At 42.6% G+C, this 121,896-nt stretch overlaps 10 protein-coding genes and 1 pseudogene across 15 annotated transcripts; 5 read left to right on the top strand and 6 right to left on the bottom strand.

Moving 5' to 3' along the window:
* The first annotated feature begins 236 nt into the window (after positions 1-236).
* LOC118789736 (histone acetyltransferase KAT6B-like) lies at positions 237-43,615 on the top strand. 3 transcript variants are annotated; one of them, XM_036546321.1, is made up of 18 exons: positions 237-392; positions 1,748-1,803; positions 3,948-4,830; positions 23,173-23,281; positions 24,779-24,894; positions 25,548-25,629; positions 26,082-26,214; positions 27,411-28,342; positions 30,330-30,454; positions 30,819-30,931; positions 31,391-31,532; positions 32,363-32,524; positions 33,734-33,827; positions 36,096-36,327; positions 36,782-36,941; positions 38,228-38,458; positions 40,299-40,572; positions 41,047-43,615. In XM_036546321.1, the coding sequence occupies exons 3-18, from the start codon at positions 4,138-4,140 to the stop codon at positions 43,509-43,511; spliced, it is 6,063 nt and encodes a 2,020-aa protein (XP_036402214.1). In that variant the 5' UTR covers positions 237-392; positions 1,748-1,803; positions 3,948-4,137; the 3' UTR covers positions 43,512-43,615. The 3 variants fall into 3 exon arrangements, with proteins under 3 accessions (XP_036402214.1, XP_036402215.1, XP_036402213.1); XM_036546322.1 differs by lacking the exon at positions 1,748-1,803 and having other exon boundaries at positions 27,411-27,466; XM_036546320.1 differs by lacking the exon at positions 1,748-1,803.
* A 1,864-nt stretch (positions 43,616-45,479) lies between these two features.
* LOC118789737 (dual specificity phosphatase DUPD1-like) lies at positions 45,480-47,637 on the bottom strand. Its single transcript, XM_036546323.1, has 3 exons — positions 47,283-47,637; positions 46,611-46,834; positions 45,480-46,127 (listed from the first exon to the last, which is right to left on the bottom strand). Exons 1-3 carry the CDS (start codon positions 47,471-47,473, stop codon positions 45,880-45,882), a joined length of 663 nt encoding a protein of 220 aa, XP_036402216.1. The 5' UTR covers positions 47,474-47,637; the 3' UTR covers positions 45,480-45,879.
* Positions 47,638-50,646: 3,009 nt separating this feature from the next.
* On the bottom strand, positions 50,647-52,344 carry LOC118790389 (dual specificity protein phosphatase 13-like). Its single transcript, XM_036547294.1, has 3 exons — positions 52,215-52,344; positions 51,478-51,779; positions 50,647-50,867 (listed from the first exon to the last, which is right to left on the bottom strand). The coding sequence occupies exons 1-3, from the start codon at positions 52,328-52,330 to the stop codon at positions 50,647-50,649; spliced, it is 639 nt and encodes a 212-aa protein (XP_036403187.1). The 5' UTR covers positions 52,331-52,344.
* Positions 52,345-54,709: 2,365 nt separating this feature from the next.
* On the bottom strand, positions 54,710-58,639 carry LOC118790010 (dual specificity protein phosphatase 13-like). Of its 2 annotated transcripts, XM_036546794.1 has the most exons (5): positions 58,380-58,639; positions 57,508-57,590; positions 56,904-57,044; positions 56,233-56,450; positions 54,710-55,789 (listed from the first exon to the last, which is right to left on the bottom strand). In XM_036546794.1, the coding sequence occupies exons 3-5, from the start codon at positions 57,041-57,043 to the stop codon at positions 55,569-55,571; spliced, it is 579 nt and encodes a 192-aa protein (XP_036402687.1). In that variant the 5' UTR covers position 57,044; positions 57,508-57,590; positions 58,380-58,639; the 3' UTR covers positions 54,710-55,568. The 2 variants fall into 2 exon arrangements, with proteins under 2 accessions (XP_036402687.1, XP_036402689.1); XM_036546796.1 differs by lacking the exon at positions 57,508-57,590.
* Positions 58,640-58,666: 27 nt separating this feature from the next.
* LOC118790388 lies at positions 58,667-63,043 on the bottom strand (annotated as a pseudogene).
* A 2,991-nt stretch (positions 63,044-66,034) lies between these two features.
* On the bottom strand, positions 66,035-68,614 carry zgc:153981 (dual specificity protein phosphatase family protein). The gene is made up of 3 exons (XM_036546668.1): positions 68,336-68,614; positions 67,723-67,940; positions 66,035-66,538 (listed from the first exon to the last, which is right to left on the bottom strand). Exons 1-3 carry the CDS (start codon positions 68,461-68,463, stop codon positions 66,327-66,329), a joined length of 558 nt encoding a protein of 185 aa, XP_036402561.1. The 5' UTR covers positions 68,464-68,614; the 3' UTR covers positions 66,035-66,326.
* Positions 68,615-70,349: 1,735 nt separating this feature from the next.
* LOC118790387 (dual specificity protein phosphatase 13-like) lies at positions 70,350-72,771 on the bottom strand. The gene is made up of 3 exons (XM_036547292.1): positions 72,611-72,771; positions 72,145-72,362; positions 70,350-70,685 (listed from the first exon to the last, which is right to left on the bottom strand). Exons 1-3 carry the CDS (start codon positions 72,769-72,771, stop codon positions 70,465-70,467), a joined length of 600 nt encoding a protein of 199 aa, XP_036403185.1. The 3' UTR covers positions 70,350-70,464.
* A 525-nt stretch (positions 72,772-73,296) lies between these two features.
* LOC118789932 (sphingomyelin synthase-related protein 1-like) lies at positions 73,297-85,736 on the top strand. 3 transcript variants are annotated; one of them, XM_036546673.1, is made up of 6 exons: positions 73,297-73,436; positions 78,379-78,940; positions 81,646-81,741; positions 82,442-82,559; positions 83,539-83,689; positions 84,308-85,736. In XM_036546673.1, exons 1-6 carry the CDS (start codon positions 73,424-73,426, stop codon positions 84,610-84,612), a joined length of 1,245 nt encoding a protein of 414 aa, XP_036402566.1. In that variant the 5' UTR covers positions 73,297-73,423; the 3' UTR covers positions 84,613-85,736. The 3 variants fall into 3 exon arrangements, with proteins under 3 accessions (XP_036402566.1, XP_036402568.1, XP_036402567.1); XM_036546675.1 differs by having other exon boundaries at positions 83,539-83,727; positions 84,308-84,432; XM_036546674.1 differs by lacking the exon at positions 73,297-73,436 and adding an exon at positions 78,096-78,122.
* A 2,914-nt stretch (positions 85,737-88,650) lies between these two features.
* LOC118789628 (beta-microseminoprotein-like) lies at positions 88,651-93,664 on the top strand. The gene is made up of 4 exons (XM_036546109.1): positions 88,651-89,077; positions 90,476-90,584; positions 92,415-92,517; positions 93,450-93,664. Exons 1-4 carry the CDS (start codon positions 89,075-89,077, stop codon positions 93,562-93,564), a joined length of 330 nt encoding a protein of 109 aa, XP_036402002.1. The 5' UTR covers positions 88,651-89,074; the 3' UTR covers positions 93,565-93,664.
* A 1,492-nt stretch (positions 93,665-95,156) lies between these two features.
* LOC118789635 (beta-microseminoprotein-like) lies at positions 95,157-100,501 on the top strand. Its single transcript, XM_036546118.1, has 4 exons — positions 95,157-95,238; positions 98,331-98,439; positions 99,264-99,366; positions 100,269-100,501. Exons 1-4 carry the CDS (start codon positions 95,236-95,238, stop codon positions 100,384-100,386), a joined length of 333 nt encoding a protein of 110 aa, XP_036402011.1. The 5' UTR covers positions 95,157-95,235; the 3' UTR covers positions 100,387-100,501.
* Positions 100,502-120,506: 20,005 nt separating this feature from the next.
* Positions 120,507-121,592, top strand: npy4r (neuropeptide Y receptor Y4). The gene has a single exon (XM_036547291.1). The coding sequence runs from the start codon at positions 120,507-120,509 to the stop codon at positions 121,590-121,592; it is 1,086 nt and encodes a 361-aa protein (XP_036403184.1).
* The last annotated feature ends 304 nt before the right edge of the window (positions 121,593-121,896 follow it).

Below are 121,896 nucleotides of genomic sequence, written 5' to 3'. Positions count from 1 at the left end.
AATGAAAAGTCCGTTATCTTTTGTCCATGAACGTTAAAAGGTGGTCTTGCTCCCTTGTGGGAAACACAGAAATTGCCATTATTTCCCCACGGTCGGTGTATGAGCACACATAGCGGCAATATTAATAACGTTACTCCTCCTTTCAAACTGTATTCGATAGAGTGAAGAAGGGGGAGGGTTCTACTTTGTCACAGGCTGCTATGTAGATTAACCTTTCAATTAGTTGTTATCAGGTCCTTACTGCCACAGCGCGAGCTGTCGCGTGCGTTCATGTATTAAATGAAGGAGAGCCTTTGGAATTCAATTTTTCTTTTTTTATGATTTATGACTCGTCGCATCAATTGATGCACTTATGAGGAGGAGAGGAGAGACCCTCGAGAAAACTTGAGAAGGTAACTACCAGTAAACGTTTTCCAGCCAGATAGCATCAGTAGGCATTTTCCTCTCCCTGGCTTGGCGTATATAGTCTTGTTGCCTTTAATTCGCATGATAGATAATGTTAGCTAGTTAGCAGCATCTGTTTTGCAAGATGCGCTTAGAGCTACTTGAAATAATTTCTGGTTTAAAAATAGCTCAGCAGCGCAGCAATGCATCATGTCAATTGTAAAACATGCACGAGCTGGTTAGCGTGGAGGTATCAGGCTATCTAGTTAGATTACGGAATAGAAGACATTATAAGATCGCTCACTAGCTAGCTGTGGAATTTTCCAGATACATTTCTGAAACACAGTTTGCACGGTAGCTGGCAAACGAGCTTTTCTCTTCACGCTGCTGTGCGTTCGAAAATGAAAAGTTAGCTAGCTAGCTAATTGAATAGCGAATATTTATCGATACAGCGAAGATACGCTTGCTGCTGTCTCAGGGAGATCGCGAGCAACATTAGTTAACAAAATGCAAAATGTGCATGCATTTTGTCTGGCGGGGCTGGTTTAGCAAAAGTAACTGCAATGATGTAACGTTTGCATGTAACAGTTACACTTTTTGTTTACCACATGCTTAGTTGTTTTGTTATTAAATGGGGAAAAACATGTATTTATTACTTGTTAACTAGCTAGACTAGCTTTATTAGAAGGTGACAGCTACCTGGCTCGAATAACTTTCGAGCAATTAATACACAATTTATAGCCTACAGTAGTGTGTGGCAAACAACAGAATGGATAAATGATAGCTACAGCCCAGCAGACATAAGTTAGTTTAGTATATAAAATATGTCTTACTAGCTACAGTTACAGCCAACAAATTACAACCATGCAAACGTTAAATGTTCCAAATCTATCACGTAAAATATATATTTTGATGAGGACCATCAGTAAAGGTGGGCTGCTACAGCGGGTGTGAGCTGTGTAACCCTTTACGGTCGATGTAATCTTATTCAATGACGCGGTTAATCATTGCATCGGATGCAATTCTCCTTTATTCTTTTTCTGTTTGCGGGCGAAGGTGTCGCCTTAAGGGACGTGAGTCACTTATCTTGGTCTAATCGTTACCTTAAAAGGCGGGGCAATTGAATATTATTGGCAGATCCTAGAGCCAACAAATCCTCCGAGGGGCAGTGCTTGTTGTTGATGATTGACGTCTCTTTTATCAAACCAGAAATCGCATTTTGTCTTTTGCAACCAATATTAAAGTTTCTAGGGAGGGCACATTGGTGTGAAGGTAAGGTTTAATGAGACTCCATTGGGCTGTAATCAGTGTCATGTCGGATTCATGTAAACTACAACATTGTAACAAAATGGCGTCTGTTTAGGTAACACCAGGCAGCAGTGCCGTCAACCCACAGTCACTCAGCTGGTAGGAGTCAAGGTTTGTGATTTGTCTTTCACTCAATGTAGTCACAGGTTAATTGGTACATCGACTTGACTGCCATAAATTATCGATGATCATCTGTCGGAAGTGGTCATAAAACATATTTATCCAATATGCGATTATTCAGTGAATTTGACTAAACGAGCTCGAAAACGTTAGCTGGAGACCAGCATTAGCCTGGCAGCTACCAAGCCTCTATGGACAGCTGACGCTAGCTGGCTAACTGGCTAGAGGGTTATAAACTTGGAAGTAGCATAGCGAGATTTAGCTATATTTTATTGTGTAATGTAGCCCGCAAGCGAATGCATTTCTCCGATGATTTCTTTGCACGCTGACTGCTTGCAAGCCTGTCTGTCCTAACTTTATATAAATGTCTGCCTAAACTGTCAGATCCCATATTGAAATGTTACCATTTTATTTTGTAGATTTGCTACACTCTAACATTTGTGAACTTTAGAAGTTGCGATGCATTAGTCTAAATGGCTCGATGTCAAAATGCATTACTGGTCCCTCAAGTGGTTTAGATCATAGCTGGTAAATAATAGAATTGACCATAAAAAGGAGTCGCTGAGAAGGAGTCTCTTCAGTGCAAAGGCTGTGGTTTCTGTTTTTGCAGTCCTGACCCATCTGCTGCAGTACAGAGTGAGGTGTGATCATTAGGATTTTGCACTACAGCTAGCTAGCAAGCTTGTTGTAGGCTGAAGAATGCAAGAGAAATCGCACAATGCAGGTCACCTGCTGGTTGTTCGATGCACTCATAGTTTTCATCATTTATGTGTTTATCCATTGCTTTACCGAACAGAATATATTGTAAATATCACGATGGCTATCTTAAGTTATTAAATGTGATTTCCTATAGCATTTTAATCAAGCTGCTGTCGTATGACTTGACACGGGCTGAGTGTTGTAAATGAACTGGCGACGAATAAACAGTAAATATTTTTAGGACCTGTCATTATAAATACTGAGTGACTATTTCATGAATGAGTAAGCACTAACTACATTTTAATCGCAAGACCACTCAAGCTTTTAAGATGACCTCGCTAAATTTTATTGCAGCATTCATACTTAGCTAGTTGGCAAGTACATGAGACAATGGGGGAAACGTTATAGCTGTGTAGTTAGCACCTGAATCCTCTTGCAGCTAAAAAGCAAGCGGACATAAAAATTAAAAGCTCAAACCAATGGATTAAATTAAGTTTCCAGGTGTCCATATTCCTAGTAAATACAGGTTTATAATCTGTCTCCTGCATGTAGCCTACATCTTTTCTGTGTTGGCCTGGTCTGTAAATATGTTGAGGAAGGGATCACTGTAGCTACCCACTTTTTAAAATGTGCAGAATCTGGAGAATCCCCTTGTCTTCTGAAGTGACACTACAAAATGTAACACCAGTGTCACTTGTCAGAATGATGCTTGCAAGGGTTTAACTGCCTCAGAAGACTTTTATCTGTTTGAGACTGTGTCACCCTAAACTCACTTGGTTTCCTTCTGCATTGGATGCAGTCACTGCAGTACAGATAATTTAATCAGTTAATTAACCCACATCCAGAAATAAAACAATCATTGCTAAAACCCTGCTATGCAGGCTAGAGTGTTTTCAGTTTTTTTAGAGGTAACAGAGGGGCCATATATGTGTTCATAACTGTTTCAGACTCTGGAGGCTAACCAAAGCAGGTCAGACACTGACAATACTGTCTTCCCTATGGATGGGAACACCCTACTGAAGGAGGGCAATGAACATTGACTGTAGTTGCATGTGAAGGCATAGCTCAGCCTGTTTGATGTTTCAAGATGGTTTGAGTTGCAAAAAATGAAAGTAAGTTCACCACAAAACTAAGATGGTTTCTAATAATACAGAACAGAGTGAGGGATTGTAGTGGATTTCTACACAGTCATTCATCTGCAAAATATTGCCTGAGGTCTGATTTTTAGATTGCTGGATTCCTCAGACAGCCCCTGATACTGTGAATTATAAGTAATAATTTGGAATTTTGTAGAATATTCTTACATTTTCCATATTCAGAAATAATACTTGTGTGAGGGGAACTAAAGTTCAAGCAGTAAGGTCAAGTTAAGGCAAGTTAAGGTCAACTTGACTTTTGTAATCTGCTTTTTTCCATCTCTTTTCCTTCTCTTTTAGGTTTTGGTTGCATTCGCAGGGAATTGTGTTGTGCAAGTTACAAACTGTTTGAGACTAAAGTCAATTGAGGAATATCCTTCACAGATACCCAATCCTGCTATTAGGTTGATTACCGTTCCCTAGGATTTACAAACATGTTGTCATATGCCTTGCCACACAACATATTTTTAAAGCGCCTTTCAAGATATGGATGCATTTGATTTGTGACAGGAAAAAGGAGTATCTCTATGGATCATGCGTTCATGAAACAAGATATTCAATCATGGTAAAACTGGCCAACCCACTGTACACGGAGTGGATTCTTGAAGCAATACAGAAGATCAAAAGGCAGAAACAGCGGCCTTCAGAGGAGAGAATTTGCCACGCAGTTTCGGCGTCGCACGGGCTCGACAAGGCCACCGTCCTGAAACAGCTGGAGTTAAGTGTCCGCGATGGCTCCGTCCTCAAGGTCACAAATAAGGGGTGCGCATCGTACAAAGACCCAGAGAACCCCGGGCGGGCGGTGCCCCCCAAGCCTGGGGCCGCCCCCGCCTCCCTGGCTGGGACAGCGTGGGCGCTGGGAGACCTCCGCCACGTTGACTGGAATAAGGCGCTGAGGCGGGCCATCGAGGAGCTGGGCGACCCTGGCGGGTCCTCGCTGAGGAACATCGAGCGGTACCTGCGGGGCCAGGAGCACCTGGCGAGCGCGGTGGCCAACCCGGCGTTCCAGCAGCGGCTGCGCCTGGCGGCCAAGCGCGCCGTCAACAGCGGGCGGCTGCTGAAGAACGGGCCGCTCTACAGCGTCAACTATGGGAGCGCCGGGGGAGGGGCGTCCCCCAGGTGTCCGGGCACCCCCCCGCCCTGCCTCCCCCCGGTCACCCTCCTCCCGCACGAAAAGGACCAGGTACGTCTCGGCTTGTGCCGTCTTTTAAAAGCTTCCGTGGCCTGTGCTTGGTGTTTGAGTGCCCCCTGAGCTCCCACTCGTTTATTTTGCTCCAGGAGTTAGGTGTTTGTTGGCTGAGGCTTAAAATTTTGGGCTGATTGATGCCACACATTGATGCAACCTGTAGATTGTCAGTTGCTCTTATTGGGCACCTTGAGCATAAGATGCATGGGATGCTGACACGCTGAAACTGTGTTTCCTTGCTGACTGTATGAGATGGAACACCGTCATGTCCGTGCTGCATTTGTGTGTCGTGACTCTGTTTATGGACTTGGTTCTGACTTGGTAACTAAATATGCTTTATGCTGACACTCGAGCTCATATGTCTTTGCACTGACTCAGCAGGTATTTTCAGACTGTTTGATGGTGTGGGTGGTGTTCTCAGATGCCTCTCGAGAGACTTGTGTATTGTGTCTGCTCTGTAAATCGTTGATATGTTCTGTACATTAAAACTTGTCACTTCATTGTGTTTCATGTTGCTTGTCATAAGAGAATAAAGAATATGGTGGACATTGCAAAACTCATAAAGGGTAATGCATTTTGGCATACATGGTGCAACAGGGAATGTGTCCTTGTCATAGACCTTTGCCTTCATGATGTGATGTTTGGGGAATTTCTTTGTGGGTGAAGCCTAATCAACCAGCTTAGGATGGACACTTTTGGTTTTATGTGGATATTTGAATCTGTTTGTGTCCTTGTTAGCTATATACAGTGTTTAATCATGGAGTGCTGATGTTCAACATTTTCATCTGTAGTGTTGTGTCACAGTAGTAGTTGGAAGTTCAGAATTATCCTCAACTCTGTGGGGGTCATCTTTGCGAAATGACCCCAATGAGATACTGTGCAGCTTCACGCAGGCTCATGATGTGTAGCAATGAGTGAATGACTTTCATGTTGACAGCTCTGTTGTAATTGCCTCTAATTATTCATTTAACCTTTGCTAATAGGACGTGGGCATCGTTTTATTGCAAGTTCAGCTTAATTCCCAGATGCTGTGTGAAAAATGTTACTTCCTTTTCTGGCTATTTAAGGCAAGAAATAATTTTTGACAAGACGTAATTGATATACTAGGATACCTCAGGGATAGCCAATATTGAGTAGCATTACTTTTTACAAAAGAGGCTTTTAGACCCAAGTGAAATTGAATGAGTTCAAGTAGTTTAATTACAAAATATCCGTTCTCCAAAGCTGGTCTTATTTTCCACTAATACAGCTTGTACATTCTAATAGTACGGGTGTCTCTGCTCAGCTGGAGAGGTTTATCTAGCTCAACACCTTGTTAAAAGGCAGTTTACTGGAGTCTGCTGGTGAGTGTGAGGGGGTCACTGGAGTCTGCTGGACAGTGTGAGGGGGTCTGCTGGAGTCCACTGGACATTGTGAGGGGGTCTGGTGGAGTCTGCTGGTCAGTGTGAGGGGGTCTGCTGGAGTCTGCTGGTCAGTGTGAGGGGGTCTGCTGGAGTCTGCTGGTCAGTGTGAGGGGGGTCTGCTGGAGTCTGCTGGTCATTGTATGGCAGTAAAGTGTTTTCCTTTACTGTTAAGTAACTTGCTCTCTCTTATTGGACATGTTCACCAATTAAATCCAAACATAATTCCTATTGACACAAATGGAGTTTTAGACCACAGTTTGCTTATTTGGAGGTTTTCTTTGAATTGCTGTTGAATGTTTTTGATTTAATCGTACACTCCTCAAAACAATTATTAAATACTATGCACAGGCTGTACTTATCAGTTGGTATTATTATCATGAGCCCAAGTTTTCCCTTAATGCATGCAGATGAACAAAATCAGGTCAGCACAGAAATGGCAGATGTTACCAGCACTCCGGTGAGCCGAACAGCAGTGATAGAAAGCTAAACAGCATCCAGGGATTGCAGCAGTTCCTACCTGTACATTTTTGTCTTGTTGCTCTGGAGGCTGTGTGGATGACCTCTGAACTGAGGCCGCTGTCCCACCTGTTGCCCACGGCTTCTGCAGGCCACCCGTCACCGTTTCCACTAATAGCATCCAATTGTTTCGATTACACCGAAGCAGTTCCCTTGCAGAAAGGTCACACATCTCCCCTGTGGGTGCGGCATAGCTTGGGCTTGCACACTGAATAACTTGGCAGTTGTTTGGAACCTTAGTCATGTGGCATCCCCTCTTCTGCTGTGTTTTAGCCTTAGTCATCCTTAACCTGTCTTTACCTGTATTAAACCTTTACTTACAGATATAGAGTTGAATATTAGGATGCAAAATTTGTGAGGATTTTTGGATGGGGGGGAGGGGTTGGAGGTGGAAATCAAGCAGATGGTCATTAAACTGGGACACAGATTATGCAGGAGTTTTCAGTCATATTTTCTGCTTCACCTGTTTTGAACACAGCGGTGAAGATTCCACCAGGTAGAATGTGAGCACTGTAATGTAAGATCAATGAAATGGACGCCTCTAAATCTGTGGTTTCCTCTTTCAGTCAGGCTGCAGATGTCAGTATGGTCAGAGACTTGATTGTGAGGGTGTTAAGTCCGCACAGCTTTAGTTTGCATGGATTTGAAGCAGCAATCCTTAAGTCTGTTTACTGCTGAAGCCTTCATCTTTTTTCCCTTCAGTTTTTCAGCTTATGAATGTCAACAGTTTCTTATTCAGCCGTGCTCTAAAACTATTTTTTATTTATTTTTTGAATATTTCAACAATTCGAACAATTTTTGAATTCATTTTTAAATGACAAAAAAGCAGAAGTAGTCGTTTGAACGACATCTCTTTTTTTAAGTCACAAATTGTTCTCCCATCACAAATGTGACAAAAGAAAGCAGGGTTTAGCCCCTTCCTTTCTGTGAATTAACCCTCAAAAACCTACAACAGAAAGCCCAGGAGCAGCTGCTGACGGACCAGTCCGCACCGCCCGGTTTATAACAAAAGGTCCTTTTTAACGCCTCGAGCCGACCGGCTCCCACCCAGCCACCTCCACCAGACACGTGAGCCATCTGCAAGACAGCGGGCCTCTCCAATTGTGAGGCGACTGGCACCATGCTATCATGTCCTCCTGTCAATGACGGGGATCTCCTAGCAACAGTCAAGGTCCATGCCTGGAAACCAAAGGCTTGCATTCAACGGCCGATTCAAAGACAAGGGAATGCGCCCCAGACTTGATTGCCAAATAGCCTCCATTGTTAGCAGCCCATTGCAAAGTGAGCATTAGCGAGGGCCCTGCCCTGTGCCGGAACAGAAGTGACCGGTGCAAACTGAGCATGTGCAGGCCAGGCCAAAAAGGCTACAGATTCTGCTAGTCTCATATTAATGCGGTTAAATCTTGTTAAATGTGGAGGTCGGTCCAAGAAATGTCAAAGCGGTGACAGTGGGGTTTTTTTTTTTTCTGGTTTCTGGAAGGAACTGGTCTGAATGTAGTTTTACTGCTGTGTGCTTTATTTACTTCGAGCTGTTGATCCGAGCAGGCGACATGTGCTTTTGCTAATAATTTCACAACATTTTTTATCGATTTCAGCAGCCGCAGAACTCATGATGATGTGTGATTATTGAACGGCAGTAGCGTCTGCCTAGTCATATCCAGATGAGGGCAAAACACATTGCGGTCACATCAAATTGGGCCCTGATCTGAGCTTCAAGTCAGCAGAAAATCATATTCTTGCATATCATTGTAAAACAAAAGCAAACAATTCTGTTCTTCTCCACAATCCTTGCATTAAAAAAACAATTTGTCTTCCCCACCTGCCATGATAGAGTGCATTATGCGCAGCGTTACCCTGGCACTTTTAAGCAAGCCTATGTCATGCTAAGACACGCTGCTGTGACTCCTGGATCAATAACAAAGAGTTCAGTAATGGGAAACACCACTCATATTTTGGCAGGAGGAATACCTCCTGCGGAGCAAGTGGTCTAAAAATTGAGTGACAACCTGTCATCCACCTATACAACAAACCACTTGCCCAACTCAGCCCAGAGAAGAGTTTCATCATCCATTTATCTGCCTGCAGCATGAATGCCTGTGACTTGCATTCACTGTGCTGCACCTTCACATTGTCACGTGTTTTTGTTCATTGTGTATCCTTGCCTGAAAATAACTGCCATACATTACGGGGCTGTAAACCTGTGTTTCAAACAAATGACTTTGGTTAGATTAATGCTTTCAGAATTTCCAAAATCAAAGTGCATGGTGAGGATTTGAATTGGACTTGTGGGTAGACAGTCTTATTCCACCGGCCTATATCCATGTCAATGGCAAACGATGCTGAAAGCGTCACTCGAGTACGTAGACATTTCATTCTTGTCTTGATTGGCAATCTTTTTATCAGAATTAATGTGGTAATTGGTTCTTTGCTTCATATTAGAAAAGAGCTCCCTTACAATTGAAGAATTTTCATTTTTTGCTTTGAATTCATCTGCATCTGATTACTCTTTTGTGTTTATCGAAAACATGGAGAAGCAACTAATATAAGCAGTGACCTCACTCTTTGCTGGTTTGGGCACAGTTCACTGTAAGCACTCAGCAAATGTTCATTTTTTTTCCTGCTGGAACGCGGTACTAATTGAGTAGCTGCTTGAAGTGATGCTCAGTAATTGTATCATTGGGTTAAAAGAAAGGAAAAAAGAGGCAAAGGGTTTAATATTTAATTAGGCACCAAGGTGCTGTTGGTAAAAGTGGAAGGTGACCTGAGCGCATGCTACCTGAAGGTGCACTTGATCTGACACCCCTACCTGCTCGACCTCACCGAAGTAGTCGCGGCGCAGTCACACGGCTGTCCTCGTTAAGTCCTTTGAAGTCTCGGGGAGCGATGAGCTAATGAATAACGGGGATTTTAACAGAACGAGACTCTAGTTGGTGAGAGAGTGCGGCCTGCTGTACATTCCTGTCTTAGTTTCAACCGTGAAACTTTGCCCTGCATGGTAAATAACACACACACACACACACACACACACACACACACACACACACACACACAGTTCTTTCAGATTACCATCTGAACTGGATTTAAGTGGTTGCCCACTTCACTGAAGTGGAACTGAATTGCCGAGCGTTCGGGATAAGATGATCTAAATTTCTCATCGCCTGCCAGTACTATGAAGACTTTTTTTCCTAGCGTAATTCCATTTACTCGTGCAGTTGGTAAGGGCCCCTCTTTTTTTGTGATCATGGACTCAAGGGAGGAATTTCTGTTTTCGAACAGAATCGGGCATTTCAGATTTTCGAAACTCAATAGAGTGCTCTGCATGACTGCATAGTTGAATGCATGACAACATGGCATAATAGCAGTCAATCAGGAAGCTTTTTACCAGTCATTTTATGAGAGATGTACATATTGATTGACATTTACCTGTAGAACAAATGAAGCACAAAATTTGCTGTAGCTTCTGCAGTCTGTCTATGAATCCTTAGTCTGTTACACGGGGGACTGAGCTCTATGTCTCCAAAATAGTCTAGACAGATAATTTCATCTGAGTTCTGAGAAACATGATGTCCAGATCATTCTGTTATTAAACTAGTCTTGTGTAAATGCTACTGTACTGTGGCTAACAAATCATAAAATCCACAAGCCCTACAAGACATCATTACGAAATTATCTGTATAATGCCAACTGATTCCTTTGGATTTTATTTTTGAGTGGCTGCATTGTACGTTGATGCATTGTTACATACATATACATGTACATATATACATGACGTAGATGAACAACTGGCCAAATTCCATCATTCAGGTTTATTTTAGGATTGATGAATGAGAAAGGAGGATTTGATGCTTAACTTCTGATTCCTTACCCGGTTAGTAAGTGTTCAGGTTTTTCAGTGCAGGTAGCTAAATTGAACAAAGTGAGCCTAATGAAGTCATTCATTGTGAGAACAACATTATGAAACCCCGTACAATTTCTCTAACCTGCCAGCTAATCATCCAGGTTCACCCAGCTATTAGTCATTTGGCTTGTGTAATGTATTTTATTTGTTGTCATATTTGTGCTTTGCTGTCATTTCTGACATATTTACTATTACTATAAAACCATTGCTGTGTTGTTGTTTGCACTGTAAGGTTGAGGTGGACACAGGTTTCCATGCCTCTGCTGAGAAGCATATCCAGAAAAGGGCTGTTGCATGACATGTTTTAGAATGTAGCCTAAAGATAACCGGTAGCTGAGCTCACCTAGACACAGTTTGATGGCCATTTGAGTGACCATTTTATCATCTTTGTCCACCACATCAAAGTACCACAAAGTTTACTAATGGGTGCTGTATTGCAGACCACACCCTCTTCTTGACACCAGTTAATGGACACTGTGTAAGTTTAACAATATAGTCTATACATGTATCCCTTGGATACAGAAATATCTTAAATGCATGAAGTTCATGGAGAGAATTTGGCAAAATTTAGTCAGATAACTTAGACACAGGTTTAAGCTAGGGTATGGCTTTTTTATGTAATACAGCACAGCTGCAAGACAGAACACGATTCAGTCTAAACTTACCTAGATCTAATGCAAGACAAGTGTTGTAAAAATGGAAGCTTATAGGATGCCCCTGTTTTTGTTAACATTGGCCGTAGTGCATTGCTGTTCCAGATTCATCAGCCCCTCCCTGTAATGTCTGTCCAGTTGGCTCTAGAATTCCAGGTAAACGCTCAGATCATGATGCGACATCAGTTTATTATATTGAGTGAGTGTGAATTGTGATTTAAGTCTCTTACATAAAATGACACCGTATGTTCCTGTTACGAGGACAAAGTAATCCCATCCGAAAGCTGGCAGTGGCTCTCTGAAGCATCCGCTGAAAAGCATAAGCACGCCTGACTAAATGTCATTTTGAACAAATAGTCTCTGAATCGCTCATGAGCAGCTTGTTTATTGTATCAATATCCGAGTGTGTGTTTTTTGCTGGCAACGTGTACCCCCCAGCAATATAACAACCTTATTTTGAAAATTGTGATGTAGTCGCTGAGAGAGAGAGGTTCTGTGGCCTCCTGAGGCTGAGGCGAAGTCCCAACAACTCTCTGGCATGTCAGAATATTTCCAAAAGCAGTTACCTTCAAGTGTCCTGCTACACTCATGACATTAGCCACTAAACTGTGAGGTTAGCTGTCAGTATCGAATGGTTTGGCTGTGCAGCGGTGAGACAGACAAATGGGTGGTCAGAGTTCACGAAAAGCTCCATGCTTCATATTCCTGATAAAACATGAATGGCTACCTAGAATTAGCTGCTATACATCTGCATTGTGTTTTGAAATATATTAAGCCCACTGTAGCTTTTCATTTTAGTTGCGTTTTGAAGTTGTTAGCTGGAGAGAAGCCTTTAAAGAAATGAAACGTGCAGTTTTCCAAAGTAAAAGACAAACACATTGTGTTGGAGGAAAGACTCTAGTATACATATTGTTTTGAGACCCATGTTAATTGCAAGAGATTGCAAGGGATTTGTGTGATAATGAGCTGGGAAAGACTTTTTTAGGTCTTCTGGGTAAAAAAAATTTGAATTTTGGAAACTTGTAATTATCCAGGTGGCAGCAAAAAAAAGGGTGGTGCAGTGATACTTCACTGCTGCATATGAAATTTGAATTTCTCGTTCTTGTCCGCAATAAATCATGTTAACGCAACCAGCTGGAAAAAAAATGGGGCCAAAGTGATGCAGCCTATAGACTAAACTGTGAAGTGCAGTGACCTTTTTGGCAAGAGATGGAAACGTCTCGTACTGTTCCAGAACAGTCTTCAATAAACAAGAGGATAAGAGAGAGCCCTTCTGCATGTCTGTGCTGTGATTTATTGTAAATGATGGCTATGTGGCCTGTTGTGTGAAGTGCGTCAAAATTACCTAAGCCATAGCGGTGATCCTTTAATTCACACAATGAAGGCCTTGGTGGTAGCATTGCCGAGAGTCTGCTGGTCTGAACATGCAGACTTTAAGCTTGTTGCATAAGCCACTTTTTTACCCCCATAGCCAGGATGTACTCTAGCACCTATCCTGTCTGCTGACACCTCACCACCGCTAAGCTTGGGTAATATCTGGTGCAGTGGTAGGTCAACCCCAGGCCCCGCATGTGTTCTTGTGATTTAAGGTTATGCAGCTCTTGTAGACACCGCTGTGGTTGCTGTGAGAGAGTACAGGCTAATGTTGAATTGTAAGTGAGATCAGGAAATGTTTCCCTCATGACCTGATCATTTTAGCAAATACGGTACTGTAGTTGTATGCCAGTATCTGATTTGCTGTTTGCTTGTCTTGGCCCTTATTTTTAGCCTGATGCATCGTCACTGAGGGGTTTGATGACCTTGTTCTTGAAGCTCTTAGGATGCACATGTATCCTGCCTTGCCATGCTTGTGAATTTCCCTGGATGAGAGGATCTGCCAAATGGATGAATGAACATAATTATTATTATCAAGATGATCTTCTGTGCATATCTATTCCTGTATGAACTTTCTGGGCAGTAATAAGAGGTATTTTATGTGGGTGTTGTTAAAGTTCATCATTAATACCCCTGCTTTATTAACTCCCATGATTCATGGAGCAGATTACTCTAGATGTGTAATCCACAAGGTTATTCAGACTAGAAGAAATCTTAATTTTTATATGGTTATAAATGGATAAGCCTCACAAATGTCTTTCTTTCCTGTCCTTACCTATGCCTCAGATGAGCTGAGTGTTTTGTATAAAATGTTATAACATTGTTATATGTTGTTATAACAGATTATCTTAAAACTGTTCTTATTACAGACAAGCTCAGAAGTGCTTTTCCTTTTGAAGTAAGAAATGAAATTCAGCATGTGTCACAACCTAGGTAAACAAGCACTGACTTGCTAAACTGGGCATCATTCATTACGAGCCGTTAGTGAGCAAGTCGGCTAGAAACCGAAGGCGGATTGAGATAGAACGTACATGATTACAATTCTCTCTATGGGTTTGTTGTTGTTGCTGTTGTTGGGTGTGGTGGTTGTCACTATAAGAAGACATTTGCTCATTGTCTGTGTCGTTGTCGCTCTGTGAACTAGCCTGCCTTGCTGGTCAGGACTTGTTGGTGCACCAGACAAGTTGACATATGCTTCTAATGCAGCCCATTAGAAGAGGGTAACATTTCAATAAAGGTGAATTTAGTCCAGTCCCTCTGAGCCCTTAGCTGGATAGTGAATGGAGATTTTGGGTTGGAAGGTAGAACGGTGCCTGTGATTTGTGGCTTAGATTAAATAAATCTGGAAAATATTGTGAAGGCAGGCATGATAGAGAAGGAAATTTGTGGAGAACAAATACAACTCTGGCATGCAAATTCATTTGGAGTGCTGCAAATGTTTCTTACTGAAAGCCCCAGAGTGTAGAAGCAACAGGACCTGGGACTGTTTTAGTTTGTTATGTATTTGTTGTGGTCTGCAGTGTGATGTATTCATTTGTTTTGTTTTATATATATGTATTTTTGTAGTGCGAGTACAGATAAATATCCAGGGCACTCTCAAAGCAGTTGAGGTCAAGTGTGCCGTGTGTCGTGGGGCTCACAATAACCGGGCTGTAATTTCGTAACTTTAACCCTGGGAAAGCTCTTGCAGTGCCAGAGAACGGCAGTTTGTACTTGACAGCAGCGCATCCGTTCTCATGGTGGTGGGGTGGACGAAAATGCGGAGAGGCATCCATTGAGCCTCAGCCTGCCACCACGGCGCTAATCGCGAATATGAACAGCAGTCAACAGATTGACAGAGCCAGAAAGAATAATAGAATTCAGACTGTTTTGCAGGGCTAAAGAATTAGCGGAGCTCCCAGAGGGTTGCGTTGCCAAAGCATAGTGCAAACATTCCTTGGAGGGGGGAGGGTGCTTTACCGGGCGGGATTCCCCAGAGACCGAATTATGCACACCCCTTAATTGTGCTGTTGTGAACACTGATCAGCGTCCGGTTTGAACGCCTCTGATACAATGGGCCCCTTCACACAGATGAGCTGCTTGCGAGCGATGATTCAGCTCTCATTCTGAGTGCCTGCACAAACAGCTCACTATCGCTCTGAGGTAGCACCCCTCCAGAAACTGCAGGGGAACCAGGTCCTTTACAAATCCTCGGCTGTCCCCTGAAGTAGAGGCAGGTTTTCTTGGCGGTTTTGGTCACAATTATCATTCAAACACAGAGCAGGTATAAGTAGAGCTAGGAAATTGTTTCAAAAATGAGCCTGGGAGAAGATGGTTAATTGGATGTGCCAGACACATGCCAGGTCCTTACCAAGATGATTTGAAAACGCTTTGCACAGCCGACCGTATGTGTTCCCGGGGTTTCGTTCTTTCACAGAAATTCCCAATGTGCCATTCAAAGCCTGCTTTTGAGCCAAGCTGGCAGCTCTGAGGACCTCTGAAACGCAGAAAGGCCTGTTCGAGGTTATGTCTATTGCCGTGCCAAATGCCGTTTAAGAGCGTGGTTGTGATGCTATCATCCGTAGGAATCCATCTGATATTTGGCAGTTGTCACCGTGCCAAACTGTCCTGACTGTTCATCAGGCTCTGACCCCTCTGTCCTGTCTGTCCCTGTGTGAGAGAGTTGTAGCTCTTCCTGCTGTTATTCAGCACTTGGGCTCAGTCACGGTGCTCCAGCTGAGGGACTGGAGATTTCCCAGGGATGTGTACTTCTTGGCTGAGGTCTCCCAGCATATTCTACACAGTTATTGGTAAGTGTTGGTGTTGGCCAAATGAAAATGCGTGCTGCATTGTGATGTCACAATCTTAACATCACTGCAGAGTACTGCAGAGTGCAGCAGTGCCTCAGGAAGTGTAATGTCCTTGCTCTCATTCATTCCTTTGGTGTGGAATGTTCTCTAGACTTGGAATGACTAGTGTCAGTCTGACAGTAGAATGCTTTGTCCTTAAATACGTTATGGCTACTGAATTCAAACTGTTGTTGCTTTTTTCCTTAACTGCAGAATATTTTTATTCGGCAGTTACAGGAATTTGTGAAAAAGCAATTGAAGAAGACTCCACTTGATAAAATTCCATACTCAGAATTTATGAGAGCACATTGCAGTCACGTTGAATTCAGCCCACTGGGGTTAGTAAGACATCCTCCACACAGTGGTCTAATGTAGTGATCTATTGCAGAGCATGTGATATTACCCTGGGGTCTTTTGTCTCTGTGGCAATCTGTGGTATCCGTTTACAATTCTAGTGATTGGCTTGGGAATGTGTGGTATCAGTTGACAGCTCTACTGATTGGCGTGGGAATCTATGGTATCAGTTGACAATTCTGCTGATTGGTGTGGGAATCCATGGTATCGGTTTACAATTCTATTGATTGGTGTGGGAACCTGTGGTATCAGTTTACAGTTCTGTTGATTGGCATAGGAATCAGTGGTGTCAGTTTAGTACTCCATAGCTTCCCCTTTTGCAAGCTCATTGCTGACTTAGCAACAGACCTTATGCAATGTGACTGGCACAGGTTAACTTGACCACATGTTTTCCATTTGTACAACTGGGTATTTACAGAGGCAGTGCAGGTTAAATGCCTTGCTGAAGGTTCAAAGAAAGCGCCCCAACAGGAAACACAACCTTTAACCCTAAGCTAACAAGTCCAGCTCCGTAACCATCATTGTACAATCTCTGTTGGGAGAAACTTACCATAACAAACATCTTGTGTTACCTCAAGGATGACTGTGTCTAAGAGCTTATGTAGGTTATGTTTTCAGTCTGCTCAGAATAAGTTTCAGAGTGTTTTTTTACTGTGACATCCCCTGTGTTTGCAGAGATGTATATCTATAAATGCAAGAAATATTACTCTCCCAATAATCCTCCGAAAACCGCGTCTACTTTTTCCTCTGTTTCCACACATGAGGTTTGTGGGCTGCAGCGGCTCGCTAAACGTAGCAACCCATACTTCATCGCAGCTGTCTGGCAGGTGGAGTCAGTGTGAAAACGGCTTTGTAGTAATTGCTACTCTTATTACATGCTAACTCTGTTTCGCGCTGTTTTACAGGGTAAGCCTTCGGTGTCTGGTGCACCTTCTGTTCCAACTTTTCACAGGAGCTGAATGGGGGAGAGTCTGTGGTGTTTGAACAGTGTTTAACTGGGTACCTTTCACCCCTTAACTGCATGATGCCACAGCATTACAAGACTTTGCTTTCGGCACCAGTAACGCACAGCATCCCGATCCAGTGAAGGAGTCGGCCAGCTTGTTTGCAGCACAGTGTAACAGACTACAGTTCAAGCACGTAGACGCACTCTGTTAACCGCAGAAACGCTCTGCGTTAACCTGCTCGCAGCTTTCTGGACCCCCCCCCCCCCCCCTCGCTCTCTGACTGGCGTCCGCATCACGTCAAACTCTCCCCAGGGCCGTAATGCGCATGTTTTGACGAAGATCGATGATCATTGCATCTGTTTTCCGCAGAGCTAACAGACGAGGCCCTGCACTGCTTCCTATCCATCACCGTGTGTGTTGTAATGATGATAATGAAATGTTTCTGATTGCACTGTTATGAGATCAAATTTGATTTTCCACACGCCCCACATCAAACGGTGCCGTTAATCTGCGGCACAGCTGTGACATTCCTTGTGGCACTGACATCTAGGGTTGAACAGCTATCAATCACTGTTTAATAGGCTTACCACTAGCACATTTAATTCTATCAAACAATTGATAAGTCAGTGAAAAATACAAAAAATTATAGCAGTCAAAGAAAAAAATAGTGGATTGAATTCTGGAATTTGCTTATGCTGATGGTTTGGCTGGTTGGCATTAGCTTGCAGTTCCTTTCCCATTATCACAGCAAAATAGCTTTGTCCTAATGTTGGACTGCCTGGCTAGCCAGAGCGGTTTATAGTGTTATAGTAGAGAGCAAAGGGGCAAGATGCGCACAGCTAGATTTCATTATGACACAAACATTTTGCTCTGAGGAAATGCATGGTATTGCAGAATTTAGAAATGGGAGTTGGCTGAGAAAGCAGAAAATTCACAATTCAAAGAAGTTTAAATATAAAAGCATTTGGGGGGGGGGGGGGGGGGGGGGGGCATCACCAAACCCTAGTATGGATAACCGCATTGCCCTCACTAACTGGGAACGTGGCAGCGCTATTCATATCATTTTGTTTGCTGGCGTCATCTCTGGAGTACAGTTGTACATGTGTACAGCGATTATTACATTATTATTTTAGCAGTTTGTAATGCGGCGTTTTTGTATTGATTGAAGGCAGTAATGAAAGTGAGAAAAATGCACAGACCTACAGTCTGCATGCACCTGCAGATGTTTTCCGAGAAGGGGGGTGGGGGGGGGGGGGTGGTGGAAATGAATTGGCACAGCAGGGGTGCTGGAGCATACTAATACACAGCATCATTAATCCAGCTACGCTTCCACGTGCCAACGGATCCAAACCCTAAGTAAATATTCACAAATGGTCTTTTGTGACTGCTGCGCTCTCCGAGTCTGTTACTTAAGATCAATGATTCTGCATGTCGGTGGCAGCCGGGATCAGCCTGGGTTGATTCTGCTAAGCATCAGTATTGCTGCACGTAGCGAATCGGGTTTATTTGCGTCACACCTTGGGCACAGCGTCTGCCCGGGTCCATTAACAGCCATCCTCCGAGAGGCTCACGGCAAGACCGCTAAATACGATACAAATCGCACTTCCACATAATCATGTTCTAATCTGGTTTATTGCACTCAAGTCATGGCCGTGTTATTCTGTTATTCTATTATTCTCTCATTTCCGCTCACGTCCCGAGGAGTATTAACATTGGCGCGTGCTGTAATCCTGTTGCCTTTCAGCTGTGATCTGTTTTATGGAAATGGTGTGGCCTGACTTGTAGAGAAATATTTGCCTAAATGTCAAATAACACAGCAGAAAATGGAGGGGGGGCATTTGTGTGTTAGGGGTCTAGCAATGGTTGTGTAAGTATTTTTCCATATGTACATTAAATGTATTGTAATATATTGAGAAATACATTGTGCAGCCCAAGAATATATTGCAGAATATAAATGCTACATACTACTACTACTACACTATATGGTCAAAAGTATGTGGACACCTGACCATCACACCTATATGAGCTTATTGGACATCCCATTCCAAAACCATGGGCATTAATATGGAGTGCCCCCCCCCCCCCCCCCCCCTTTGCAGCTATAACAGCCTCCACTCTTCTGGGAAGGCTTTCCACAAGATCCTGGAGTGTGTCTGTGGGAATTTGTGCCCATTCAGCCAAAAGAGCATTTGTGAGGTCAGGCACTGATGTTGGACGAGAAGGCCTGGCTCACAATCATCGTTCTAATTCATCCCGAAGGTGATGAATGGGGTTGAGATCAGGGCTCTGTGCGGGCCACTGGAGTTCCTCCACACCATACTCATCAAACCACGTCTTTATGGACGTTGCTTTGTGCACAGGGGCACAGTCATGCTGGAACAGGAAAGGGCCTTCCCCAAACTTTTGCCACAAAGTTGGAAGCATACAATTTTCTAAAATGTCTTTGTATGCTGTAGCATTAATGTTACCCTTCACTGGAACTAAAGGGCCTAGCCAAACCCTGAAAAACAGCCCCAGACCATTATCCGTGTTCCACCAAACTTTACAGTAGGCACTGTGTATTCCGGTAGGTAGCGCTCTCCTGGCATCTGCCAAACCCAGATTCATCCATCAGACTGCCAGATAGTGAAGTGTGATTCATCACTCCAGAGAATGCGTTTCTACTGCTCCAGAGTCCAGTGGCAGCGTGCTTTGCACCGCTCCAGCCATTGCTTGTCATTGCACATAGTGATGTTGGGCTTGTGTGCAGCTGCTCGGCCATGGCAACCCATTTCATGAAGCTCCCGACACACAGTTCTTGTGCTGATGTTGCAGCCAGAGACAGATAGACACAGCTCTGTAGTGAGAACAGAGGATAAGCGGTTTTTACATGCTACGTGCTTCAGCACTCGGCGGCCCCGCTCTGTAAGTTTGCGTGGTCTACCACTTCGTGGCTGAGCTGTTGTTGCTCCTAGACGCTTCCATTTGACCATAATAGCACTTACAGTTGACCGGGGCAGATCTAGCAGGGCAGAAATTTCGCGAACTGACTTGTGGCAAAGATGGCATCCTATGACAGTGCCACGTTTAAAGTCACTGAACTCTCCAGTACGACCCATTCTACTTCCAAGGTTTGTCTGTGGAGATTGCATGGCTATGTGCTTGATTTTATGCACCTGTTAACAATTGGTGTGACTGAAACACCTGAACTTAATAATTAGGAGGGATGGCCACATACTTTTGGCCATATAGTGTTTTTAAAATATTAACAGAAGTCAGAATATACCACAACAGCAAGGATTTACATATTTAAATGTATTTATTGAGCTAAAAAAATGTGTTCTCTAAAATATATTTTCTTTATATTTTTTCATATGAGTAAGTCTGCACCTGGCAATGATACAGCTGTGGTATTAGTGTTTTTGGGATTGAATACAAATCCAGTCACCTTGGACCCCCAAGTGGCTCAGAATAAAAGTGCTTGTTCCGGGTGCAGGCTGAGCTCTACAACCCTGGCTCAGAAACTGGCCGTGTCATGTGCCAACAGTGACCCACAATGGGCAGAACAAATGGGCTTTGTTCCTCAAGGGATAAGGGTGGGTAGGTTGCCCAGGCTCCTCTTGTTACTCCACTCTTGGCACCTTGGGACTCCTGTGGGTCCTGAGAGTTATCCAGCTAGCATTAAGAGGATGGAGCTCTCCTCTGAAGATCATTGCCTCCTGGTGCACTGTGGGATTTGTATTGTATTGTAAGTATTGAACAATGGTTGCAGTAGGCAACATATATATCATCCTAATCTCCTGAATGGGTTTGCCAGTTACGACGTGACCTACAATTTCAGTTTTCTTTGGTCCTTTTTATTTTACACACGTATACAAATATTATTAAATGATTACCTCCATTGTTTTAATCGATCTCTCTCTTGAGTGCTCTTAATTTTGAATATGCCTTCCAAACTTTTATAAGTATTACCTTCTACCTGTGTAGTGTGTAACCCTGATGAAGGCTTTGATGCCAAAATGCATTGATTTTTAACTTTAAATATAGATTTCATTTTAGCAAAGTGACACAAGAGTTTGCATTACACTGGGTTCAGCAGTCACCGAGGTGGGTGAGGAGTCTGAGGACCTTCAGTGTATTATTAGCAACTACTAACATTTGGGTGAAAAAGGGGGATGAATGCAAGTAGACAAATTACAGAAAAGGAAGAAATCTAGTCATCTGTCTATTACCAGAAAGGCATCTATTCTCAGAAAGGCCGTGAGGAGTTGACTCGGCCGATCCCACGTGCGAAAGTTGTAGTAAAAAGAAAACTAGCACCTCTTTGCAGGGGTTTCACTTTAAGATGTGACATTCGGAGAGCACTTCACCAGCGGGGAGGTGCCAGCGTGCCCGGCCTGCAGACTCATGTCGGAGCGTGGGCTCTGAGCATGTGGCGGCACCAGCATCCGGCGCATTCGCACAGGCCCGTCCTCAGCGCAGGCTTCGTTGCACAACAAACCACAAATGCGGAGCGACCCTTTGGCGTTGACCAATCAGCTGCGCTGGCTGTCGGGTTTTCTTGTCAGGCAGCGCCCACTGTTCCCGGCTTCTGTCTCTGGCCACAGAACACCACCCCACACCACACCAGCGCCTACACCCAAACATTTTGCTCAGATATTAGGAGTGTGTAAAGCATTATTAGGTAAACACCACTGGCGGCGGGTGAGCTGGAAACAGGGGAAGCCCGAACACTACCTTTTAAATCTATCATTACTTTCAACCTGTTCCCCTTTATCCTCCTTGATTAACAATAAAACAAATAATTCACAGAATAATCAACACTAATCGCATAATTAGAATAAATGATAATGCTCATGAAACAGCGCAGATTGTCTGTAGTTTGTGTGCTTGTGAAAGCTACAACATGAGATTGTTTATTTAACAAGGATGGCATTTATCAATTTAAATTATGTTAAATGCTCATGACACAACACAGCTTTTGTGAGGTCTGTGTTCTAAACGTTATTGTTCATTGCGCTCAACCTAACCTATAAGTTTATTCTCAGTAATTTAAAAAGATTTAACTAAATTTAGCTCCGTTTTGTAATTTGAATTTTGTAACACAAGAAAGCTATAATGTGAAACATAAAAGAGAAAGCTTTGGGATTACTTGCCACTTAATTATTCAAATTGCCATCCTTGTTAATTAAGCAATCTCATGCTGTAGCTTTCGCAATAGCACACAAATTTCAGACAATCTGCGGTGTTTCACGAGCGTAATCATTTATTTTAATTATGCGATTGGTGTCGATTATTTTGTGAATTATTTGTTTTATTGTTAATCAAGGAGACTAAAGGGGAACAAGTTGAAAGTAATGATAGATTTAAAGGTAGCGTTCGGGCTTCCCCTGTTTCCAGCTCAACCTCCGCCACTGGTAAACACACATAGCAATCAGGCATCCTTGCATTATTACATCACAACGAATGTTTTTTTGCGTGTCAGGAACAAATCCCTCCTGAAGTCTGTAATCGGTACAGTAGAGTAAATGCAGATTTCCCTATTTGCAGACATCTGAAGAATACATTCCCCGTGAATGCTCTCCTGGGTCTCCAGGGTCTCCTGCACACCGTGTTGCATTCAGAAATGGAATTTTAAGCAATTTCACACAAAGACTGAGTTCTAAGGTATTTTAATGTTGCCCAGCAGAAGAGTTACCAGTCCTTGGTAGAGTGCCCGTCAGAATGGTAATACTACCTTCATGGCTATGGTGCCCTTTCCAGAAGTCGGGCCAGAAATTCGCCACCAGCTGAGGAGACTCCAGCTAGTTACTTTGAAATGAACTTGGGGGTCGAAAATGAACCCCACTCGCTCCATTCTGCAGTCAATGTTGGAGGCCTTTTTCGATTCGCTCGTGATTCTCCACACAGTCCATCTGGCTGGGTGTCAGGTATTCATTTGTGTTCAGCGTCCAAGACTCTGGTGCAGGGTTTGTAGTGCAATTCACTCATCCTTGTCTCCAGTCACTGTCCTGGTTCTGTCTCACCTGAGTTTGAGCCTTCTCTTCAGACCGCATCTTCGCTCCCCTACTTAATCATAACACTGAAATCTTTCCTTTCCTGGTGTATTACCAGAGGCCATCGAACTTGTTGTTGAAATGTTTTTTTTTATGATCATTATTATTATTATAACAGGTCTGTATTTATGTTAACACTGGTTTTACAGCGCTGTGTGATGGACTGACGTGTGTTCCTAATGCGGTCTGTGGTTTTCGTATTGTGCTGTTGATTGTGTGGCTGTGAGAAGCATTGTAGTGTCCTTGTGCTCTGCCACTCGCTCTGGATAAGAGTGTCCTTTCAGGCGACAGGACGCAAGTGTGAGCTAACAGCGCTGTCCTCTCCCGCCAGCCTCGCGCCGACCCCATCCCCATCTGCAGCTTCTGCCTGGGCACCAAGGAGTCCAACCGGGACAAGAGGCCAGAGGAGCTGCTGTCATGCGCCGACTGCGGGAGCAGCGGTAAGTCTGCCACCGCCCCCCGCTCCCCGCCCCGCCTGCCCCCGCGGCATGGCAGCAGGGCTTGGCTCACCGAGGCGGCGAGTTTTGGCACGGGCGCCTGAGGTCTGCCACCCAAGGCAGCCGGAGACCCTGTGAATGCGAATGTGATGGCGGTAATGAGAGGCAGCTGCTAAATGTTAGCTTGTTGGTTCTTTCTCACCGAGTTTTTTTCCTTCCCTGCGGTTACCCTTTCTATAAATGGGGATTAATTGTGTTCACAGAGGCTGAACACCTTGACTGTCGCTGTGCTGAAGTGCTGGAGAAATTTGTATTTGTATTTTTTAGCTTAGCTAATGGATTTGTGCCAAAGCTGTACTGTAGTGTGCATGTCCACAGGTTATTTGGAAAAGATTTTCATAGTGCTAATGTATTTACATTAATGTATTAATAAATTTGAGCTTATTTGGTAATTGCAATTTAAAAATAATTGCATGAAGTTTGAAGAGGGCCTCCTTCACAAATATACCGTGGGCGGCGTAGGACTCATCCATGTCATTTGCCATAGAATAAATTTGCTTTCTACTCTTTAATAGATTCAATGATTCATTCATTAATTTCCCCCCAGTGTCACGTATGAGGTTATTAGAGGCTGTGAATGAAGTGAAATGGCTTAGGGTGGGATTTTATTCAGTGCAATCTTCATTCAAACAGATGGTAAAACACGCCTGTCTTTGAGTCATATTTGGTGACGGAACTGAGGCGCAAAGATATGTCATATGCTGCCACAGATTCTTGACATTTTCCTTTACTGTTTTTTTTCTTGTTCCCTCTTCAAACAATATTGCCAGCCTTCCATTAAATTACCTCTCTAATGCAGTAATTTGTTTTGGACGATTATTCTAAATGCCACGTGGAATTGTTCTCCCGGTGACATTTTTATTGCCTGAATTTGACTAAATAGCATTAAGGTGGTTTTCATTAACCATGCGCTGTATAGAAAAATGCGCTTTCTGCTGTCGAACAGCTGTGTTTAAAACCGGGGAAGTGAGTGCGAGGAGGTGAACGCAAGCTTTTACGTGACTTTAATGAATCGACCTCCATTACGGCAAACGTTTCTGCCTCGTTAAGATCGAATTATCTTTAATTAGCTGCTTGAATGTGTTTGGTAATACAATGCTTTTAAACACGGAGCTTGGAGCGAGATCACGCGCACTCTCGGCAACATCGACGCGGCGCGTAAATATTTAACTTTAGCGCTTCGCGGTTAGGTCGCGTTCTGTTAACGAAACCCATTTTAATGGGTAATGAAAACCACACATGCACTTTTTAACCTTATGAGTAATATTTGTTTGCATTGCAATCCATTCAGCGTTTCCTTAAATAGTTATGCGGGTTTCAGCCTAAAAGGTTCGTTTGTCTTGTGTTATAATGATGCATTGGCTCCCTGCAGTAGAATACACCCCAGCCATTGAATATAGGAGTGCACAGGGCTAATTTTTGCCATTACATTTCCTAAAGGTCACCCGTCGTGTCTGAAGTTCTCCCCCGAGTTGACCGCAAACGTTAAGGCGCTGCGGTGGCAATGCATCGAGTGCAAAACCTGCAGCTCCTGTCAGATTCAGGGGAAAAACGCTGTAAGTCAGGTTCCCTTCTACCGCACACCAGCAAACACAACTGTTTAGCTTCATATAATTGGCAGTGATTGTACATCTCCGCTGTGAGTGAAACCATTTAGCTTTAATGGATTTTGTATTCACATGTTAAGAGCAGTTTGAAGATCCCATTAACTTGTAAATATTAAGCTGAAGGATCTGAAAATAGCTTTGCACAGTACAGATAAATTGAGTGTAAACAATAGCGAGGGAAAAACGCACTGTAATTTGTATTATGTTCACTGGCTTGTGTAAAAATGAGTTTACTGACTAAATGTTGTTGTTTTTTAGTGACAGTGTTAAGAGTGTAGCATTACTTTTCTAATTAATTTTTAGCATAATTTTAAGGACGGTTAGGAATTTGTTAAGGATGGTTAAAAATACATACATATTTACATTTTTTATGAATTACCATTAAAATGATACAACGTAATATAAAATGTGTTTTTATTTGAAATAATTGTCAAAATTATGATTTTTTTTTTGGGGTTGGCCTATCTTAGCCTTATCCCAGTTCATCTCTTACAATGAACGTTCTTTGAGTTGGTGTCTGCTCAGGGCTGTCTTCTCATCCACCCATCCATTCATTTGTCCATCCACCCATTATTTTCTTTGCACTTTCCCTTCTCTTTCAGGATGAAATGCTGTTCTGCGACTCCTGTGATCGGGGATTCCACATGGAGTGCTGCGATCCACCGCTTGCCAGAATGCCAAAAGGTAAAGAGGCTTGTTTCTGCCTCTTTGGTCTCGGTGAGAAATGTACCCCTCAAAGAGAAGGACCCGCAGTGACTGAAAAGCCTCCTTTTAAATCTCCTCTTGTACTTCACACACTGTATATGCACTTGGAATACTCAAGTGTCCTACAAGAGATTTGCGACCGGCGGTATTGCAGCACAGGTTTGCTAATTCTTGAATTGTGCTTTTGGAAGAGATGCTAATGCAACATGATCTCGCCTTCAAAAGGGGCTATTAAGTCCATCTCGGTGGACGGCAAATTGGTCCGACGTTTCTCTCAGCAGATTTTCCTTTTGTGCAGGAGAGGGTAGTCCCGTTCAAGTGAGAGCGTTTCTCTGAGGTGCTCAGCATTAAAAAGCCATATCTCAAATGAATTTGTGTCGTTTTGAATTGATGAGCCCGCCTAATACACTGTACGCTTGGACCTCTTCCAGGGATGTGGATCTGCCAAGTCTGTCGGCCGAAGGAGAAGGAGAACGGGCTGCTGCACAAGAGGGCCGCACAGATCAAACGACGATATGCAAAGCCAATAGGAAGGCCTAAAAAAATGCTCAAGCAACGGACAATGTATGTTGACCGCAACCATTCAACATCAAATCAGCAAGCGTTTTATAAACCCAATAAAATGGTAAAGGGTACTCTTTGGTATGAATTCTTGAGAGCATATTGGATTTGACCGTCTTGTCAACTACTAATCAATAGAGGAGTGATTTATATCCAACAGTCTGATAACTCATGTACGTTTTAAAGTTTATGTCATACCGAGTTTCAGAAAAGCTCTGGTTGTGCAGATTGTGGCCGTAGTCAAACGGTTCTTCCAATATTTAAGTGCAGATTTGATTTACCCGTCAATGGATTCGGCCATTTCTCACACTTAGCCTCAGGCGTCCTCCTCACAGAGTCTGGAGAGGTCCTGCTGTGGTGGATTTCCAAAATCGTGACCGCTCGCTTTTTCTCTCCTCTTTGATCCTCTAAGCGCCTGTGATGCCAGTGAACCCTGTCCATTTTATCTCTCTGCCCCGAAGCGTCAGAATTTTTAAGGTTTCTGTTCAGCCCCTTTGCGGCTGTACCACCCCCTCCGTGTTATGTGCTTTCTCTCCGTTCCTCTTTTTAAAGGTTTCTATTCTGCACCTGTACCCCATGTCTTACACACTTTTTCTTTACTCGTCTCTGCGGGCAGCGGCCTGTTTGCAGTAGCCTCTCCCTTCAGTTGACCGTTGCAGTGCCATGTCCACTGCTGTTTAACATTACCGAGGCGGCTGGGATGCAGGACTGCATTCTTTGCCTCAAACCATCATTTGTTTCTACCATTCCTAACCTGCATCTTTGTTGGAATTGGTTTTTTGCTGAATGCAGCTTTTCCTCGAGTTCTGTCGGGTACGAGTTCTGTCGGGAATGTTTGCCGAAAGGGAGCTAAGGGTCAGGGAAATATACCCGTGGAAGGCATGTGGTTTGTAAAAATAACTGGACCATGATGCACTTTATACAATGTGTGTGTTTTTGTATTTGTATGTCAGTGTCTGTGTGTGCGGGGCACCCTTCTACAGACCATTTATATCATATCCAACATTCCTGTGGTTTATTTTTCACATAATTGACTTGTTGCACTTTATTAATATGTCACTTCAGTCTCCCATGAGTAAATTATTGATCATTTTTCAGAGAACAGTTGTAGGTGCATTTTAAATGGTAGGTATCAAATTTTAGTTAGAGCAGTGTTTTCTTTTTGTGACGGTTTTTTTTAATGTTTGTTTTCTCCTCAGGTCTGTAACCAGTGGAGAAGGATCCATGATAGCACTGGCTGGAAGGGGGTCACCTGGTAGGGGTCAAAAGATTATAGTCTGTACTACACCCTCACCCAGTCATTCTGTATCTGTGAAGGACTCAAGAAGCAGATTGGCCATCGCAGACCCCTGTTGGGTGGGCGACGACCCCAAATACCCCCCGGTCACATCCCCGTCCGCTCCCACCATTAACAAGAAAACCAAAGGTCTCATTGACGGGCTCTCCAAATTTTTCACGCCCTCGCCTGTTGGCCGCAGGTCCCGCACCGAAACGGTAGATCCCTCAAAGCACTATCGGCCGAGGAAGCGGGGCCTTCAGAAACGACCATGCACTTCCCATTCCGGCAAGACAGCCCCAGGTACCGCTCAGACGCTAACCCCCCCTCTCTGTGCCCTCCCAAACCCCACCCCTTTGCCTGGACAGAGCCCCACTTCCCAGAAATCCAATGGCTCCGCCTCTGCCCACTCCCCCCTCAGCTCTTCCAGCCAATCAAGCGTGCCCTCCCTTAGCGGCTTCTCCAGCAACAACCAGCTAAAGGGACTTTTTGACGGACTCTCTCATATCTTCACCACTCAGGGACAGTCCCGGAAAAAGGGGCTCCCTAGTTATGCACCGCCCAAGCGCATGCGCCGAAAGGCGGACCTGTCTTCCACGTCCAAAACTTACCCCCAGCTCCACGGGAAGAAGGAAGTTAAGAGTAGGCTGGCGCCCCACTCGTCTTCCTGTGGGTGGGGCTTGCCGAGGGGACGGCCCTTTAAGGCAGCCGCCCATTTCAAACGAACGGCCTTCCTGAAAAGGCGCAGGGTGCTAGGCAGGTTAAAATATAAAGTGACCCCTCAGAAGGGGACCCCCACACCAGGGAAGGGCAGCCGTGCTGCAGACAGAAGAGTTAAGCCCGAACATGACGACGGTAAGCAACGGACCCGTGGCTCTGACAAAAACCCGCATCCTGTCCAATACAGTAAACCTCACTGTAGCTCTTGCCATTTTTTTCCTTTTCTTTTTTTCTTAACTTTGCTGAGAGGCGTGGAGAAAAAAAAAAAAAAAAAAAAGAAACGTCCACAGAGAAAAGTCACCTGCGCCTTTTTTGTTTGTTTCCTCTTAATGCTGATTCGCTAACATCAAGAATGTTTTTTCAGCTGACTATACCATCAGTCTTTTGCTATTATTTTAATGTTTATTTTGTTTTGCCTTTTAGTCTTTTAGCGCCATAAGAGCTGCTTCCCTGTACGTAGCTGCTAGCGGCTTCGTCATAGTGCATGGCCAGCAGAGTATGTTCATTCTCGCCCTCTCTTTCCTCCTCTGCAGTAGTGCTGACAGTGGGATTGCCCTCTAGCAATGACTGTCGCTGAATCTAGAGGTCTCCCCGCTCCACTCTTCTCCTCTGCTTAGCTTTCCACAAGAGTTCTGCCCCCTCTCATTTTCACCCCGAGTTCCTGTCCGCCGCCACATGAGTTGATTGATTTTTGTGACAAATTGCAGTGAATCGTTCTTGAGTGTGCTGTTTGATTGCAACAAAGAGGAGTTTTTGATGCGCTGAGTGTGGATCTATGGGGTTTGGGGAAAGCCAGTTAATTAACGGCTAACCTAGTTTGAACTGCCTTGCGATGTTGAAGTCTAGGAGACAAGTGCATGTGGATGCCCACATTTGTCTGTCCAGTGGGTATTAAAAGAGATCATGTGGGTTCAACTGCCATGTGTGATAGCCTTCATATTCAGAAACGTGTAGATGGAAAATATTAGAAAAATATTACGTGGATCCCACTGGCAGCCTGTGGTTTTGCAGTGTGACCACAGCAGGAGGTCAGGAGGACCACGATAAGAGCCAGAAATGATGATGAGACAAAGAAAGTACAGCCCTGGTCTAGTTTTCTCAAATAGGCTCTCTTCCAGGAAGATGGTCGTTGAAGCAGCCTGGTAACATGTGCAGTGTGTCTTTTAGCTGGATGATGAGAATCCTCATTTACCATCTAACAAAAGGATCGTTAAGACTTGCACTGTGGCAGACTTGTTTATTTCGTTGTTTCATCTTTGATTTTGCTGTTTTCACAATTTTAGGCTATTTGAATTTCAGAACTGTGTTTCAAGGACATGAGAAAAATAAGACACTCACTCAATTCTGAGCAGATGGATGAAATTTTAAAAGCATTCCTGAATTTTGCTCTAATTAAATTGCTTGAATTAGGCAAGCCAGAGGCATTGTTGTCTCAGACTGAAGAGAACTAACCTTAAATCCCCAACAATGAATCTTTACTGCAGAAGAATAAACAATTAAGCGGAATTCTCAACGTATAGGATTATGATTCTGTATCACTTATTTTCATCGAGGGTGATGGTGAAAATTTACAACTTTCGATTAAATTAATTATGTTTGGACTCAATAATTATCAACAAATGATGGAAATCTCTCATCCTGAGAACAGGGGAGCCCTCCTGGATTACTGAGTGGTTAAGTGGTGCGCCGTGTAGCCGATATAGCATTCTACCATTTATGTAAGGCTGTGTGTCTGATGAGGGCTAATACCTTATTTTCCTCATAGAAGCACTTGATTCGTTCCCCCACAAGAGCGTCCCCTTTGGCTTGATTTGGCGCACAGCGGTAGCTACGTGGAATCATTCGAGGATACGCTAAAGCGTATCTTTTCACTTTATCCTCAGCTACGCTCCTCGTGGGGAATCGACTGGGGCTGTTTACATTTTTTCGCAGTTTTGCGTCTCACTCGACACCCAAAGCCCTGCTGGAATTTACACCTCTGCCTGAAAATGCAGAGAATCCTCCGAACATGAACGACAAAGAGCAGGCGGGGAACGTTAAGTCTTTGAGTGCTGTGTGGTACAGCTGAGCTCACGGCGTTCCGCGCCCCGCCTCTGACACAGATGTGGTTTTTGTCGGACAGGAGGCGGCGACCCGAAGCCCCCGCAGCAGCAAGAGGCCGGAGCGGCGAGGGCGGCCATGGCGGACGGGAGCGTGACGGAAGAGGACCTGGACGTGTTTAAGCGAGTGCAGGATCTCGCGGCACAGGTACGGACTTTCAGACTCGCATGCCACCAGTGTTACTCCCAGGTACATCTGCAGCCGGCAGAAACTGCCAGGGAAGCTGTCTGCCGTTAAAGGAAAGGCTCGATCCTCACTTATCTCGTCTGGCTGGTCTCAAGGACACACAAAGAAAGCAATACCTGAGACTGCTTCTGCCTGGCTGAATGCTGTAGAAATAGCAGACCTGCCAACTGTGGGTGGTTTGTGCAGGGGTAAAAGTGCAGTGCTACATTGCTACGGGTCATATGGCTAAAATGGTCATTTTTCAGCACCACTAGCTCTGTGAACTTCTTGAAGTGTCCTGTTCCTGTTGAGGACCTATTTCCCATTGCCTTGTCTGATTCCTCAGAAATCCGGGTGTGCGAACAGTGCAGATTGTGGACGGCATCCTGCTGTCATTGAGTTTGGGAAGTACGAAATACAGACTTGGTACTCATCACCTTATCCACCCGAATATTCAAGGTAACGTTCTCATAACATCTTCCGACATTTTCTGCATGAGGGTTGCATCACAAAGATTGTTTTACATAGCGAAGGACTTGGTGGTGCTGTGAAATTGCTTAGGTGGCTCTTTCTCTAGCAAGAGTGAAGCTAGATTATAGCTCTAAGGCTCTTGAATAATTGTATATTTGAAAGCCCCTGCTACTGTAGGTGAATAGTGGAACAAACCGGGAATAAAAACATGTCACAAATATTTTGCTTTCCTCCCTTCCTTTTCTTGGATTGTCAGATTAGCTATTGTGCATATGTTTTGTGTTTACGACAGAAAAGTGCTTCATATGTGTTAATGGAAGAAAAGTGTAGTAAAAAAAAAAACATACTACAAGTTTTGTGCTCCATTAAGTCAGTCTGGCTTGGTGCACGTGGTCTGTTGAGCAGGCCTGCTGTACAGATGCTAATGCCTCAGCCGTCCTCCCACAGGTTGCAGAGGCTCTACCTGTGCGAGTTCTGTCTGAAGTACATGAGAGGCCGTAACATTCTGCAGAGGCATTCCAAGAAGTGCGGCTGGTTCCACCCGCCCGCCAACGAGATCTACCGAAAGGGTGACCTTTCTGTGTTCGAGGTCAGTCTTGCTTTTTGAGATTGAATAAGTGCTCTAATCCGGTGCAAACCCGCATTAAGAGGTCCCACGCAGAAATACTGATGTTTAGGAAAAATAGTTCAAGGTTGTTTTTTTTTGTTGTGTTTACTGAAATGGTTATGACCTGGGTTGGAATTGATGTTATGGAAGGGACTGATGCACATTTTTATAGATATATTACTACATCTCTGTTGACATGACACACAGACAAGAAGAGACCTTTCTAACCCTCTAACAGCAGGGAATATGTCAAATATTAGAAGGCTATGAGGAGGCTTCCTCTGGGATACAAAGCTGTCTCCTTTAGACCTATATGTTTGATGTGTGACAAAATAAAATGTCCAAAATGTGGAATGTAATTCCTTTATTTAAAATTAAAACGGCATTTATTCAAAGTGCATATTAAAATGATTTGAAGTATATTTAAAGTTTATTTTTTGTCTACCAATATATACATAATTCTTTTGGTTTGTTTGACGAGTCTGCTAACTACAGATTTTTACTGTAATCTGTAGTTAGCAGACTCTGTGCTAGTTTATCCTCTGCCACTGTAGTCATCATGTCTTCTTGTGGTACAGTATCCATTCATTACTGCTCACAGACATACGATGAATTCTTCTATTCCTAGTTGCTAATGAAGTGACTTTTAATTAAGGGGTTAGGTCATAATAGTGGTGCTTTGATACAGTTGCTCTTGGTGTGTTTAGTACTCTAAATTTTGTGATCTCTTGTTTGCTGTATGTATTGCCGCGAATGACATTTGTCAAAAGAACAGACTGAAAATCAAACCCTTCCTGTCCTCTGCTGTTTAGGTTGACGGCAACGTCAGCAAAATTTTCTGCCAAAACCTCTGCTTGCTGGCCAAGCTGTTTCTGGACCACAAAACTCTGTACTACGATGTGGAACCTTTCCTCTTTTACGTCCTCACCAAAAACGACGCGAAGGGCTGCCATCTTGTCGGGTACTTTTCGAAGGTAAAGACCTCCAGTGTCTGCAATGTGGTGGTGAAGAGTACAGTTCATATCCCAACGGGTGCTGGTACAGTTCCGGGGGAGCTCTGCTGCTACATCTTTGCTGTATGAATGGATACCTTGTGAAAATTGTGAGCCATGTAAGTGGCCCTTCATAAGCGCATGTGCTAAGCTAACGTAATGTAGTGTTACATGGTTGACTGTAGTGTTGGGAACACTAAAGGAAACAGTGAGACACAGGGGTCAGGGACTGAACCTGAAGTCATCGGGGCTGCAGGTTCAGTCCCTGACAAACACTGCTGCTTTTACCAGAGGGACAGTACTTCATCCGAGTTTCGCCCGTGCCAATAAAAAGGAGGGGGAGGTGTTTGGGATTTCCACGACAATTCACACTGAGGGGTCTTTATGAGGGGTTTGTTGCTGAATGTAAAATGACTGTTCGGTGGTTATGTGTATTCCATTCACCATTATTAGACCATTGTGTTTTAGTAAATGATAAATTACCGGATTGTTTTTGTAAGATTGAAATGAAGTTGATATTTTTCATGATGCAACAGCGTAGTGATAGTTGAGTGTACATATTGAATACTGTCTGTTTATTAAGGTACTGTGTGTACTTGAGCATTGGATTGGTTTTTAAGGTTGGTCACAGTGGAGATGGTTGTGGTTTAGTGTGTCTGAAAAGTCTGTGGAAAGGAGAGAGGCATAACACCTGTCTTTGCTCTGAGAAAGGTCTTTTAGCCAAAAATACTGGTGGATGTGATGACAAGAAGTGAAGTTCTGTAAGACACTGGGTGGGAAGTTCTTCCCTTGACCTGCTTCATTAAAAAATGTCCACACATCTATTTTATGAAAAGCACTTAAGTGATTTAAGCTACCCAGGATAAAGATGTTACACTAATCAAGTGAATAATGGAACATAATGTAAAAACTGTGTAGCTTAGCAAGCAGATTGTGGCAGTGGAGCAGCAGTTGTAAAGCAGAAAGCGCCTGTGTTAATTGGTTTTTTAGGGGTTTGGTATTTTTGCAGTAACTGTCAAGAGAATACTAGGTACTCGAGGGGATCACTTCTGAAATACGTAGTTCTCCTGAAAATGTGTGCTGCACCAGCCGGTATGCATATGGATCTGTGTGTGTTCCAGATAGGAGGTGCAGCAGTTTGCCAGCTTCAGCAGAGCTTTGACATACTCGGTGTGTTTCTCCTTCCCCCAGGAAAAGCTCTGCCAGCAGAAGTACAACGTCTCCTGTATAATGATCATGCCCCAGTACCAAAGGCAAGGATTTGGGAGGTTTCTTATTGATTTCAGTAAGTTGCTTAATGTATTTCTAAGTACATGATATGCTTGCTTGGTTTTGTACAGCCGTGAGTCGGGGGCGGGGGAGTCTATCTTGCTGTCTGTGAATTCATTTATGAGCTGGTATTAATAAAACAAACGGCCGCAGGTTGTATCGAGAACTTTCTGCACAGCAAAAGCACCTGAAGCCATTTCTGTGTTTTTTTCCCAGTAACAAGCCCGCTTTGATCGCTACCTGAAAATTAGGCTGGAGCTGACGGCTCCTCTCCACTTCGGTTCGGCGCCCATTCTGCATCAGTTGTTATTTTAGCCATACCTGAGTAAATCAAGGCAAGAGGGTCAGTTCCGGTGAAGCCTTTGAACGCAGACCTGTGGTGAATCCAGATTCCGGAACTCGCCGTCTGCATAATAATCAGTCGGCGCCCAAGGCGTTCTGTATGTTTGGATTTGTTGCGGCCCATCGTTGTCTCAGAAGGCTTTATGTGGAAGACACGGTGGGGGTATACATATGGCGACAGTCTTTATGAGGCATGCTATTTCTAATGAAAATCAAATATGCTGAGAAGGTGCAAATGACAGAGATGAGGATTGTGGGAGAGCAGAGGGTTGTGGCCAGTGTTCAAAATGGTAGCCGGTCACTGACAGTCACGGTTAATTTTATGCTTCTGTTAAGAATACTTTCTCTGCTGTGGAAACATTACACTTTTATTGTAACTCAAACTCAACAAAATTTTTGTGTTATAAACAACATCTTGTGGGAAAATGATTCTTCTGATGCTGAAATTTACAGGATCAATAATTTTCAATATAGATGCAATTTACTTGTGTATATTAAATATATTTAAATAATTATTATATGGACAAAAGTATTTGGCCACACCTGTTTTCCGGGGTTTGGGCTGGGCCCCTTATCTCCAGTGAAGGGCAATCTTAATGCTTCAGCATACCAAGACATTTTGGACAGTGCTATGCTTCCAACTTTGTGGCAACAGTTTGGGGAAGACCCTTTTCTAACATGACTGTGCCCCAGTGCACAAAGCAAGGACTATTAAGACATGGTTTGATGAGTTCGGTGTGGAAGAACTTGACTGGCCCGCACAGAGCCCTGATCTCAGCCCCATCGAGCACCTTTGGGATGAACTGGAACGGAGATTGCGAGCCAGGCCTTCTCGTCCAACATCAGTGCCTGACCTCATAAATGCTCTACAGAATGAATGGGCAGAAATTCCCACAGAAACACTCCAAAATCTTGTGGAAAGCCTTCCAAGAAGAGTGGAAGCTGTTATAGCTGCAAAAGGGGGACCAACTCCATATTAAAGTATATGTATTTGAATAAGATGTAATGGTCAGGCGTCAGAATACTTTTGTCCATATAGTGTATATTTGAAATGAATAGCCTGTATGGTATTTGATTTGTAGTTTGTTAGATTAGATGAAATGAAAACAAGCTACCCAGCAGGCCGTTATGTTGCGTTTGCCTGTAGGAAAGTGCAGTACAGTGGGAGAGCCTGTGGTAGTGATGATGCAGATTGACTTGATGGATTAGCATCTTCTGCCCGCCACTGGGTAGGCTGGGAAATGCCCTTGAGCGGTAAAGATGTTATCCGCACAGGCTCTGTGTGGAAATTCTATGACAAAGCCAGTTGAAAATGCTTACAGAATGCAGTGGTTTGATGGTTGTTGTTGTTGTTGTTGCTGTTCTCCCAATCCCACCACCCCACCCCACCCCCCAAAAAAAAAAAACAGCTACGGACTTGTCTGAAATGTTGTTGTCTATATACCTAACTGCCATGTGGCTCGTTTCATAAGGGCAGTGCTTTTGTGAGCAGTGACACCCAGCTGCTCTTTTCAGAAAGCTCTGTGCGTCTGCGTTTCTTTTCCCTTGCCCATACTCCCCCACCCCCCACAACAGCCTCCTCTGATGCCCTTCCCAGCATGCATCATAAGGTCTGACAGAGGTTGAAGGAGTGAAAAATAGATTGCTCTACCTCTTTTATGCTCTTTCAAGGTGGAACAAAGCTTTGCTCCTTCTGTATGTAATGCGGCCTACATTTGTATCAGAAAATCTGTGAATATGCATTGTGGTTTAATGTAAGATTTATACAAAATCATCCATGCTCAAAATGTGTATATATATATATATATATGTATTTATATATATTAAAAACCCAATACAAAAAAGTTTGTTCTTTTTTTGTTTTAATTTTCAAGTGAGATCTGCGTTAAACTTCTACTTCTCTTCATCTGGGGTTTATTTATTTATTATATATTTTTTCTAGGTTATTTGCTCTCGAGGCAGGAAGGACAAGCTGGCTCCCCCGAGAAGCCGCTCTCCGATCTGGGTCGCCTGTCCTACTTGGCGTACTGGAAGAGCGTCATCCTGGAGTACCTGCACGGCCACCCGCAGAAGCACGTCAGCATCAAGGGGATGAGCCGGGCCACCGGGATGTGCCCGCACGACATCGCCACCACCCTCCAGCAGCTCAACATGATCGACGTGCAGGGCGGCAGGTGTGCCACCCCCCCCGCCTCACGAGTTTTGCCGCCTCATGATTTTGTTTGAGAGGAGAGTGTTTGCCCCGCTCTCGGCTGAAGAGCCATTACAGTTCCCAGAATTCAAATTATGCCCCCACTCCCAATCAGATATTGCCTCTCAGGACTACCTCATTACTGTGCAGCGGCATTGCAGGATCCATGGTTCTTGAGGGGCCGGGTTTCAATAATTTGACTCGTTCAGACTGAAGGACTCAACACCAGCAGGCACATACTCCATTTTGTGTAAACTGGGTAACAAAGTGTTTGTGGATACTCCAGAATCGCTGTCCTCTTAAGTGACCGAGTGTCAACTGCCAACGACTTGTCCTTTGCTAACTGTTTCTTTTCACAAAGGAGCGACTTTCAAACCTGCTAGCTGAATTCTCGCGCGCTGCCGAGATGTAAAGCACCCTCTTGTTTTTGTCCCCAGGTTCGTCATCGTCCGCAGAGACCGGCTGATTCAGAAGCACGTGGAGAGGCTGAAGGAGAACCCTCGAGTGAACGAGGTGGACCCGACCTGCCTTCGGTGGTCTCCGCCCAACGGCCCCGGCAACGTGCATGCGGACGAGGACAGCGAAGGAGAGACGGAGGTGCGTTCGTTATCCTCTCTCTTGTGCCCCATTCCGTTCCTGTAAAACCCATTTGCATGTCTGCAGACAAGCGCCCTTGCTAGCATCAGGCCAGCAATCGAATGGGTATCGGCGTGCATTACTTTCTCTGTACTGTATGTGTCAAGTGCTGTTTATAGCTAATGCATGTGGAAAGGCTGCCCCACCTATGAGTTCTACTGTCTACTTCCTATTCTGTTCTCTGTTGTTATAGAAATTGTCAAAATTCTAAACATTGGAATATCGTGAAAACAATATAAATACAAAAAATACAAAAATACAAATACAATACGTGAATACAAAATGCTCAGCTGAAGGTGTCCAAATGTTGTTGACGGCATGTTTGGTTTTAATAGCCAGACTCTGTGCAGGCTAGTAAGACACAAATTACATATTTTACATAGAATGAATTATGTCAGAATATGCATCCACAGCTCTTTTAGTCTTAAAAAATCCACTTGATTTTGCTATTGTCGTCTTTTTCCCTGTATATAAAATTGCATGGCCATTAGCTCTTCAAGCTACATTTCAAGCCAGTTCTACTGAGAGGCCTGTGTTAACTCTCAGGAGAAGGCTGTCAGTGATGCATTATGTTGCTGAGCCAACACTGAAGGTAACCGCAGATGAAGATACAGGACATTTATACAACAGAATGTCCAAGATGAGGGGTCATACTCATATGCTGATTATCTTGATGTTTTGTATATATTTTGCATGCAGAATGGAATGGAGGTGTCCGGTTGCTGTTGCAGGGATGTAATTTTAAAGCTGACCCCTACTTACATTTATATAATCCACAAGGTATATATGGATATGATGTGCAGATGATCAGTTCAGGTGGGTCGTTTTATAAACAGACGCTGAACATGGACCTATTTCCAGCTGGTTACTTTTCCAGATTCTGTAAAATATCACTGTTTTGCTTTCCAAGTCCAGACCGAGTTCATTTATGGGCCAGGGTATTTTTAGCATCGCTCAGCATCTAATGCAGTGCTGTACGACCTAAATCAATTCACTACATTATTGATGGCCATAAACATCCCATGTAATGCAGTCATCCATGGCTGCTCGCAGTAAATGTCTGCGCGAGACCAGCGGCTAATCAAGACATGATCTGCCAGTTAAAAGCCTCGCGGGGATTAAAATAGGCATTTAGGTAAGCGAATCAAATTTTCATGGGGCCGGTCGTGTCAGTGCTGCGGCTCGCTGCTCCTAACCTCCCCCCCCCCCCCCCCCCCCCCCCGGCCCTCGTTCCCCCTTTACTGCAGGGTGACCACCTGGCGGAGCAGGACTGGAGCCGGGAGAGAGGAGAGCCGGAGGCGCGGGCGGCCACTCGCGGCGCCAGGCCGCCTCTCGCCAAGGTGCGGTGCAAGAACTCGTACCGGAGGTCGCCGGACTGCTATCCCACGGTGGCCGAGAGGGACGTTCAGAACAGTGAGGACAGCAGCGAGGATGAGGACGAGGCCAAGGGCCAGGTCGTCTCGGGCTTCAAAAGAAAGGTAACACACACACACACACACACACACACGGCTGCTGGTATTTCACATGGATCTGTTGGTTTGCCTTCTTCCCCACAGGTGACATAGATCATTTACCTCAATGAGGACTTCCCAGGTCATGGTAGATTGCTCACCAGTTTAAGGTGCTTTTTGTGCACAGGTTGCATCACATAGACCTGAGCGTAAGCTCTGTCATTCACTGCAGCCACCAGGGTTCTGTAGAAGGGGAACACAGTTGGCTCTGTTAGCCATAGCTGCATTCATCTTGCCCTCCCTGTGGCACCCTGTAGTGGCTCGCCAGGCACCTGCAAGCTGCTCCAATGACACCAGTGCCTATCCTCCACTCTGTTAGCTCTGTTGTGGAGCAGTGTGGGACTTGGGTGTGAAGTGTGTGAAGACAGGACATGGGTGTGTGTGAGCGTATTGGCAGATGGTAGTCATCTTGCTACAGTGGTCATGCTCAAACAGAGGGGTGTAGTAAAAAGAAGAGCAGTCTTTCAAACTGGGTGAAAAGGAAAGGCACAAAAAGAGAAGATACTCAATGACTGACACTCTCAGAAACAGGGAGAGAAGTTAAATTTATTCATCAAGGGGCTGGTTGGTAAGAATTCCTGCAGACATTAAGGCCTTGCAGGGCTAGGGTTGAGCATTCCTGGTAAAAGTCCAGGAAAAACACTGATCCATAGTGTATAATTAAGAGGATTCAAGTGCAATAATGATATTTTCATACTTTTTTAAATTGTGCAGTATTTGTATCCATTTGTTGAAATCGTATCACAAGGACACAGTGAGGTTTAACTGCTGTGTAGAGTCCTGCAGTCTGTCGCCTACCCTGCAGTTTTTTCCCCTGTTCAGCATTTTTATAGCCCTGTGTCCTGCTCTGCCCCTCTCTAAACACATTTCTCTTTATGACAAGTGACAGTTGTCAGTTGAGCCCGTTTCGGAAAATTGTAATGTTGTGGTTATGTGTATTTATAAGTGAGCAAACAAAAAAAAATAGAAAAAAACAAATAAAACTTTGGACTGGTGGCTTGCAGTAAACCAAAAGTCAGAGTCTTGGGATGCTGTACGAGTCCTTCTCTGTTCTTCTCTGAAAGGGACCTTTTCTGTTTCATCCGGAGAGTCGGTCAGTTTATTTGCCGTGCCATAGATGATAGATGAAGACTGTGTGAAAACAAGAAGGCTTTACTGGTGTGCTCATCTTTAACTGACAGCTTTGTTTATAGTTCACTGCCCCCTTGTGCATGAAAAGAATATTGCAGCAGATATTCTGTCCAATGAGGTCGTGTCAAGCCTTGTTCTTCTCGCAGTCTTTGTGGTGATACTTGGTGCGCTTTAATCCAAGACTTTTATTTAGCAATCTTGCAGATGGATTTGAAAATCCAGGTCTTTTACTCCAATGAAAAAAAGTGAATCGTTTCCATTGTGCATTGTGACAGAGCACGTGGAATACAGGAAAGAGCATGTATGAACGGCTTGTGGTTTGAAGGATCTCGCATACCTCATTTGGGGTTGCAGACGGATCCCCAAAAGGGCTGCCATTCAGCCGTTGTGGTCAACGCGACGGGGTGTTTTGCATTTTTTCATGAAGTAGCCCGGCCAAAATGCGGTCACATTACCCTATATTTACATCCACTCAGGCTTGTAGGTATGCGCCCTGTCCAGAATCTAGCTTCCCATCTCCAGACTGCTCAATTTCAGTGTTAAGGATCGAAAAGAATTTTTATGGCCTGCCGAAGACCATTAAACTGCTGAGTCCTGCGTTCCTGTGTGAGACCCAACACCGAGCGAGGCTGGATGTTTTAATTCTCAATCTTTATTTATTTATTTTTCCTGTCAGAGGCCGCTGATAGTCCGCCGGAAGAGAGGCCGGAAACGAAAGCGGATCAACAGCAGCGTCACCACGGAGACCATTTCTGAGACGACAGAGGTGCTGAACGAGCCGTTCGAGAACTCGGAGGATGAGAGGCCGGCGTCACCCGCGAACCTGGCCTGTGAGACGGGCGAGGTGGCAGGGAACAGACTCCGGAGGGTGTGGAAGAGGATGCCGGGCAGAGCAGACGATGACAATCACAGATACCGAAGCGAAGGCGGAGACAAGGACAAAACGGAAGGTAACCTGATTTATTATTTTCAATAAGATAATGAGTCGGAGGGCCACGTCTTTTCCAGCTTGCAACCCTGCATAGCCTTGCAATGATTATATTCATGATACATTGTTTCTCCGAACTGCTGGGGTAAAAGGGCCAATTGGGCACTGAGACACATCTTACATTAAATTACATTATTGTCATCTTCACTTCTTACACCTGAGTTTGGCTCATGTTCCTAACACTAGTTTTGTGCTTTTTTTTCATTTAGTCTGTTTCAGTAATAATTTTGTGTCTAACAGTGTGCTTGCGCTCTGTGGCATTAAGAAGAACATGTGCTAAAGAATGGGTGTGTTTTGAGCAGATGTTCTTTGCATACTTTACACTTGTCAAACAAATGTCATTGAGATGTCAAACATAAGCTAATCGGCAAACAGGCAAACTCTCCTGACCCTCATCTCTCTGCTCTATGTGTTTTCCTGTGGTGTTGTCTGGCAGACCCCGGTGGCCTGGCGAAGGAGGGTAACCCCCAGCCCGTCAAGCGCAAGAAGGGCTGGCCCAAGGGCGTCAAACGTGGCCCTCCCAAGTGGAGGCTGAAGAAGGAGAGGAAGATGGGCTTCAAGCTCAACCTCTACACCCCGCCTGAAACGCCCATGGAAGCCGACCACCAGATTGTGCCAGAGGAGCCCAGGGAGCGGCAGGGGACGGCCCCTGCCATCACGGAGGAGGACGGCGAGGCCTGCAGGGACGCGCCCCCCCTGGACGCCGAGCTGGAGAAGCTACTGTCCGACTCGCAGTGCCCCGAGGAGCTGCCGCCCAGGAAGGCGGACGACTTCTTCGACAAGCCGGGCTCCCCCGTCCTCGACACGATCAGCCACGACGGCAGCCCGGGCAACCCGGAGAACGCCGCCGCCGACAACAGCCGGGAGGACGGCGAGGACGAGGCTGGAGAGCGGGGGTGCAGCACGCGGGCGGAGGAGCACGAGCACGAGGATGAGGAGGAGGATGAAGAGGAGCCCGTGCACAACGAGGATCACGACGCGGACGACGAGGACGACAGCCACGTCGACTCCACGGAGCTGGAGAAGGAGAACGCGGCGGAGCCCTCCAAGGAGGAGCCGGAGTACCCCGCCCCTTTTTTAGAAGACGACGATGATACGAACAGTGAGGAGCGATGCCAGGACGACCCGGCCGTGACCTGCGGCGGCCAGACCACCCCCAACATGGAAGAAGACGTCCGGGACAACATGGTGGACTCGGACCACGCCCTGGACTCCGAGTCCGAGGAGGACAGCAGCCCTGACCTCCCCCTGAAAGAGAGGGAGCCCTTGGGCCCCTTGATGAAAGAGGACCACGCCGCCTGCGCCGAGATCGACTCGGAGACGGTGCGGGCGGTGCAGTCACTCACCCGGGAGGCGGAGCGGGACGGCGGCTTCCAGGACTGCGCGGAGACGCAGGAGGCGTGCCGGAGCCTGCAGCGGTATGCGCACGTGGACCGCAGCCCCCCCATGGCCCACGCGGACGAGGGCCAGCAGTCGGACCACAGCAGCCCGGTGTCGTCGGTGCACTCGCACCCGGGCCAGTCGGTGCGCTCGGTCAGCAGCCCCGCCGTGCCGCTCCTGGACAGCGGCTACGCGCAGATCAGCCCCGACCACAGCGCCATCTCCGTGCCCTCCCTGCAGAACATGGACACCAGCCCCATGATGGACGTCCCGTCCGTCTCAGACCACTCGCAGCAGGTGGTGGACAGCGGCTTCAGCGACCTGGGCAGCATTGAGAGCACTACGGAGAACTACGAGAACCCCAGCAGCTACGACTCGACGCTGGGGGGCAGCATCTGCGGGGCCGGCTCCTCCCAGAGCAGCTGCTCCTACGGCAGCCTGCCCTCCGGCGGCCTGCCCCAGAGCAGCTGCGCCGTCACCCAGCAGATGGCCGCCGCGGGCGGGGGCTGCGGCATGATCCAGCAGAACAGCATGAACTCCCCGCAGAGCTGCGGGGTCAAGTCCCCGCAGGGGTGCGTGGTGGAGCGCCCTCCCAGCAACAGCCACCAGCAGTTGTCCCACTGCGGCATGCCCACCAACTTCGGCCCCCCCATGCAGCTGCCAGACATCCCCGAGTCCGGCAACCCCAACCTGGGCCTCTACGACCGGATGGGCCAGGCGGACTATGGCGGGGGCCACTACCCGCAGCCCTCGGCCACCTTCAGCCTGGCCAAGCTGCAGCAGCTGACCAACGGCCTGATGGACCACCCGCTGCCCTTCAACCACCCGGCGCCGCACCCCATCACCTCCTACGCCAGCAGCGTCCCCCTGTCCTCGCCGCTGGCCAACTCGGGCCTGGTGCCGCTGGCCCAGTCCCCGCATGGTGTCCCCGGCGGCCCCCAGACACAGGCCACCATGACCCCGCCCCCCAACCTGAGCGCCCCGCCCATGATGCTGCAGCGCAACATGGGCTCGGCCAACATCGGCATCCCGCCCTCGCAGCGGCTCCAGACGCAGATGGCGGCCAAGAGCCACGCGGCGTCCATGCGCTCCAAGTCGGCGCCGCTGCCCCACCACCAGCAGCAGATGTACGGGCGCGGGCCGCAGGCCGTGGCCATGCAGGCCCCCGGCAGGACCCTGGCCATGCAGCGCATGAACGTGGGCGTCAACCTCATGCCGGCACCGGCCTACAACGTCAACGTCAACTCCATGAACGTGAACATGGCGCCCCTCAACGCCATGAACGGGTACCGCATGACCCAGCCCATGATGAACAGCGGCTACCATGGGAATCACGCCTACATGAACCAGTCGCCACAGTACTCTATGCAGATGGGCATGATGGGAACGCAGGCATACTCCCAGCAGCCTATGCAGGCCCCACCTCACGGCAACATGATGTACACTCCAGCAAGCCACCACGGCTATATGAACACGGGCATGTCGAAGCAGCCCTTAAACGGGACCTTCATGAGACGCTAGTTTCGTTTTGCTTTGTTTCGTTGGTTTTCTAACCGTGTTTATTCTTCTTAAGCGCATATTGTTTTCGATATGCACAATCTTGCCTGGAGTTGTTTTTGTTTTTTTTCTGAAGAAACCAGCACTTGGTAAGGATGCAAAAAAAGAAAGGAAAATCTTTCTTGATGGCAAAAATCCTGAGCTTGTTTTATTTGTTATTTCCTATTTCCTGTTTTTAAGGAAGCCTTACGTCATTAAAATGAAAATGTATTGGGTTAGCATTAATCTCCTTCCATGAGTGCAGCCCTTAATAGCACGCTGCAGTGGGGGAAGGCTTCAGAGGTGAGCCGTAGAATGTGCCTGCTACAAATACATTATTGGACATTAGAGCCTTTTAAGTGTACCTGTCCAAACAGTTCTGAAATTTAGTTTTGTTCTATACTCATGCCTTTATATATTTAAATTATTGTACTTTTATTTTCCTCTTCTTCTTTTTGGTCAAGTGACACTTAGCATGCTACGACGTCTTTGTTGGTGACAGTGCATCGAAGTAGTACTGTATGAGTGTTGTGGTTAACAGCAAGCCATCTTTTTAAATGTATGGCCTTGATTTGGTTTTCCCTGTACAGGGAGGAAAAATGAAATTATATTTTTGTTAATTCTAATGCTGTAAAAAAAAAAACACACAAAAACACACAAAAAACAATTGTAAACTTTGTCCCATTTCAGTTGTTAAGCTTGAAAGGTTTTATTGCTAAATGTGTATAATTCATGACTTTTTGTAACAAATTTCCTTAAAAGAGGCAGCTTTCTGTTTTATAATGCAAACTGATTCCTGTCGGATTAATAAAGCATATCTCAGTGTTTGTACGCGTACAATTCTAAACCATTTCAAAGAATGCGTGGCGGAAAGCATAAAAATAAGATTATAACGACCGTAAATTTTAGTCCAAAGTTGCCATTTTATGAAAATGCCTTTAAACTTACACTTTCATTCCATCTGTAGATTTTTTTTCTATCTTTATAAATCATTGGATTTATATTTTACAAAAAAGTGTAGAATGGTAGCCTCTGTATAGACCAAACGAAGCAAACAGCATGTAAAGAGCTAATTGTATTTGTGTCTGTTTATATGGCTTTTTTGTAGCCTTTGTACCTGTAAAGAGTGCCTGATGGGACAAGTGGGGAATTCTGGCTATGTGTACAATAGGACAGAATGGCAGTCTTGTATTTATGAGTTAACTTTTTAGTCAGTCACTTCAAATATGCTGTACATTTTAGCATAAAAAAATAAATTATGATGAGCCATTGGACTTGAGAGTGATTTGTAACCTCACTGTAAGTCTTCCTCTCCCGATGAGGGTCATGCCTGTGTTCAGAGGTTAAGGCGGTTAACTTGTGTTGCATAAGGAATTAATCACGCAAAATAAATGGCTGCTCAGCTTAAACCTCAGAATTTGGATCTGTGCCGCCAGCCAGGTTGTGGTCGCTGTGGTTTCCTATGCCCATTTTTCCACAGTGCAAGTTATTGTGAGCTTTGCAGTCCGTGGTTTGTTTCATTGGTTCGCTTTCCCTCACTACTCTTACAGACACCAAGCTTCCCCCCAGGCTGCCCCCCCCCCAACATGCTTTTGACTAAACAATAAGTCAATATTGATTATCCACTCTAGTTTGAAATACTGCATCACAGAATTGACCCGGTTCAATTCTGTTAGATGTTGAGGCTAGTTATGTGGGAAATTATGCTACATTAAACATTGGTTTGTTTGGTTGAAATGCTACTCCGCTACATTTCCCAGTCCAGTGTTATGAAACCACAAAGATAATTCTGACCTCAGCGTGGTGTCATTTGAACCCTGGAGTTTATGTAGTTTGTGCTGAATGAGACTGGAGAGGAAAACCAAAGGTCATCCCACGGAGAACCGATTTCAAAGCATTAGCATGCATAAGATGGAAGGATTGCTGAGTCTGCTCCAAATAGCCCAGTGTGGTTAGAAAGAAATAATTCTGCCTGAGATGAGGAAGAAACGAACCCTGTCAACTTCTGAACCTCCTCCACATTTATGTACAAGTGTGCTTGTCGTGCTTGTGTGCAGATGTGTAAATATGTGTGAGTTTGCATTTTTTGTGTGAGAGAATGCGTGTTCTGTGTGTGTGAGTACATATGTGTCTGTTTGCCAAACTGCAAAAATTAAGTCTGTACTTCAAAATTCTGATGAAGATGAAGTTGCTAAATCAGCTGAAGATAGTAGTGTTAACAGAATATTTTATTTTTTTAAAAAATCAGTATTTAAGCGTCCTTATTAATAAACAGCATATCTTGCCCTGGAAAATTTTTAATAATGTTACATTCCCTAGAAATCATTTGGTCTCATTGTTATTATTATTGTTGTTATATTTCACTGCTTTCTTTCTCTGCGTTACCGCTGTCTCCGTTTCTTAAGCGGTGTTTCTGCACTTGGAGTTCAATGTCCAGTTGTCGCAGCTGTTTTAAGAAGCCCCGGTTTGGTAGGATGCACCTCCGCTCCTTCACATGCTCTATGGCCTCCACCACTGTCATCTTCTTGTAAATCATGAGGTAGGCCAGAAAGAGCGTGGCTGAACGACTCCGCCCCATGACACAGTGCACCAGCAGCTTATCTGAAAGCAAAAGGAAGAACCGTTCAAATCCAGAACCTGTTAGCAAGTATATGGGGTGAAAATAATGGTGTCTTATAGGTTTGCAATGAAGTCATACTGTAAGTTTGGTGTTTTGATGTCATGTTGTACAGGAGATAGAAGGTAGTTATAAAAAGCGCTTGCTTCATCACATTCAAAAATAAATGGTGACGCGAGTTTTAACAGGCAGAACTCGGCACAACAATTTAAAGCTATTCTTAAGGGAGATGAAGCCTAGCACTAGTTTAAAAGAACCCCCTGAAATTAAGCTCTGTACTATATTTTCCTTTACTGTGAAGTGTTGTACCAAATTTGGCTCATTGGAACTTATTCTTGAGTCTGTCCATAACAGCATGAATGAAGAACTCCATCGACAGCTTAATTGAAACATCTAAATCTAAACGCCTGTCACATGCCACTAATGAAAAGTAACGTGACATTTATGTTTGACCCCCCCTAACTTACTGTTTGGGTTACTGAGGGCGTGGTCAATGAATTTAGCTGCAGGATAGAAGAACTCGCTGAGGTTGAAAGTGGGGACGTCCTCTGCTTCGACTCCATAGTAATCTATGTTCATGCCACTGTAGTAATCAGGGCCTGTGGCCACGTTGTTCCACTTCCCTTCAGCAGCGTTCAGGATGTGCGTCATACCCATTTTCTCCAGATTGTGGCGCTCCAGAGCGGTCTTCCTGTGCAAGGGACAATATATGAGTGGTTAACAACGGGTCTGGTCTCTTAACTACTGTGTTCAAAGGCCTCCTAGAGCTGCTCGCTGAATAATAACAGTGGTTTACCTCATAACTGCAAATCAACATGGACATCCAGTCAGAGCTTGAGAAGAATTTCAGTTTTTTCTTATAAGATAGAGCAATTTGAAAATGATTCCAGGGAAATTGTTTAGTTTGATCCACTGAATCATGTACATGTTAAATTAAGATCATGTTGCTACAACTACAAAAAAGGCTATGCTAGACTCCAGTCATTAAAATGACCTTGATGCAATGTTATTTTGCCCCCACAGTGATCCTTTTTTGAAGTTGTCCTCAGCATATTATCAATGTTCAAAGCATACAACACATACAATAGAAAGAAGGTTTGTCCCCTTTGTGCCATTTCTAGCATCCTTCCCCAACTCACTCATCTCCGATGAAGACGTTGGGCCACACCTCATTGACATGCGTGTAGGCGGCGCCAGAACCGCGCCAGAAGATCTTCTCGAGCTCAAAGACTCCTGGCGTCACATAGTCGCTGTCTGGGTCCACCTTCACTGCCGCATAAGCGTTGGTCTTCTTCTGAGTCTTCATGGTCTTCGCAGCAGACGAAGTCATTCTGTCCCTGAGGGATGATGCTCTTCATACACGCTCCCTAGGGTTTTGCTGAGATATTCCCTGCGCTCAAGAAAGTAGTGGTCTTATTTCAGGATTTTCTCAAAAGGAGACCATATGTGATTAATTTCTGTGTTTTGTTTTTATGTCCATGTTTTTTTCTTTAAACAAATGATCTGGAAACAAAATACAGAGTTTGAGAAGAAGAAACAGTTCAGATTTTTTTTCTGTGTGAAAACATATATAATCAGAGATAATCTTATAATAAGCTATATTTTATTGTTAGACATCTTTGTGAATGGCGTGTGATTTTTTAGGATTCGTTAAAAGATGGCATTGTCAAGAAAGAACACCACCCTTATGAATATATGACAATGAAATGCTTCCCTAAACTATATTATTTGTACTATATTATAACAAGTTTATACCTGTTAACCTATTTGTTTAGTATTAAACTATTTAGATCAGTGTTTAGTACAGAGTAATACATTGTAACTGGCCCTGCTGCTCATTTAATTACCACAATGTTACTGTACCTAAACATTATCTTGAATAGAAATCAAACATGCTTCCTTTTTGTATGGATATGAGAACAAAGCCAGGTTTTTCACATCAGTGTCAAAAACTGGCAACAAGCAAACACTGCCAACTTTGAAAGAAGGACAGCTGGAGCTTGTTTTTTAATATGCTACGAATCCCCCTCGGTTTTCTGAGATCTTCCAGCTGGGCATATTCTAAGAATCAACAGTTCGGGGCATTCAGCTGCCAGTGCCTCGCCTAGCGTTTCCCCTGATTTCTGTGTGCCCCTGCGTTTAAATTTAAAACATGGAATCGACAGTCTCTATTTCTGCGTCATAAATCTAACGTAAAAAGACACGGAAAGCGGAGAGTTGCTTACCTCCTATAGCGGGCCGTCCGGAGTGGACAGAGGGCTGGGCAGCGCGACCGGTCAGCCCGTGACAGGCACAGAATGCAAATGGTATTTATAGGGCATCGAACTGCGAGTCCTGACCCCGGCGGTGTGTGGCCGAGCCCGAGGGGAGAGACTTCCGCTGCCGGCCCTGATGACTATTCATAAACACACTGCTCGAAACCCTAAACTACCGCTGGCATTCGGCCCGCGTCTGCCGCACAGAGCATGCGTTTGGTGCATCACTCCCCAGGAGACGGGATCGCCCTGCTCCAAGACACGGGGCCTAATTAAAAGCCTGATGTAGTTTCCTCTCAGTGTGCTCACCAAGCAGTCAAACAGCAGCTCTGAAAAACACTTGTTCAACTTCGTCTTCATCACCTGTCTGATCTCTTTTGATCAGTGTGAGATTAGAAGATTCAATCTTAGCTCATTTATTACATGATATGGAGACCACTATTCAATCTAATTGTAGTGTTCTTTGTCCTTACCATTGAGCAATGGCTTCAGGAAAGTTTTCATTTAAACCCTAGTTACTTAGATATGTAGCTGCATGAATTAATGAAAAATGTATGTATTTAAAAGGTAACACTAGTAGAATTTTTCCCGCAGAATTAAGGGAAAGCATTTTATGGTTAGATTGATTCTCAGCCTTTTCATCTGAAGGTTTTGGTTGATCACTGCAAAGCAACAGCAGTCTTGTAGCCCTAAGAGCTCTAAACTGGGCAGTCCCACTCCCTCAGTGACAGGTGGCTTTGGTGGTCTGGAATTAACTGCTGGTGACCCCAAGGTCAGCAAATGGCAAAAGGGGGTAACAAACCGTGTTACATACCACTGACCCCTTGCTGTGAGCTGCAGAGTGTATGTAACCCTCAGACATGGCTCCGGCCCATCTCAGGGTTAGCTTAAGTATTTTCAATATCAACAGGAAAGATGTTGTACTCCTATTTTGACCTCATGTGCTAAATTTCTCTGATACACCTGGCAATACAGATAGGACTGGCCTCCTCCTCTGAGCTATACCACGTTGCAGACTGGAGTGGGGGACCTTAAAAGGTCACTGTCAGTGTGTGTGCCCCCCGCCCAAGGGGAGATGGTTTCTCCTGAGCAAATTTGCAACCAGTCAGCTATCCCTGCCTCAGAGTGCCTGGATGTGAGTTCTTCTTCAGGAACTAATGCACAGTTGCAAAGGGCATCCTATTTGAATCGGGAATGTCTGCTGTGCGTGCCTCGAAATCCAATTCAGACCCTGTTTTCTCCCTCCGGGCCTGAAGAGGATCCAGCAGTGTACTTACAGGGAGCCCCAGAACTGTGAATGCATAATAGCAGTGGTTTGGTGTCGGATGTGTGAAAGGAGTGTGTGTATGGTATTATCATGTGTCGGAGATTCGGCCGTCATCATCTTCCCCTTTCCGTCAGATCAGCAGGCTCCTCCGCTGCTCACCACAATGGGAAAATCAATCCACCTGTGATATTTAATTCCCTCTGTTGTAATGTCAGCGCTTTTATCAGCATGCCCTTGATTTTGCACTACTTATGAGATGGCTTTATCAGTGTCTTCAGCTCTCTTCAAAGAACGACCAAATTAATGTGATCCGAAATTAAAGTTTTTATTCGCAGGCTCCGAACAGCAGTGGTTTGAACTGACGAAAACTGCTGTAAAAATCTCAATTTTAGAAGAGGCCCTACAAGGTCTTTCTTGTTCTTATTAGTTTAAAAGAAATAAAATACTAACCTGCCATAGCTCCTTGATACATTATTTTCGCATTTTGAACAATGTCTGCTAGGTTGGCTTTTATGAAGACCTCAGATGTCTTCTTTTCTGTTATCTATGAAACAAATGTTAGTAATAAAGTTTAAACTGGGTAGTGAAGTGCAACGGATCTGAGGCATATTAGCTGTGCTGCTGTAGCCACTTTAGATTGATTGTCAGCAATTCAATAGCACTGTGACATTGAGGTTTTAATCAGAAGGTTACCGTTTTAAATGCTGGGTAGCGGTACTTTTATTGTACAAGGAACCTGAAGTACTTTGGTGCATATCCAGCTGTATAAATGGGTGATGCTTATCTTGTTCGTCATGTGGCAAGTTGCCCTGGATAGGATGTGTGCAAAGTAAATAAAGAAATCAACTGAAAATAAAATACTGCAATGCAGGATATTATTTCCTGGATATGAGTAATTTGTTACCTAAGAAGTAGTCTGTGGCAGGAATGCAAAGGAAGTCAATCTAAACTGTTTTGGAAGGTTTTGGAAGGTTCAGTCTTTTATGAATCGTATGAGACCTGTTTTATGCTCCTCTCCTGAGCTAAGGTTGAGTCCAGGTGTCGGAGCTGGTTGAGGAACCCTTCGTTGGGGCAGACGTGCCTGTGTTTTCGGACGGCGTTGATGGCTTCCACCAGAGTGAGGTCCTCACAGATCATCAGGAAGGCCAACACCAGGGTCGCTGAGCGACTGACTCCCATCGCACAGTGGACAAGCACCTTCCCTGCAAGAAAAGCAGGGATTTGCTAGGGCAATGCTAGGGCCTTAGACTGAGCCGTGGGGTACACCACAAGGTGTGTATAATACGTACTGTACAGCACATCTCAAATCAGACCCAGCCAAGCTGAGATACATGGTATCATCTCGGACGACATTTGTTCAAACACCCTTTCTTTATGTGGTATTACCTACAGTATGTAGAAGGAGAAAATAATGAGAGTGAAAGAAGGAAAACTCCAGATGGCATCATAAAAAAAAAAAATTCTGAAAGGAATTGCTTCACACAAGCTATAGCTAGGTATGCACACCTGCACCTCTGTTATTAAGCTCTCACTGCAGTTGAGAATGGAGAATTGCCAGGTATGTGCCTCTGTTCCCATTACATAACATTCTCCATCAGTGATATAAAGGTCTTAATGTAATGTTTGTTAAAGTGTACTTATGGCTGTTCTTGGAAGAAGAAAAAAACCTAACACATATCAAGTACATGGGCCTTGCAGTGCTGCTTTTGACATGTTCAGTGTGTCATTTTTTCATAAACAACTCTAGATTTATTATTAATGTTGACAATTTTTTCATTACTGTTTATTTCTGCATGTCATATTGAATGTCACATTTCATGAGCTCTGTAAATAAAAAAGTGTTGCTCTTGAACACTTCAGGTGCCCTCCTGCCCCTCGATGCCCGCTCACACTTGCCTTTTTGGGACAGTGCCTCTCGAATGAACTCCGCAGTTGGGTGGAAGAAAGGGCTGAGGTCGAAAGCTGGATGGTCAGCGGCCTCCACCCCGTGGTACTCTACGGTCATACCGTCGTAGAACCGTGCCCCGGTGTTGATTCTCCGAGGCCCGTCAGCAGCGTTCACAATGTGGGTGATCCCCAAGCCAGACAGCATGGCCTTGTCACGTGCGGTCGCCCTGAAACATTGAATAAACATAATTGTGCTTTTTTATTTTTATGGTATACTGCAGGGATGAGTAACCTGTAGCCCCTAAGGCTCAAACATGTATGATACCACAGCACAGACATACTTGAGGGCGCTCTTGAGCAAGGAGTGTTCAAATGATCCCCGAGGGCCAAGTGTATATTAAAACATCTGGCACAGGCAAATGAATGTGAGTACTAAAAAACTAAACATACTGAAATATTTTACAACTGCTAGTATAATAAATATTTTTATAATTGTCCTTTGGTGATGACACTGGCTAAATCTCACTTCTACTCCTGGTCAGGTTGCCCATGCCTGAGCTCGTGCATGGGTGCACACTGCTAACATTAATTTTCTTAAAGATTATGCAAAAGAGGACATTTGCTGCAAGCTGTGAATGTTAATTAAAAGCACTTCCATTTACCTCTCACAGTCATTACAGCTGAAGTGGTGCTTGGTAATGCTTCTCGCTCCACCGTCATTAACAGTCATATCAGACCTAAAATTGAACGATTTCTTCGTTCTCCTATGGTCAGTCATTTCACTAAGTATCTCCCAGTCCCATTCAAAAGGTTTTGGTTATCCTGTACTCACTCTCCCTCTCACCCACAGACAAGCACGTTTCCTCCACTCCACAAAGCTGACACAGCACAGCTCTTTATTGTGGAGTGAGGAAGCCAAAATGCTGGGTGAGTCTGTATGTTTCTACTCTTCAGAACAGAGGTGTTTTGATGTGCAGTTTTCTCATTTTCTTTTGACTTTCCTGGGACTTGTACCCACTCTGCTCAGTATTGCTGTTAGACTCAGCATCCAGAAGATGCAAACTTCAGCATTCCTGTCAGCCATTTTCTTTCTATGTGGCTTTCCTTGAAGGCAGCGGGACTTCAGATGGACTTCAGGTGATCTGGGGACACAGGCGTCCCACCAGACATCTGTGCACCTTGCTGTCTCTAGGACAGTAATAGTCCTCTGAGACAGGATTATTTTCACTGAGGTGTTGTTGCTCAACCCTTGCTCAGAGCGAGGCTTCATGGACCCCAAAAATGGGTGGGGCATGTTTTATCAACGAGTTACTGATTTGAATGAATCCTGCGGCTTTGCTACGGATATCAAAGTCTTTTGATTGGTTCATACAAGTCGGTGATTGACAGCATGTGATATGGTAGCTCCAGCTGCTGTGAGGTTCATGAAGCCTTGGTTTTCCTGTGACTGTTTGCTACAAGGTGGCGTACACACTCGTCACCGATGTATATGTCAGGCCAGACTTGGTTGACGGGTCCAGCAGGTTGTCTGTTGGTCCACAGGAGGTGCCGTAGGGCAGAAATCGATGGAGTCTCATAAACTCTCTTGCTTGCAGAGTCTTCTTGTGTCTCTTCCTGAGCCCCTCTGTAAAAGATGGTTTACTTTCAGGCTGTTATACTCCCAGCAATAACCTTGAATATATTTCCTGGCATGTCACAGGCCTTCAGTCCGGCAAAGCCCTCTCAGTACAGACCTAAGGACTCTTCAGATTCCACTCTCTCTCTGCCTGGATGTGTGCGTGTGTGTGTGTGTGTGTGTGTGTGTGTGTGTGTGTGTGTGTGTGTGTGTGTGTGTGTGTGTCTGTCAGTCTGTGTGTGACTTTATTGATATGATAACTACAACACAAATGAAAGATTCAGTGCATTGCAGCTTAACACTAATGCTAGAACTATGGCAACAATATACTGACCAATGGGAGACACTGGTTTTTTAGTAAGATTTTGAAGGTTAGAGCATAGATCTGAGCTAATGCTGGAAAATGATTCATTTGTACCATCAGGTCAGACCTCCATGCGAAAACAGTCCAGGAAATTCTTTCAGTATCTTCTTTTTATTTACTCGTATTATTTTATTTATACCTATTTATTCAGTACAAGGATTGTATTATTCAATGGACAGATCAAATTTGTTACTTATCAAAGACATGCAGTGGATCACAGGCTGAAGAAAAGTATTGAACGCATGCTCAGTGTCTACCTATTGAGAACAACTGAATTGTTAACAATCATAGTCTTTCCTGTCCAGATACATGCCCCTGTAGACACAGCAAGCATCCAAGGCCAACCTGCTACAGCCTTTTCAGTGACTAAGAGACACTCCAAGATGCAATGCAATGTTATTACACAGACTCCATTACATTCTCTATCATTCACAAGAAATGTGTAACAATATATTATAAATGTTCACATTGTATTAATAGGATCTCTGAGGCACTGTTTCAGGACTATGTTCAGTAGCTGTTAAAAAAATCAAATTATCTTGTCAGTAATGCATGTTGTATAAAGGATGGCTATAGATTATTATAGATCATGATTATTAACACACCTATTGACAGTATTTATTTAACTGGATCATATTCTTTCCCTTATGAATTGTGCCAAGCTAAACACTGAACAAACTCCCCAGATAACATGCTAATGGTGTTCACAATTCAATAAAATGACAGTTATGATATATATTTACACCCAAGGGCCACTACATTAACAAGAACACTTTCCTGCACCTGCAGAATGCTTTCATAAAGGTTGGACAGGCCCTTTTTAAACAAGGGATAGTCAACTAATTTTCCTTATATTTTTTCCATGTAGAATGCTACTGTATTTAACATAATGAATGATAGTTTTGCTGTTTAGATTTAGGCTGAAAGTAACTTCAGTGAACAATAATCTGTTTTTAATTCATTCTGAATTAAAAATCTGAACTGATGCATGTTATTCAGTGTTTTGGTTAAAAAAGCTCACTTGTCAAAAAGTGTATTTAGTTAAGTAGTTCACATTTAGAAAATGGTAGTTATAGTAACTGTAGTTTTACATTGTAGTTATCCATAATAGTTTAGGTGTTCTGTATAACTGACTATTTTGCTTGTATTCACAGATTCAAAAATTCTAGCAATGCCAAAAGGATGTAAAACCAGTTTAATGTTATTGCTGCAGAGATGGTAGAAAGTTAATGGATACAAGATAATACCTGAGTACACTGCAACACATTAGATACTTTATGGATGCATTACGAAGAATGTAGTTGCCGTGAGACCTACAACCATACATTTTTCCTTCGGTGAACCTTCATAGTATAAAGAACAAGCCACAACACACAGATTTCAACAGTCTAAGAACTTCACTGGCACAATAACTACGACTGGCTCATGTTCAATGCATCTATCCTGCAGAAAAACTTTAAAACTGGGGTTTCTCGCCTTTGTAGCTGATATCTTCTGAAAATAGGCTTTGAATTCCATCTCTGGTATCATATGTGCTAGTTTTGGGGGAGAGAGTTGACAGGATGTCATCTGCTAATGAAGGGGTAAAAAAGATGAACAAGTACAGTCTATGGGTGGTGTCAATTGCTGGAGGGCTGTGCTATGCATGTGCTAGGGTTTGGTTTCTTACCATGACTCTTAATTATTTAGTTAGATATCCTTTATTTAGGGATTTCCATTGCAAACATTTTACCAAATGATACAGTAGTCGTAACTTTTGCGTAACTTTTGTAAATGTATAGGAGCTTGTGGCCAAATAACTAAGACCAATTAAAAACTAAAAACTATTTGATGTAAAGGCATGCATACACAAAGACATAAGTCAGATAATTAACAGAACCATTTAAGACAAGCGAATTTATTATCCTAACAAACTAATGCAAATGCCATCTTCCAAGAGACGAGTTTGAGACACCCCTGGCCTATGTGTCTTTACTGGTATATTATTTGTATTTGTATGTGTGTATGTACGTTGCTTTATGTGGTTACCAATCCCATTTACACTTTGTATGTGTCTCCCTTTTTCTTCCTCTCCCAGGCTAAGTTCTTGTCGAGGCGCCGGAGCTGGCTCAGGAAGCCCGCGTTCGGGCAGATGTCCCTGTGCTGCCGGACAGCGTTGATGGCATCCACCAGTGTCATGTTCTCATGGATCATGAGGAAGGCCAACACCAGGGTTGGAGCGCGACTGACCCCCATCGCACAGTGGACGAACACCCTACCTGCGAGAGAGAGCACCATGCAGTGAGTCAAATAGCAGAACATCGTCATTAATCCACCAAACAACGGAAAGTGGGGTTTGATGCAAGCATCTAATTGCTCAGTAAATACTTATTAAACTTGAAGATCTTTTCTACCCCACTCTATCTTAATAAAATTCCTCTAAAATATAGTGACATAACCATCCACCCCTTCAAAACATGAGACATTGTATATAATCAAAAAGACAAAGTCTGATTCTTCACAATATACTTTGTGACTGCTGAAATATTGGTGATTTTTTAAAATATTTTGGAATGCAAAAATACTACCATCAACATACACCTCTAAATACTAGTTGATTGATTGTAAAGCTTGCTTCAGTGTTATGTTGAACCACTACAAAATAGCACTGCACTCCAGGTGAACCCGTTAACCCTTCGATCACCCTTGCGGTGTCACTCGCCTTGCCTTGAAAGCGCGGCTCGTATGAACTTTGCGGTCGGGTAGAAGAAGGGGCTGAGGTCGAAATCCTCGGCGTCATCCGCCTCCACCCCGTAGTAGTCTATAGTCATGTTGCTGTAGAAGCGCGCGCCGGTGTTGATGTGATGAGGACCATGGGCTGCGTTCACTATGTGGGTGATCCTCATGTTAGACAGAGTTGACTTGTCCCGTGCCGTGGCCCTGGAACATTGCACGGAAAAATGTGGTTTTGGTACTTTCTGAAGCACCTCCCGTCTTAAACCGTAGTCCATGCACACTCGGGAAACACAGCAAATGAACTCATTTTACTGTGAAGTTATAACTTACTCATTTGCTGTTGATATATACCTACTGTATACTCTTACTTCAAGCTATGAATTTTTTTGTACCGCTACTCAGGAACAATAGTGAAAGAAGCGAGTTTTGGCATAATGATTTTTGCTTCTGCTTAGAGTCCTGCCATTTTCTTGATGTGTCCTTTTTGTCTTGGCAATGGGACTTCATAGGAAACCCAGGCCATCTGGCTATTTTTGCACGTGTTCCACCAGACACCTGTGTAGCCAGCTGTGTTCGTGAGGGTAATGGTCCTTAGTGGCTATGTAGTTTGCATACAAATTTGGTATTGTTGTTCAGCCCTAGTTGCAAGGTACCTACGCGTTGCCTATGTAGATGCCGGGCCAGACTTGATTAACGGGTCCAGTTGGGTAAATGTTTTTCAGTAAGAGGTGCTGTAGGTCAGAAACTGAAGGCGTCTCATACTCCTCCTTGCGCGTGAATGAGTTATCAAGAGCCATTCTGTAAAAGAGATGAAACCCACTGACTAGACTGATAACACCAGCAGCCGTATGGAAACATATGCAAATATGTAAACCTGCCGTCACTCAAAACGTGGCGCATTGTAGAACCAAAAACAAAGATATGCTATTTAATGACGAGATGTTCAGCCCTGATTTACTGAAGCATGATCTTGACAGGACATGGCTAAATATAGAACATTCATAACCACCTCATCAACATACACAGTGCAGAAGCCTCCTTGACGCAGATGTACAGATGATGAAGGAATCCAGAGCTGAATATCTAGTCATGAACTGAATATCTGTGCCAAGTACTTCCTCATCTATTACCACAATCCCACTCCCTTTGTATGGATGTGTAAGATAAAAAGTAACTAGCGCTACATTCAATAGGCTAAGCATCACCAAACATTTTGCTTAAGGGCTAATGGACAATGAAGTCCAGAGCTCGTTAAACATACCCCACAACCCAAGACCCCGGACTTCATATCCCAGCAGCTCCTCTGTGAATGGCAGGATGCCTCAGCATGTGTGCTTCTGTAAACTGGATATGTAAGCAAGCCAATATTAACTGTCTGTTCTTGGTTGTTTTGAAATATGAAACCATTTTGCCCCCACAGAAATTCTACGAGACAAGGACACAACCATCTGAACCCATCAGTAAGAAAGCTGGGTTCCTGTCTCTCTTGGCTTGTGTTAAAAGGGTTTGACCTCTGGAAAGAATTTCACAAAGGGATATTATCTCATAGTTTTCCCACCTCCTCTTGTTGACAGATATTAAACTTCTTCCCAAGTATCTGCAGTACTGTGCTACTGGTAAGAACAGAGCAGATAGGTCACATTCAACCTGATTTTAAAGAGGTGAGGCCAAAAGTGGGTAACTTCACTGATGGCGTTCATCCGGTCAGTAAACAACACGGAACTTTAATTTCAGATTACTCATTTTATGCATGTCTATTTTCAAACGACTCTGACAAGCAAAATCTAGAGGTTTTCCCTGTCCAACTATTTTTCAATTTTAGAATTGTTCAGATAATAAAGAAATAGCTCAAAGTATCTCTAATATTGATTCAAACTCACAGTTAAATAACTGTTTAATAAGTTAATAAAACTGTTTCTAAAAACATTCATAACTATAATTGTGTTTCTTAATTGCATTAATAACTACGACTGAGTTTCATTACAGTTATGAACTCCGTGTTGCCTAATGCTTTTAGAAAAAATATTTTGTGGACTGTGACAGAACTTAGAAAAGTTGGCGTCTCAGTGCATTGTGGGAAAGCGTAGTGATAAAATCGACACGCCTGTTTCCCTAACAGCTCTGCGAACTTACTTTTTGCTGCCAGAGACCCGTTTTTCTTCTCCCAGTCTTCTTCTGCGTCCTCCGATGGGGGGATAGACGTCAACAGCTCTCCCCCAGCCAGCCTCGGGAGGCTGTTTCCCTTTTTAATTCGGAGGTAATTATAAACCTTCCAGCGACACACATCTCCGGAACTGCACTGGCAGCAGAAACAGCCGGCCTGACTTGGGAGTGCGTTTCAACTGCTGACAATGTGAGGAGCAGTTGTTCGGGGGAGCAGGTGTTGGGACGCACTCCGCAGTCTCCAGATGTGCCTCTCGCTAGGATCTGCGGAGGATAATTGAAAGTAGTTCCTTCCAGACCGTTTTAATGGATGCCAGAGCAGGGGTGTGAGTCGCCTGACAGAAATTAATTAGGGCTTTATGAAGGCAATAAAAGGAAATAAACCGCCAGCGCGTAAATAGGCCGTGCACCTGTTCCACCATCAAAATACCTTTGAAAACAGCATAGTTTCAAGAAGAGTTGCCCTGAAGACCATTTAGACTGTATTTGGGTTGCCATATATTGCCTTTTTGAGCTAAAGGAGAACCCTTTAGATCATGATGATTATGATTGTGATGACGATCATTGTTATTGTTGTAATAATAATAATAATAATAATAATAATAATAATAATAACCGTATATATTTGCCATACGTTTGGTGTACATGTTGGTAATGACATTGAAGAGTTATGATCATCTGATATCAGTGAATTATAGAAATAGTACACATTGAAATGTCCAGGCAGGGCCCCCAGCCATGGGACAAGGCTAAATCATATGCTCAGCTAATATCCATCATATTCAATTCTGACGGGCTTAGAGGCAATGCACAGATTACACAATATGAGTCAATCAGTGGGGAATCCAGTGAGTTTTTTTTTAACACTCTAAAAAACAATTGCACATTCTTTATTCAACTCAGCTATTAGAAGATTGCTCCTACCAGATGAAATCACTTTAAAAGCAGACCAATGTGAATCTTTGGCAAGTTTAGTGCTCAAGGGGCGATCGATTTATTCAGAGGGAAGAGAATTCACGAGGAGCTGATGCCTCCAATACCTGAAATATGAGAGTTGCCAGGTTGTAAAAACTCTAATTCCTCCAGCATTCAGGCACCATATTGATTTATCAGCATCCCATGTCTGCCAGGGGGATAATGAGAAAGCAAAGCAGCCTCTAATTGAAAGTACTCCTACAAGAGATTTATATCCCCAGGGCTGCCTGCTGGGGCTTTTCTTCAGCTGATACGATAAGGGAGTCCCAGCAAATCCTAGCCAAACAATCAAGCTCTCAAAACATATATATAAGGGTGCAAGTCTGGTCTCCAGTGTCACGATTTAAGAAAATCGAACACAGAGTGCGTCCTTTCTGTTTTTTTTTTTTTTTCTTAAACCTTTTCCTTTCTCCGCCATGCCTCTGCAGGTCGAGCCAGCGGAGCTGCACCAGGCAGATGCTCCGGCGCTTTCCGACGGCCCCGACAGCCTCCGCCAGCGTCACGTCCTCGCAGGTCATGAGGTAGGCCAGCACCAGCGTGACCAACCGGCTGCGGCCCAATGGCGCAGCGGATGAGTACTTTGCCTGCCGGCAGAACGGGGTAGATTCGCTTTATCATCTTTGCTCTCTTGTTCAGCGTTAATGGCAGGGACTGATCAACTGATTCAGGGAATCAGATATAATTGGTTAAATGTAATGCTAATGATGAAAGTACTGGGCAACAGCATGAGGAAGGGGTTAGGGAATTCTGTTTCTACCCTTGGGTGAGGTGCCAAACTGCAACAGTAAATATCCACTTGGGTAAATTAATTCTTTATATAGGAAATGTAAGTTATGCTGCTATCTGGCTATTTCTCCCTGGAAAAGAAATCCAAACGAGCAATGTAACTTTTGGCACACATCTCTTCACTTGCCAAAGTCTTAAAGCGGGTGCAACGTCAAAATGAACCCTCCTCTGCAACCAGTACAATTCACTTGCATACTCTACCCATATCTTTAAAGGGTACTGCACCTTTAAAGACCTCTTAATTTCCAACACAGACAAAAAATATCTTTGATATTCAGAAGAAAAACCATTGTATAGCATTGGAATGAGTTGAAAATTTAGCTTGTACCAGTGCATTTAACACACTAAATGCACTGGTACTAAAGATAGTGACGAGCACTGGTCTGACTCTCCTGATAAATGTGAATGAAGTCTGGATTAGGGAATTCACATTCTTGTAAAGCAGTGACCATAATAGCTGTGGAGTTGATTGTTGGACACAAGAGGAAAGTGGTTCTGCTCCAAGGCAGTTGTTTTATGATAGTAGTGGTGCCCTCTACTGTGGAAACGGAGGACAAGCAGCCAACATGTGAATTGCATTCTTGCGTTGCCTTTCCAGTGCAATTAATTCAGTTTCAAACCAAAACCGTTTGTATAAACTAACTTGTCAGCTCTGACATTTTGGGACCCGGAAACATCTTTCCCAGCGCTCAGCAGTGATGGATGTTCTGTCTTTGGTTGCTGAGTTCTTAATTCTGTGCTCAGCCTCAGAAGTTCAAAGACAGAATTCTGAAAGTGAGAGCCATATATAGCCAGCCCTTCAAACACTTCCTGCCCACTTGTGTGACACCTCGCTCACTGCATTGAAAAGCACTCTTCAGTCTAGTCTTGTGTTTAATTCATGGCTGTAAATGTACAAAAGGGAAGTGATTTCAGCAATCCCAGTCTGCTATCATACTGAGGGATTAGTGGGCTCAGGGAAGACAATAATAAAATGCATTAGGATGCATATTTCTGCCAGAGATTATGTACTTGAAGCTCAGTAACTTGCACCCTACTGGAATGACTATCTGAATGAGACTAATTTTATTATTAACGTGCTTTATACCAGCTCAGCTGTATATGATAGAATTTTTTTTTGAAAAATTTTCATGAAACAAGTCCAGTGTAGGACACGTGGATTAGAGTATTTATAAAAATTCCCCTGCAAATGTCACAAGTCATATCTCTGTTTGAGGGCTATTTTTTTCTTGTGAGGTTTATGGGCGGAGAGAGGAACAGAATTGGCCTACTCTCAGTCTTCTGCCTTAACCTGAAATCTGCACCATTCTAATCAGTCTACCTTCCTACATAAATGTAAGGTAGGTTTTTCTTGCTGCTGAAGTGATATGAAAGCTGGCACTGTGATTCTCAATGAGCAAAAAATAATTTGTGAACATACCTGAAATGTTTTGGGAAGCTGGACAGTTAATGCATTACAGCAAAATGAAGAACCTGCCAGAACACTGTAGTTTAACTGCTCTTGACCCCAGGGTCATTATTATATGATCTTCTGAGGCTGCCCAGTGGTGATATGCCCCAGTTCCTTCTTCTTCACCCCTCCTCTGAAGCTGTGCTTTCAGGGAGTCAAAGGAGTCAATAGTACACACCACTATGTGGTTCTGTTGCTGTGTAGCCATACGTATATTTCTAAATTATTTTGTTACCAGATAATTACATGACAGTGGAAGAATAACTCTTGTCTTTCCCGAGCTTCTTAATTAAGTGGTATTGATTGTAAATTTATGGAGTTGCCCATAAAAAATAGATTCAATGTATTAAATTTAATTACATCTTTAAACAGGATAATGCTGAAACTGCACCAGTGGGATATCAGTGTATGCCAGGTTGATTGATCTGACAATGAAATCAATAGAGCTACTTCAATATATGTAGGTGTGTAGGACCTCATAAAGACTGATGTATGAAAGTAGGACAAAAACTGCACAGCCTATAAAAAGCAAAATTAGGGAGATACTTGAAGACAGCAGGCCACTTACAAAACAGAAATATATGGAAGCTAATTATCTTTCTGAACTGAAGAAAAACTCATTTACTGGAATTAATTAACCATTATATCTATACATATGTATTCTCAACAGTTCTACTCTTCCACAGAAGTGAAAATGATTCTTAAGGATGTATGAAAATATCATGGAAGATTGCTTTCATTACAGCATGAAAGACAATGCTTGACAACATAGCAGCAGCCAAAGCAGTGAACTACTAAGGTTGAAAGAATTGGTTTAATAAGGGTTAATAAATGTGGGCAGGACTGATTCACATACATTAAGAAAGGCAGCTATTCTTACCTCGGGGTGTGCTCAAGGCGTTCTGGATGAATTTGGCTGAGTCGTCGAAAAAGGGGCTCATGTCAAAATCAGGCATATCAAAAGCCTCCACTCCAAAGTAAGAGATATTGGTGTGTTGGTAAAAACTGGCTCCTGTACATACATATTCAACATCGGCAGCATTCAACACGTGGGTGATATTGAGTGACTGAAGTTTCTTCTTGGCCTGAGTTGCCCACCTGCATTATTATCATTCTTTGCTGTGGACGGTCACTACTTTGTTCAAGCTGTTGCAAAAAAGCAAAATCCAGTGCATTGCACATCCTGCACTTGTAAGACCTCAAGGCTCTTTGAACACAGCTTTGGTCTGTATTTTGGTCGCATCTTTGTGCAGTTCATCTACAGCTGACTACCATTTGGCGCCTGAATGAAACACAGAGTGTGCACTGGATTACATGTCTCCAATGTAGATCCTGGGCCAGACGTCATCAAGATGGTTGGTATTTCCACTTTGCGCCAATATCAGATTCTGCAGATCAGACACTGAGGGAGGCGCACATCCATTCTGTAAGCCATCTGGACTGTTTAAACTGCTACTACCCCTGAGCAACTCTGGATGGCTGAAGACCCAGTTTTCATCTGTTAAAGAAGGAGTATCGATTATTAACCGTGTTCTCCAGAATGTACCTTATGAGTGTCCCAGGAATTCTTGCTAATCCTCTCAGCTGACTTGAGTTTTAAAAAATATATGAAAATGTTTTTTTTTTTTTGCGATATCTAGCATGATAACTTGTGGGATGAAAACTGTAGTTGTCTTTTGAAATGATCCCTACTCATGACAGTGCCAGTATTGTATAATATGTACTGTATACTGTATACATGTAGTACATATTACACAATATGTACACAGTAATTGATATTGACAAAATTATCTTCTTAACATAACTGATAGCATGTTTCATTGTCTTTGTAAGGTAACTATAAAGGGTATGTATGGTAACATACATACATGTGAACAGTGAAACTTGCTGGTTTTTTGCAGGCTGGTTGCCTGTCGTTAGGCTCATGAACCATATACATGCACACAGGTTAATATAAAAAATAAGGCTGTATATGACATGGTGGCAATTTTTAATTTGGTGTGGCTTACAGAAGCATGCTGTAGCATCTGTTTGATATCTTTATTCATCCCTGTATCTGTCACAGTCCCTCTGGGGACAGAGGCGAGTTCCACATCGATGCACCCACACCCCTAGGGCGACATTTATCTCTGCCCACCGGTGCTCCCAACAGGAGTAGCTCCTTATCACATAACCATATCTCCCTCCCTATACCCTCTCAGGCAAGAGGGAATGTGTGAGTGTGTGTGTGTGTGTGTGTGTGTGTGTGTGTGTGTGTGTGTGTGTGTGTGTGTGTGTGTGTGTGTGTGGTAGTGTGTGGCTGTGTGTGCATCCGTGTGTGTGTGTGTGTGTGTGTGTGTGTGTGTATATGCTTTCCAGGTCAACGGGTGTGTGTGTATGTGTGTGTGTGTGTGTGTGTGTGTGTGGTAGTGTGTGGCTGTGTGTGCATCCGTGTGTGTGTTTGTGTGTGTGTGTGTGTGTGTGTGTGTGTGTATATGCTTTCCAGGTCAACGGGTGTGTGTGCGTGTGTGTGTGTGTGTATGTGTGTGTGTGTGTGTGTGTGTGTGTGTGCGTGTGTGCGTGTGCATGTGTGTGTGTGCCTGTGTCAGCATATGTTTGGCCTAGCTTGAAGGCCTCCCCTCATCACTGCTGGTATGTAGGCCACCAAGGTCCTGAAGGATGGGGATGAGGCCGGTCTCCTCGAAGCGTTTGCTGAGCTGTCACTCAGCTCCCGGCTCCCGCGGGCAGGCGTGGCTTCCCCACTGTGGCTGTGTGTGATTAACGCTGCCTTGTGAGGGTGTGCTGCCGGTGAAAGTCGAAGGTGAGTGAAAATGGCTTTGAGCTGACATCCCTCCCACCTCTCCTTGCTGCATGCAGTTTCCCTTGTGTGTGCCTTCTTCTACTGTAGGTACGAGTGTGTTCCCAATGATCAAGGAAGCAATGGCAGTAAAGGAGCAATGCCACTCACTCAAACTGAAGCCTTAGTCTGAAACTTTTGATTGTGTGTTACAGCTGCTAAACTGGTAAATTTCAAATGTGCATGCATGTCAGTGCTCACAGGTACCTTACTTTGCAAAGGTTATTGTCAAAATATGCAACTACTTTAAACACTCAGAACTCAAATACCAGTTAGAGGATGATGAGTTCATGACAAAGCTACGTTCTTAAATGATCTTGGTTTTTGTGATTTGTCTCAGGAGCAACAAAATACAGTAAGTCAAATAAGACAAATAAGATAAATAAGTCAGTCTTAATGTTTTGAATTAGATCTTTACCAGAAAGAAAAACTTTGAAGTAGCAGAAGATATGCATTTCCACAGATGTGTGAACATTGAATGACCATATTCAACAAATAACTCTCATTTGAGGTATTCTAACAACATTATCATGAAATGCACTCACTGACAAAACATTTTAAATGATTTGTTGCGCTTAATTTGTATCCGCAGCTATTTCTCAAATCAAGAAAATAAACTTTTGATGTTGTAGTAACCCTACCACAACCCCCTACCCAACCACACACACGCACATGCACACGCACACACACACACACACACACACACACATACACACACACAAACACACACACCTTGATTTGTTGCCGTTGAGGCCTCTCATTCAATACAGCACACACCCAGCTCGTCCGGAGAGCCTTGCGGTCCCCGTCAAGAGACCGTGGTGTAATCTGCCTGGCAGCCCTTCTATTTTAATATCTGAATCTCATTTCCAGCGTTGCTGGCATTCCATCAAGGTTACACTGAGCCATGAGCACTCAGAGAGGAAGGGCATGCCTCACTTTCAGACAGTGCGAGATTTATCTCACTGAATAAAATGATTCTTCCATGAAGCCTTTGATATTACTGATCCGTTTCCATAACTGCACCTGTCATCTGTACTCCAGGTTACCCAAACATCACTGTGTTTGTGTGTATCACTTTGTTAATTCATAGCTGATCTTAGCTATATAATCCCCATGTAAACAAAGATATTTCATTTGATCTTTATAAGTATGCCATCATAACATAACATTTACACATCTTTATTACCATTAATGCAGACACTTTAGAGTAAATGTATCTTTGAGTGGGAGTAGACTACAAGTTATTATCCGGTGAAAGTGTGATTAATAAATTTACATTGTATTAAGTTTTTTTTTATTTTGTAAACAGACACAGACAATCATGTACACATTTAAAATATGAAAATGCATTACAAATAGACAAACAATTCAGTAGGTGCAACTTAAGTCAATTATATGTGTGTAAATAACTATATCAATGCCTTTCAATTCCAAATACAAAAGTAATAATGTGTAATAAACAGAACGCATTAAAAATGTTTCCTAAAAACATCAACTGCTTTGCCAAGAAATTAGCAATGATAGTGAACAATTACAGTAATAATCATCAACAGATTTTTATACACCATGGCTGAGTACTCCACATGGTTAGAAGTCCAATTAGGCATTCTTGGCTTTCATGATAATACAAACACAGACAGAAAAACTTTCTTCTTTAAATTACTCACTTTGTGCAAAAAACAGGACCAGTGAGCACACCATTACCCCTTGGTGAATTTACCCCCTTGTAACTCAACTTGAAAAAATTCTACCCTATATTTTAGGATATATAAGCAATGTTTACAGGTCTTTGTGAGTTTGCGCATATGAATATGCATGTAACTTGGCTGCCTTTTGTGCTCAACAGTATTGGGTGCAAACTTTGGTGCTACAGAAGAGGACACAGCCTTCGCTTCCTTCTCAAACGGCCATCCAAGTCCAAGAGCAATGCAAGAAAATTCCTGTTGGGGTAAATGGCTCTTCTCTGGGTGACCTTCTGAATGGCACTGCGGAGGGTGAGGCGATGATGCAGCATGAGGTATGCCAGCGCCAGGGTGGAGGACCGACTCATTCCCATGATGCAGTGCACTAACACCTTACCTTTGGAGAAAAATAAAGTAAAACTGAGAAAATCGAAGGGAATATTAACATTAATAACTCAAGTGCCCTCCAACTCTTTCACAAAGAAGTGCACATAAAGGGTTCAATCTAACAACGTCTTTGACTTGGTTAAATGAATGCTAGTCTAATTACTGCTGTAGAAGAATAATCACAAACTCCCATCTAAAAAGCTGTGGAAACACAATTATTAGGTGAAACATTACAAATACTTTTACAGAATCTACAACAAATGTTGCTTGAGGCTTGAAAATAACAGTGAATAAGACTTTTAAAGTCTGTAAGGATAAAAGAAAATGAAAAAAAAAAAAAGTTGGGCACCATTAAATCACATTCCAAAGGTTTGAAAGCACTTTTTATGTGTGAGTGTCAGAACCTGATTAATGTCATGTCAATGTTTACATCTTGCACTTGCTCCATAAGGTTACTGACACTATCTTCCGATTACCTATAAGGCTGAGGCCAGGGGCGGAGCCAAAGGCTCATTGCAGAGGGGGCGATCGGACCTGTAGTGGGCCCTTATACAGCCTATTGTAGGCTGTATGGAGATGCCATACAGATCCAACGGGAAACTTACGGAGACAGAAGGGTGGAACGGAGAGAAATGCGGATTACAATGACAATACAACACCGCGGCTGTGTCAGCATTGACGGCGATGGGAAATAAAACAAGACAGCCGGCGATCGCCTAGTTCCTACTTTGGGACTCGGACAGGGCGTTTTTTTTGTTTGTACACTTACACAAGGATACTGGACAGCGAATAAAGTTTTCTGTAACTATTTTGTCTCTGCTCATTCAAAATAAATATCGCGGCGAGAAACTTAGCTAGGGGTCGGTCGAAATCATTACGCCCTCAGTCTGTTTATTTTTTCCGCAATCAAGACACACAAACAAACTTTATTCAAAATATTAATGCATGCAATTTTATTTGCATGCATTTTATGTTCAGTCAAGCAGATTGGGCCCAAAGTGGGCCCTTTTGTAACTGGAAGAACCGTGGGCCCGGGACAGCCGCAGTCTGCCCACCACCCCGCTCGCTCCGCTACAGGTTGAGGCCGTACTTTTAAGGTCAGTCCAGCATTTATTCTCTTTTTCTGTGTCTTTTAACGACATGGACGTACGTTCCTACCATGATGCGGTCAATGTGGAAATGCCAGGCACTTACTGTCTTTCTTCTTCAGTGCTTTATGGATGAAATCGGCCGCAGGCCTGAAGTAAACGCTCAGGTCAAACTGCGATGAGTCCTCTGCTGGAATACCGTAGTAAACAATAGTATTGCCATAGAAATTTTGGTCCCCAATGCTGCCTTGCTTGGAATGTGCAGCATTTAATATGTGAGTGATTCCTATTTTCTGCAATGCAGTCCTGTTCTGGGCTATTGCTCTAAGACAAAACAAAGAGATAAATAAAATAATGAATATTTGTTCGACTCAGAACTTAAATTACAAGAAAGTGTAACAGTATGTTAATGAATATCAGCAGTATGTGGCATTATTATCAGGAAAGTAACGCTATTTAGACAAATACACAACGAATGTAGATCCTCAGCAGTGTACAGCAAAACAAACTTTAGCGCATTATTTTCTGTATTTTACGCAGTTTTTAACTTAAATATTGACATGTTGGCATGTACGTTCCTCTTTGACTTGCCTAAATGATTAATAAATGCAGAAGGTTTTCATATGCTGATACAGGTGCTCCAGTCCCATAGTTTTATGATCTACTTATTGAAACCACACACACACACACACACACACACCTCACGATTTAGTACTTACACATTTCCAATATAAAGGTTGGGCCACACCTCGTCGATTGGAGTCAGGTCTAATTTGCAAGTATCCAAAATATTTTCCAGCTCTTTGATAGCGAGGCAGCCCTGTCGGTCGTCTTGCGCGGTTGTCATTTCGATTTTGGATCACGGCAGAATCAATGAGCAAGCGACGTCTCTCTCTTTTCTTCTCCGTCGCCTGCAATGATTCATCCGAACAGGTGTTTATTTAATGTCACTTGCCGGCTTCCCAATTTAGCACACAGGCCGGCGTGTACTCGGTCTCGCTGAGCAGGCTAATGGAAAAAAAAAAACTCTTCGGCTCGTTCCTGGTATTTCAGAAGCCGTGAATTCCACTGATGCCAGCTCAGGCGAAGACGTAGGAGGGAGTAAAAACACAACGTCCAATTGTGTTACAAACGAACACATTTTAAGCAGATGATAGTCTGCATATTTCCCCCTCTTGGAAATCTTCTTTAAGCAGTCACTGAGTTGTTGTGAACTGGGGCTCTGAAAGTAGACTAACTATACAAAAAAAGTAACCTAGCGCATTTGCAATACGTGACTAATTTGATGAAAATCAAATTAAAGATAAAGCATACTGCGATTTGCACTACTCCTCGGTGCAACGGGAAAAAGTACAGTAATCACAGATGAGATCATTTTACTGGACACAAAGGGAATTACAATAAGTTACATTATTCTGTCAATATTACACTACACATGTGGTCACGGATGAATTCATTGCTGTAAGAAGCGACATGTTAAGTACTATTTGCTGTGAGTGATTCTACACAAGCACAGACGCGGGCAAACACTAACAACAGCAGATCGCTATACATCGCTGAAACTACGATGTGCGTCATTACGCAAAAACGGAACCCATGGCCAGTTTATTAGTTTAATAAACGACACCTCCGAGTGCTGTCAAAATATTAATAGCTTTTAACTGGCAAACTTTGATCTTCTTCGGAGCATCACGTAACTCTCGATCGGACTGAAAACTGAAAATTGTCTAAACTGACAATTTTAAAACTGAAATTGTCTCAGTGCCAGTAATATATGCTAGGCCTACTAACAAACGACTATACAAACCATAACAATGCCACATGGCAAAAACTGTTAACATATGTTGAGTGTCCACGGTTCTAACCCAATTGGCATCATTAAACACAATTTACCAGTATATTTGCATATATTGTGTAAGCTACATTTTATTTGACTTTAAAGCCTACCCATAAAGGCGGATCTAGCGGCTACGTTTATTCACGTTATTGAGGTTAACTTCATAGCAGCCAATCTGTAAGTCATAGTATATTGTCTATATATATATGGATTCAGCAGCACAAAAAGGAGTGGGTATAATTGATATTTAATGTACAATATGGATTTTAGGTAAACATGTTTTAAAATAAACCCCATATGGTTAAAGAATTGCATAAACATGATTATGATAATCTGGATTTCATATTTTAGCAAATATTGACAGCTATTACTTTCCCCTCTGGCACAAATGCATTCCTCAGAAGCAAGATCCTTATTCTGAGAACATTATAGGAAGGTCTTCATTATGTTCATACTTCCCACAGTTCAATTGTTTTGTCATGCCCAAGTGTTATGTACTGTATCACATTCCTTGTGGAGATGTGCTTGCTCTTTTGTGCAAATTACAGTCTTAGTCTTAAAAATATGTTTGACTGTCTTCTTTTGTAGTTGTGCTCATTCTATGTTCATCACAAGAGCACAGAGGCTAAAATGATGGCAATATCCCTGAACTAATACACAAGTAGTGGTAACAATATCCTGCCATTAGTAACAGATAAACAAACATCTAGAGTACATGTTAGACTTTCCGCTGCCTCCGTTCTCCGCTGTTTCCTGTGACCTTCATTTCCTTTTCTTTTGCAGTAGTGTCCATATTTGTTTTAAGATCAGGGCCTTGTCCTAGCAAAGTTGATGAAATGATTTTATATAAGCTCCTCTGGGATCATCCACAGAAAAAAATCATACCCTTGAGATATCTGGGTAGATACGAACAAAGACACTAGGCAATAACTGGGCACAAGGGTACAGCTGCAGCTTATCAGTAACGCTACTGAAACGTGGTATGCATCCCAGGTGAATGATGCTGCTTTGTCAGGTTGTTTGCTCATTGCTTTCAGGCTGTCTTTCTCTCTGTAAATTTATGTCCAGTGCCCTCAGCTGTTTCAGGAATCCTCTGTTCGGGAAGATCCACCGGTTCTCCTTAACTTTTCGGATGGCGTCCACCAGGGACAAATGGTGATAGATCATGAGGTAGGCCAGCACGAGGGCGGCCGATCTGCTAACCCCAACGGCACAGTGCACAAATATTCTGGCTGGGGACAAAAGAGTTATACAACAGGTAAGGCAAGAACATACCAGGACTATCAATGAAAAGCATGCACAGACATGCAAAGGCATACATTTTATATCTGTGATTCTGTTGTGCAATGACTTTCCTGAAGATGTCAATTTTTCTTGTCACCTCATCAGTACAGCTATTCTATTTCATTTTAATTAATGTGATGTAAAACATTCATGTGAAAACATTCTCTCCTCTCTGTGTGCATGTGCAGTTTGTCTGGTTGCTTGAAATGACCGCAGCAGATGGCCGCCCTATACACATAATATAAATTACTGTGGGTTTCAGATGGGCGTGTCGAGGAAACAGTCCCACAGCAGATGTCTGCCCTTACACATGATGCAAATTACAGTTTTATTCAACTGGATGCGTGGCAGGATATGACTCTACACTAGACATTTACCCTCATACAAATTACTTAAGATGCAGTTCAGTTATTACTGTTATTATATAAGTAAATGCAGTAATATCAGCCAAATGTCAGTGCACTCAATGAGTGTATTTCCCTCAGGCCATAGGGGTGACCATTTTGTAAAATTATCACGGTCCTGGGTCATATGGTTGGGACAGTAGCCATACCACCCTGCTGCTTCTACCTACCTCATGGTTGAAGCTAAGCCTGGCTAGGCTTGGTTAGTAAGCGGATGGAATACCTACAGAAAAAAACGTTTTGCTGCTGAAAGTGGTTTTGATCTGTCAGGAGGGGGCAGTCTTTCCTTTGACCCAAACAGCAGCCCAATACTGCAGTGAAGTGACAGGGCCACTGTGTTGAAGGAGACACCTCCTCTCGGATGAGATGTTAAACCTAGGTCCTGACTCAAAGAGTAAGGGTGGTCCTTGCTGCCCTGGCTACGTCCTAGTCAGGCACTGTCAGTTTGGCCATTTAATCATCCCCAAGTGTAATTGGCTAAATAAAGACTTCCCTCTCCATCCAGCCTATCTGTGATGAACATCCTGTTGGAAAAATTTCTGCTGTGAATCACTTAGGTGGCTGCTACGCATTGGTGGTGTTTGAGGTGAGTCACTCTCCCCCACTCCCTCACTGTAAATCACTTAGAGAACCTTGAAAGGCACTGTATAAATGCATAAATGCCGTCCATTTATTATTATAATTACATTATAGCAGAAAGAGACTAAGTGATTGCAGGCAGATTTTCTTCTTAAGTGAAAGTTTGCCGGTCACATCAACCCCTTAATTCAACGGACTTACTAACAGCTTAACAAGAAAGTGGTCAAAGAAATACTTGAATGGCACTTTGTATGAGAGTAGGAGGCATGGAGGGACTGTCTGAGTTGAGGCCACCACACAAAGAGAAAAGATTTGGTTTTTACTTTTAAATGTAATTTTCAGATGAGATTTTCATTTGAATTTGATTCAGTCAAATTTGGGTAGGGCTTTTCGTTTGTTTTTAATCTATGCGGGGAAAACATACCTCCAGGAGAGCTGAGAACTTTGTGAATATACTCTGCGGCAGGAAAGAAATAGGGTGACAGGTCAAATGTTGGCAAATCATTAGCTGGAACCCCATAGTAGTCCACCGTTGTCCCATAAAAATCATCGCTCCCCTTACAGCAGGTTTTCCCGTGAGCTGCGTTCAAAACATGGGTGATCCCCAATTTCCATAAACCGTATCTGTCATGGGACATAAACCTGTGGAAACAGGTACATGCAGATGGTATACAAAGACATGTAATTGATCGTGATAACACGCTCTGGGCTAGCAATACACTAATACACATCGTATGAAGCAGACAGTATGTTTTATTTTAATGGTTATACGTTTCTTTCGGTCTCCAGCTCCTTGCCCTCCGAATGTTTTTATTCTTCGAAAAGAGGTCGAGTAATGCACAACGACCCTGCAAGACTCCTGTAACTGATACACAAAATAACCTACTTACATGTCTCCAAGGAACAAATTAGGCCATACTTCATCAACATGATTACAGGAGGTTTGACCACTGTGCAATATTTCCTCGAGCGCTGTCACGGATGGAGTTTCAGTCGATACCGAGCGGCTTTCTCGGACATGAGCACTCGAAATTAACCCCTCAGTGGACATAGTAATTTTAGATTACTTTTTATCTTTTTATCTTTAGTTATCTTGCTTCCCAGTTCCTGTAAACGGTTTATTTCAGCTGTGGGGGAGTATCGGAGTGACACGAACAGGTGCTTCGTCAACTCTCAACTACAGTAGTACAGTATATATAACTAAAAACAGGATCTGTGAGATTAAATTGTCAAATAAAGTGAAGTGGGAACGTCTACATGCATGTTTATTTATATTAATATTCTGCAATTACTTTGTCATAAATGCATTTAATACGTTAATATTATGCAACATGACCTGATGTAACAGTAGCTCCGTATAATTAAAAAGTTAAACTTTCTAATCAACCGGAAACGTTTTAAAAACCGAAGTCAGTCCAAAACAGATGTAGGCATTTTTAAGTATGTCTGTATTTCAGCGCATTCACATTTTCCAGTAGATGTCACTGTTACTGGTACTATGCTCTTTTCTACCACTTGGGGTTACTCGTTCTTGACACATCTCGCACACGCAATTCCTGTTTACTTAAGTGCTGCTTGGTTGTCAGAACATGTTTGTGACTCAGAGAGCAATGATTTGGCGCAAGCTTCCCGTGGCTCTGAAAATCGGGATAGCTTTCACAGACCCGTGTGAGAGACGTTTTCGTTTCGAATTTATCGAATGAATGAACAGCTCGGGTGAGTGTTCTGGCAAGGGAGCAAGCAACATTTTAACACGGAGAACACGAATTTGTTAGCGGGCAAGCTGACTAGATGGTTTTGTATGCATTCAATGGGCTTATAGCCGTCGAGTCTGTGTTAGACAGCTGTAGCTGAGCACATATAACTGTCTGATGAGTGTATTCATAGGTAGCTAGGCTGCTACCTCACAAACTTTTTGCCCGTTGTTGGGTCTTTGGAGTTCGTCAATATACAGACGCAGCAGAGCAATGAATGGAATGTGGTTCATGGGTAGCTATCTTAACAAGATGTTTTCCAGTGAGTCAAAGCATGTCTAGTCTTTTAGCCCAGTGTCTTGTGGATTAGCACTTCGCTGTTTGTTTCCTCGCGTTTTCCAGTGCAGTTGAGTATCTGAATGCTACAGAGTACTATGCGTGTATCAAATCAGCTTGTTAACTGTGTACGGAGTAAATACAGGTATGCCATTTTAAGCAGTTAGATATCCATGGGGCAACACGCCCGAATTCGGCAGCTCGCTACTCACACAATTGTGACAAAAACTGAGAATAGAGGTTGCTAAAACTGCTGCCAGCTAGCTAGATTTTTAGACAGGTATTATTGCTCGCTCCGTTTCTAATGTAGGTTGCTATGAAATCAAGCAACAAAACATTCCCTAGATAAATCGATAACTTTGGCAGTTAACTGGCTGTTGGATGTTTTGATTCTGAGATCGTTACTGAAGCGGAGCTCATCGCTAATAGCTAACTATAGCGAAGTTATATATATCCGAAGAAGATGATCTGATTTTACTTGGTTTGTTTTGACCAAGGTTCAGTTGTGCCCGGGGCTGATAAGACACTGGTATCTTCTTAAAGGTGTTGATCATGGTTACTTTGTTTGTCAGCACTCCTCTTTGGCTTCGACGAGTTTTGTGAAAATCACACATCAGCATTTTCGGCAGTACCATTCCTCTGATAAGTAAGCGGGTTGAGAATATTGCTGAATCAGCAGTGCAACCTGAAGCGGTGTACGCATCCAGCTAGTTATCTCTTCTAAGCGAGATATTCTTAACAGTTAACGTTGTGACTTTTTCAGACGTTGAGTGATCTCACCACGTGTGTCAGAATCATCTTTGGAACGTTTAAGATAATCCCGCCAATCAGAAATCAGAGGGCGGGGCCACTGCGTCTCTTAGCAGGGAATCAATTAGTATTTTAGGGCTTGTGTTACAGGATTACAGTGTCTGATCTGTGATTACTGTCAAAGATAGCCTTACATTGCAAGGGACAATAGATATTGGACCCATCGACAGAAACGTGAATCCTGGGCCAGGCTGGCTCTACGCCACAACCGGCTCAGAAATCAGTCGGCCACATTCTCCATTTGCGAATTAAGAAACAAAGAGATTCGCGTTCATTAGGGTATTTCCGTAATTGCTTTACGGTTTGGATATATAGGCCTAACCTGCTTTAGGGTGCTCAACCGATGGGTGTCCTAGAGAAAACCCACGCAAATATGATCCGAGATTCATTGAGTTGGAGGGGATTCTACAGGTCAGTACAGAAACCTATTGAGGTTATTTTCATGACCAATTAATGACGTACACATTCTTTTAAACATGGAAATGGAAGGATGTGTTGCATGTTCTGTTTGGGACAGTGATACCCATCAGTTATATGCAGCTTGCAGCCTCTCTATGCCTCATCTATTTGTATTTGCATATTTCTGCATTATGAATGGACAGGTGACACAATGATGCAGTTCAGCTTAGAGTTCTGTGAACAAGTGTAGTTACTGTCAGGATTCATCTTACAGCATGTGCTAGATTGAAAACAAATATATTCAGAATATTATATTGTGCAGTAATTTGGTATTCAGATTTGGTTAGCCTTTACTATCAGGCAAAATGCAAATCTTTTACAATCTAATGAACATGTAGTATGCAAGTTTGCATTACCATTTAGGCCATTTCCAGTCACAGTATTATAATAGAGTAGCCCTGTGTCGCCCTGTTCTTTTTTCAGCAGAGAGTCACTGCTTTTTGAACTATGGTTCACAAGTTGCGGATGGGTTGACATTATTGCAGAGGAGAAGTTACAACAAGTAGTTTTGCATCACAGGAGCTTTATGTAAAGACCAGATATTCCTGCATTACTTTTTGTCCTTTGTTACCTTTTCTGTAGTAGGTTCCTGCTTGGTAACAGAAGTTTGTGGTGCTTTCTACACCCTTGTCCGAGTCTGGAGGTTCCTTTTTATGTTAAGATCCTTCAAGAACATTATTAATCAATCGGCAAACTGGAACACGTTCAGTGTAAACAATAGGGCAGGGAGGACTCTTAGCTGTGAAGTATATGGAGCTTGTTATTTGGTCACTATATAGAATACCTATGGTAGTATGGGCTTGAAAGTATAAAGTACTCCCTGTCCATAACCACAGGATGATAGTCACTTGCTGTGTCCTGTCTGACTCATTATGGTTGTGCCCGGCGGTGCCAGTCTCCCAGGTTGAGTCACAGTAACTGCTGCTTTGAGTGCGGCTTGTGTGAACAGTTCTGGCCCTTTGTTAGAATGCACAGTGCCTTCATTTGAATGCGTGACTCTGGATACACAAGCACCGTGTGAAAGAGCTTTGGGACAGGCAGTTATTCAAAAAGACACAACGTTCACAGTTTATCATTTTATCACATTTATATTTCATCATTCTAACACGTTTAAAAATTATCATAACATTATTTTAAAAAATGTTTGTTATTATTGATAACTTTTATCTAATACTGATAAGAAGATGACCAAAATTTGATATGTCACATGAAATTAAAATTGAGTTATTCTGTTTAGATATGTCCTAATTTCAAGATGACATTTAGGCATATTTTATGTATTAGCACCCCCCCCCCCCCACCCCAAAGCAAAGCAGACAAGAGCTGATTAATCCCAAGGAACTTTTGTTTATGTTGAGGTTTGTGAAAATGTATCCGTCGTAAAAATGTATGTTTAAGGCATGTTTAAAATGGTCTTCTATGCAAACAGTGCGGAGGGACAACAGATAATGGCAGCCTCCTCCAACTTTCTAAGTAGACTCTTCAGGGATCCAGTGTCTTGTGCAAGAGGACCTTCACTGAGCGAGATTAGACAGCAGGCAGTCGCTTCTGGTGGCTCAGAGCATTTTCTTTTGCATAAGTCAATATGATATCCCAGAGCATGTGTGTAAAGGTCTGTTTAAACCTTGAAAGGACTGAAAGAGTGCACAGGAAGGTGGCCTCGTTGTGCAACGTGTACGCTGTCCTTGTTTGTAGCCGCCGTTGCCCAACAGCTGCTATTCTAGCCTAAGATTATCAGGAGAACTTTGAAACAGAGAGGGGAGGCCGGTGGGCTGTCAGTTACCAGGGAGCCAAACTGTGGGCCGCATAAAACAAGGGATCAAGACTCATCGAAGGGGGCAAGATGCTGAATTGTTTTTGTTTACAAATTTTACAAAATTTTTATTTTCTGCATTTGACTATATAGGGCAAATACTTGTTCTCTTGCAAGTAGTGTACAGCATGTTATGTAACAGCTTGCTCTGAAACTACATCAATTGAATGTAGAGTTGTATAGAGTTTGTAGAGTTTGAAAACTTGAGTTATTGTGCAAGTGAAGCCAAATGTGGTAATATAGGAAGTAAGGGCTTTGTAGGATATATAGCGTAATAAAGAAAGTAGTACCTTTGGAGCGTATATAGTAGTTCATCCACCGTTTAATATTTTCCCTAATGTAATCTTGTCATGGGAGTAAATCCTAAATGTGTAGTCATTCTGTCACTGCCTTGAACACACCAGTGTAATCTTGTTTTATGTATTCTGCTTGAATCCATCCTGCTCTACAAATAAGGGCCTCATATTTGCCTTCCACATGAAGTGCTCCTGTTGCTGTTTCTCCTGGATTCAGGAGCATAGTTATAGCATGTAGCTAATTTAAACACTTTAATGTGCTTTGGAGTAATGCAGTAACAGATGAAGTTGAATGTATTTCAAAATTTTGATGTGCAGTTTGTACAACCTTGACTGTACATGGAAGCGCATGGCCTCTTAAGAGTGACTAAAGGCAGTTTGCAGATTCAGACAGCCAACAAAGCGAACAACTTCGACCTCCACTTACATTTTGGAACCGTTAGTCAACACGGCTCACTCTAAAGCTCTTGGCCTCAAGACATGTCAGTATTGGTTTGATTGAATTTCCCAGCTTCTTAGCAAAAAAAAAACAACAAACAAAAGAACTGCTTGGCACTCCATCCAAGCAGCAGTAAAGCCTGGCATAATAATACCTTGAAGAGCTGGCAGTAATGGTGCAGAGGATTAGCAGACAGTCCAGCCAGGCCCCTGTTTGCTGAAGCCGGTGACCATGTGTGTCAGGGCACAGGCACAGACTCAAACACAGACCAGGTGTACTCAGGTTCCAAGCGGCTTTATTGAAATTGCAAGGCAGGTTCGTAGTGGCAGAACAGGCAGCGTCCGACCAGGAAGGCAGTCCGAGGCAGAATAAACAAGGAACAAGGGTCGAAAACTGGGCAAGGCAGGCAGATCAGGCAACTGAGACAGGGCAGTGGGCAGGGATGAAGTCGGCAGTCAGGCAGAAGTCAGCACGGGATCACCATCACGAGTTATCAGGCGGGTACGCAACAGAGAAAAACTGAGATGAACTGGCAACGAGACAGAGACAAGCAAGGTATGTAAAGGGCTGAGCTGACGAGGAGATGGGATGCAGGTGGGCAGGCAGGCAGGTGGAGACGATCAGGAAATCAGGTGGGCAGGGACAGGGCGGAGAGCAAGGCAGGGCAGGAACACATGGGAACTGTAAACAAAAGCACATGGACGACACTGACAGACAGGGAGAAACACCAAACAACAGCTAGGGGGCCGAAATACTGACAATGTGAGTGACTAACTTAGCTGTTTCCTGTTCCTGTTGTATCTCTCTCCAGGTAGAGGAGCGGGGTCGAGGGGGTGGGAAATGGCGCCCCCGGGCCTCGGAGTGCGCGGCTGGAGCACCAGGCAGGTGGCGGCGTGGCTGCGGGCGGAGGGCTTCTGCGACTACGTGGAGCTCCTGTGTGAGCGCCACCGGCTGGACGGCGCCGGCCTGCTGGCCCTCACCGAGTACGACCTCCGCTCGCCGCCACTGGAGCTGCAGGTGCTGGGCGACATCAAGCGGCTGTCGGCGTCCCTGCGCGGCCTGCGCAGGCAGAACGGCCACGCCCTGGAGGAGCTGGGCCTGGCCCGCCAGGAGGGTGGCGGGGGTGGCGAGCCGGCGCTGGCCCACAATGGCAGCGGCGGCGGTAGCGCCGGCAGCGAGCGGCGGCATCAGTACGCCAACGGCAAGAGCAAGCAGCGTGACCGCCGGCTGGACCCCGAGTACTGGAAGACGGTGGTGAGCTCCATCTACGTCACGCTCGTGTGTGGCGTCACCTCCTTCGTCATGGTGATCGTGCACGACCGCGTGCCCGACATGCAGACCTACCCTCCCCTGCCGGATATATTTCTAGACAGGTGGGTGCCGTGGAATGACGTGCTGGTAACTCTTTTACCCCCCTTTGGTCACTTTGGATCCAGGGTCTACAGTCTATTACAGTGTCAGTGACGGTTTGAACCTTTTTCAATGCATAATTCAAACATGTGGATCTGAAACGGATCTCGAAGGAGGATATGGGGAAATGGTGAAGAGTTCTAATGAGCTGACCAATGTATTTAAGATAAGGTGAAAAAAGGCGTTAAGGGGATGTATTGCTGTATGTGGCAAAGTGTAAAATGAGTGTGTGAAATGAGTTATTTCCACCATGTCATCATATGATCTATTCGGGTTTCCTGTAATTAGGTTGTCAGCAAAAAAAAAAGAACATCTATCTGCATTACAGATAAGGGACTGAATGATTAACATGGATGTGGTTTCTAGTTCCATTAGGTTTAATTTTATCAGACAATGGTATTTATGTGATTGTTAAAATAAATACATGCTTACTTAAACTCTAGGTATGCAGTTTGATTGAATACAACCCTTAATGTTTGTGGATATGTTCTGTTATGGTTCATGTTAGTGGAAGCGTTTTTACTGAACACCGTATTGTATTTTTCATGATCGGGGGATGTAGTTTGTAATTTTGGAGTAGCGCTGTAGTTCTCACGGGAAGACATCTCAGATCCTCTGTGATGGAGACTGTGGAGCGCTCTGTATACCTCACCACATTAGATTGATCATTCAAACTTGATGTTATTTTTCCATAAATGTCTAAAAAAAGTCTAAAAAAATATATAACCTTTACCAGCATGATTAGTAGGACCAAAGACGAATTTGGTAGAAGTGGGCAAGTTGAAGTGGCGGTGTGGTGGTTGGCCTGGCTTTCTATCTCAAAGGTTGCAAGTTCAATTCTCAGGTGGCACAGTACTGCTGTATCTTTCAGTAAGGCAATTAATCTGAATCAATTCTGTAACTCAAGGGATGGTATGTTTATGACCTCTGTAAAGCTCCATGGATTGAGGTGTCCGCTGTGCTATTAAAGTAACAACGAAGTTGAGATATAGCCAATAATCTGAAGCAATATCTGAAGTATTCACACTTTTGCTAAAACTATTCACACACAGAACATAACAGGATTTTGTCAGCGATTAAGTTTAAACTGTCCCTTTCAGCTGAAAACCACTTTATCCAGCCAGTCGTAGGCTTTTAGTCCACTGAACCGGAATGGCATCATACTGGCATATTTGTGTGCTACCAATCTCAGTCTATTAAGATGACAGCTTTGGAACAGTGTTTTTCAGCAAAACCATTGACCTTTGTTCGTCATTTATCACTGCAGTGAAGTTATTGTAGATTTGGAAAGGGAAAGATCCATTTTAGTCTGAACTTTGAAGTGCACTGAAAGTCTGTTACAGTGTACCATTTATCTCAAATTAAAAACACCATGAAGAATTTGCTTAACTCCATCCCATAATTAATATCTACTCGCATCTGTATGAGTAAGTCCACCACAGGGCTGAGGCAGACCTGTGCCGTGCATTTAATCTCTTATCTTTTTCCTCAACACGCTGACACAGACGTGAGCCCTCTATTTATAAGGGTCAAAGTGCAGAGGTCAAACACCATGTAGAGATCCACCATAGGCGCGCAAGCAGTCAGTCTGTTGTGTGCTACATGTATATGCAACCAGAGTAATGGCTATGTTAAGGGTACTCATTAAAGGCTGCAGTGCTGCCTTGAAAACAGTGCTTCAAGGCTTTAAATCTATATTCACGTTAAATTTAGTCAGATTTTTCCTCAGTTCAGTGGTTCTGTGGTTGGCATAGAAGAAATGGATCGTCTCGCACAGACGCACCAGTTAATCGAGAGAGACTGTTCTCTGTTCAGAACAATGAATCAATTTGCACAATACCTGCCCCAAATTTAAGAGTGTATATTTAGTTTCTTAGCTCAATTACAGCAAGTATAAATTGTTTCAACTGGGAAATTACACGCTTAAGGAGGAATTCCCCCAAAATGTTGGGTTTCTATCCCTAACATCTTGCTGCACAGTAGGGTCTTCTTCTTACAGCACATTACAATGCAGTGCTGTAACAGTAGTATTACTGTGTATTTGGATTCAGAACACAGTATTCCCTGATGGAGCACGGCAGTTATTTACAGCAGGAATGTTTTGAATCTGTACCATGGAAACGCCACGTTGAAGTGGTGCTCGGAAAAGCCACAGGGTGGCTCTGGTGGAAAAGTAGAATCCAGGGAAAGTGTTTGTTCAGACAAGGCTTCAGGCCCCTACAAGTAGCGTGTGCTTAATACTGTGTGTACAACAGCACACAGTTTATTGGAAACAGGTGACTCGGCACTTATGAAGATGAGTGACCAATGGGAGCTTGAACAAACCACAGCAAACCACTGTCCCTTCCCGGCCCGTGTGTCGGGTGGTATTTAAAACCACAGCAGCTAACAGAGAAACGATGGTAAGTGCAGTGCCTGGAAAAAATGATGGAAGGAATGAGAACCGTTTCCATGCTGTCCCACTTGTGCTTTTGACAGCTTAGCAAACTTAGCAAAACAGCTTTTGATTCAAAGGTTCTGCTCAGAGTGCACACAGACAGATCTTAAATTGGTCAGTTGTGCACACAAAGGAACACCCCTGTTAATAAAATGAGAAGAAGGTTAATAATAGTCAGGTCATCTAACCAGTCTCTCTCAGTTAAATCCCAGTTCTGTGTTCTCTTTCCAGTGTACCCAGAATTCCATGGGCTTTCGCCATGGCTGAAGCATGCGGGTTGGTCTTGTTGATTATTTGGCTGTTGGTCCTGCTGCTTCACAAACACAGGTACTGTGCTAAAAATACCCACGATGCCTCTCTGAGGGGCAGGCTCACGGCTTGTCCTCGTTTCTGGAGTGCGCCATTGTGGCCTATAATGTTAACATAACGTGTCAACTGTGAGCTGCCTCTCACAGTGTCCTTCTGTAGAACTGCAGATAATTCCCTTCAGCTTTCTGGGGAAAAAAAAAAATCACATTTTTCAGAAACATTTTCCCTTTCATTACTAGATATACTACATGTGCTCTTTGTTATGATGTTATTACAGCTGTTGTTTTGTTTGCTTCGTCATATGCCATTTCACACACATCTCTCTCCAGAGACAATGGCTGTGCATGAGATGATGACAATACAGAGGCAAACAGAGCTGGAAGCAAAAGATGTGCAAACATGTGACCACTTCAGCATAGATGAAGTGCACTGTACAGGGAAGTTACTACTCTGTACGTGAACTGATCAGCTGAGAGGTCCTTGTTGGTCAGGGTGTCCCATGGTCTCACATGAACTGATTGACCCATGAGCTCCACATTGGTCAGGGTGTAGTCAGCTATAAACTAGCTGACCACGAGGTCCATGTTGTTTCAGGATGATCTGGTTTCCCATGAGCCATTGACCACGAGGTCAGTGTTGTTTCAGGCTCCCGTCTCTCAAGAGCCGGTTGACTGTGTGGTCCGCTTTGGTTCAGGCTGTGGTCTCGTTTCCCCCGCAGGTCCATCCTCATGCGTCGGCTGTGCAGCCTCACGGGGACCGTGTTCCTGCTGCGCTGTGTCACCATGTTCGTCACCTCCCTCTCTGTCCCGGGTCAGCACCTGCAGTGCTCGGGAAAGGTAGGCTGTGCACGGGCCAGCGCAGACACCTGTGTCACAACCTGGACCCGCAATACACTACTCTTGAGTTATTACAGCTGTTAGATCATAACTGTTAACTAACATTCCTAATTGAAGTAAGGCTGAAGTCAATCAACATTTTTACTCTCATTGCCATCAGCACTGCTATTATTACAAGGGATTGCATTTATATACTGACTTGAAAGCATCTCAGAGTGCTTTACCACCACATCTTTCCATAAACACACCTTTAATGGAGTTAATTTCTCAACCCTGTGTATTTCAAAGGATCTGTATTACGAACAGAAGTCATCTCTGAAGAAACAGACATGAATATATTAGTGGAATACTGTGGTGCAGTGTTTAAGATTTAATGTTCTGGAAACTGGAGGACACGGCCGCATTAAAAAAAAGGCTATTAAAGCCGTTGAAGGGGCCGCTCTGATCCAAAGAGCTCGGGGGAATTCACAGCACTGGCACGATAAAGAGACGCATCTCTGTGAGGAGAACCAATCTGCTCGATAAGGATGTTTCCTCCTCGACTCTGGCAGGTCTGCATGATTAGTTGGGGCAATTACCCCGTGCCTAATGAATTTCTTTCCCGCAAAGCTCTGGCGGCTGCAGTTACAGATCATTGTGGCCACATGGGGGTGCCTGTGAGCTAGCCTCAGCTCAAATTTACTTTCATTAGATTGAACTACATAATTTATCTGATTCAAGGCCCATATCCTGAGGGGACTTACACAGCCATAGTTTATACAGCCGGACATGTAACGAAGCAATTAAGTGTGTAGGGCAGTAGTCGGACTTACAGAGCATTTATTTTACCATACCTAGTTAGATGCCTGGACTTTCACATTGAGGTAAAGCACATCTGGGATTCATATCTGCATATTTAAGGCTATGACCCCAGTCCCCCCGATACATGCGTAACCGTGTCACACTGCCACCCCGACCTGGGGGACTGATTTCCTTCCAGATGTACGGGGACGTCTGGGCCAAACTGGGGCGGGCGCTGGCCATATGGAGCGGCTTCGGGATGACCCTGACCGGGGTGCACACCTGCGGTGACTACATGTTCAGCGGCCACACCGTCGTCCTGACCATGCTCAACTTCTTTGTGACGGAGTGTGAGTGCACTACAGTACCTGTATCACACACGGCTCTGGTATTCAGTGGCTCCTTCTTGTTTTTGTAATTTTGTGCGTTGCCTAATGCCTCTGCTATTGCAAACATTACTTCGCAACCAATGTCTGCAACTGCCTACTCATGTCCTTATTTGCCCCGATTCACAGCTTCACCATTCACAATTCTTGCTTAAAGCTGCATTGTTCTGAAAGAATGAATGCGCTCCATTGTTTTGTCTTCTTGTTCCTCTGCTGCCACCACATGTCCAGAGATAAAACTGCAGACAGTTCAGTTCCCATTGCAGATAATGTAACACTCCAGTAGAGACTAGAGATTTGTCTGTCTTTGAAAAGCAAAGACAGACAGACTTTGTACATTTTTCTGTTAGAAAAACAGAAGAGTGTTCAGTTGTATAGATAAAATGGTTACATTTAAGTTTGTAAAAAGTGGTTACATTCATTGAAGCTTAAAAATGAATGAATAGGCTTTGTCGAAACAGGCCCCAGGCTCATATAGATATTGCAGTGCAAAGCAGTTGTGCACTGCTCTCTCTCCACCCATGTACGTGTCTGATTCCCAGTGCCTCACACAATCTCCCATCATCCTTTCTGCCCTCACAGACACTCCAAGGACCTGGAACTTCCTGCACACCTTGTCCTGGGTCCTGAACCTGTTCGGCATCTTCTTCATCCTGGCAGCTCATGAGCACTACTCCATCGACGTCTTCATCGCCTTCTACATCACCACCAGGATCTTCCTGTACTACCACACGCTGGCCAACACGCGAGCTTACCAGCAGAGCCGCCGGGCGCGCATCTGGTTCCCCATGTTCTCCTTCTTCGAGTGCAATGTCAACGGCCCCGTGCCCAACGAATACAGCTGGCCCTTCTCCAGGCCAGCTTTCATGAAGGACCTCATCGGCTAGCACCCCCCCCCCGGGGATCTCCAGCCTCCGTGACGATGGTTTAGCAGCTGCACTGCAGCAAAACCGTGAAGGAGGACAAAGTAGGTTTGGTCAAGCTCGTAGTCGTGGCCACAATTCCAGCGACACCGATGGTCTGCCAGAGCGGCGACCTCACCGCAGGCTCCTGAATGAGTTTGAATGAGCCAGCCCTAGGCTTTCCCAATTGGCTCGGCCGCCGGAGTGGCTACGGGGTCAACACTTGGGAACAGGTTCAACAAATAAACTCTGCACTGACACGTTCTGTCAAACCCGACTCACCTCTGTTAAATGGCTGAAGGGCAGGATGGTGTTCAGCTTAAAACCATGGGGCTACTCACTGTTTGTCCAGGTTTGGGCAAAAGGTGGAGGGGTTCTGGGTATCCAGCATTCCTGTGTTAGTACCGTTCACATTTGAAAGGTAATGCTGATGTGTATTGTAAAACACTCAACCTTAGCGCATAAAACTTTGTGAAGTTATAGCCATACTAATTCCTCTTTTTTTGTGTCATCTTGTGATATTTCAACCAATTCTGAAAGTGATTTTGAAGACGGACAGATTACCAGTGGGATGGTAATTGAGTTGACTTGAATTGGTGCCAGAATGAAGGAAATGAAGGTTTCATCTCAAGGTCTTGTGTCATTTGCCAATAAGCCTTCAGTATTACAATATTTTTAAAATTTATAATGTAACATGAAATGTGTAATATTGGGCCACCAGGGGTTGTGCTAATATGTGGTGATGTACTTTACGCAAAGGACTAACATGTTATGTATGTAATTCAGTTTGTTATTGACACAGATATGAGCACATTTCATACCTTAGGTAAAGAAGATTGTAAACACAATGAGTACAGCATGGGGGAAAGATTCCATAGCCTGCTCAGTGGGGAGCTGGCTATTCACACCACTTATGTGTTCTGCCATTTAAAAGGTCTGTTAGGAAATGGGCACTGCTAGCCTTTGAAGATGATCTTCTGCAATATTGTTTGGTGTCTTAATTTATTATTTTTTTTATACAATGAATATTTTTTTGTTGTTGACTAATTTAAATTTTAAGTGGGGGGAAAATATGACCTAATGTACTGGAACAGCAATAAATGTTTACAGCAGTGCAATACCTAAATGCTTGTTCTTTCTACCTACCTACTGAATAGTTTTTCATGTGAACGGTACACGTAAATATGTGTAACTGTCTCTTGGGTCTTTCTGTATTGATGGCAACACCAGCTGGGTTCAGATCAAGCTTAAGGGAAACTCTCCATTAACAGTTTGGTACAGCTGTTTGTTGAATATCGGTTTTATTTCACATACCTGCATACATACATATCTTGATCTGCTACAAATTCTTTGTGAAAGGAATATGTTGTCAGAGGTGTTTTTTTTTTAATGTGAACAGTGTAAAGCTGTTTGGTGAGGTTTTTTTTTTTGGTTTTCTTTTTTGTAAATATTTACTTTTGGGATGGCTCTCAAGCCTGACCAGGCTTCAGTGGAGCCAGGAGCTGGGTGCAACTAATCAAATTAACAAAAGTGACACCAAATCCAAATATGTATTCAAAGAGCAGCTGGATCAAACCAAATGAATCAAGAGTTCTGCTAGAATGAAAATCGGTGTATGTGGTGTTCCCTGAGGACCAGGGCTGGGGAAACATTGATCTACAGTGAAATCTGTAAATATTCAGCGAATCATTACAATAATATCATTTCAACATCATTGCAATCATTAAAGTGGTGCTTGTTACACACAATCCTTCAAAAACGACAGTAGTAGCTTGCTGGTTGTTTGCTTGAGGATGCAAGCATATTTGTGGAACTTCACAACCAGTGTGATCAAGGTCATGTCTCATTGGTAAAGATGCTTGGGCCACACATATTACATTCATTTTAGGTCTCTTGGTCACCTGAAGGAAATAGTGGTCACTGTCAGAGGCAAGGTGTTCCAGCTTGTTCTGGCAAGATCTGGAAAGGGAGCGGATGATTGGAATACCATAGACCACTGATCTGTGGGTATCTGTGGCTACCAGTCATTCTCATGCCTTAACGGAGGGCAGGACTTTCCACCTCTTCAGTCTCAGATGAGAGAAGTGGTTTGGCCAGCAGAATGAAAGGGCCAATTGGCTCAAATAAAATGCCTCTAAGGACACTGGTGGAAAGGAAGCATGCTCTGCTAGCACCAACTGGGCACAGAATTCAAATGCCCAGCTGTCAGCAAAAATATAAAATGGGCAAAAACTCAGCTGTTGGCTGCGTAGTAACAAGCAAGATTGTTTGTTTCAGGAGCTTGCTTGCAAGTCTTGCATCTTATCTTTTATTTGTTCAAGGCAGTTCCCTGTTAACTCCCTGGAATGACATGCTGTTGTGTGACAAAAACAAAAAAGCACTGATTAAGTAGCAGCACAGTGAAAAATACTCATTTCATTTTTAAATGGTGATAATTGAGCTGGATGGATGATCAATACGATATACAATATAAGATATATATGATTTGTATATGATTTGTATAGCTCATTGATAGAGAGAATGTGAGGTGTAAAGCGGGGGATAAAACTCAACATCATTTTACAGAGGGGATGTTGGGAGGGTGAAGTCCTAAATTAAATCGAACTGAATTCTTTTTCCCTAGCTGTTAACTACAGTTTCCATCTGCACCTGTGTTAAAGTTCATGATGTTGTGTCTGTTGGAAGTCCACCTTGGAAATGCAAGTATCACTGAGAACACAGTCCTCGTGACAACACAGAGTCTTGAATTGGAAGTGCAATGTGTATATTAAATTTAAAGTTCAAGACTTAGTCAAGGTATCTAAAGGGCTTCCCCAAAGGTTTTCTATCAGAGAAAAATAGCTGTCGAAATGGTCTGTGATATTCTTTTAGTATGGCTGCAGGACAGATATTACAATTATCAGCACCAACAAGCAAAACTATGATGATACCCTCTAAAATGCATTAGACATAAGTACAGTAACTACTTGTTACTGTATTACACATTACTGTTGCTGGTCATGCACTTATGTCTAAATGATTTTCCTGCTTAAGGTGAGAGAACTGGCTGGTGCAATGCTACTCTGTAATGACCACACACTCTTGGCCTGCAACAGTGGTGTGGCCCCGTTTATTGAGCTGACAGGATAAGGCAGAAAGATTTAGTGGAGTTTACTGAGGTGCCTACTGCAGGCTGTCTCATTATTTGTGCACTGCGAGCAGCATTCCATCTGACTGAAAGAATTTTTAATCATGTGATTGATGCCATGTCTCAAGACAGGAGTGTTACAGAAGGCATGTTTTACCTGAGATGAACTTGCTGAACAGGCTAAGGTCATTTATCGGCTTACCAAAACTCACTGTAATGTTATGCATAGTTATTCGACCATGGGCGTACTCGGCTGACCTTGGACATTCAGTGGGCATGTGGAGAAATTTGTTAAGTCTGGCCACACTGTGAAAACAGAATTTATCCATTTTTGTAACACCAACTTGAAGTCCTCTGTAAATAGCCTGTAATCTCAGCATTAACCATATTTGAATAAAGATCAGAACCAGTGAGTTGATCAAGTTCAACATGTTCAATATAGTTGATTTCAGTCACCAGGAGAATGTGTTTGGCAAAAAACATAAGTGGAGTCAGAACATCATTGTGTTCAGTTTGGTGGGAAGCTAATACAAAGTAGCAACATAGCACATGCCTGTTGAATCAAGTTTGCCATTTTTTTAAATCTTTGTCAGAATGTTGCCACCGATATACAATATATTGTCCAGATAGTCAACTCTTAATGTTTCACACTGAAAGTTTTATTTCTGCCATTGTTGAAGCTGTAAGTATTCTGTTTGTTGGCTCTGTATGCGTACTTTTGAAAGGCAGTGGTCTAAAACAGAACATCCATGACAAGCATACAGTAACAATGTAGTTGAAATGGGAGACAACCCATTACCACCTAGACACTCCTACTATAGACAGTTGGGTATGGAAGGCTGAAGGAACCCAAGATCTGGTCATAATAGGGAATATCTGTGTTAAATCTATTATTTGTTCATGTGGTGTTTATGATTTGAATTGAATACCTGTTTTTTTTCATATTTTAGGGTGCTGTTGTTTGGTGTCATTTCAGTGGTTTTGGCTGGTGCTTAAAAGGTGAGATAGGGATAGAGAGCACTGATTGTAATTAAAATGAGAATTTTATTTAAGACTTTTTAATTTAATTAAGACTTTTGGAACTGTGATGTAAGACGGAGTTGTGTGAATTGCTGGCTGTGCATGAAATCTATCTGGATGACTAATGTTTACTTTGTTCAACCCACCCAAAATCAAATAATTCAGACCAAATACATCACTCCTTATCCGTTTCATCAGGAAGTACGCAGCTTGTGCATGGTCATATAAACTCTTAAACTTGTCTGTTACCTGTTTTTTGTTAAGTGCTACTTTACAGATACACAACCCAGCCACACAGCCATGGTAAGTTTTTTTTATTATCGCATTTGTTCTACTTCATTCATTAGCCAGAGAAAACTAGCTAGGAGTTTTCTTACTTTGAATTTGATTTGCCAAGTTAAGAAACCTGCTCAGATTGTTTATGTTAAAGTGAGACATATTTCCAATTAAAAATGAAATTATATCTATGGCAACAGATGATTGTACATTAGTGCATTTTAGATTTGTAAATCTATTTGGTACTGTGAATATTCCTGTCTCAGGAATAAGAAATCTCAGTTCAGATAAGAGAAGGAGAAAGCAGCACCATGTAAAGATGTTGACACCTATAGCTCTTGGCATGGGCAAGGTTCTTGAATTTTAAATATACTGAACATACTTTTGCGGCATTTAGCATGGAGGATGTGGAGAAGCTGCCCAATGCTTATCACAAAGATACAAACAGAAGGAGCTTCCAGCTCAGCCACACACACACCTGTATTTAACAAGTCCCCGGTTTGGCAGGTTAGGCTTGTTAAGTACAATTAAACAGTTAACGACAAGCAATGACTTACAACCTCAGACTGACAAACAGTGAAACAATTGATCTGTTTTAATGCAATTGATTGAAGCTAGCTTGGGTATTGACAAATTGGAAGACATCTTTATTACTCAGACATTTCACAATTAAATACAATTAAAAACATAAAGAATTTTTGAGGAAGGGAAATAAGTCCAAATGCAGCTTGTTATGGTGTGATGAGTTGGAGGATCTTTTTTTAACCACTTTATGTTATGGACTTTTTTGGCTGCTGTCAATAAAATTTGGAAAAATATCTCTTTCCTGTTATTTATATATAGGTGTTGTGCCTAAAATAAATATTGAAACATCATTTGTCAAAGGCACAATTAGGATTTTTTGTTAATAGCTGTCATAACATATAATTTTCAAGCAGGACCACAAAATATGTAGAGTAGTTCTATCTGAGAACATCTTTGTCAGTGTATCTGGCAATATCATGTGAAGCAGTACACTCCCTTAGTTGCTGGCATGGGTGAGGCTCTTCAGTTTTTTTAAATGTGCAAAACATTCTTTTTTCATGGGGAAAAGTCAAAATGGAGCTCTTTATGGTGTAATGCATCCTTTGTGAGTAAGTTTCACTTACAACAGCCCCCAAGACCTGTGTAAAATTGAGAGATCTTTTACTGAAGAGTTCACATACTGCGTGCTTTTGGACTTTGGTTGAGAGGCCTAAGCTGCCCAGTCACCATACCGCCATCCATGCCACTGTATTCTACTCACTCCTGAGACCTGTTATGTACATCTGTTGACTCCAACCAGAAGGACATGGTAGCACCACACAGACTTGTTCTCTCCATTTTGCAAACATGAAATGCTGTCATATTGAGATGGAGGTGTGTGTGTGTGTGTTTTTCTGTCAGCGTTTCCTGATTTTCATCACCTTCTCTACCCTGGCCTTGGTTGCCTTGTGTCATGCTCAGTGCTTCTTCAAGGAGCTGGAAATCACAGACATCAATAACCCGCCCAAGGGTGAGTACAGAGGTTCACACAGGCACCTCCTGCAACAGACGTTGGATTCCCATGCTTGTCTGGTTAATAACACTGAAATGGCACTTGGTCAACATGGTTCAGGATTAGGTGTGCCTGTGGATACAGTAATATTGTGTGAGATTATTTGATTAAATGGGAGGGTGCAAACTTGGCCCGATCCTTACTGACCGCAGCCTACATTTACATTTTGTTTTGCTGCAAACTCTCTTATCCAGAGACACTTTGACATCTAGCAGACGCTCTATCCAGAGCAAAGGACATTCAACAAAATGACACAAAAAGTTACACATATAAGAGCACCATCGTCCACATATCAACAAGAGCAAGTGTCAAATACAGGGCTGAGTCCACAAATGCACACCCTGCCAAACAAGTGCAAGACAATATATCCAACAGGAATTAATCATTCAATGCTGATACATACCTTGAAGTAGAACTTCCACAAGTAATAGATGTGATTAGAAGCACACAGCTCATTGCGTTAATTAAGAGCAATGTAAGACAGTTATGTGACAGGGCTGCCCCCAGTGGCCTCCCTGTATGCACTCTCGTAAATGGACTCCCTACGGAGCCTTCCTACAATGAGGATGAGAAATGAGGCTGCCTATTCCACCTCAGCACAGGCACCCCAATGAATGCAGCGTTTAGTTAACGAGCAGCCAGCTGAGAAGGGAACGCTTTAGCTATAGACCCAAAACTAGCAGTTGAAGTCTGTCAAACAATCACTTGATCGCTACACAACAATATGTGAATCCTTGCAGTACAAAGCATCACACGGGTAAAATACAATACAATTTCACACAAAAACAAGTAAAAATAGCGACACTTAGTTCTGTTGAGGTAGTGGGTTCACACCATCGAAATTACATACACCTCAACTAATCGTCCTCCTCCGCAATTTTATGCAGTCATCTGAAAGAGGAAGCCTGAACTGTCGATTAATTATCCCAGCAATTCAAATGCCTTGGCGAAACCAACCAGGGCTAAATAAATAAATAAACAAACGTATCATTAGGACTACATTTACATGTAGGCTATGTACAGGCTACGATGGATAGCTACATTCCATTTGAAAGATAATACATACAATTAAACATTAATAAACGGTTAATAAAAAGACCAGGGAAGGTGTAAAAAAAATGGAGTCGGAGAGGTGGGCTATCTGCTACACACTCTAATAAGTAGTAGCCTAGCCTTAAATGTTTAGCAGGTGCAGGGAGGAATTACCTTCTTTTTAAAATCACTCGTGACGCGACTAATACGCAGTTGCGTCTGAATGACTCCAACAAGCTATGTCTCAAAAATTCAATCTGCAGTATAGATCGAAGAACCTAACAGAATTCCTACCCTTACCTTTACTTAGCCGTAACCCTAAAAAAGAGACTCGTAAATTACATTGCTTGCTGCGATGTGTAATCAAGGTGATTTTTGGTCACCTATACCAGCAGAATCTTTCTCTTCACTAAAATTGTCAAAAATGTTATAGCGGTGGTGCCTGCACACGCACCATAATCACACCCTGCAGTTGCCACACACGACAAGTCAAACAAAGTCTATTCGCGAGGAGTAAACAACCTCCACACTATGGACCATGTTTCCCAAACGAAAATGCTTTAAGGGTGTGGAGTGGGCGAACTTAGAATGAACACTGCCAGTTTTGAGCTACTCAGTTTGATATTTTTCAGGATACTCCAAGCAACGATGCACCCAGAAAAAATATCATTGAAAACCTGGAACTCCTGGTTGATGAGATATTGGTGTTAGGAAAACGATGACGCTGATTGTAGAGTCTTTTTTGCCTGTGCCCAGGTTGCAAGGACGCTGACGGTGTGATGCGGAAGTTCGGGGATTCGTGGGTGAAGGACTGCAACGAGTGCTCTTGCTCTGCCGAGGGAATCGGCTGCTGCAGCAAGTGAGCACGGCAGCACGGCTTTAATTACATAACCACGACACCGATCATGCCATAAAGACTCACAGCTGTTACCCTCTAACGGAGAGTTGAGCTGAGCTGAGCTTCAAACTAGTTTTCAAGAGTGTTTTCCGTAGTATCTGAGCACGTTTCCTAGACTTGCAGCACCAGGCACAAGAATTTTTTCATAGAAAGCTGATTTGAAAATTCTTCGTATGCCCAAATCAAACGCTTATCCTGAGCTTTATCTTCTCATTGAACAACGTTTGCTGCTTTAAGTGTCGTTTTTGCATTCATAAGCATGGAGTAGCAGTTCAGTATAGAGCTGTTCAGATGATAATTTTGCTGAAGCCATCCGGTGCATGCAACATTTTATCAAACCATGACACTTTTAATAGACTGACTGAATTTAGATGGTGCATTTAGTACCATATTGACAGAATGCATGCAGAGGACACACTCCAGTGTGACTACAGTTTTTCCAATAGACATTATAATTAATTTAATAATTGAAATATCATTTGGAATTGAATTAAATGCATGCTATATGCTATCCTAAGAAGGTAAGTTTCTGGAGTCTGGAAGCTTTCCCAAGGGGATACTTCGTAGGGATCTGGCATCTGTGCTTTGCAATCATAACACTGGTCATATTACACACGCATGCATGCATACTTCCCCATCCCAGCTAAATGAACGTTTTAAACATCCCTGAGTTGAATCAATTCAGTAGTTTGCTTCATTAGCACACATGCGCTCTGTCTTCAAGACTGATCCATTTGAATCATCTCACTGTAGTCAATATGCGTTCTTCATGACTGAAGTCAAAGACTTGTAGAATGGCACTATAAGACCATATTTTCTTCTCCATCCTCTAACAAAAAATGTATAAATCATACCAATGTTCTACTTCTATAACTATTCTTTTTTTGACCTAGGATTGGCGACATGTTGGAGGCCCCCCCAGACTGTGAGGTTGTTATCAACAAAGAACAGTGCACCGTGAAAATGGTGATGAAGGCAGATAAAACTAAGGAATGTGTGCCTGTCTAAACTGAACTGAAATGAAAACAGTGGAGGGCAGTCTATACCATTTCACAGTCTACATTTGGTTCTCTTCTAGTTAATGTAAGAATACTCAATAAAGCAACATCCTGACAATGCATTGAAGAGATGTTTGTTTTCTTTCGAGGGAATATTTGAAAAATTTCAGTATGCCTTTGTTTACTTTCCTCAGTTCTTTGTTAAAAAAGCATGTAGTGTTTTTGATTTAATTTTTAATTCTTGACTTTAATTCTTTTTTTAATTCAATGACTTGAGCTTTCCCACATTGACTATGTTTTTGAAGTTGGACCAAAGACACATTTTCCATGACCAGTTAACTGTGTGTTTCTGTGCCATGTTCTTCCTGAGTGGAACTTTGCATACTTTGTGGTTATTTTTTCACTTCTGTGCTGCAGAGACATACTGATCTTTATAATATCAACATTGAATCTGATTTTAAAAACCTACAAGAATCATCAGGCTAATGGTTATGGGACTCTACAGGATGACAACAGGTCAGGTGAATAAGCCATGGGTTAATAAACCCATGCAGTCTGATTGAAGTTGCCAGCTGTACAAAGAGACCTTTTTTTTTTCAATTCCTGTTCCTAAAGTCCGTTTGGCATGTAAAGTCTGTTTACTCATGCAGATAAAGCACTCCAGGCAATAGTTTAGTTTAGTTTACAATGGGTACCAAGCTATTAGTTACATCCCATCAAAGCATTAAGGCAGCCTAAACAAAGTTTCACACTCAGCCATAGGCTTACAACCACATTTCATAGCTGCTCACACTTTGACCTCACCGCACACTACATTAAGACTTGTATATTCATAATACACCATGCATAAGTGGACAATTAATACTTTCAGCTTTCCTCCTTTCCAGTTCAATTAACCACAATCCTCTGCTTAAAACCCAACAGAACTTGAAATCTGGTCTCTCCCTCTTGTCACCTCTATTGTCTCTCATTCAAAAAGTTCAAAGCACCAAACGCTCTGCCTGCGCAGGTGGTACCAGTGAGGGATAATTAGCCAGTTGGCGGGAATGCAATCACATGTGGTAATGTGTGCTGTCCACATTCACTGCATTACTTTCTTTTATTAAATGATCCACGCAAGTGGGTGGTAAGATTTAAAAAGAAATCAACTACTACTTTCATGTTCTTTATTCCACCCGCGTTCTTGGTCTGTTGAGTAGACCTGTCCTATCATATTTATATCCATACTTTCATGCAAACATAGTGAGGTCTTTTTTGAATACAGTTGTTTTCCCACTGAACATAAACTGCATGAAGGTTTGATACCATGAAAGAAAGGAGTGTAATGAAAGATAATGATAAAGATAATGTTTCAAAGCAGCCATAGAACTGTGGGAAAATGAATTTGGATTGAATTTGAATTGATCGTCCTCTTGTTTTATGGTTGATTTTATGGCTGATTATAATTAAAATCTAAGTGCTTTGGAAGCCTGGTGCGCTGAGAGCAGGAGTGCATTGGTGGCAATGAATGAAGTCTACCCAAATGACAAATATTTATCTTTTCTCTTTCCAGCCAAAAGCAAATTGTTCACTCCTTATCTGTTTAAAGAGGAAGTACACAGTGTGTGCATGGTCATATAAACCTTCAAACCGGTCTGTTACCTGTTCTTTGTTAACAGGCATACAACCCGACCATACAGCCATGGTAAGGTTTTTACTATCGATTTATTTAACTTCACTCATTAGCTAGGAAAACGTAGCTAGGAGTTGTTTTGTTACTCTCTTACAACATTCTTTGGCTTTGATTTGCCAACTAACTTATGAAATCTGCTTAATTTTTTTAATGTTAAAGTGAGATATTGAATTTGTATATTTAATATTTACTGTATTTGCATTTAAAAATGAAATACCTGTGACTGTAGGTGCTTGTACATTTGTGCCTTTTACATGTGCCTTTGGTGCTGTTAATATTCCTGTCTCTTATCAGTACAGTTGTTTTGTGCAGTTCACAGGGCTACAATAATCTATAACATAAAGACTTGCAACATTAAAAACCGTCAAGTTAATGAGACATAGAAAAGGCAGGTCAGCTGCCACACAGTTTTGATACATATACTAATTGAAAACTATTGATAGGCTGCAACCTGTACAAAATGCAGCAGCCAGAATTTTAACAAAAACCCGGAAAAGAGAACATATTACACCAGTTCTAGCCTCATTGCACTGGCTCCCCGATAGATTTTAAAATTCTTTTACTTGTTTACAAGGCCCTAAATGGTTTAGGACCTTCATACCTCTGCGATTGCTTATCTAAGTATGTTCCAAACCATTCCCTTAGGTTGTCCAGTGCTGGCTTGCTCAATGTCCCAAAAATGAATTATAAAAAGTATGGTGAAGCAGCTTTCTGTTTTTATGCACCAAAGGTTTGGAACAAACTCCCATTACAAATAAAACAAGCAACCTCTGTTGATAGTTTTAAGAAACAGCTCAAAACCCATTTTTATGATCGTGCTTTCAATTAATTCCACTCTTCTTATTTTACACCATTTTCATTATTTCATCTTTCTTTTATATTTCTTATACTCGTTTTATATTTCTTTTACTTGTCTTATGCTCTTTATATCTTAGGATTGTTTTTATCATTATCTATTTATTTTATTACCATTATTTATTTATTTATTTATTTATTTATTTATTTATTTATTTATTTATTTATTATCTTTTTAGGATTTTATTGTTTTACTGTTTTTTTTCCTTTGTACATTGTGATTTTTATTGTTTCTCTTGTAAAGCACTTTGAGCTGCATTCCATGATATGAAAGGTGCTACATAAATAAAGTTTATTATTATTATTATTATTATTATACCAAACATTTTTTCAGTGTACAAATGCACCAGATTATTCAAAGATACATATCACATACATATCCTCCATATGTCTGCACAGAAACATTAGCAAAAAAACTGCTCTGCAATTAAATGTATTGAAATAAATATGAGGCATTACCTCACAGCTAACATACTGTATCTGTCCATAACCATGGCAAGTTTCATGTGCATAACGCCACCATGAATTACGAGAGTAGAAAAAAGGAAAAGGAGAAGAAAAAAAGAAAAAAGAAAGGAGACCAAACATAACATTTCTTAAAGAGTATAAGTAGGTTGAATATTTTTCTAGAGGTTGTAAACATCTACAGTAAGATAAAAGGCTTTCCAAGAAGTACTGGTGTGGGGTTTATGCTGGTCAGTTGCAGCATTCTCATTGTGGAACACTTTTGCCAACAACGCTTGTATTTCTGTACATTTTTCCTGTTGTAATCTCTCTGGTACGTAGTCTTTTCAATTGCATTATACTTATAGGAACTTTCTTATCTGTTCCCCATAGGTTGGAAGTTCTTCTTTGGACTACTTTTACTTTATGGATTTATTGGCTGCTGTACATAAACTTTAGAGCAATATCTCTCTTAGCAGTTATGTATATAGTCTGGAATTATACCTAAAATATTGAATATTGTACCATATTATACTTTAAACATATATGCCTAAAATATTTAACATTGAAGCATCTTGTGTCAGAGACAGGAATCAGTATGTGTGTAATAGTGGTCACAACAGAAAACCAAAAAGCTTGTACATTCAGGCAGGACCAAAAACATGTCAAATAATTACTGGTTGAGCACCACACTCTCTCTAACAGTTAATCTCTCAGTGTATCTTTGTCAGTGTATCTGGCAATATCATGTAAAGCAGTACACTGCCTTAGTTGTTGGCATGGGTGAGGCTTTTCAGTTTTTTAAATGTACTAAACATACTTTTGCAGTGTTTAGCATGGGGGGAATTCCAAGTGGAGCTCTTTGTGGTTTACTATACCAGCTAGACCACTACAGTCTGCAACCTGTGGGCCACTGACTGTCCCATCCCGACAGGGCTGCTCCTCTCAGCCACGATGCCTGTCTATACTAGTCCCCCAGTTGTGAAATGAACTTCCCACGGACATTAGGACAGCAGAATCACTGGCCATCTTCTGACACAGACTGAAGACTCACCTCTTCAGACTGCATCTCAATTCCACTTAAATCCTCACCCCTAACAGCTGATACCTCTAGTATCAGATACTTATTTTACGTGTAGTATTGTGATATAATTTGGATTCTGTGTTCTAGAGACTGTTGTATGGTAGTATACTTGGCTTCCATCAGATTGCACAAGTTAACTTGTGGTACAACTCAGATAGGGTTATCCTCACACTCACTGGTCTGGGAGTGTTGTCAGCCTGGTCTGACACTGTTGCTCATTTAATTGAATGAATACACTTATGTTCTGTTGAGCTGGAAGTCACTCTGGATAAGAATGTCTGCTAAATGAATGTAATATATTGTAATGCATTCTTTGTGAGTAAGTTTCACTTACAACAGCCCCCAAAATGTATGTAAATTGAGGGATCTTTCCCAAAGAGTTGTGAATTCATATACTGCAGATTTTTGGACTTGGGTGTGCAGCCTAGGTTATAAGGTCAGGTGCCTGAAAGAATTGAACCTTTTAATCTTAGGAGGGCAACCCTGACATGCTACACTGCCTAGTCACCAAACCATCACCTGTGTTACTATATTCTAACTCTTGAGACCTGATGTGTTCATATGTTGATTCCATCAAGAAGAACATGGTAGAACCATACAGACTCGTTCTCCTCATTCTGGAAACAATAAATGCTGTCATATTGAGATGGATGTGTGTGTGTGTGTGTGTGTGTGTGTGTGTGTGTGTGTGTGTGCACATGTGTCTTTGTGTTTCTGTCAGCGTTTCCTGATTTTCATCACCCTCTCTGCCCTGGCCTTGGTTGCCTTGTGTCACGCTCAGTGCTTCTTCAAGCAGCTGGAAATCACAGACATCAATAACCCGCCCAAGGGTGAGTAACATTTACATTTTGTTGCTTTACAGATGCCCCTATCCAGAGCATTATACAAGATTTACAGAATGTACATGAATACATTACAATGTTACATCTCCTTTTATGATATCCAGTGGATGCCCTTATCCAGTTGATATCCCGTGGACTGAGTCAAGCACAAAGGGCTTCCAACAAAGCAACAGGATACATTCACATAAACGGGCACCATCATCCACATATCAATAAAAGCCAGTGTCAAACACAGGGCCGGCCCAAGCCTTCATGGGGCCTTAAGCAGAATTTGATTTGGGGGCCCCCCACCCCCTCGACACCGCCAATACTATTGACTATTGTCAATGCTTGATCATTCGCACACCTACTGTCAATCTAACACACCCATTATCAATTTTATTAGTTGTAGCTGTGTTGCTTACATCATACCAATGTCAGCCTGGCCTGTTTTTACCCTTCTATGGTTTTTAATCTTAAAAGGTAACAAACTCACAAGAGTTGTCTGGTGTTAATTTGCACTTTAGTATTCAAAGTGATACAGTACTAAGTGGCATACTGAACGTGGTGTACTGAAAAGTAACAAAATAAACCAGCAGAATGGTAATGGAATGTAACCCAAGAAAAAAATATTTGCGCCGGGACCAATCACAATTATGTTATGCTACAGGGTTTAAGCATGTAGATTGGGCGAACTACTGAGAATTAACACCGCCAGTTTTGAGCTACTCAGTTTGACATTTTTCTAAATATGCCAAGCGACGATGCATCTTGGAAAAAATATCCTTCAAATTATCCTCATTGTATTGTCTTTTTTTTTTGCCTGTGCCCAGGTTGCAAAGACGATGATGGTGTGATGCGGAAGTTCGGCGAGTCATGGGTGAAGGACTGCTATAAGTGCTCTTGCTCTGACGAGGGAATCAGCTGCTGCAACATGTGAGCACAGCTTTTACTGCAGAACCACTATACTAATGATGCCATAAAGACTTACAGTCTGAGCTGAGCTTCAAACTAGTGGTCAAGTCAAAGGAGTATTTGAACACATTTTCTAAGCAGTGGCTGATTAGGCTTTCAGCACTAGGCATAAACAGAGTTGGTTTTTCTTAATAACTTGATTTGAAGATGCTTGGTATGCCCAATCAAACACTTTTCTGGAGCTGTACCTTTTCATTGAACAAAGTTTGATGCTTTAAGTATCGTTTTTGCATTCATAAGCATGGAGTAGCAGTGCAGTATAGAGCTGTTCAGCTGATAATTTTGCTGAAGTCATCCAGTGCATGTAACATTTTATCAAACATTTTTAATTTTTAATAGACTGACTGAATTTAGATGGTGCATTTAGTACCATATTGACAGAATGCATGCAGAGGACACACTTCCAATAGACATTATAATTAATTTAATAATTCAAATATCATTTGGAATTGAAATAAATGCATGCTATATGCTATCCTAAGACGGTAAGATTCTGAATTTTGGAAGCTTTGCCAAGGGGATACTTCATAGGGATCTGGCATCTATGCACTGCAACCATAACACTGTGGTCATATTACACAGGCATACACACATTCTTCCCCATCCCAGCTAAATGAATGTTTTAAACGTTCCTGAATTGAATCCATTCAGTAGTTAGCTCCGTTAGCACACATGCACTCTGTCTTCCAGACTGATCCATTTGAATCATCTCACTGTAGTCAATATGCGTTTTTCATGACTGACGTTGATGCTATGAAATGACTTGTAGAATGGCAGTATAAGCACATATTTTCTACTCTAGCCTCTAAGAAAAATCTCACAAACCATACCAATGTTCTACTTCTGCTTTTTTTTTTACCCAGGATTGGTGGTGTCGTGGTGGCCCCCCCAGAATGTGAGGTTGTTATCGACAATAAACAGTGCACCATGAAACTGGTGATGAAGGCAGATAAAACTAAAGAATGTGATATTAACTATTAACTAAATTGACCCTAACTGCATTTCCAACTGATAACACTGGAGGGCACATTATACCATTTCTGTGCAAGACAGCCTACTATTGGTTCTCTTCTAGTTAATAAGAAAACTCAATAAACTGGCATGATAATGTATTCAAGTGATAATTGTTTTCTCTTGAGATAATATTTTAAAAGTATTCTGTTTTGTTTTAATTTATTTACTTTTATCAGTCCTTAGTTATTAAAAATGGAGACTTCATGTTTAAGAAACCACTGAATTTGAACTCCTGGATCCAAAATGACTAGACTAATAGTTTTGGCCATGTTTTTGTGGTTTGTCCAAAAACACAGTTTTCATGGTCTTCATGAGTAACTAACTTTGTGTATTTCTGTGCCTTTGCTCCTGAGGAAATCATACCAGATGTGCTGGACAGTGATTTAGGATGTAAGCACGCCCATTTTAAGAAAATGTGAAAATCCTTTAGTATCGCTGTCCTTGCTGCTATTTTGTCTCATTAACAGACAGCAAACAGTTCTCAGTTTTTTCATTTAGGTTATTTTGGGTCCTTTTCTGAGGAAATCACTTGGCATCAAATACAGCTCATACTCTTAACTATATTTAAAACAAATGTTAAAGTCTCAGGACAGAAGAACTGAAAAACTGAATGCAAAATACTCTATATTATACTACTATATTTCATTCATTGTGTCTTTAAGATGTCATTATTGCACACCACTTAATTTCTTTTTGATTTTAGAATCAGTGTTACTGCTGGCACAAAAAAATGAATACGTAACTCGAAAGCACGTGTTTTTGTTATCATTTACTCACGTTATAAAGAGTTTTTCCCCATGGATATTTCATTTAAGCTATTTCAGTTTGAGGAAAAAATGAGGCATCAGTTCATTAGTTTCGAGAACTCTTAATGACTATGTCTGACCACAATGGGGCAGTAGAGCTCAAGATGAATTTAACATGCTCGTACACGGGACAATCCAACAAATCACTACCCGAGCTCGATCCTCCCCGCTGCGCCCAGATGAACGGCGTCAGTGCCAGCGCAGTGCAAAGGATCCTTGCCATAGTGGACACATCTGTCTTAGCGCCAGTTCCACACGATTTAAAAACCTGCAAGAGTCTTCAGGCTAATGGTTATGGAACTTTACAGGCAGAGAACAGGTGAGTCAGGTCAGTGTCCACGACAGAAATGAACATGTATGATGTCTTTGTAAGATTGAGTTTGTCTGAAAAATTGAGTTTGTCTATTATTGAAATGTATTCCACGAGAAAATGTTATATTTGAATGACTTGTCACGGCTTTCTAATGTTCCTATCAGGTTTTTAACACGATTTTAATCGGTTCCTTTCGCTTGCACTGTGCACTTTGGGTTGGTGCCTACTTTCTTCTTTTTTTTTGATTGACAGAAGTCGGTGTTTTTAAATTTTTAAAATTTTAAATTATCATCTGCTGCACTCGTCCTCTCGCCCGCATTTCTTTGTTGGTTGAGTTCTTAGTTGTGTCTATGCCTATAAAACATAGTGTCATTATGCATACAGAATTTTACATTTTACTCAGTTCAGGATTTTATCGTGCAGTTATACTGCACTGGCACTGTTGCGTATTTACCATTTTAAATACAAACTGAATTTGGAATTTGGGATTAATGTACACTTCCATTTAGAAGAAATCATTCCCTATAAATCAGACGATTTTGCTGTTTTGTGACCTTTTATACCTATTAGTTTTATGGGAACTCGGCGTTTTCGCGTTCTCCGATAGAACATAAACTGCATGAAGGTTGGATACCTTTAAAGATTATAAATAGATTTTAAATAAGATGACAGGAGTTCTTCAAAGCATCTATGGAAATGTGGGAAAACGAATGAATTTCGTGTGCAGGTGAACATAACATTCCGAACACAGATGTTATTCACCATGCGAATACCATCGGCGTAGTTTTTCTGTAACGTTGTAGTGATGCGATGTAACGTCACATAACTGTTTTAAGGAAGCCTTCTAACAGTCATTGGGCATGCAATGGAACGTTGTGCAGAAGAAATAAAACGAATTTGTGCACAACAAAGAAAATCTAAATACTCCTCTCTTGCGAGTAGACAACCCGGTAGACTTTACGTATTCCAAACAAATCGGATTTTCTTCGTTCTTGTCCTGGACCCAGTATCCCTGAGGTTATGATGCAGTGACATGTACGCTCAGCTCAGACATAAGTGGTAGGCAGTCTTGCCTTGGATCCTGTTCTGTGGTTAAGGCAATGTTGTCTAAATACGTTGTATTCCCAGAGGAACTCCAGCATGCCCAGTGAGATGAAATATATGAACATATGATCAGTGGTCACAAATATGAGATTGTTCAAGAGGGATTATTTTTAAATACTCAGTGTACTTTACAGAAGAGTCTGTGATGGTTTAAAGAGAAGGGAAATCCATAGTATTCAAAAGGCATGCCACTTTTAAACTTAGCTGTGGTCCCTTCATGTATTTTCCATTATTCCATTATTCCATTATTTGGAATCACACTGTGGTTATAGCTGCTAAAAGGATAGCACCAATGAATGCATAACATCTCTCTTACACTGGTTTGTGTTTGTTTTCCAGAGGTTTGGATCATTGTAAGTGATCAAATTGTCAGTATTCAATGTTCAACTGTTGCTGTTTTTCCACCATGAAATAATAACGGTCAAAGAGGAGTGTGACACCATAGATATAAGAGATACCACCATCACCACAACTATTATTCTCACTCTTACCCATTCCCTACCTACTTCTCTTGCTACTACTATTAATAGCAATGATAATGCAACAGAAACATTTTACAGTGGTTTTATTCATCAGTTGAAATACATATATGCTTTTGAAAAACAGGTTTCTTGTTTGAAAATTATTTAATATGCTAATTCTGCATGTATGACCTGAAAGACAAAAATAGCATTCCTCTAACCACCTGTGGTAGAATAAATTAGACTAGACCTCTTAACTGTCTGTCTGAATACGCAAATGGATCCACAGTGCAAATAGCCTCCTCTCTCCAGAAGTGAAGGTAATTTTACCATTTGCTTTGTGATTTCCATAAAGAGCCTCTCTCTTCTCATAAATTTAAAGAACATTTTCCCAGAGCATTGATAATATTACCCTTAGTGCTTTGCGTCTTTAAAGGACATTGGTCGGTTGGTCGGTGTGGTTGGGCTATGACATAGTTCAAAGGTGATGGAAACCTGACAATTGAAACCATAATGGGGGTGGTGTGTGTGTGTGTGTGTGTGTGTGTGTGTGTGGGGGGGGGGGGGGGGGGGGGGGGGGGTAGTCATTTACAGATTCCTCAGAGCTAAAATTACCACAGGAAGATTCTCTCTACTGAGATTGTGAGTGGAATTTGCACAGTAACAGCATAGTTTCCTTTTTCTCCAGCCCTGTCTAATCACAGAAGCGGAGTAAAAGTGTCATTTTAATGAGATAAGTCACCGGCCTCAAACATACTCCACTCCATAATATGTAGACCATCAGCCATTTATATGTCATGCAGCTAAAGAGTTACAGGTTTTTGACTGAATGATTATTCAGTTCCCTTCTCAGCTCCCTTAGTATTGCAGGCTAATTTGCTGATCCAATAAATCATAGTAAGTCAGCAATGCAATAGTAGTTGTGGTGATATTTTTTTTAAACTGGGCAAAAACAATCATGGGATAAACACAAGGACCCAATATGAGAAAACAACGGTTTGGTCTAAGGGTTTTGGACCTGGCCCTTGGAGCAGAATGTTTGTAGGTGTGAACTGTGCTGCACTGCATGTCAAAAAACAATCTTGATCAATGTATTCAGCCTGACCTACTGCCCACAATATCCAGCTTGTTCAGATGGAAAACATCTAAAATATGATGCCATGGGTAAGGATGCCTGCTAACCAAATAATGTCAAATGAGGACAGGATTTTCGAAGAGAGCTCAGTGAGAGGGAAGTGCACCATATACGGTGTTAATTGGCAGCGCTTTTGACACAGTCTGCGAACCTCCATCTACTGTCATTTCACCCTGCAAAGATGACTGAGCCAATGATTGATTGACAGACTCCATCAGACATACCTGAGGGTGGCTCGTTCCTTGATTTGTTTATCAGCAGATGGCATATTTGATGTGCTGAACTGAGAGCAGGCGTTACTGCATGCAGAGAGGATGGCCAACATGCATTGCTGCGCATTAGTTTGCTATGCTTGTAATTATGCTCACAGCAGGAGTGTCAGATTACTGGGAATGGGGTAAAGGGGGATTGATTATAATCTTCCAGATGACCTATTAAGGTGTAATTATATTGGTGGCAAAATGGGAAAATTATCAACCTTTTTTCGATGATGGAGAAGAACCACATGTAGTTAGGAAGTGGGCGCTGGGAACTGACATTGCATACGCAATCAGCCTTCTGATTGGTCTGCAGTGAAAACCGCCGCTCAGCATGGTAAAGAAATTGCTCTGGAACTTGGCTTTGGTCTCCCACAGTTCCCTCCATCGTTACTGGTGCATCGATTCAAGTCTAATTTTTAGTGATTTTAATCACAGTTCTATCCTGTTTGCTTGTATAAGCAGTCTTACTGTAATTATTCCAGATGCTGTTGTCCCTCCAAACTCCAATACATCTTGCAATCAGTAAGTGATTGACTGGGAATATTTTCGCAAAGAACTTGTTTTTCTACAAATGCAAATAATTGTTAATGAAGTAATTAAGACAAGCAACTTTGCACACGGTGGCTCCCCAGCAACATGAAAACCCTAGACACAATTACAGATATGAAGGAATATTAGTCCTTGAGATTAATCACTTAATCACTGAATTCTGAATCATGGGGGTCAGTGGGGGTGTCGATGTCAGTCAAGAATGGCACATACTTTGTGCCCAGTTGTCAGAATTCATCTGTCTTTGCAGCCACCATTACTCTTCAAGTTTACTGGCATGTTAATGTTACTCCACCTCCCTGGTCCTCATTTTTGGTGGTGCGTGTGTTCCATTTATCATCATTAGGATATTTTGTGATGTGATAATGTTAGCTAGTTAGCTACATATTAGAATAAAGCAATAAGGCATGAGGAGCTTCAGTATATCGTGAATATAGTCACAGCTAAATGATGTTGTTAGGCACAACGTGCAGCAGAGTGTTGGCAAACCTTTAACTGTGACTATATTCACAATATACATGGCCTTGAGTATCTTATTGCTTATCTAAAATGGTGACTTAATATTCAAAACAATTTTAAGGACAATCTTTCATTTCAAAGTTATTTTAATTCATTTATTAGATGTTATCCTTCTGTCAAAGGATATAGTCCTGGAGCAGAAACAAAAAATATGGTAAATGGTTGCTATGCAACAGAAAATACTACACAGTGGAGTTTGCTAGCTAGCTAAAGTTGGCCATGTTGTGGGTGATCTACAGCAGCATTACTGCAAAGCTAGTTAATAGATGTTATTGATTTATATTTGTTTGGATGTTTCGATTGATTGTGCAAGAATGAAAGAGCTTCCATTTTGCTCAGCCATGAGTTAGTGGTTATATTGGACACGACTCTTATTTTAATGTTAATGTTAGTTGGTGGAGTGCTGGTGGTGTCAGTGAGGATATCACTCCAAGTTAACTTCAGGTAATCTTATCTCTTTTATATGTTCTCCAAATTTTGCCCACTTACATATGTAATTTACCTTGCCACTAAACTTGCATTGGAAAATTTTTGCACTAGAGTACAACACAGTAATTTGTAACTAACATTATATGTGGTGGAGCAATCACTCCCTTGGCATAGATTTAGTTTAGTAAATTATAGTTGTCTAGCTGCCTCAATTGCAAGTAGAGTAGATTATCAGACAAATTACACATCAAATATTAAACTTGTTTTCCACCTTTTGAAAATAACAAGCTAGTTAGTTGCTTAGCTAATATTTTATGTAGCTTTATGTAGTAGTAATTTATGTAGTCTTCTTGATCAGTTGGGAGGTTAAATTCATAAATAAATAAAGCACTATAGCTACATATTTTGTATTATTTTAAAGTCTATTTTATTTACAGATTTTATCTTATTGGAGTGAGTGTATTAATGGAGTATTTCACCAGATTTACAGATAAATATTTATTCCCTGACCTTTTATGTTATTGACTGTATTATCTTCAGGGAGACCCCTACCTTCCCTTAACTGAAAGATACCCTTTATTTACAATTTATTACAGTCTGTGACATGTTTTTCACCGGTCATTCATTTGCATTCTGGTATATGAGAACATGGTTAGCAACCTGAAATGGATGACCTTACAATGCCATTATATCCATTGCTTTGATTGGCATCTCGGTACTCAATGCTAGGATGAGTGGTACCCTGGAGACCAGACTTACCTTAGCGGACAGGTGCTCACCCCAGGGGCTGGTGAGTGGCCTCAGCATTGCAGTAACCGTAGCAGGTTGCTAAGGCTTGAATCAGAGGTATCCCTATTCATTGAAAATCACGTCTATCTGTGTCTCTTCCTCTTTTGTCCAGACCCTGAATGAGCCAATGAGATTAATCAGCAGGCCCTAAATGAGGACAATGGCCATTGAGTAGCGAAGTGATTCTGAGATACCTGAAAAGCCTGCAGCCTATAGGCACTATAGAGCTTCAGACTGTCTCTTAATGTGCTGAGCCTGTCTTTGGGAGTACATGATAATCGTTGCTTGTTCAAGTCAGATGTAAACAGTGCGATTATAGTGTGTATGTAATGTACACCGTGGCAAGGTCTCTCAGCCAGAGGCAATGTTTCCTTCATACCATTCTGCCTATAAGACAGCAGAAAAATAATGATTTTGTAACACGAGGAGATGACTAATCTTGAGTGAATCAGCAACTGCAACCGGTGTTATCAGTACTACATGATAAATTCCAAAGTTCTTTTTTGGGAACATGCATAATTTAAAGTCTTTGTGTCAGGTTGTATTTTTGTAGTTGTTCTGTAAATAATTTGTAAATCGGGCATGAATGTGTCCATTTAAAGTTTAATTTGTCGGATGTAAAAGAACGTTTGTTAGATGCAGAAACCTGATCTAAAAGCCTCTCCTGTCGGTGCCAATGGAGGATTTATGCTCTTATTTAATGATTGAGGGAATTCATGCAACTCATGCCTTCTTCTCATTCTGCATTATTGCCTTCGCTCTGTCAGGTTTGAAAGAAAACATCAGTGAAAGGGAGGTGCTCTTCTTCTTCAAGTGAGATGCAATGGATATATTTAACACTCACTAATGAGCAGAGAGCTGGTATTCATTCCAAGGTGGAATAATAAGAACCTCTAATGTGGTTCAGGTCTGATATCCTCACATGCAAGAGAGGAAGCACATGAAGTGTTCGCATTTCTAAAAGGAAAACAAGCTCAATTAGCATGTCCTTTCTTTGTCCTTCGAACCGTATGGCATGGTATGGGAAATGCGATGTCAAACGCTTTCTACTTCTTTACAAAATGATTACTTGAGGTCCACTATCTGGAAGGGAGCTTCAGCTGTTGCTTATTCCAAGAGTTAATCCATCGCTGGGTTGAAAATCATCTAAAAAAGAAAAAAAAAAACTGGCAGAATAATGGCTCTCCACCAGGTACAATCTTCCCAGTCTGGGGGTCATGGCCTTCACTTCAAGCCCGCAAGCCCTCCCCACCCGATATAACATTCAAAAGCGACTCCTTGGAACATTGGCACAGTAGCTGGACGGAACTTTCTGATAATGTTCAGATGGTTATGTCGGGTTCATGACCTCATCCTAAGCAGAGGCCAGAGGCTGGTCTGCGAGCCTTATGTTACCCGTATGTTATCCATGTTAAAGGTTCAGGCCTGGCTTTAAAGTGCACAACAGGCATCATGCTTTTGCTTTTATTTCTATTTCTCAACATCAGTTGGCCACAAATGAACAAGATACCCCCTGTCTCATGACCTAAATGCCCCATTGAATGGTTGCATCCTGCTGCTGTAAGCATCTGCAATTAGGCCAGCACATTAGGGGTGGCAGTGTAGCGTAGTGGTAAGGAGCAGGCCTTGCTGGGTCGATTCCCTGCTGGGGCACTGCTGCTGTACCCTTGGACAAGGTCCTTAGCCCACAATTTCCTCAGTAAATATCCAGCTGTGTAAATGGTAACGTAAAAAAATTGAACCTATGTACGTTGCTCTGGATAAGAGTATCTGCTTTAAAAAAAACGATAATTAATCATTAAATTATTGGTCTGTAAATTAATTCAAGCTACGGTGATTTCAAAGTCTGAGGATCTGATGGCTTCATAGAGGGGCTGTTCTGCTGAGCCCCCAGAGGGCTGCAAGACAGCACTTTTCCCAGCTTCCCTTAAAGCAATGACACTCTTGGAAACTGGGTAGGGATGCTAAATTGCTTCAATCAAGGCAGTGGTTAATTACATCAGCTGATTGAGAGCAAAGCAGACACCGTAGCCCTCTGGCACCAGGGCTGAGAAGGCCTTTAGAGATGTAGGAGCCCATTGAGCCTAAATGCTTTGCAAAAGTTTTGCAAATATTTTCAAATGCTTTTGGTGGTAACTCACAGGACCTTCTTTTTGTGTTTTATTTCAGAAAGCATAAAAAGGAAACTGTTGCAGGGAAGTTTCCAGAAGAGTACAACTGAAAAGCCTTATTACTTATTATTTATGCAATTGCTTTCAGATTGTATCAGCCCCCTATTAGGGTTGGTGGCACTTGAGGCACACAGTCGTCTGATCCTGTGCTGCAGCGCAGCATGCACAAGTGAAATTACATTAAAATCTGACCCCCAGACTGACCTGCCTTACCGGCACGATGCTGGGCAAGGCTTTTTGATTGCAGACGACACAAAACGATGAGGACAAGATTTGCCATTTAAGGTTGGCAGGCCGGTGATCATTTCCATTTTATCTGGCCCCAAGAGCAAAGAGCAATATAACCACGTTAAAAATCAATGGTAAATGGAAATGAATGCAGCACTGGCACTGAACACATACGGCAATATCGACAAAGACCAAACAAGTAAATAAACATTTAACACCAATTAACAGATGCATTTAAGTAGCAAGAACATTACTGTTCACCATGTCACCACTTACTTTCAGCTGCCAGTAAACAAGTAATAAACAGGTAATAAGCGTTTCATTGGGGTAATAACATGCCAGTCAGGGCAGGAAGTGCACTGAGGGACCAACACATCTGACTTTATGAGAACAATAACTGAAAATAACTGAATTATAACTGAATAATAAAAATAACTGAATTATTTCAAGATTGCAATGTGACTGTTTTCAGTACAAATTTATGACACAATAAATATGTGAATATGCACAAATTATATATAATATTTGTAATATTTCACAATTAGAAATAGATGAATAATTTTTTTGTTAGCACACATAAGACTGATTCTACTTTACATTTGTGGTACATGCCTAAAACTGTCAGATGACCCATTTAAATGAATGCATTTGACTAATTGCGATGCAATTGCATTATACATTAAACACAACCGCTGAAGAAATCTGTGATATCCTCAGATACACTTTGGATAATACTTGGGGTGACACCTAGGGGACAGCTTTTGAACAATAGGTATTTTGTCAAAGATGCTTTTCACAAACACTACAGACACACTTAATAAAAAAAAGCCTTAATAAAAATAATACAAACTAGCCCATGTATTTTCTCTGAATTCTCTTAATCTTTCATTAGTTTTATACCAAGTGGCAATAAAAAAATCACACAAATGTCAGAGGATATGAAATGTGCTCTATCTGTGGGTCTGCTAAGTACATTAGTGGATGACTAATACATTTTTAAAATAATCCAATACAAACTGCTTTATGGCAGTAATTTAAATTACATCACATTCTATTAAGTTGTAGATAAGATAAAATATTCTGTGAATGCCAACTATATTATTGGTATTCATGTCATCCAACAGTATGAAGATCATAATTTAAGATGATGATAAATTGATAGTAAGTTGTAGTAGTAGTAGTTGAAGGGTAGACTTTTTATCCATCTTTATTTTTCCTAACCAGGATTGTGTGAGGTAAAGCCAACAGATTGTTTGTTCAAAGATATTTGTATTTGACTGTCTTAACAATGATTCTCTTTCTGGCTTGTTGTTTTGAAGATCTGCTTTTGTGAGTCTTTGTTAGCTGATTAAACTACAGCATGTCTCCAGAGAAGCATAGAACTTCTTGTCCCTGCAGAGCTTGAAGGATTCAATCCCATTAATGTGTGTCGTTCAAGGAGAAAAGATAGAAGAAGAGTAGAATTTGATTTCTTGTTTTTCCGTCGGTAACAGCTAACTGTTCAGGTCTCTCTAATTTAAAACATGAAATATAACCCTTGTAAACATTCCAACAATGTTTTTGTATCATTGCAAACATGTATAGTGTCACTCATGGATTATAAGAATGTTTATGATTATAAAAATGGGAATACCTTCTTCCATGCTGATGAGCAATATACACAGTGTTGAAGCCCATTTCATCAAATTAAGAACTTATAGTGAAGAATGATTTCTGAAAATTGTCATACAGCATTACTTGTCCATATTATTTATCATACAGCATTGTACATGAAAGCTGTGCTTTGTGACATTCAGATGAAAATTTGTATGAATCAGTTTGCTCTTATTGTTTTGTTAAATGAAAGTCCATATTTGTTCTTCCCAATGTGTCATCATACTATCTGGATTTGATATACCCCTGGGGGACAGCTTTTATACAATGGGCATTTTGCCAAAGATGGTTTCTTTGGCCACACACACACCCACACACACAAACACAAAATTGTCCAGCAACATCATATACTTTCTGAGTTGCTTTTGATGCCCCTTAAATTCCAGTTGCACTCTTTTCCGCGAAAGTAGTCTTCATTTTCCCCAGGATAAGCTGCTTAAGAAGTACTGTAAATCTCCAGCTGTCTTTTCGAACACAGTAGCTAACGGAGCAGAGAGAAAGTCAGCGGAGGTTGTGGTTGTGAATAGTATTTCTGGCTGTAGTTTTCGAAGGGACTTGACAAGGGGTTAGCTAAGCCCAAATACTTCCTGTGAGAGTGGTGAAGACACAGGAAGTGGCCTAGGTGCTTAGGGCAGCAGGAGGAGGCAGAGGATCGGCTGTCAGTGTCCCGCCACATAATGCGATTACATCATGTGCCATGTGTCAGAGTCTGGCAACAAACTGTCTCATGCATTTCAGGCTGTAGCACAAGGTTTAAGGACACTGCATCTGCAACTTTAAATGGACGACAAAAAAGCTATACTATTTCAAATGGAACACAATGTTAGCTGTCCAAAAGACAATGGTTTTACCTCCAGACATCTTGGTCCTGGGGCCTTTACCCAGACATGTCATTACACATGGCAATGGGTTGCTTATCTGTTGCATAGACTGCTGAATATTTACAGGCTTAGCATAGCTAGTTAAGAAAAAAAAAAACTTTTTTAAGTTCTGTTTTTGTAGAATTGGTGGTGTACGAACCAAAGATAAAAAGATGAAACTGAAACACTGATTTAATGTGTTTTCAAATGAGGGCTAACCTTTCTTTGGGAATGTAATTAAATGGGGAGGATGAGTCCCCTTTGTATTGAGTTTAAGCCATTCAGACTAAAATAAATAAATAAAATGAGTCCCCTTTTAAAAAGCAACTTCTCAGAAACGTTTTCCAATTACCCAGCCGAACAGAAGAAAACACAGCAAAGGGAAACAGCCCAGGGGCATGGTCACTGGGGGTATTAGCAGATAGAGGGCTTTCCATTTGTTTGAGAGGTAAAAATCCTCATGGACCAGCAAAAAAAAAAATGCAGGTGGGCGGTTACAGCCACTTTGGGAAGAGGGAGATTAGTAAAATCTATGAGGACCAGTAGCCACAAAGGAGTTGTTGTGGGGCCATAATTATTCTGCTGCTGTTGTCCCTAGATGTGTATATTCTAAAGATTTTTGTGTGAAATTCGATTCAGTAGTCACTAGTCAGCTAGTATTTGCCACAGTTTTCAAACATTGGTTCTTGATGTAACACTGATGCACGCAGAAGTCGACAGCCAATTAGCTTATGCTTGCCTGCAACCTCTAATTCAAACTGACAACAGACCAACACAATTAATTGGGGCAAGCCGGTGTCTCCAGAACTGGAAGTGTGCAAGATTGAGGGGTCCAAGTCTGATGACAGATTCACTCTCCTGGTCTGTGATGTCATCTGGGATGTCATGGCCAATGCAAAACTATGTGACTATGTCAGGTCCAGGCATGATCTTGAGAAATGAGACATCACAGTGATGTCAGCTGGATGAAAAGGCCCTGATGAAGATTACGCAGGAGTGTCAGTAATGTGCATAAGCCTGCAATGAACAACTGCCATTATTCAAATGTATAGTAAGATCCAGAAACATTTATTTAGTTAATTTCTGTGCATCTTGGTTGTGAATCAAATAGAATTACATTTTAAGCAAAAAAGAAATAAAGAAACAAAAACAGAAGCCAAAACACAACACACAAATATGCATTGTATGAGTGTCATGTCTAGGCATGTCTGTCAGTGAGAGAGCTGTATTGATTTTATATGTATATGATTACCACCTATTATCCAGGGTGGCTTACACTACTTACACTGTCAACATGGTGCTCATATACAGTAAACTGGATACTTACTGAAGGTTAAGTGCTTTTACTGGGGATACAGCAGCAATACCCCGTCTGAACCTCCTAATCACAACCTGATTTCCTGGACCACTACACCACAGAGTTGCTCTATGATCACATACAGTATATATGCATATACAGTATAACTATCTGTATCAGGAAGGAGGTTACCCAACTTGTGCATGGTGTACTGTTGAGATTTTGCACTTGAAAATTCAGCATTGGTTTTCATGGCTACATTATACAAAATGACTCACAGTCCAGAAGTGGGCAGGGTACCACAAGGATTTTTAATTTACAGGCATACGTGTTTTTGGGTTTCACACAGAAATTGCATGTTAAGAACATTTTAGCAGCATATGGCACATACACTATATGGCCAAAAGTATGTGGACACCCCTCGTAATTATTGAGTTCAGGTGTTTCAGCCACACCGATTGTTAACAGGTGCATAAAATCAAGCACATAGCCACGCCATCTCCATAGACAAACCTTGGAAATAGAATGGGTCGTACTGGAGAGCTCAGTGACTTTAAACGTGGCACTGTCATAGGATGCCATCTTTGCCACAAGACAGTTTGCGAAATTTCTGCCCTGCTAGATCTGCCCTGGTCAACTGTAAGTGCTATTACGGAAGCGTCTAGGAGCAACAACAGCTCAGCCACAAAGCCGTAGACCAGACAGACTGCTGAAGTACGTAGCACATAAAAAACGCTCATCCTCTGTTGAATCACTCACTATAGAGTTCCAGACTGTCTCTGGCTGCAACATCAGCACAAGAACTGTGCGTCAGGAGCTTCATGAAATGGGTTTCCATGGCCGAGCAGCTGCTCACAAGCCCAACATCACTATGTGCAATGCCAAGTGATGGCTGGAGCGGTGCAAAGCACGCCGCCAATGGACTCTGGAGCAGTGGAAATGCGTTCTCTGGAGTGATGAATCACACTTCACTATCTGGCAGTCTGATGGACAAATCTGGGTTTGGCAGATGCCAGGAGAGCGCTACCTACTGGAATGCACAGTGCCTACTGTAAAGTTTGGTGGAGGAGGGATAATGGTCTGGGGCTGTTTTTCAGGGTTTGGGCTAGGCCCCTTAGTTCCAGTGAAGGGTAACATTAATGCTACAGCATACAAAGACATTTTAGACAATTGTATGCTTCCAACTTTGTGGCAACAGTTTGGGGAAGACCCTTTCCTGTTCCAGCATGACTGTGCCCCTGTGCACAAAGCAACGTCCATAAAGACATGGTTTGATGAGTTTGGTGTGGAGGAACTCCAGTTGCCTGCACAGAGCCCTGACCTCAACCCCATTGAACACCTTTGGGATGAATTAGAACGCCAATGGCGAGCCAGGCCTTCTCATCCAACATCAGTGCCTGACCTCACAAATGCTATTTTGGCTGAATGGGCACAAATTTCCACAGACACACTCCAAAATTTTGTCGAAAGCCTTTCCAGAAGAGTAGAAACTGTTATAGCTGCAAAGGGGGGGAGGCAACTGCATATTAATGCTTATGGTTTTGGAATGGGATGTCCAGTAAACTCATATAGGTGTGATGGTCAGGTTTCCACATACTTTTGGCCATATAGTGTAGTTCTGAAGGTGATTTTCTGTCAATGCTAGTAGGCATTCATTCATTCATTATGTTCGTTTTGGTGTTATGTGACTCTAGAAGGAAAACAGGTCATTTCTGATGTTTACGATTCACAGTATGGCGATAATAGACATAGGTTGCATATTTGCTCAGCAGGTTCTTACAAGGGTGAAGTTGGGGTTACATTCTAGTCTATAGCCAAATGTATCAGTAACTCCATGGGACACAAGACTGTGACTGGGTCATTACCCTGATTTAATGGTTTAAAGTGTCTGGCTCCCTGTATATATATATATATCTTTGTTATTACTGAGTGGGGCAAAGTTTTCCTGGGAAAGTGTTACTACACAAGTGTTAATATTTTTATGTATGATGCTCTCCGTTTTTATTCATACTCCTGATTAAACAGAAAAGATTTTAATATTGTATATGTTGTATACTTTTATTTATTACAGCATATATATGTGTATTGTACAAAGAAAATCAGTGTTATTGAGGTCCTGTTCGTTATTATACTATAACGTGGCTCCAGTTGAATTGCAGTTCCTTGGTAACCATTTACTTGCGTCCCTGGATCTTTATAACTGACACCCTTGGTTTGGTTATTTGATTACTTATTTTAATATCTGAGGCACATGGAGACATTTTATGGCAAAAAGAGAAAAAAAACATCCATGATAAGGCCTTTGTGTTCTTCATCACAAAACTACTTTGTTAGATTTGACTGCTGAGCCATTAAAAAGTGTTTTTTTTAACAAAAAAGAAACACTTGTGTACCTTTTGATTTATAGCACAAAGTATATAATTGATCGAGGCCATGGAAAGCAAAAATATTGACACCTTTTACTTGCAACTGCATGTGAAATTTGGCTAATGTGGCAAAATGGCAAAATGCATGTTATATTAATTATGAAGACATTCATACAGAAAAGCCATGGTTTTTAAACAGTCTGATTCATTACTTAGTAGAAGCACCTCATTATGTTAAACACATGCAGTGGTGTTATGCTAGAATGCATTTGCAAATGTAGACACCTTATTAAATAAATGCAGTTTCTTATTCATCTGTATTTTGAAACCAGATAGACTATTTTGGATGGGGCTTGTTGTGAGGAAGCATGATGACAGCTTGCGTTAACAAAAAGTGCACTAAGAACTGTGCTAAAATGATAGTTTTGGGGAAAAATATCAATCAGACTTCATTTGCTTCTGATTTTCTGTTGTTATATTGTTTAATCTTTGTGATTAATGTGATTGGTTCATTTTTATTGGCAAAATCATATCAAAAGGTAAAAAAAACACTTGTTAACATTACAATATTTCATCCTCCATCAATGACAATTAATCGATAATCACTCTTCTCAGCCATAAACTAATCGATGAACAACAATGTGAGTCATCTACATTGCTTGTATGGGTACAACTGATTTTTTGCAACCCGCTCTAGCATGAATTCCAGGAAAATACTATGATGAGTGCTTTGAATGCAATGATAGATATTTTAAATACATACTGACTTTTGCATGTGGCTTTCCATTCTGATGAGCTTTTCCCTTCTGACAGTTTGCCTAAATCTGTATTTTCTCCAGAAAAGGGAAGCAAGACATTTATCCCTGTTATACCATGAATACGTCTAGGCTAATTTGGTCGTCTAGCCAATAAACAAAAAAAAAAACTTCTAAATGTTGGTGAACGTGCTGGGCCTGTCATCTTGTCAGTATTGCTCTGGTGAATTGTTAAGCCTGATTGTGCCTATCACTCATCTGCTCATAAACATGTCAGACACTGATCTGTTTTTCCAGCTAAGCTCTTCCAGCTGCTGTGAAGAGCGCTGCTGTCCTGCGCATGCTAACGGTCCTGTCAGACAGACAGGTTCACTTCAGTTCTGCCTGCTTCGGTTGTGAGGACACACGCTGTGTTTAATTGGCCTGGCGGGGGCATCAGCGCAGGCCTGCGTGGTTAGGTGCACTCACGTGCAGCTGTTTTCCATGCTACAAATCCCGCAGTGCACCACATGCATAAGTGCATTTCCCCTCACATCAGCCAAGTGACTTGCAGGTGTCTCCTAATTGGCGCCTTTCAAGTGAGCGGGGGGACCAGTCGACCCTGGCCCATGAAATCCACCCAGAGCCCCCCTGGCAGAACCAGGCCAGTCTGGGTCACTGTCTAATGATACACCCCAGCCTTTGGCTTAAGTCTTGAAGGCTCTGTGCCTTAATGAACTGAGCCACTCTGGCCCCCCTGTTTAATTAATTCAGAGTGAATTCTCTCAGAACAAATTTCTTTTTTCACACTTGGGCACCTGTAGAATGAGTAGCTATGTTAACACCAATGCTAAGGGTGTTCTGTTGGTTTTCAAGTACAGAAAGCCTAGTCAGTCCAGTTATCTTCTTGCCAGCGTGCTCCAGTTCTGTTTACTACTGAAGGCCCCTGTGGTTTGGCCTACAGCATATCCAACCCCAACAGTGAAGTTAAGTGCGACAGGAACACCACAGCCCAGATTAACAGCAAAGACCTTTAACCAACAAGCAAAATTCTGCCCCACAAGCACAGTCTTAAAGTTTTTCTTGTTAAATTTTCCAACAGATTGTAATTTAAAAAGTTGTAAAGTGGGTGGTAGGTTCTTTCAGGATAGCTTTTTGTGGGTGGATAAGACCATTGAAATATGTCCTTGCTTTGAGAAAGTGACAGAAACAATTACTATCTGCGGTTGGGAAGAATGGGGGGGGGGGGGGGGGGGGGGGGTGTGTTTCTAAGATTGGATACTCATTGATTTTTAATCTTTTGGTGATTTATGTGGTGCAGAGCAGACCGATCTACAAGTTCATTTCCCCTAGAGGAGATGCCAGCCTGCCACAAAGCCATTTCACCAATCCCTGATCCAAAACTCACATAACTGGGTTAGGGATTGAACCACCAATTTGCCGATTACAACCTGGAGCCAAACCCACAAGTCCATGAACCACTGTGGTGGAAAGATAATTACTTAATCATAAAACACTACAGTATAAGGTTTGATAGTTACTCAACCATGTAACTGCTGTGCACAGTGTTCTGATATGTATAAAAAATAAAGTGTACATTAACGCTACCTTTCTGCTATTTGGAGCATGTCAAGGAAAGATAAACACAAAAAGACATGGTATTTGATTATGCTACACCTCTTTGACACAAACCGATAACCCTGTTCTCTAGAGCATCAATTCTGTGATAAAGTGGCATAGACATTTCACTGTTCTGTTCTCTTATGTGTTAGACTTCACAGACTGCTGGTTTTGTAAATGTCATGTTTCACAGTAAACGGAGCATATGCCCATTTTTTTTTTTAATAGAAATTATGGTTTCACAGGTGTCTGAGGGTTGCATTCACTAGGCATCTTCAAACAGCTTAGTCATGTTTGAGCAAAAGGTATGGTTTGAAGTCTTTTAAATCCGTGTAAACCTGTGCATCGTCAAGATGCTTGTCCAGGTTGTTGGCTCTTGTGATTGCATGAAATAATGAAATGAATTTCAATAAAGAGAACACCTTCACCCCCCCTCCCCCAATTATTTTGGATTTTGTTTTTTCTCCTCATGCATTTAAACATCAGTTTAAATTAATTACCTGAAAAGTAATGATAATTTCAAAAGCATTATCTTTATTCATGACACAGAGCTAAGAAATCATTTTTTTGGATGAAAGCCTCAGTGTGTAATTAGTGTCTCTCCAGTTTGCCGCCCCCTCCCGCCGCATTCGCCCCAAATACAGGCAGTGACAAATACCAGCATCTGTCTACAGGAAACCCATCTGAGCACCCCCTGACATTTATCGTCCCCTTTTAACGTGTAGACATAAGATTAGTTCCTTTCTCACTGCTCTTTTGAAAAATGTACACTGTATTTAGCATTACGCTTTTGTGGCTGACATTTGAGGGATAAAATGTGCTTTTGCTCGAGCTCACCAGCGAACCCAAATAAGACCCGCAACCTTTCCAGGCATTGTATGTTGCACAATTCAGAGAGACTATAGTCACGGTTGCCGTGTTACGACAGCTGGACCTGGACATTCTTGCTGGTAGGCTTGCTATGCTGTTGCTAACAGTGACGTAGTGGGCCACCTCAGGAACGAGAGCGTAGGAGCAGAAGAAAGAGGTGCAAAAAGTAGGCTAGAGACGCACAGCAGTGCGTATGGCAGGCATACTTTGTCGCAAGAGTGGTGTATGGTGCACTGCACATTGAAAATGGGTAAATCAGCCTCTGGAGTTTGGAGGATTTTGGACAGTTTTAGACTTTGCCTGGAAACAAAATGTTAATGTCATTTGGCATATGCAGTTCAAAGGAACTGCTGCTTTCTGGGATTCTGTACAACTACATGACTTAAATCACAACATGCAGTTGGACGCCAAGGCATGCAGCTTTGGAAGCCGGGGAACAATTAAATACTGAAGAGTCAGTGACAAATTGCCTGTTTGTTGTTAACTCTTCGGGCTTTTGAGCTTGTTAAATATGCATATCACAGTAAACAATTACGAATTTGCCCTGAAACAAATGCTTGTCACGTGTAGCTAAGCAGGTGGGCTTGATGATTTACAGTGTGTTGAACATTTAACATTTTAATAGAGGATTGTAACACAGGCAGGGGTGCTGCGTTTTGGCTGCTGTCACTCCTTTTAGCTGTCTCCCATTGCCTAGGAGCTGGTAAGACGTGCGGCAGCAGCAGCTTTGGCTTGACAGGCATTGTCTTACCATGTAGTTAAACTGCCACTAAGCAGGGCAGTGTTTGGTTTTTTTTTTTTTTGGTTAATTTGTGAAGTGAACCTGTTTATTTTATCTGCTCTACATTATCCTGGAGTGGGGGGAATAAACGACCGTTGACCAAACCGTCTGGGGCCTGTGTTTTTGTCCAGTCGCCTGGCAATGGGGATCAAAGCCCTAAACTGTTTTTATATATATACATATATATATATATATATATATATATATATATATATATATATATATATATATATATAAAATGTTGAAAGGATCATTCTAGCCATTTTTGAATTTTGGGTTTTAGTCTTGATATATGTCTACAGATGATAATGCTTTCATTATATTATCTGAATACAGACAAGTGTGTTGCATTATGTAAACTTCTTATAGTCATTTTACAGTTACCACCCATTATTGGTGGTGCATGTCTATGCATGTCCACTGTTCTCATTAAGTACACTGGCAATAGTGTACAAACAGTAAAGTTCTAAAAATAAATGTAATGCTTTATTTCACCCTTAAAATAAAATATACTCTTATTTAATGCTTGAAATGTATTTCAGTAATCTGGAAATTATGCCAGATTATGGTGCCTAATTAAAAGTTTCCCCCAAGTTCTCATCAGTTGCAAAATCAGAACACTATTGTATTGAAGTAGACCACAGCAGAAAAATCACAGCTGAAATCATTTCAGAATAAATTAACAGCAATTTAATTTGATATAAAGTGATACAGGGAGTGCTCATTTCTGAAGTCCCTCCCTACTAAGACTATTTCCTCAGAGGCTGAAATACTTATCAGACATCTCAATTTAAGACTGCTCATGGCCTTTTCCAGGATCAGGGCAGCTCAGCAGGGCTCTTTGGAGGCCCGTAATTCAGGATATTTCACTCGATTGAGACAGCGAATAGTTGGGTTCCTGGCTTGAACAAAAGCCTGCAGACACTGTGGCCTTTATAGCCCTTGGTTGAGTAGCCCGGATCTACTCTATGCAGTACTTTGGTAAGGGCAAACCTCAAATACCAGACATTGCTTACAAATGACTTTTTCTTTTCTGTTAACAGATGCTTGTGGATGCTTCTGGTTTGCAGTTTTGCCTATGTGCACATGTCGCTGAGAAGACCGATGCCTTTCTCTGCCTCTGACACTCCCCATCGGGTGCCATGAATGGGAGCAGGGCGGCCCCCTTCGACTATGGAGGCAACGAGTCCTGCCTGCTGGAGGGGTCCTGCCACATATCCATGGGTCTCACCCTGTTCCTGGCGGTCTCCTACGGCGTGGTGATGGTGCTGGGACTGGTGGGCAACGTGTGCCTGATCTGCGTCATCGCCCGGCAGAAGGAGAAGGCCAACGTCACCAGCATCCTCATCACCAACCTCTCCATCTCCGACATCATGGTGTGCATCTTCTGCCTGCCCATCACCGTGGTCTACACCCTGATGGACCACTGGATCTTCGGGGGCGTGCTGTGCCGGCTGATGCCCTTCGTCCAGTGCATGTCGGTGACGGTCTCCATCCTGTCCCTGGTGCTGATCGCCCTGGAGCGCCACCAGCTCATCATCAACCCCGGGGGCTGGAAGCCCACGGCCCCCCAGGCCTACCTGGCGGTGGTGGTCATCTGGATGCTGGCCTGCTTCACCTCCCTGCCCTTCCTGGCCTTCCACATGCTGACGAATGAGCCCTACAAGAGCCTGCCCCTCCCGCTGAGGGACAAGGAGGCGTGCACGGAGAACTGGCCCTCCCAGCCCCACAAGCTGGCCTACACCACCTGGCTGCTGCTCTTCCAGTACTGCGCCCCGCTGCTCTTCGTGCTCGTCTGCTACCTGCGCATCTTCGTGCGGCTCCGCCGGCGGCGGGACATGCTGGACCGCACCTGCGAGGAGAACCGGCGCATGAGCCACAGCAAGCGCATCAACGTCATGCTGGCGGCCCTGGTCACCACCTTCGCCATCTGCTGGCTGCCCCTCAACACCTTCAACGCGGTGGCCGACTGGCACCACGAGGCGCTCCTCTACCACCACGACCTGGTCTTCTCGCTCTGCCACCTGCTGGCCATGGCCTCCACCTGCGTCAACCCCGTCATCTACGGCTTCCTCAACAGCAACTTCAAGAAGGAGGTGAAGGCCGTGGTGCTGCACTGCCGCTGCAGCCCGGTGGAGGACGACTACGAGCACTTCCCCCTCTCCACCATGCACACGGAGGTGTCCAAAACCTCGCTGCGCCTTAACTGCAGGAACAACTCGGTGTGAAGGCGCCGGCTGGCTCACGATAGACCAGCTGGAGGCTCAAATTCAGGTATGCCAGGGGATCTGCTGTGCTGATTTCGAATGAAGACCGATACAGCAGACAGACAGTATGACTCAGCTCGAGGGACAACATGGGATGGGGTGATTTAATCTGAGGGTACACTCTTGGTGAGATTGAAAAATGTAGTAGGCTGGTGGTTTTGACGTTCCTCAGAACATCACAAGTTGAAAATATTCCTCACATAGGTTCTATACCAAGTAGTCTGGCACACTTCAACATAAAAGTAGACTGATAGCATTTCAAATA

The sequence above is a fragment of the Megalops cyprinoides genome, chromosome 15, assembly GCF_013368585.1.
Source record: "Megalops cyprinoides isolate fMegCyp1 chromosome 15, fMegCyp1.pri, whole genome shotgun sequence".
Classification (NCBI taxonomy): Eukaryota; Metazoa; Chordata; class Actinopteri; order Elopiformes; family Megalopidae; genus Megalops; species Megalops cyprinoides.
This window is presented reverse-complemented; position numbering and strand designations above follow the sequence as displayed.

Bases quoted from the DNA above. Each gene is read 5' to 3' on its own strand.
- LOC118789736 (XM_036546320.1), top strand. From the start codon at position 4,138: ATGCATTTGATTTGTGACAGGAAAAAGGAGTATCTCTATGGATCATGC. The intron at 26,215-27,410 runs GTATGTTGACCG...TTTTCTCCTCAG, and splicing joins ATGCTCAAGCAACGGACAAT to GTCTGTAACCAGTGGAGAAG. The intron at 36,942-38,227 runs GTGCGTTCGTTA...CCTTTACTGCAG, and splicing joins ACAGCGAAGGAGAGACGGAG to GGTGACCACCTGGCGGAGCA.
- LOC118789737 (XM_036546323.1), bottom strand. From the start codon at position 47,473: ATGACTTCGTCTGCTGCGAAGACCATGAAGACTCAGAAGAAGACCAAC. The intron at 46,835-47,282 runs GTGAGTTGGGGA...TCCCTTGCACAG, and splicing joins AACGTCTTCATCGGAGATGA to GAAGACCGCTCTGGAGCGCC. The intron at 46,128-46,610 runs GTAAGTTAGGGG...TTTTGCTTTCAG, and splicing joins CGCCCTCAGTAACCCAAACA to ATAAGCTGCTGGTGCACTGT.
- LOC118790389 (XM_036547294.1), bottom strand. From the start codon at position 52,330: ATGACTGACCATAGGAGAACGAAGAAATCGTTCAATTTTAGGTCTGAT. The intron at 51,780-52,214 runs GTAAATGGAAGT...TCAATGTTTCAG, and splicing joins AGCTGTAATGACTGTGAGAG to GGCGACCGCACGTGACAAGG. The intron at 50,868-51,477 runs GTGACATTCAAT...CTTTTCTTGCAG, and splicing joins ATTTACAGAGCTCATGAAAT to GGAAGGTGCTTGTCCACTGT.
- LOC118790010 (XM_036546794.1), bottom strand. From the start codon at position 57,043: ATGGCTCTTGATAACTCATTCACGCGCAAGGAGGAGTATGAGACGCCT. The intron at 56,451-56,903 runs GTAGGTACCTTG...GCAATGTTCCAG, and splicing joins GGCATCTACATAGGCAACGC to GGCCACGGCACGGGACAAGT. The intron at 55,790-56,232 runs GCGAGTGACACC...TCTCTCTCGCAG, and splicing joins AGCCGCGCTTTCAAGGCAAG to GTAGGGTGTTCGTCCACTGT.
- zgc:153981 (XM_036546668.1), bottom strand. From the start codon at position 68,463: ATGACAACCGCGCAAGACGACCGACAGGGCTGCCTCGCTATCAAAGAG. The intron at 67,941-68,335 runs GTAAGTACTAAA...GTTTTGTCTTAG, and splicing joins AACCTTTATATTGGAAATGT to AGCAATAGCCCAGAACAGGA. The intron at 66,539-67,722 runs GTAAGTGCCTGG...TTTTCTCCAAAG, and splicing joins AGCACTGAAGAAGAAAGACA to GTAAGGTGTTAGTGCACTGC.
- LOC118790387 (XM_036547292.1), bottom strand. From the start codon at position 72,771: ATGTCCACTGAGGGGTTAATTTCGAGTGCTCATGTCCGAGAAAGCCGC. The intron at 72,363-72,610 runs GTAAGTAGGTTA...CTGTTTCCACAG, and splicing joins AATTTGTTCCTTGGAGACAT to GTTTATGTCCCATGACAGAT. The intron at 70,686-72,144 runs GTATGTTTTCCC...TTTTGTCCCCAG, and splicing joins AGTTCTCAGCTCTCCTGGAG to CCAGAATATTTGTGCACTGT.
- LOC118789932 (XM_036546673.1), top strand. The intron at 81,742-82,441 runs GTACTGTGCTAA...TTTCCCCCGCAG, and splicing joins CTGCTGCTTCACAAACACAG to GTCCATCCTCATGCGTCGGC. The intron at 83,690-84,307 runs GTGAGTGCACTA...CTGCCCTCACAG, and splicing joins CAACTTCTTTGTGACGGAGT to ACACTCCAAGGACCTGGAAC.
- LOC118789628 (XM_036546109.1), top strand. The intron at 90,585-92,414 runs GTGAGTACAGAG...GCCTGTGCCCAG, and splicing joins CATCAATAACCCGCCCAAGG to GTTGCAAGGACGCTGACGGT. The intron at 92,518-93,449 runs GTGAGCACGGCA...TTTTTGACCTAG, and splicing joins GGAATCGGCTGCTGCAGCAA to GATTGGCGACATGTTGGAGG.
- LOC118789635 (XM_036546118.1), top strand. The intron at 98,440-99,263 runs GTGAGTAACATT...GCCTGTGCCCAG, and splicing joins CATCAATAACCCGCCCAAGG to GTTGCAAAGACGATGATGGT. The intron at 99,367-100,268 runs GTGAGCACAGCT...TTTTTTACCCAG, and splicing joins GGAATCAGCTGCTGCAACAT to GATTGGTGGTGTCGTGGTGG.
- npy4r (XM_036547291.1), top strand. From the start codon at position 120,507: ATGAATGGGAGCAGGGCGGCCCCCTTCGACTATGGAGGCAACGAGTCC.